Genomic DNA, 144,179 nt, shown 5'->3' on the forward strand with positions numbered 1-144,179 from the left:
TCTAATTCATCATGCATTACTGGAGGCTTAATATTATCAATGATATGAAGTGCAAGATCATGAGGTAAAATGTCCATAAGACTGTCCTCATCTCATTCTCCTTCCTCCACCATATCGTACACATTATGAATAACTTCATCACAATAAAAATCTTGTGGAGTAATGAAATATAATACTCCTAATCCTGTCCAATTATCAAACAAGAAAAGTGAGGAGCACATTCTTGGTTGACATATTATTTTATGCTCAATGTTATCTCTACATTCTAACATCTTTCTCCAAACGTGTGATCCATTTCTCCATTGTACTACCATAGCATTTAACTTCTTGCAATATTTTTGACTCATGAAAGAGATCCATAAGGTAGGTTTAGTTCTAAAATTTCATCAAAATTTATAAAATAAAGCTTTGGAGACATCATATAATGATCTAAATCCTACCCATCCTTCTTCACATGGCAAGCTTAATGTATCCCAAGAAGCCCAGTGCATTCCTTTACCACCTACTATATTACTCCAGAAAGATTGTGCAAACATCTTGTGTAACTTATTAATGACAAATGAGGGAGGGTTCACTACTGACAATAAATGTATTGGCATGCTTTGCAACACATGTGTTATCAAAATTGCTCGACCACCAATAGAAAGAAGTTTACCTTTCCACGATTGTAATTTGTCCAGAATTTTGTTGATGAGGCCATGATAGTAGTCCATTCTCCTTCTTGCATAAAATATAGGACAACCAAGTTATGCGAAAGGGAACTCCTGCCTACCTATTCATGTGATCCTTTGAACCATATTCACCATTGCACTTCTTGTAGAATGATGCATGTATACTGTTGATTTAGCCTTATTGATCAACTGCCCAGAAACCACCTCATAAGCACTCAAAACCTCCATGATCAATTGTAATGAAGTTGCATCTGAGGATGAAAAGATTATGATATCATCTTCATATGCAAGATGATTGATCCTTGGACTCCATTTTGGTAACCCAAACCCACAGAAATAAAGATTCAAGTGAAGTGCATTCAATCCCCTTGACAATGTCTCAACAACTAGAATGAATAGAGTAGATAACAAAGGGTCACCTTGTTTAACTCCTATAGTGGATTTGAAAAATCCATAAGGATGCCATTAATCAACATTGAGTACCAATTGCTTACAACAATCCCATAAACAATCCCAATGAATTTCTCACAGAACCCTATTTTATCAGCACTTTAGTCATGAATAGCCAAGATAGTGTATTATATGCTTTGGTAATGTCTAACTTGATCACCACATTTGGTCCTGCCCTTGTTCTCAGTCTAATATCAGTTATTATTTCTTGAGTCTACAACACATTCTCCATAATACTTATCCCTTTAACAAATCCAGCATGTTCATCTGATATAAGTGTAGGTAATAAGTTGACTACTCTTTCATGTATAACCCTTGAGAATACCTTGTTAATGAAGTTGCTAAGACTTATAGGTCTCATGTCAGAATATATGACCACTTCCTTTTTCTTAGGTAACATTACTAAGTTTGTGTGAGTGATTAACTTAGGTAGTTACTGGCCATTGAAAAAGTTTCTCACCATAGCATACACATCATCTCCTATGATCTCCTAGTAGCAATGAAAGAACTTTCCAGTGAAGCCATCAAGTCCTCCTGTACTTTCCCCATTTAGCCCAAACACAACGTGCTTGACCTCCTCTTTTGTAGATTGTTTTACCAAATCTTGGTTGTGATCCATAGTGACCATATTAGGAACATGATCCTTGATCCCAAATGCATTAGGGACACCATCTTCATGAAACTGAGTAGTAAAGAATCTTATTGCCTCTTCAGCCATTTGTTCATTGCCTTTAATCTAGTTTCCTTCTATATTTTGAATCCTCTTCAACTGCAATCTTCTTCTCCTCCCATTCACTTGAACATGAAAGAATCTAGTATTGCGATCACTATTTTTAAACTAGGTCATACCTGATTTCTGCTTCTATAATTCTTCCTTAAGTGATAAGAATCTGATAAGTTTTGCTTGTACTTTATGAAGTATTTCTCTATTAATCTGAGTAGGATTGAGTTCAAATTGAGCTTCATGCACCATCACCACCTCTTCTAAGCTAGCAATTTTCTGGAAAATATCTCCATAAGTAGCCTTGCTCCATGCTAATAATGCCTTTTTTAACTTCTTTAATTTGTGATTGAATATGATAAAGGGATTAGCACTAAAATCAAGCTGCTAGTTTTCCTTCACTACATCTTGAAAAGTCGCATGATCCGTCCAAAAGTTTAGGAATTTGAACTGCTTCTTAACAAGGATAACATCTGGGTCACACTTGATTAACAAAGGGTTGTGGTCAGATCCAAATTTGGACAAGTAAGGGATCTCCACCCCTGGGAATAACTGTTGGAATTCTTCATTAGACAATACTCCATCCAGCCTTTTAAAGATACAATCATCCTCAGCTCTACCATTCCACCATGTAAAAAGGCTTCCTTTGAAACCAAGATCATTTAAGTTGCATGTATTGATACAATGCCTAAAGTCATCTGCTTCATTCAAAGCTACTGGAAGTCCACCAAATTTCTCCTCCTCATTCCAAATTACATTGAAATCCCCACCAATAATCCATGGAGATCTCATATTACTAGCCAAAGTATATAGTGTATCCCATAATTCTATTCTCTCTATGGCATCACATTTGGCATACATTAATGTAAGTATGATCTCTTTTTGCGAATTTAAGTCAAATAACTTAAGAGTAATCTGTTGAACCATGTTAATAAGAATTGTAACCTCATAACTATCATCAACAAAGGCCTATATTTTATTAGAAATAGTCACAATAGCCTCAGCAAAACCAATCCTTCTCCTATATCTTTTCAATTTCCTCGTTTGTTGCATTAGTTCCATCAGCCCCACAAATCTAAATTGATGTGGTCTATACATTTTAATAAGCCTTTCAAAGGATTTCTTGGTTTTTACAGACCTAATATTCTAAATTATACCATTCATAGCTAAACATTAGAATTAGAGACTGTCTTTCTTAATTGCACTCCAGTGATAGGGACACTAGTGTTTTCTTTTTGTTGCCTCTTCTTACCTTTGTCAACTGATTTCACCTTCTCTATTTTCCTGGGGGATGGATCACCTTTCCACGCCACATTAATGAAGTTTTGTACAGTTGATTCCTCGTCCATGTCATTTCCACTTCTTGCATCATTCTCTTCTTCTTGGATCAGTTGTTGATGCTTTGTTATCTGATTCTTCCAAGGTTTAGGGACTACTGCCTTAGCTCCCTTTTGATCTATAGGAGCTGGGGATACATCTGTTACCTTCTTTTCAGCTATGTTGTTGTCCTTAGGCATCAAATGAGGCCTAGTGTTTACTGTAGCTACGGTTGCATCAGGTTGTATAGGGCTAGGGTTACTTTCTTGAGTTGTGCTGGTGGATTTGAACTTTTAGGTTTATCTGGAAGTTTAGGACTTAACTCATCTCTCTAAACACCTGATTCCATGACTGTGCCACCCTTATCACCTACACAATGTTCATTTGTAGGTAATACTTCCTCAGCATGATCATCTTCATCAACAAACTGTACCACATATTCTAAATTTTCACCACATGATTGAATACCATCTTCTACATCTACATGCTCATCTTCAGAGTGAAATTCACCTTCTTCTTCAGATTCTTCTTCCACATGTTCACTCCATAATCGTCCTAGTTGCAAATTGCCAGTAATTAAAGTCTGTGAAGGAACCTCTTGGCAGGACTAATTAGTTGTAACTAGTTGATGAAAATATGCTCTATTTTGTTCCTTGTTAACACTATTAGCATTGTGTTCATTACCTTGGACTGCATTGATATGTACAAAGGTCCTATTCACTCATTGAGCTGTTGATTCTTTTTGTACTCCTTCAGTAGTTCTATTACCATTCTTCTTAGGACTAGCATTCTTTGCTTTTCCAGCTAGTCAATCCCAATTAAAGCAGGCGTGATGACAACAACCGTTGGGTTCAATCTCCCAGCTTCAATAGGATTAGGTCTAGGGATTCTTTGAGTAATAGTTTTCTCCACCAAAGCCAAATGATTATTATCTTCCTTCTCCACTTCTTCCACCTATAAAGCTGCGAATTTGTTTGTTGTTTGAACATGCTGGGCACCACCATCAGCTGGGGCAATTTATTTCCCAGTTTTATTTTGCAAACCATCTTGTTTTCCAGTGTTCTTCATACGATTGTCCCTCACCTCCTTCCACTGCTTACCTATATTACCAACTACTCTTTCACTTGTAAGGATCATTAATGGACCCTTATTTTTCTCCTTTTCTTCAATATTACTAGTTGCAGCTTGTTTGTCTTTGTCATTAACTATTAATTCTGGATGTAACCTCCAATAATCAATCTCATCATGCCCTTATAACCTACACTCTTTTCAATATTTAGGTAGAAAATTATATTGAATTCACTCATTCCGTCCTTATTTTCCCAGTAGACTCATTCTCTATATCCATACGCACTTTCTTGGGCAAGTCAGCTAGAAGATCAACAAGGACTTTAACTCTGGAAAAGATAGGTCGTGTTTTATTTATAGTAGCCATATTGAGGTGTAATGGTTTACCTACTGCTGAAGCTAAAGAGAACAAACAGTCCTTCACAAAATACTTTGGTAACAAGCTTGGAAAAGATATCCAAGCCATAGCCATTGGAGTTTATTCCCAACTTTGAACTTTGCATCATAAATTAACGGCCTCATTCGATATTCATAACCATCCTTATCTTTAATATAATAAGCACTTTTTGACGTAACATTAATAAAATCTTTCCATAATGTCGATCTAATAAGCACATGCTTATCTCAAAAGAAGCCAACATTGCATTCACTTTTGATTCCACATTGAACTGGGATAATTTTACGTAACTCTTGTAATTATGGCCATCCATAAGAGAACTTACCCACAACTGTGTATTTTAATCCCTCAATGACGTTCATACGATCAACTTCTGCTTCTGTAAACTTGACAAGAGGTTGTCAATGCAAGAAAGTAGCTCGTCTAATTGGTATTGGATCAATAGTAGCCTGGGCAGTTGAGTTTACGTGCATGGGCGAGTTTAAAGAATTAGGTCTAAGGATTTTTGAGTAATTTAGAGTTGGTTTTGTTGTTAGATTAGTGTTTAAGGGCTGGGAATTAGTCGGGGAAGGTAGACCAACCTCCAAAGGAGGCTGACCGCCGGCCAGATTGGCCATAAAGAGGCTATCGCCGGTGGTCGCCTTAAAATCGCCCTAAATCGCAAGAGAGAGAAGAGAGTGCCTCAATGATTAATACTAGTATGATTATCATTTTGTGTCCTAGGGTCTCCTTTATAATAAGGCTCATATGAATTTCGCAAAAATTTTTTAATTCCAAATTGCTATAATTTACAACATGTCCTAAGTGTTTATTTTGAAAATAGGGTTCACATAATGATTCCATTCAGTATTAGTCCATCCAGCTGAGCTAAGCTATCTACTAGTTCATGAAGACGACATCAGTTTCTATCTTTTGATATTTCAGAGTTGTTATGTATTTAAGCTATGCCCAAACCGTTGTACTAGTACTTTAGAGTTGCTCCATAACTTAGTTATTTGGGCAGTTGTGGATTTCCACTGAGACTATGTATCTTTGTTTCCATAATTATATTATGACATTTAACTTTTTGTTACTTTTATCTTTTTTATGTTATTGTATCAGCATGCATAGTATAGAGGGTTCGCTTGGTGGGGCAAGTGGCTCGTGGGGTGCCCTATAATAGCTTAGGTGTCATAATTTGGGTCTTGATAAATTTGGTATCATAGCCTAGGTTTAAGGTACTTAATGTCATAGAGTAATAACCTAGTAAAGTCTTGTTTATGGGTATGTTAGATCTCATACTTATAAGCGAGAGATAGAGGCATTTTAGGAAAGTTTCCATTCTCTCAGTCTTCTCTCATCTCGTAGAGCTTGAAGTAGGGATAATGTATTCTTTATTTCCCTTTGTATGCGACATTGGGAAACACATTTCCTTGACTGGGAACCAGCAATAAGGATGTCACGTAGAAGATGTAAGGAAGACTCAAGAGTTAAGAGACATGACAAATTGAGTTTGAGAGATCAAGTCCACTTACTTTTTCTTTTGTTGATTTCAAATGTATTTGGTTGGTATAATGGAAAATAGGAATGTTCAGTGATTCAAGAATTGACTTTTCATTATTCATAAATTCATAATATTTAGTTGTCAGGGTTAGAAGAAGTTATGTACATGTTACTATACAGCCATGGGAGACTCAGAAAACTGAAGTTGAGTATGATAGATAACATCTTAGTATGTCACTACACTATAAGAAATGACATATTCAGTTAAGCGACAATTTAATCTACACGGTCAACAGTGCCATCGACGAGACTACTTCAATAAGAATAGTAAAACTGGTTCTTGAGAAGTGTGGGGTTTGTGACAATCCGATAGGTCATTTTGAGTACTAGCCTTTATTTTCGTATTCTAAGACCTCCATTATCTTCGTTTGATGTTTCATCGTTTGCATGCGTGGTCCATGTCGCTTTTTGAAAAGATTTTATGTGAAATTTTGAAGAAAATAAGAAGTTTAACAAAAAAATAAGACTATAGTTGAATAAGGTCAACATATTATGTAAACAACCACGGATCGGTGTTTTGACGATTCTGATAGGTCCGTATTGTGATTTTGGACTTGGGCGTATGCCCAGAATTAAAATCGAAGGTCCCTAGGTTGATTTAGCTTATTTTGGAAATTTTTTAGGTTTGACCGTAGTTTGACTTTATGATTAACGGGATCGAATTTTGGTTTCGATACTTTGTATGGGTCAGCTGTGATATTTGAAACTTATCTGCAAAATTTGGTGCAATTCAGAGTCGGTTTGAGAGGATTCGGATGCTTAGTTGTGATTCTAGACGTTCTTAAGCTTTTGCTTTGAAATTTCATTCATTTTTATGTTCAATTTTTAGTTCTAGATGTTATTTTGGTCACGCGAGCGAGTCTGTACGATATTTTTAGACTTGTGCAGATGTTTGGTTTGGAGCTTGGAGGGCTCGAGTGAGTTTCGGATATGTTTCAGATTAGTTTTGAGCTTGAACAGGTTTGTTGGTGTGTTGATGCCTCAGGTGTCGCAATTGCGAACACTAGTATCGTAATTGCAATTTAGAAAGGGTCCCAGGTGTTTCCATTGCGATACTATGATCGCAATTGCAAAGTAGTACTTAAGGAGGGTAGGTTTACATTTGCGACTTCGCAATTGCGAAGTATATGTCGTATTTGCGACTTCCCTTCTAGGCTGACAAGCGCCGTAATTTCTAGCCATTCTTCGTAATTTAGTGGTGTCGCACGTGCGACATCTGTGCTTGGACATAAAGTTTGAAAATCGGGATTTGAGTCTCATTCTCTCATTTTAGAACCCTAAACACCTTGGAGGCAATTTTTCAAGAGATCTTTCTTTCAAAATTCATTGGTAAGCAACTTTAATTCATTTTCTTTCAATTATCCACTACTTTTCATGTGTTTTTAACATCAAAACTAGGATTTTTATGGTGGAAATTAGGGATTTGGGTAGAAATTTGATATTTTGTAAAATTTAGATTTATACCTCAAATTGAGGTCGGATTTCGAAACAAATCACATAACCGGGATCGGGGGTGAATGGGTAATCGGGTTTTGGTCCAAATCTCAGGATTTGACCAAGCGAGCCCAGGGTTGACTTTTGTTGACTTTCTAAAAAATGATCAAAATTGAACCTTTTTCTTTAATGGGTAGTTTCTAAAGCTTATTTTGAATCGTTTGATCGATAATTAGCTAGATTTGATTAGTTTAGAGGCTAGTTCAAAAGGCAAGCCGTGGTTGATTGATTTCTTTATTCGCGGAGTAAGGTAAGTGTTGTGTCTAATCTAGATTTGAGGGAATTAGGATGTGTTGAACTATTTGTTACGTGAATTTTGTGAAAAAATAATGTATATGCGAGGTGACGAGTGTATATACGCCGTCGGAGGGTCTAGCATGCGGGTTGGAGCATTTATTATTGTTTCTCTATCATATCATGTCTGTATTTGATCCATGTTATTACCTGTTATATGCTTTAATTGCTACTTGTCTTTACGTGTTAAATTCATGCTTTTATCTGTTACATGCCTTAATTGTTAAATTGATTCCTTGTATCCGTATCTTTATTTATTAGCTATCATTACTTGCTATTTGATTTTGTGTGCTATCATATAACTTTTTACCCATTTGTGACTTTCTAGTATAGTACCTTTATTGTGTTTTATTTTATGATATGCCATAGACGATTGTAAATGGAACGATCATTAAATTATTATAGTTAATGATTTAATTCTGAATTGTTAAAACCGGTTAAGTAATTTAGCTAACGTTGGCTTGCCTAGCAAGTAAAATATTAGGCGCCATCACGGTCCCGAGGGTGGGATTCCGATTCGTGACAAGTTGGTATCGCAGTATTAGGTTGCTTAGGTCTCACGAGTCATGAACAAGCTTAGTAGAGTCTGGAGGATCGGTACAGAGACTCTATACTTATCTTCTAGATGCTATAGGGCTTTAGGAAAATTTCACTTCTTTATCTATCATGCGACTTTATTCCATTACTAATGTTTAAACTATTATATTCTTTTTGTCTCGCAGATGGTGAGAACACACTGCATCTATAGCCGGACTAGAGCCAGAGCCCTTTGTTACAGTCACTACTAGAGGGTAGAGGTCGGGGTCGAGGCAGAGGCGGAGCTCAGCCTAGAGCACGTACAACAACACCCATTGCGGAGCCTTAGATTGATCACGAGGAGGAGATCCCAGTCCATAAGGCACCAGTCGGACCCGCTCAGGTCCCTGAGGGATTCATTGCTACTCCCGTACTTTAGGATGCTCTAGTTTGCTTAGTTGGACTCATGGATAGTGTGGCTCAGGCTGAATTATTTCCTATGGTACCAGCTATCTCTCAGGTTGGGGGAGGAGCACACACTCCCACCACTCACACTCTGAGCAGATGGCTCCCATATATCAGACTTTGGCAGTTTCGGCAGTTGGGGTTGTTTAGCCCGTTGATGCTACACAACTCAGGGAAAGGCCCACGATGGCTTTTGAGGGATTGATGAGATTGGATAAGTTCACCAATATCTTTCCTATTCACTTTGGAGGTTCACCAGCAAGTTCACCGCCACTCACTTGAGATCAGTTTTTGCAGCTATTTCTAGAGAAGTTCATTCCTTTTACTCTAAGAGAGGAGTATCGCAGGCAGTTTGAGCGCCTTCAGTAAGATAGTTTGATTGTTACCCAATATGAGACCAGATTCATGGATTTAGCTTGCCATGCAGTTGTCCTGCTTCCCACTGAGATGGTGAGAGTGAGGAGATTCTTTGATGGTCTTGTTTTTGGTATCAAGCTACATATGTCCAAGGAGACGGGGTATGATATTTCTTTCTAGAGGGATGTAGAGATTGCTAGGTGGATCGAGATGATTCGTGGTCAGGGTAGAAAGACAGTATCTAAGAAGAAGCCTCGTCATTTTGATGGTTTCAGTGGCGCCTTATCTGGAGGTAGAGGTTCGTTTGGCAAAGGCCATCCTTACAAGCCGATTCAGTCAGTGCTTCAGGTAGCACACGGTGCTTCATCTAGCCGTGGTTCTTATGGGCCTCATTCATAGCAGTTAGTCTATAGTGCACCTTCATCTCCCATCAGTGCACCACCGGTCCAAATCTATCACAGTGGTTATCCAGGCCGTTAGGGTTAGCCTCAATTTCAGCAGCCCCAGTAGCCAAAAACGTGTTTTGAGTATGGAGGTATGGTTCACATCAGAAAGTATTGTCCTAGACTTTAGGGTAGTATGCCTTAGCAGAGTTCTCGTGCTATGGCTCCGACACCGGTTGCCCCACGGCCCGCTCAGCCAGCTAGAGGTAGGGGTCAGGCAGCTAGAGGTAGTGGTCAGGCTGTTACAGGTTGAGTCTAGACAATCAGAGATTGTCTGAGAGGCGGAGGTCAGAGTGGTGGGGCCCAACCCCATTTTTATGCATTCCCAGGTAGACCTGAGGCAGAGTTATCTGACGCCATCATCACATGTATTGTTTCGGTTTTCCATAAGGATGCCTCAATTTTATTTGATCCAGACTCTACTTATTCATACTTATCACCCTACTTTGCTTCATATCTGGTTATGTCTCGTGATTCTTTGAGTGATCCTGTCTATGTGTCCACACCTGTGGGAGATTCTATTGTAGTGGATCGTGTTTATCGCTCGTGTATGGTTTTTATCTGGAGTTTTGAGACCAGGGTAGACGTTATACTTCTTGATATGGTAGACTTTGATGTTATCATGGGTATGGATTGACTGTTATCACGTCAAGACAGTGACCTAAGCCATGCCTGGATTGCCCCGATTAGAGTGGAGGGGAACTCCTAGTTATTCTACTAGTAGGGTTATTTCTTATGTGAAGGCTTGGCGTATGATCGAGAAGGGATGTCTAGCATATTTGGCCTATATCCGTGATCCTAGTACAGAGGTTCATTCCATGGATTCAAAACTAGTTGTGCGCGAGTTTCCAAAGGTGTTTCCTACAGATTTACTGGTGCATTCCACCCGACAAAGATATTGAATTTTGTATTGATTTGGCTCCGGGCAGTCAACCCATTTCTATTCCACCATACTGTATGGCCCCAACTGAGTTCAAGAAACTGAAAGAGCAGTTGCAGGATTTGCTTGATAAGAGATTCATTATACCTAGTGTATTGCCCTGGGGTGCACCAATGTTGTTTGTGTAGAAGAAGAATGGTTCGATGAGGATGTGTATAGATTATCGGCAGTTTCGAAGATTGATCTGAGATCTAGCTACCATCAGTTGATGATTAGGGCATCAGATGTCCCTAAGACAGCTTTTCGAACTCAGTACGATCACTATGAGTTCCTAGTGATGTCATTTGGCTTGACAAATACCCCAGAAGCATTTATGGATTTTATGAACCTGGTGTTCAAGACCTATTTGGATTCTTTTATGATTGTCTTAATTGATGATATTTTGGTCTACTCCCGCAGTCAAGAGGAGCATAAGAAGCATCTTCGGATCATACTTCAGACTCTGACAGATAGTCAGTTATATGCCAAGTTTTCAAAGTGTGAGTTTTGGTTGTATTCGGTTGCCTTCTTGGGCCATATTATATCTTCTGAGTGCATTAAACATAAGAAGATTGAGGCAATTCAGAACTGGCCTAGACCTACATAGATTCTAAACCTTTTGAGATCCTTGAGAGAGTTGGTGAAGTGACATACAGACTTGCATTGCCACCCAGCTTATCGGCAAATCACCTGGTGTTCCATGTTTCCATGCTTCGGAAGTATTACGGCGATTCATCCCATGTATTAGATTTCAGCTCAGTCTAATTGGATAAAGATTTGCCTTATCTTGAGGAGCCGATGGCCATCTTGGACAGGCAGGCCCGGAAGTTGAGGTTAAAGAGCTTTTATTCTAAGAAAGTGCAATGGAGAGGTCAACCAATCGAGGCGGTGTATATACCCATACCTTTTCACCAGCTCAGGTACTTTTCTATGTCAGTTCGAGGACGAACATCTTTTAGAGGTGGAGAATGTGAGACCTTATAGGTCGTTCTAAGTGCTAGTCTTTATTTTCATGTTCTGAGACATTCATTATCGTTTGATATTTCTTGATTTGTATGTATGGTCCATTTCGCTTTTTTGAAAAATATTTATATGAAATTTTGAAGAAAATGGAAATTTTAATTAAAAAATAAGGCTATAGTTGATTACGGTCAATATTTTATGTAAACAACCTCGTATCGATGTTTTGACGATTCCGGTAGGTATGTATTGTGATTTTGGACTGAGCGTATGCCCAGAATTGAAATCGGAGGTCCATAGATTGATTAAGCTTGTTTTGTCGAAAGTTAGCAATTTGGAAGTTTGGAAATTTCCTAGGTTTGACTGTAGATTGACTTTATGGTTAACAAGCTCGGATTTTGGTTTCGAGACTTGGTATGGGTCCATTATGACATTTGAAACTTGTCTGTAAAATTTGGTGCAAATCGGAGCTGGTTTGATAGGATTCCGACGCTTAGTTGTGATTTTAGATGTTCTTGAGTTTTTCCTTTGAAATTTCATTTGTTTTGATGATTAATTTGTAGTTTCAGATATTATTTTAATATTTTGATCACGCGGGCGAGTTTTCATGATATTTTTAGTCTTGTGTGCATGTTTGATTTGGAACTCGGAGGGCTCGGGTGAGTTTCAAATGTGTTTCAGATTAGTTTTGAGCTGGAAAAGGTTTGATGATGTGCGGATGCCTCAAGTGTCGCAATTTTGAACACCAGCATCGCAATTGCGATCTTAGTAGGATGTCTCAGGTAACACAATTGCGATACCAGGATCGCAATTGCGAAGTAGTACTTAAGGCGGGTAGGTTCACATTTACGATTTGAGCAGACTTCGCAATTATGAAGTATATGTCACATTTGCGACTTCCCTTCTAGGCTGACAGGCGCCGCAATTGCGAGCCATTCTTAACAATTGTGAGGGTTCGCAATTGCGAAACCAGTGTCGCAATTGCGACATCTGTGTCTCATTATCTCATTTTAGAACACTAAACACTCTAGAGGTGATTTTTCAAGAGATCTTTCTTCCTAAATTCATTGGTAAGCAACTTTAATTCATTTCATTCCAATTATCCACTACTTTTCATGTGTTTATAACATCAAATCTAGGGGTTTCACAGTAGAAATTAAGGATTTGAGTAGAAATTAGAAATTTTGTAAAATTTAGATTTACACCTCAAATTAAGGTCGGATTTCGAAACAAATCATATAACTAGGCTTGGGGGTGAATGGTTGATTGGGTTTTGGTCAGAATCTCGAGTTTTGACCAAGCTAGCCCAGGGTTGACTTTTTAAAAAATGATCAAAATTGAACCTTTTTCATTTATGGGTAGTTTCTAAATCTTATTTTGAATCGTTTGACCGATAATTCGCTAGATTTCGTTGGTTTGTAGGCTTGTTCAAAAGCCAAGGCCGTGATTGATTGATTTCGTTGTTCGCGTAGTAAAGTAAGTATTGTGTCTAACTATTATTTGAGGGAATTAGGACATGTTGAAATATTTGTTATGTGAATTTTGTGGGAAAATGGTGTATATACGCCATCGGGGGTCTAGAATGCGGGTTGGGGCATTTATTATTGTTTCTCTATCATATCATGTTTGTATTTGATCCATGTTATCAACAGTTAAATGCTTTAATTGCTACTTGTTTTACGTGTTAAATTCATGCTTTATCTGTTGTATGCCTTAATTGTTAAATTGATTCCTTGTATTCGTATCTTTATTTATTAGCTATCATTACTTGCTATTCTATTTTGTGTGCTATCATATAACTTTTTACCCGTTTGTGACTTTCTAGTATAGTACCTTTATTGTGCTTTATTTTGTGATAAGATGTAGACGATTGTAAATGGAACGGTCATTAAATTATTATTGTTTGAGATTGGGTTGCACGCTGTAACGGTATTGAAATGATATGATATGAAGAAATAAGGACGAAATATGATATGATCAGATGATGATTCGGTGGGATCGAGTTGCACGCCACAATGGTATGTCTTTATATATTCAAATATATTTGTTGATCGGGTTGCACACTGCAACAATGAAGACTTATTTTATTGTTGTCACGACCCTAATTTCCCTCAATGGGATACCGTGATGGTACTTAGTCTCTAAGACTAGGTAAGCCTAACAATTTGCGGAATAGCTGAATATAAAACTGAACTCAAATCTCAACACATGAAATATAAATAGAACTGCGATTCAAATAATTATAACTCCCAAAACCCGGTAGAAATAAGTCACAAGCTTCTAAGAGAAAATATTAAGTATCTCTATACATCAGAGTTTAAAGAGAATAAGGAAAACAACATAATAAGGATAGAGGGGGACTCCGAGGTCTGCGGATGCTGACAGATATACCTTGAAGTCTCCACGTACGGTCCAGCTCACTGGTATTTGGTTTGGTAGGAAGAACCTGGATCTGCACAAAACGATGTGCAGAAGTGTAATATGAGTACACCACAATGGTACCCAGTAAGTGCCAAGCCTAACCTCGGTAGAGTAGTGACGAGGTCAGGTCAGGGCCCTACTGGAATAAAAGGAAATGAGGCAGAAAATATAATAATACAATGAAATGACTAAGAAATGAACAACAAGAAATTACAGTAAGGTAACATCACAGCAACTAGAGGTAAACAATAGGGGCGTTCCCGAGGTACCACCTCGTAGTCCCAAATATAAATACACAATAGGAGGGAATCTCCCGAGGTACCGTCTCGTAGTCTCAAAAGTAAATATGCAACAGGGGGATCTCCCGAGGCACCGCCTCATAGTCCCAAAAGTAAATATGCAATAGGGGAGCTCCCGAGGTACCGTCTCATAGTCCCAAAAGTAAATACACGATAGGGGGAGCTCCTGAGGTACCGCCTCGTAGTCCCAAAAGTAAATATGCAACTCATAACCTATGGAACAACGGATTTACATAAAGGAATCGTACAGTTAAAGACTGAAAACAAGGTCACGGAAGCAAGTAATTTGACTAAGCATGTTGCACAAATTTTAAGTAACAGTTAAGACACGTAGATATGCGATACTAGGCTAAACATGACAGTTACACATACTAAGGCAACTCAGTTAAGGAATTTAAAAGAAGACTACTCAGCAAGAACCGAAATTTCCATATTTAGCCCGTGTACGCACTCATCACCTCACGTACGCGGCGTTCACATATCACAAATTTTTACAACAGTACCAAATCCTAAGGGGGATTTCCCCCACACAAGGTTAGACAAGTCACTTACCTCAAACCAAGCTCAATCAGTTAGTAAGAATGCCTTTCCCTCGATTTTTCGACTCCGAACGACCCAAATCTAGCCAAAAAAAATTTATATTATAAATACAACTACAAGAAACTAATTTAAATAATAAATCTACGACTTTAGCAAAGAATCAAAAAATCGCCCCAAAAAGTCGACTCGGGCCCAGTCTCAAAATCGGGTAAAAGTCGCAAAATACGAACACCCATACCAAAATTACCATTTTCTGACATCAACACGACCTTCAAATCCTTAAATCTTATTTTCAAATCCCTAGGCCCAATTTCCTCGAATTTCACCTCAAAAACACGTAATCTAGTCGAAATACTCAATGATAATTCAATATTATTGACTAACAATGATCACAAGTGACTTACCTCAAGTTTTCTCTCAAAACTTCTCTCAAAATCACCAAACCCCGCGCTCAAAATATTTAAAATGAAGCAAAAATATCCAATTTCCAGCTTCTGCGTCATCGCTACTGTGGCATCGCAGAAGCGACCACTCGCTCGCATCTGCGGCTTCTTCCGCTTCTGCGTCCACTCACTTCGCTTCTATAGACTTGCTTCTACGAGCCTTCAAGCCACTTCTACAATCCCAGCTCCCTTGCCAATTCTGCTTCTACGGTCCAAAGCCCGCTTCTGCGGGTGCACACTGCGCCAACACGTCCGCTTCTGCGGACAAGCCTCCCAAGCACTCGTCCGCTTCTGCGATCACTCTTCCGCAGAAGCGACTCCGCTTCTGCGACCTTCACGGGGCACCTGCGACCACAGGTCATCTCCTCCAGCCCGTATCTGCGCCCAAATGCTCGCTTCTATGAGATGGCACCTGTGCTCAATCTTGCGCAAGTGCGATTGCACCAGAATTGGTGCACTTCAGTCATTCTCACAAGTCCAAATTGATACGTTAACCATCCGGTATCCACCCGAGGCCCTCGAGACCTCGGCCAAATATACCAACCAGTCTTAAAATTTCACATGAACTTAGTCGAACCTATAAATCACATCAAACAACACTAAAAATATGAATTGCACATCGATTCAAGCCTAATGAACTTTAAAACTTCAAACTTCTACATCCGACACCGAAACCTATCAAATCAAGTCCGATTGACCTCAAACTTTGCACACAAGTCATAATTGACATTACGAACCTACTCAATATTCCAAAATCAGAATTCGACCCCGATATCAAATAGTTCACCCCCAGGTCAAACTTTCCAAAAATCATCCAATTTCCAGCTTTTGCCAATTGGCGCTAAAATGACCTACAGACCTCCAAATCAATATCCGGACATGCTCCTAAGATCAAAATCACCCTAAGGAGCTATTGGAACTATCAAAACTCCATTCTGGAGTCATCTTCACATAATTTAAACTACGGTCATTTCCTACGACTTAAACTTCCATTTTAGGGACTATGTGTCCCATTTCACTCCGAAACCAAAATCAAATCCTCTCGGCAAGTCACGTAACTACAAAATAAAATAGAGGGAGCAATAAATAGGGGTTTGGGACTAATACTCTCAAAATGACCGGCCGGGTCGTTACAATTGTGCCTGACTGTTGTAACTGTACCGTGTTGTTTTTAAAAGTTGAGCAATAGTGTTATTCTGGGGGGGACTCTGATAGTTGACCTACAGGGCCGGTTATTGACTTTACTGTTTCATTTCTATTTCCTGTTTCTGTTTTGATTATTTCATACATGTTTAATGTGAGTGTCTTGTGTCACTACTTCATCGAGATTAGTCTCGGCACTTAAAGAGTACATGTGGTCAGTTGTACTCACGCTATACGTTTTGTGCAGATACCGGTTGATCCCGGCGGCGCGTAGCGAGACTACTCAGATTCAGCTGCTTTGTAGACTCAAGGTATAGCTGCGCAACATCAGCAGGCCTGGAGTCCCCTTCTTTATCCAGTTTCACTATTTATTTGGTATCAGATAGTTGTACTTTATTTCAGACCGTATTTGTAGTATTCTAGATAATCATGAACTTGTGACTCCAGATTCTGGGATATGTTTAGACTTTATCATTTAGTATTCGATCGGTTTATTTCAAATGTTTACAGTTTATTATTGTTAATAATTTGATTCTGAATTGTTAAAACCGGTTAAGTAATTTAGCTAACATTAGCATGTCTAGCAAGTGAAATATTAGGTACTATAACGGTCCCGAGGGTGGGATTCCAGGTCGTGACAAGTTGGTATCACAGCATTAGGTTGCTTAAGTCTCACGAGTCTTAAGTCTAGGGTGTTGATGTTCGGCCAAAAGTATGTATTTTTTTTATATGAATCGCCTTGCATTTTATTCTATTGTTGTTGGTTCTAATGTGTAATTATAATGAGTTAAGCTAATGTTTGTTGTTTACATGTATAAGAATCCATTGGGAGTGAATTGGATTGGATGCACATGAGTTGGAGCTAATAAAAGAAAAAATTGGACAAGTGCCGAATTCTAACGTCCAGGGTAGTGCGTCGCGCTTCCTGTGACGCTAAAACCAGAAGCCCAATCTCGGGAATTATCCTATTTCGACTAGGAGAAGATCTTTTTCAGTCTTAGAGACCCAAACTTGTATAAAAAGGGTGTTAAACCTAAGTTTTTTTTTTTTGGGGGGGGGGAGGGGGGGGGAATCTAACATACATAGAAGGAGAGTTCACGTACGGGAACACAACCCACGCTTGGATGAGGCTTCCAACTAGTTTTTCTTCTCTTCCTTTAATTTTATAGTTTATTAGTTCTAGAGTTGTGGGTGCTACATGAATGTTGTAGTTTGAAGCTTGAATCGTTCTTATTATTTTATCGTATTGGTTTATTTATTCAATCTTGCGCTTAATTATTTGATTTCTTTATCACTAATTGAATACTATCTACGAATCTAGGATCGAATTCGGGAGAGGGAATTCTAGATTGCATATAAGATTGAGTAAAGAAAGATCTTGAACGTGAGCATTGGGAACGGATTTGCGGTTAGGATAGGGATATACCTAATCGCCTTGCTTGGTTATTATACGGAAATTATTAATGCATTCTTGTTAATCCTGATTCCGTAGGAATATAGGCATAAGGTTAGCTTGAATAGGTGATTAGTAATTCGGAAAAATACTACGAGTAACATTAACCCTATCAATCAATAAACCCGATAAACGAATTAGACAGTTTAAGTGAAAGACTCAATGGGATTGTTATCTAACCCATAACTCTGGAATATTTTCTCCCATTGAATTCGTCTCTAAGCTTGCTAACTTATTTTCTGTAATCGCTTAGTTTGTTACTCTAGATTAGTTTTAGTTAAATATTAATACTTTAGAAGATCACTTGAATAGATTAATTATCTTAGTTTAATTTAGTAAATAGTTAATCACAAATCCCCTTGGGTATGATATCTGAACATATAATCCTATATTACTTGTACGACCACGTATACTTGCGTGAACGTTTGGGAGCAACATTTAGCTTGCTAGTAGCGTGTTGAATACACTACAATTAATAGATTTCATAACATTATTATGATCTTTGATTGTGATTTATCTTTCTGAGCATGAGCTAAGCATTTGCTTTGAGATGACTAAGACGAGAGGCTGATGCCACATGGTAGACAGGGGAGGCACCCATAGCAAAAGATAGGGTACCTGCGCAGCATTCAATATAGTTTGTATAGGTAATACTTCTAATACTAGATTGAGAGCATAAGGCATATGGATCGACATGACACGTATAATGTAAGATATAGAGATCCACGGTGCTAGATAAAGAGCATAATATGTCTGCCTTTATAGCTAGATTAGCCCAAGAGCATACTTTTCAGTACAGTTACAAGTACATTGAGCTAATGCTTAACACAACAGGGCATATTTGCCGATACAGTTATTAATATGTTGAGCGCGAGGCTCAGTACAGCAGGGCATACTTGCCATTATAGCCAGTAAAGTGTAGAGTGTGAGACCAAACATAGAAGGGAGTATTTTTAATTATAGATTGTAAGACGTTGAGCATAAGCATTAGCACATCAGGTCATAACTGCCGTTGCAGTTTGAGTAAGACATGGAGTAAAAGAGTCATCTATGCATCATTGAGTAAAAAGAGAGTCCAGAATCAAAGTGTGGTCTTTTTGGACTCAAACGACAAAAATATGTGAAAAAAAGGACTACAATTTTATATATAACACGGTTTGTCACAATCCGAAATTTTCTTCTTCGGACCGTGATGGCGCCTAACATTTCACTTGCTAGGCAAGCCAACGTTACAATAATATTAATAAATTTTTAAACTATTTTTAAATTATTAATAATCAAGGAAACCAAAGTGGAAGCAAAGTTTGAAACATAGTAAAATAATTCATAAAAATAACGGTGTCTAAATACCATCCCAGAATTGGTGTCACAAGTGCACGAGCTTCTAGAATAAATACAAATAAAGGTCTGAATTAAATAAAGTTGTCTGAAAATAAACACACAGCAAAAGTAAAATAGACGGTAGGTCTGAATTAAATAAAGCTGTCGGAAAATAAACACACAGGTAAAGTAAAATAGACGGGGATTTCAGAACTGCGGACGCCATGCAGTTATACCTCAAGTCTCTTCTAGTAGCTAAAATCCGAGCAAGTCTATGGTACGCCGCTGGGACCAACTCCAAAATCTGCACAAGAAGTGCAGAGTGTAGTATCAGTACAACCAACCCCATGTACTGGTAAGTGCTGAGCCTAACCTCGACGAAGTAGTGACGAGGCTAAGGCGGTTCACGTACATTAACCTGTACGCAATATTAATAACAACAATAAATAATAGAAATAAATCAGGTAACTCATTCATAATAATTGAAACCAACCCAGCAGTCATAATCCATTATTATTTCAACCAATTCTGTTGCAGCGTGCAACCCGCTCTCACAATATATTCTCTTTCAATTCTATTGCAGCGTGCAACCCACTCTCCCGATATTTTTTTTTAATCAAGTCTGTCATATATTTATTTCAATCAAGTATATATATAGACATTTAAATAAGTCTGTTGCGGCGTGCAATCCGATCCCCCAATATTGACTTTTCAATAAGTCTATTGCGGCGTGCAATCCGATCCCCCAATATTGACTTTTTAATAAGTCTATTGCGGCGTGCAACCCGATCCCCCAATATTGACTTTTAATAAGTCTGTTGCGGCGTGCAACCCGATCCTCCAATATTGACTTTTAATAAGTCTGTTGCGGCGTGCAACCCGATCCTCCAATATTGATTTTTAATAAGTCTGTTGCGGCGTGCAACCCGATCCTCCAATATATCCATTTCAATCAATTCTTATACAAGAAATTTTCCCAATAAATGCAACAATTAATATAAAATTATAAAACAACAAGCATACAACAATTATGATTTAATTATGAAACAAGCAATGACAAATAGCAATTTATTATAGAAATCAGGAAAAAAATAGGCAGTTTAATATTTAATATGCTAAATGTCAAATAACAATTAAAACACATAATTCAAATAGCATGTAACAATTAATGCAGGAATTCAAGAATTAATATTTGACAAAGAATAGGAGAGAAATAATTATTATAATAATTAATTTATGATTTTTCAAGTAAGCAGGCAAACAATTAATTTGACGACGTATAGACACCCGTCACCTCGCCTATACGTCGTTCACATGCAATTCACATATCAAATAATTTAAGGGTTCTATTCCCTCAAGTCAAGATTAATCACGACACTTGCCTCGCTTTGCAAATTCAAATCAATTATTCAACCACAGCTTTTCCTTTTAAATTTATCTCCAAAAGCTTCAAATCTATTCACAAACAATTTAATATACTCAATACGAATCATAGAAATTAATTCCATATGAATTTACAAATTTTTCGGATAAAAATCCGAAATTCATTTAAATATTCGACAGTGGGACCCACATCTCAAATCCCAGAAAAACTTATGAAATCCGAACACCCATTCCGAGACGAGTCCAACTATACAAAAATTATCCAATTCCGATGTCAAATGGACCTTCAAATCTTAAATTTTTATTTTTGGAAGATTTTATAAAAATCTGATTTTTCTTCCATAAATTCACGGATCCATGATATAAATGAGTATGAAATCATGAAATATAATCAATATAGGATAAGGAACACTTACCCCAATATTTTTCCGTAAAAATCGCCCAAAAATCACCTTACCCGAGCTCAAAAATGGAAAAGGGTTGAAAATGGAACGAATCCCATTTTCCAGAACTTAAGTTCTGTTTCTGGGACTTTTACCCTTCGCGAACGCGGTCAGTGCCTCGCGTTCGCGAAGCACAAATTTGTGATGTCCCATTTTACACTTCGCGAACATGAGGGCTACATCGCGAGCGCGAAGCTTGCCTAGCTTGGCCTTCGCGAACGCGAAGGCAATTATCCTGGCCAGCCACTTTCCCTTCGCGAACGCAGTCACTCTGTCGTGAACGTGAAGCACAAAATGTGCCAGCCTCAATTTGCTCTTCGCGTTCGCGAGAGTACTTTCGCGAACACAGAGAAGAACACACCAGAAGCCTGAAGTCTGCAGAAAACCAGATTTCCTAAGTCCGAAAATAATCTGTTAACCACCCGAAACCAACCCGAGCCCTCGGAGCTCCAAACCAAACATGCACCCAAGTCCTAAAACATCATACGAACTTGCTCGCGCTGTCAAATCGCCAAAATAACACCAAGAACTATGAATCAGACACCAATTCAAAGGAAATTTTTAAGATAACTTTAAATCTTATATTTTTACAACCGGACATCCGAATCACGTCAAATCAACTCCGATTCTCACCAAATTCGGCAGACAAGTCATAAATATTATAGTGGACCTAAACCGGGCTCCGGAATCAAAATACGGACCCGAGGTCAATAAATCCAACATCAGTAATTTCTTAGAAATCATTAAGCTTTCAAGCTTTTAATTTTTCATCAAAATTTCATATCTCGGGCTAGGGACGTCGGAATTCGATTCCGGGCATACGCCCAGGTCCCAAATCACGATATACCGGAATTGTCAAAATACTGATCCGAGTCTATTTTCTCAAAATATTGACCAAAGTCAACTTAGTTCAGTTTTAAAGCTCTATTTTCCATTTTAATTTATTTTTCATATAAAAATTTTCCGAAAAATTGTACGGACTGTGCACGTAAGTTGAGGAATGATAAATTATACTTTTTCGAGATATTAGAATATAGAATTACTTATTAAATTTAAAGATAACATTTTGGGTCATCACACGGTTATTCTTCGCACTATACCTTAACGGTACGTTTGTCCGTTAAGGTATAGCATAGTGAATAACCGCGCTATATTTGAACTTTAAATTGGCGGGAGGTATAGCGCATATGCAGGAGGTGCTTCTATAGCGCCTCCTATATATGCACTATACCTATATAAAAAACGGGCCTTTCACCTTCCTCGACTAGAACAGAAGCTTTTACACCAAAAACAGTCCTCCTCCTCTATTCTTTAACCGAAAAAACTCCATTGTAGCCCACCCGTCTCCCAAAAATTGTGTCTTCTTCGTATTTTAGCAAGCTAACACCGGATCCAAGGCGTTGTCGTGTAGTGGATCTCCTCATTCGCTCGTTTCGGCTTCCAAATCATTAATTTTTTCACATTTTAAAAAACTTTAAATCGAGGTATTTCGACTTACTTTTTGGTAAAACTCATGTATATAAAATGCTTATTAGTTATTTTTTTACTGAGGTCTATGTTTTTTTGTGATCGTGTAATGACCTGGCCGGTCGTTTTGACTATTGCAATCTCGTTCCCCTATTTATTGCTTAAATTGTGAATTACAGTTGTTATTTGGCTTGCCAGGGTAATTGGTTTGGGTCCGGTGATTCCAAGGTTTAGAATCTAAGTTGAAAAGGCTGACCGGATGTTGACTTATGTGTAACGACCCCAGAGAAATTTTGCTAAGGAAATTAAGGTTTGGTGGTGCCGAGGTAGATCAATTGGTGGCACCGATGTGTAAAGGAAAATTTTGTCGGAAAAAGGGTCATTTCTGATACCACTATGCGGTCAGAGAATTAGTCTGCAGACCGCATAATGGTCGCAAAGTGGATCAGGAGAGGGGCAAGATTTGAGGAAATTCTGCGGTGCACTATGCTACCGCAGACCTGTTTCGCGGTGCATTATGCGACCACAGAACAAGTATGCGGGCCGCATAATGACCGCAGACTGGGTCAGTAATGCCCAGCTTTGGAGGCCAAATTATGCGGCCGGTATGCGGACCGCATACCTGTTATGCGATTGCATAACTGCGTCGGAGCTTCCATTCTTCTAAATTTTGACCCGACACAACTTCGATTTATAGCCCTTGAAGCTTATTTTTTAGCCAAAATCTGATATTTTACAGAGAGGTGAGAGCATTTTAGAGAGAGAAAGCGAAGACTTAGTCATTTATCCATCAATTCTTGTTTAAAGTTGATAGCATCCTAGGAAGCTCAAATCTATTCAAGGACAAGAATGAAGCTTTAGAATCTCAAAGAGGGCTTTTAACAATATGTCAAGCTAAAGAGTTGCAAAACAAGGTCATTAGACTTCAAGTGCAAATAAAGAAGTTGTTAATTGGGATGGAGAGTTCAAGGATAAAGGATAAGAGTTGTCTAGGTATTATAATTATTTTATGGTCTAAATTCATGTCCAAGAAAAAGTGGATTAGATCCCAAGAGAGACATCCTCTGAAGAATGTCCAAATCAGGCCACTATTGGACCTATTTGGCACCTAAAAATGTGTCCAAACTTGCAGCCCAATAAGTCCTACATGAAGCCATATTTTTATAACATTAAAAGGACTTACTTGCTTCCCAAGAAAGTTAGGCATAATAGAAGTTGGGTACAAGTTGGTGCCAAGTTGCTTGCAAGTTGCCTTCAAGATTTCCAAGATCCTATCCATGATTGGTTTTCGACTTTCAAGATTCTATCCAAGATTGGTTTTAACTTCTTTCCATATATTTTGGTACTAGATTTATTGCTTTCCTAGGTAGTTAAGGTTATGTTTTCCTTTTCCTAAGATTGTTGGAGTTACTTTTCAATATTGACTTGGTTTTTGTTTTCTAGTATTTTTTCCTTTTCCTAAGGTATTTGGACTTGTTTTCCAAAATAGTTTAGGACTTTATTTCCTTATTTTAGGTAGGAATTTCGTGATCCCCTCTCTGTATAAAGGGGTGTCTTCTTTGTTTTTAGATTTTTAGATGATTATAGACAATATCAATAAAAATTATGAGATTTTTCTTGCACTCTTGTGTGTGGCTACTCTTGGATTTATTCTTCAACATTTAAGACTCAACTTAAGGTGGTAAGATTAAACTCTTTGGAAATCTTATATCACTTCTAGGTATTCAAGAAAGGTGATAAGTTTAGGCTTATTGTTGTTCTTGTTATTCTAAAGGATCGGGTTTCACAATCTATCTCTTGTTTTTAATTCTCTACTAAAGGCGATTAGTTCTTTGTTAGATAATTGTTGTTGTTAGGATTCAACTTCAAGAATAGACTTCTTGAATTCAAGAAACTCTTTCTTGAATTCAATCTATCTTTAATTTTCCGTTGTTTCTTTTGTTTCTTTATTTTCTTTTAGCTTCCGTACGTTTCTTGATTTTCTTTAGTAATTCTTGGATCTCTATCGTGTTGTTATCAAGTGGTATCAGAGCATAGGCTAATCAAGATTTCAATCTTGATAATCTTGGGAGGTTCTTGAGCAAAACAAAAAAAAAAAAAAACACAAAAAAAAATTGAAAATTAGCCCCAAAAAAAAAGCATTATGGCTCATTATTATTTGTAGAATTAAGTGTTATTTAGTTTCTAAGTGAAGAAAGGAAACAAGAAGAGGGGATCCTAGTTCTTGAAGATTAAGGTAACTTCTTTCCTTATTCTTGTGGGTTTTGGGTTTCCTAAATTTTTTCCTTATTGTTTTTTCTACATAACCGATTCCTATTCTTCCAAGGTTTGGTCCTTCACTTTCCTTTTCTTTTTCTAACTCCATATTCTTATCACTAAGGGTTGTGACTAGTAAGGTTTATTAATAAATCTAAAGATTAACGACCAAGAATTGCTTTGAGTGAAAAAAGGCAAGAGAGGCGAGAACATTAGAGGAAAAAGTCAAATTTGAGCGATACATAATTCTTCTAATCTTTGTTCAAGATGTTTCAAACAGGTAGTTATAGTGAAAGGAGGCGAGCTATGACTCAACAACTTGAAAAATCGAACTTACAATATACCGAATGGAAGGAAGATAATGGTAAAATTATTTTTCAAACAAGAGCTAAAGTGATGTTTGCGATTTGTGCTCTTAGAATTGACAAAGAGTTTGGCTATAACTCAATTAGCACTTATATGGTTGAAATATTGAACTTGCCTTGTGTTGAGCATATTGAACCCTACATGTTGAGAGGAGTAAAGGTAGATAAAAGAGTGTTATTACTATTCTCTATTGGAAGGTATGAGGATGCGATCTGGTGTGATGTGATTCCCATGAATAATTATCATATCTTGTTGGGAAAGCCATGGTATACCTATAGAAGAGCTTCATATAACATGAAAAAAAATAGATACTCTTTTGAGGTTAACGGGAAGAAACTTATTCTTGGACCTTTGACTCCCTCACAAATTTATGAAGATGAAAAGACTGTTAAAGAGAATATGAAAAAATATGAGAGAGAAAAGAATGAGAGGAGTAAGGGAGTGCAGGTTGACATCCCAATAGAGGAAAAATGAGAGATTGTATTGAGTGAAGAGAATGGGATGTCAATTGAGAAAAAGAGTGAGCTTGAGGGAAAAGAAAAGAGAGAAGGAAATGAGATAAGAAAAGTCTTTGAGGTAGAGAGAGAAAAACAAGAGGGTTTGAGTAAAGAAGAAGAAAAAAACTTTAGTGAGAAAAAAGAGGCTAAGGGTGAGGGAAAAGTTAGTTTTGTGATAAAAACCAAAGAGAGTGTAATCAAGAATAAAATTTCTTTACTTCCTAACCCATTAACTCATTCTTATTTTAGTTCTTGTGATTTTGTGCAGCCACGTGTTGAAAGACCTTTTGAAAGGAGAGGTGAGGCACGAGAAATGGTGGCAAAGGATCCAACTGGATTCCAACATGAATTAGGCGAAATTAATTCTTGTTGGATGGTGGAAGATAAAAGCTTGGTTAAATTCTTTGTTATTGAACCTTTTGACTATTTTAATTCTTATTTACAGATTTATAACATGGAGTTTCCTAAAGCCATTGCTAAGCTGGAATCATTGCATAAAATAATACGAGGTGATGTTGTTCCATTAGTAAATAAGTCCAAGTATGATATGTATAATTGGTTCATTCACATTCTTGGCCTTCCTAAAACACCTAAGGTATTTTTGGAGGTAATGAACTATACTCTTATTTCTTATGTTTGTGACTTTATAATTTTTGTGTATGATGATATTTTGATGCATATCAAGTCATTAACTGTAATATCTAAGTTAAAGTGTAAGAGTAATTTGCTTCCTTTTGAAATTGAGTATGACATAGATGATTATGCATTCCAACTTGGTGGAAAGATGCATGAAATTTATGAGAAGAGGCTTGCTAATGAGTTAAATGTTCTTTCTTCTCTTATTCAAGTGTCTAATGAGTTTTCATGTGATAAATTGCTAGAATGTGAGTTTTGTTGTTTGATGGGAAGTCATTCCTCTAGGCATGTTGATTGTGAGCCTGTAAAAGTATTTGCTACTATTAAAGAGGATATGCATGATTATTGTGACGTTAGTGATCAAATACTCTTTCATAAACCTATCTATGACTCTTTCTGTGATAGTTTGAGCAATTATGTAGAATCCATTGATGTTGCGAATATTATTGGGGAAAGTTATAATCATGGGCTTGAATGTATTGAAATTTGTATTTTGGAATTTATGGGTTCTTCTGACCTTTCTAAGAATTTATGTGCTTCTTTGAATAACTTACATGTAGAAGAATCCACGAGATTTATAATTGATACTTGGCTATATCATAAGAGTGTCTTATTTGATACATGTGGCAGAGATACTTGTGTTAAATGGATGCAAGACCAATATTTTATAATTTCTTTGGCATGCGCATGTTTGGACTACCTTATTGACAAGATCGCATTGCAAATTTTATTACATAGTGCATCTAAGAGATGTTTTTATTGGACAACTCTAAGTAGGCATAAATTTTATTGGGATGATGATGTCCATATAATTTATAAAGGAGTATTTACACCTATTAGGCTTAATTGGGTTAGGTGGATACATGGTCACTATCTTATTTTATTCCTACCATTTTTTCAGATTAGTGGATGCCATTTACTAGTGTGACTTCTTTTTCTTACAAGGTCGAAATTCGAGGACGAATTTTCTTCAAGAAGAGGGGAATGATAGCATCCTAGGAAGCTCAAATCTATTCAAGGACAAGAATGAAGCTTTGGAATCTCAAAGAGGGCCTTTAACAAGATGTCAAGCTAAAGAGTTGCAAAACAAGGTCATTAGACTTCAAGTGCAAATAAAAAAATTGTTAATTGGGATGGAGAGCTCAAGGATAAAGGATATGAGTTGTCTAGGTATTATAATTATTTTATGGTCCAAATTCATGTCCAAGAAAAGGTGGATTAGATCCCAAGAGAGACATCCTCTGAAGAATGTCCAAATTAGGCCACTATTGGACCTATTTGGCACCTAAAAATGTGTCCAAACTTGCAGACCAATAAGTCCTACATGAAACCACGTTTTTATAACATAAAAAAGACTTATTTGCTTCCCAAGAAAGGTTCAATAGGCGTGATAGAAGTTGGGTACAAGTTGGTGCCAAGTTGCTTGCAAGTTGCCTTCAAGATTTCCAAGATCCTATCCATGATTGGTTTTCGACTTTCAAGATTCTATCCAAGATTGGTTTTAACTTATTTCCATATATTTTAGTACTAGATTTATTGCTTTCCTAGGTAGTTAAGGTTATGTTTTCCTTTTCCTAAGATTGTTGGAGTTACTTTCCAATATTGACTTGGTTTTTGTTTCCTAGTATTTTTTCCTTTTCCTAAGGTATTTGGACTTGTTGTCCAAAGTAGTTTAGGACTTTATTTCCTTATTTTTAGGTAGGAATTTCGTGACCCCCTCTCTATATAAAGGGGTGTCTTTTTTGTTTTTAGATTTTTAGATGATTATAGACAATATCAATAAAAATTGTGAGATTTTTCTTGCACTCTTGTGTGTGGCTACTCTTGGATTTATTCTTCAACATTCAAGACTTAACTTAAGGTGGTAAGATTAAACTCTTTCGAAATCTTATATCACTTCTAGGTATTCAAGAAAGGTGATAAGTTTAGGTTTATTGTTGTTCTTGTTATTCTAAAGGGTCGGGTTTCACAATCTATCTCTTGTTTTTAATTCTCTACCAAAGGCGATTAGTTCTTTGTTAGATAATTGTTGTTGTTAGGATTCAACTTCAAGAATAGACTTCTTGAATTCAATCTATCTTTAATTTTTCGTTATTTTTTTTGTTTCTTTATTTTCTTTTAGCTTCCGCACGTTTTTTAATTTTCTTTAGTAATTCTTGGACCTCTATCGTGTTGTTATGAAAAATTTGAAGATTTTACAAGGATCTTGCTAAGGCTTCAAAGAGGTAAGAATTTCTTTCCTAATCCTTCAATTTCGGGTTTGGAGTAAAGATGGGTGAATAATAGTATGATTCTTGGGTGTAAGAGTTTTATGTATACATACCAATAAGGTTGTTAAGGTTGTGGAATGATTCTTGATATTGTTAGACAGATTATAGTAGATGCTCATGATTAGTGACACCCCGATGTCGGACTTTTTTTTTCCGCATTTTTATTTTGATTTGAACTCCTTTACGAGAGTTTTTATGCTATATAGCCTTGAAATTATCCTTGAAATGAAAATATCAGTTTGTTTTGGAATGAGTCGGCTTGCCTAGTTCCACGATAGGCACCATCATGACAGGTTAGGTTTTTTGGTCGTGACAGATAGTTTTGTGATTTAATTAATTTGTTATTTTTATCCGAATTAGATTATTTAAATGCTAAAAATAGTAAAAATATATATTGTTATTTTTTGAATAATTATTGTTATATGTGATTTTTATTGTTGTACTTATATTAATATGTGACTTTATTGTTGTTTAGTGCCCTTTAGTATTATTTTGTGCCCTTAATTGTTATGTAGTGCCCTTTAGCGTAGTAACTCGAATAGAGTACTCAACTATGGATTTAATATATCAGTAGATAATTATCAAATATTAGATAGGAATCATAAAATAATCATTTGCCGGGAAATTTGGACAAATATGAAAGTTAACAAACAAATCGTTACGAATGAAATAAATTCAATATTATTTACTATTAAGTTTGTAGTATTTTTTATATGATTAATTATTGAATATATCTTGATTACTTATGAAATTTTAATATATTATAATTTTGTTATAATTCAAAAATAACTTTAAAAAGATGATAGTTCAAACAAAACCATGCCGAATTTTAGTTGAAAAATGTTGGAAACTAACATATGAAATATTAATATAGAAAATTTATAAACCTAAGTATTTGTTATATGAATAATTGCTAAATTATCTTTGTAGTTATTAAAATTAATCATTTAATTATCTGTTAACCCAAAAATATCTGAAAAAAAGATGATAGTTCAAACACAAACCCTCTCGAATTTTAGTCAACAAATATAAGAAAATAACATAAAAATAACAATATAGAAAATTTGTCAAACTAAGTGTTTTTATATGAATATTTATTAATTATATCATGTATAGTTATAAAAATTAATCATTTAATTCTATTATACCCAAAAATAGCCGAGTAAGAAACAAACATATAACATAATAAACTAACATATAAAATAATATAATAAACTAACATATAAAATAATAATATAGAAAATATATCAACCTAAGTAATAATATTGAAAAAATATCGATTAAATTTTAATATAAAAGATATTGCAGTATATTTAAATATGTTAAATAATTAAACAGAAAAATACTTTAATTAATGTTGTTCAATTTACAGATATCGTTATGGAAGTTCCCCCTGTGCATTCCGGACCTGCATCTAGAGAGCTGCTGCTGCTACAGGGCAACTATAAGTCTTCACACATCTGGGATGGGCAGTGTCTGTCCCAGACATTCTGCCCCAGACGTATAGACGATATATGAGAGTTCATTAGGGACTACCCACTACATCCCCGTATAGTTAGACGACTTCAGAATACGAGTTTCTACAAGATCATAGAGATCGGTCGGTTGCAGTTCGATTGGGCATTGATCATGGCTATGTAGAGCGGTGGTGACCGTAGACGCACACGTTTCATCTACCCATCGGCGAGGCTACCATCACTCTTGAGGACGTGGAGGTTCTTTTCGTACTGCCTATTGATGGTATACCTGTAGCTTACCCGCATGCTCTTAGAGACTATACGAGAGTGGATTACCTTTATATGTTGTAGTGGCTCATCGATTTCCAGCCAGTGGAGCCGACTGCATTGAGTAGGGCCAGTCGATTATAGCTGATGCCTGTTCGGTAGCATCTGGTGGCGATGGACACGGATATTACAGATGATTCATAGCCAGAGGATATCAACCGGCACATGAGACTATTGCTGCTGTTGATGTTTGGTGGTATACTGTTCCCGAACATTTCAGGAAACCTAGTCATTTGAGATTTCTACATCATCTGGAGCGGCTAGATGATTTATCTGGTTACAGCTGGGGTGTAGCTGTTCTAGGTTAACTGTATAGGCAGATGTGCCGGGCGTGCATAGGCACCCAGAGAGACGTTGCCGAATTTTTACCGCTGCTGCAGGTGAAAACATAGTCAATTCTTTTTATGATTATAACATACATAGTAAATAAATACCTTACATTTTACGTCCCAATCTATATTAAGTTTGGGCCTGGGAGCGGTTCATCAACCTTTGCCACCGATCGCTCTGGATGCACCACCTCTACCGTTTTTCCCTTTAGCTTGGAGGTGGGTTGATAGGCAAAGCTACACAGGTCGAGGCTCGACATCATCTCCCTTATTACAGGGATTTGTTGGATTTACTTGAAGGCGCGCAAGTACATATATACTTAATTTTACTTGGCCTAGCTTGATATGTGTTGCATTTACTCATGATTCTTGTATTTAATAAATAGTTCGTATGGAGGCCATACATCGACGAGCTCATAGCTGGTTTGCCCAATTATTACTCCCGCGGCCTAGCTATGTGGAGCTCTTCCTTCCCACTGATATGTCTCTATATAGTCGAGTATCATGCCATCGAGCGAGTCATTCGCCAGTTTGGTCGCCTGCAGCTTGTACCTATTCTGCCCATTTGGCACATGACACATTACCAGCGGGATGATCGTTGCAAGGTTGATCAGACATACTTAGACTAGCTAGAGGCCCGAATTGAGTTTTGGACCAGAGGTATGGCCTGATTCTGTCATACCCTCCACTTGACCATATGGAGGCAAGCATGAGTACATGGGTTGTATTGCAGCGTTACCCGACTTCTCGTCGGGAATCCCGTTCATTGCGATGGTGGTCAATACATTCCATACGACGTGAGGCACGAGGCACTGGTATGTTATACTTACCAGTAACGTTATATTATCCTTACGTAATTAATATTTTACATGTTATACAGGCTATTAGCTTACATTAGTTCTACTAGTTGGGACTGGAGATGCTGCAGCATACAGGCGAGGGAGCGGCAGCTTTGCACGTGTTTGGCCGTCGGGTTACTAATCTTGCTGCCGACACATTGAGACGTGCCCGAAAGGATGGGCACTTAGGATACGAGGCTGCTTATGTGCTACCCGAGGAGTACTATCATGGGCCACCAGTGGAGCCTGAACGTGGTAGACGTGGCAGGCGTGGTCAGAGATGAAGGGGTGGCCCACGAGGTCGTGGTGGTCGGCAAGGACGGGGTCCCAAGAAAGGGGGCGTTGAGGCACCCGTGGAGGATATTAGAGATGATCAGCCGGGTGAACACACTGAGCCACATGATGCTCCTCATGATATGACGTCATTCAGCCTTCAGCTGCCGCCAGGGACATCGCAGGTTACCCCGTCAGCTCCATTGTTGATCGCGGGCACGGCCATTACCCAGCAGGAGTGGGATCAGTATTTTCCTGATCCCCCAGAGCCATCGACTGAGTTATGGCTCATCACCGAGGGATGTTGAGGATCTTTCACATACTTCATCTACTCTAGTGCACCTCGATGTTCCGACAGAGCATTGTGCGATACTGACTTGCCGGAGACGGATCATTTTATTCAGGAGCCCGTTGAGACCATGGTATGACCATTAAAAAAAATTTTGTTAACACGTACGTTAGTATTTTATATTTCATATACTAAAATATCTTATTATTCTGTAAGTTACTGTTGGCCCAATGGCCGCTTCTACCAAGTCTACCAGCCTTACTGACAATCATGTTGCAGCGCATCATCCGATAAAGAGGCGATGTGATGAGGATGATCCTGATAGCGTAGCCAGGCGGGATGGGATGCGCCTCAGTCCAGCCAATACTTTAAAGCATACAGGTTGTGGGACTCATTAATATGTATTATTAGCTGTATATAAGACATTAAATATATAATAGCAACATTATTTATATTTTACATAATTTGCGCATGTATTTTTATTTCTCGGATTATTTATTAGATTAACAGTATAACACAAAAAAAAACTACAACTTAATACAAATTTAAATTTGTTACCAATTAAAGATAATACATGACACGTATAACATAAAAATAAAATACTACACTAAACTCATCCATATGTTTGTTTAGTCACTATCGCCCATTATTCTATGCTTCAACCACTTAAATTTCTCTTCCAACCTATTTTTTTCTTCTTCTGCCTCTTTTAGTTTCTCCTTCACTGCCGCAAGTTATTCTTGTAGTTTCAAGATCTGGAGTTCGTATTCACCAGTCAAATTCCAAATATTTAGCAAACATGCTTTGTAGTATTCCTGGTTAATGGATTCATCATACCATTCTTCAAAACCATATTGATTTTCGTCCTACCAATGGGATGATAACACAAGACTATTAATTAACATGTTATATAAAAACTATTAACAAATATGTTTTTCCAAAAATAATAACTTACAACTTGTTTACACATCCAATGTTTGCGCCCTAGATTGCAATTTGACCAATATGGCTTCAAAATTGCACGTTTGCTACAGTAACACCTTGGTACGTCATTATGTCCAGACATGTCGTAATGCTCGAAAATGAAAAATTAATACAAAGTTGTTCTATTCGTTTCGTTACAACGCAAATAATAACTACAATTCGCGAGGTTTTTATAGGCAGCTAAGAGTGATTTTTGGTTACATAACGCATATTGGTGACGCTTTATGCTTCGCGTGATAATAATTCTTTAGGGTACAAATGGATGCAGCTTTTTAGGCTGATGACAAGTGGTATGGTGTTCTACATCCCTTGAAAAATAAGCCTATAAATATACACACAGATCTCAAAGTTGTTGGGCACATTATTGAGGGCAAAGCGCATTCTACAAAGCCTGAAGGTATGCGAATTTGGGGTGAAAAACTACATTGGGTTCCCCTTAATTCAAAACGATATGATTATGAAGTACTATGTCACTGGCATGGGCTTGTTGTACCACAAGCGCTGTCTGCAACCTTCCAAACAAACACACACAAAGATGAACCAGAAGTGATTCGACATTTGATGAAGGAGATTCTAGAGATGGAAAGGGCACTAGCCGTTTATCATGCAATGGATGATCTTAACTACCTGGAAGGAACGGAGGATCAGTATTGGGATTTATTAAAAAATGCAAAATTATATAGAGACAATGATTATACTATTTTCCCAACAATTGTCGAGTGAGAGGGACTACCGAAGTTTCTACCACAAACGTTGGATGTAGGAGTCCCATATTATTGTAGAAATCAAGAAAGTGGTCTTATTAGTGATAGCAATGAAATACGAGAAATGTGTGTCAACTGGGGCCTAAATTACGATGCCCTCGGTCCGGAAGGGTGCATACAAGATGTTGACGAAGAAGCTGAAGACAGTGACAATGAAATAGTGCTAGACAGTGATGATAATGGCGAATGAAAATTGTTATTTATTTCTTGGGGTGTATGTTAAATTGTTGTATTGAATCTTTAATGCTAAATATCAATTAGATTTAACCCCATTGGAAACATAATTTTATTTCATAAATATTGCAAACTAAACATTTACGGACATTTGGTACAACAAAAATAGTGCAATAAAATACTACGTTTATCCTTGATAATTGGGCACATTGGATGAACTGCCACCTGGAGCTAAATTACCACTGCTTCTCAAACCAGCTGAAGGACATTTACGTCGGTCGTGTCTTGTTTGGGAACATATGCCACATTTACACGCACAAACGGTATCACCAACATCCATTTGGTTCCGTATCCGCATTCTTTTTTGCACTTTCCGTTGGTGCACATAATCCTTGTTACACACCATTTTAAATGGTTCCGACGGCCAATGATGCTCAGCACCCACTGGCTGCAACTATCCACCATAGGTGTTTAAGTAGGCAGCAACACTATATTCTTTATCAACGTATCTCGTTGCCGCAAAATATGTATGTTGAAAGCACTTCATGGCATGTGAGCATGGCAAGTGATAGATTGACCATTTTTCACAGGAGCATAATCTTCTGGATTCATTGACGGTGTGTGTATTATTCTCGCGGTTGTGATGCAGACCAGTGCGAACTTCAAAAATATTTCGCTCGCTGCAATACTGCAAATACGAATGCCACTGTGCTCGCTTCCTATATTTCTCAAATCATTTCATTGGTTGTGGCATAAATTCAACACTCATTTCCATCAATGACGATGCACCTCTATATGTTTCAACAAACCTCTCTGCCATCTGCTTGAATAACATCCGCACCATGGCAGTGACAGGCAATCCACGTGTAGACTTCAATAACCCGTTGAAAGACTTTGACACATTTGTAGTCAAAATTCCCCATCTTCTACCACCATCCTTATGCAAAGTCCACTTGTTAAGCTCATGTCGCATCAACCAATGATAGGCTTCTGGGTCTTCCTGCCAAATTAATTCCATTCGCCTCCTACATTTACACTCTTGGTGATCTGTTGCAGCCATCAACCTTAAATCATGTAAGTTCTTGTTCGGATAAGCCCTCTGGAAGTTGGCCTTCAAGTGCCTAACACAGTAACGGTGGTAGGCATACGATTCCTGCCATGCACGCAAACTCTGTGTAGATCTTAAAATATTGCCATGCCGATAAGATATTAGACAAATACTTGAACGCTATCTGACAACGTGCTCCTTCAAGTGGTTCAAAAATAATGTCCACGTCTCTTGGCTTTCATTGGCACAAATAGCAAATGCTAGGGGAAATATACTTCCATTAGCATCTACTACAACGGAGATCAACAACTTAATATCATACTTTCTATAGACATGAGTGCCATCTATGGATATTACCGGCCGACAATATACAAAATCACCAATGGCTGGTTTAAATGCCCAGAACACATATCTGAATATGTATTCTGGTATTCCCGGACTCCGCCCAAGATTTCATTTAACAACAATTCCGGGGTTAAAGTATTGCAATGCAACCATGTACCTGGGTAGAGCGGCAAAGGACTTATCCCAGTTACCATAAACAATTTCAAACGCACGTTTATACCCGAGAAATGCCTTTCTTTTGGTAATGGTACATCCATATACCTGGTGGACAGATGCTATACACTCTTTGATCTTGTACCTTATGGACGCTTAAATGTGTGGAATCAAGACAAGAGAAATCAAGTCAACATTCAAGTTAAAATGATTCCCACTGAATGTGTCCATTTCACAAGTGTAGGTGCCAATGTATTTCCCCACAATCCACATATTTGTTTTCAACTTTCTCGCACGCAACATCCAATTACAACCTTGAAACCATCTACGAAAAATAACCTTGTATACTTCCGGAGATGACTCATGAACCACGATCTCATGACACTCTTTTATGTTGTACATTCGCACCGCCCTGCTTAGGCGCGCTTTATCAGCAAAAAGCATATTCTTTGACAGTACTGTTGCTCTAGATTTATCCCCCATTGCTGTCCGAATTTCATCAAGATCCCTTGTCAGGGCATCCACATTCGGCATACTTGGCAACTGATCAAGGTAGGAAATCTTCCTTGAATGAAACGGCACATGGAACTCGTACACTCTTGGTCTAACAGGAGGTGGAGCATGCTCTCTCGTCAAATCAGGTTCATCATTCTCGTCCTCATTATCATCACCCTCATCAAGGAAGGGTGTGTCATCTCCAGACTCATCAGTGTTATTATCATAATCACTATCATCGACCTGACTCTGCGCATCTGCCATATCCCGATTAAATATGTCGTCTTCAGGCAATTGAGTAAGGACAAGACCTTTAAGTTGCTCGTTTTCAACGCACAACCAATAAAATAATGAGTTTCTCAAATTCATCCAAACATTACATATAAACTTTATTACTTAACTTACAAATCATAATCTTTTTATATCTCATGATGCATATTATCCTATTGATGATGACTCCTGGATGGACCATCATGATCCAACACACCAAAACTAGGCATATTCCAACTGTCTGTTGGTTCATAACTTGTAAAATTCATATCTGGCCGGTACCCCCTGTGGAATATATGAGTGTTAATACAAATACAATACATAAAAATAAACATCGTACCACAAAGGAAAATTGATGTTTACCACTCGGCTTGTGGATTATGTAAACTTGGAGAGAAATTATGTCCTCGCTCCTCATTTGCCCGTGGAGATAAGTTTAGATCTGGCCAAACTTTTTCATCCGGAACCTGTTCGGATAAAACTGCTCTAAAAAAATTACCCGATGATTGAGGGATATCCCTATTTTGTGGAACCTCAATATTGTGAATGCCTTTAGCCTTGGCGTACACTTCCAACATTTTTATCACAAGAAGTTCCCGGTGTTCATCCGGAGTCCTCAAAATTTGTCAGAGTTTCATTGTCTTCGATGTTAAACTCAGCAAAACAAGCAATCCCTTGCGGAGTAACAGAATATAAATATCTTTCGGTTACTTTAATATTAACTGAACGTTTCCTCACACTTATTTTTTTTTACATAACAATGATACCAATCTAACGTACTCCATTGTAAGTGAAAACTTAATATAACACCCTAGAGAACAACTATAGCGTACTGAGTTATTCTCCACCACAACCTCACCCCCCCCCTCCCCAATATAATAAAACCCTAATTTTTCGCTCTTCGTACATTATGACAAAATGCAAAATAACTTAACGAATAAATATTTCGGCAGACCTAAAGGATCATCAATGAATTTTTACCAAATTATGAAACTCCTTAAATAAGAAACAAACTAGTCCGATGGGTACAATAATTGAGGTATAGCACATGCATAATGGGCTCTATATATGTAGCGCGTATACTGTATGCGCTATACCCATATGAATTATTTGTGGGTCAGTAAAGGGCATATGAATTATTGGTGGGGCAGAAAAGTTTAAATATAGCGCGGTTATTCACCGCGCTATACCTTAACGGACAAATATGTCGTTAAGGTATAGCACAGTGAATAACCGCGCTATATATAAAATAATATTCCATTGTTTTTACCTATTTTTGTCGTTTGAGTCCAAAAAGATCACACTTTGATTCCGAACTCGTAAAAAGATAAGACATAGAGAATGTTTGATAAGTCTAAAGGCAGGAGATATGATCATCTTGGAGTATAGATTTTTGGTTCCTACAGCTTTACCTGCCTTACGTTTCAAATGGCATGAATATGAGAAAGATAGCCAGCATGTTAATAGTTGGCATATTTTTCATGAAAGAAGTGTTGGGTTTTGGGCCTTTTTACCTTCCTACGTGGATAAATAAATAGCACACTTTTTGGTCCAGCTCACTCTTAGTTTTGGCCCATATATTTGATAGACCTTTTAGGTCTGATTTAGGGATTAGAGAAACTGCGAGAGAGCACACTTTAGAGAAAAAGAGAGAAAAGAGTGCAGATTTGTTTGCTAAAAATACCTCCAACCACCCAACTTCTTTTGGTGTTTCCCATATCATTTCATGTTGAATCAAGCTGAAACTTGAACTGAGTGTTTTTCACATCTTGGTCTTCAAGTGAGAACTGACAGAGCACGGTTTGGTATCCTGTAGCTCCAGATTGTGGATCGTGAAGAGTAGCTATATTTTTGGTGATTTCTCTCCTTTTCTTGACTTGTTTTGGTGCAAGCTTGTTGCTATTGTTGTTCAACGTCTGGCATTGATATTGTAGCCATTTTGGAGAAATGTTATAGCTCTCTCAATGATATAGTGGATCTTTGGAGCGTGGTTTTTTTACTCTTCATATTGAAGAGGGTTTTCCACGTTAAATTTGGTGTCTCTTGCAATTGTTTATTTTCCTTGCCTATAGTTATTGGTTGTGTGCTATACCAGCTGCCCGTACACCATTTGTGCTAGAATTTATTGGCTTCAAATAGATTGAAGATGTTCGACTTGGGTATTACTCCGTTGCTACTGATAAGTATGGATTTTAACAACTTATTAGTACCTTCTTGTTATAATTTTTAATCCGAAAGTACATTTTTTGTCTCCTAATCTAATAACAATGGTTGAATTCCAGGTATGCTGAAAAATGTAAGTTCAAAGAAGAAAAATGACTCAAAAAGGAGATGTTGTAGCCAAATTCAATAAAGAGTAAAAGTGCTGATAAAGGTGTGGTCCGAAGAACTACACATGCGACCATAAAAGCAAGTGTGGTCCGCAAAATAAAGAATGCGGCCGTAGAGGAAGAACTGAAGCTTCAGGGACTTTTGGCAGAAGTACGGTCAGCAGAATAAAATGTCGGTTGCACTTGGTCCACAGAACAAGTTCACACTAACAAGCTTGAAACATTAGAGAATGAGCAGTTGAACAAGTCTAAAGCCTCCTTAAATGCGGTCTGCAGAAATTAAAGTGCGGTCGCAAAAGCTGAAGTGCGATCGCAGAACTTCTCCCACTGAAGGCACATGCAATGTCAATCCAACAAAATGCGAACCGTAAAAGCTGATGTGCGGCCGCAGAACCTTCTGAAGGACATTTTTGTCAAAGATTTTGGTATCCCTATAAATAGAACTTCATGACTTTTTTAGGGCCTCTTATCATTGTAGCAACTAAGAGTTAGTTATTTTTAGCTATTTGGAGCAAGTTTGAGCTACAATTGTAGAAGATCATCTACTCTTTCGTTTATTTTTGGTTTTATGTCTTTGATTTCTTCTTATTTTCATCTTTTTGTGTCTCTTAGTATGAGTAGCTAGATTTTTATCTAGGGTTGTGAGTCAACCCTAATGCGTAAATCTTATGGTTTATTAATATATTGCTTGCTATTGATTGGGTTAGTGTTATTTAGCTTTATTTATGCTTTAAAGTTAGAATTGATGGTTGCAAATATTGATTCATGTCTTTTTGACCTTGTTCTTACTTGAGAAAGAAGAACTTAGTCTAGGAAAACTTGGCTAACAAAAAAATTAAACTAGTTGAGTTATTGACTAGTTTAATTAACGAATTTGAACTAGAGACAGGGATAATCTAACTTGAAATCATATTCAATTGCACTTATAGCTACCCATTTGGACTTGAGAAAGCTAAATTGAGCATAATCACTCTTTAAGCGAGTAGTATTAAGTGAGTACTTGAGTGTTGAGAGTCATAACAATCCCGATCTATCAAGCAATCATAAATTGACCTTACCCATTACGTTTTTACCTAGATTAAGATTACAACCCTAGGCCTTTCTCCATTTGATAAGACTTCAAAAATATTTTGATTATTACTTGTCAGCTAGCTTAGTCACAAATCTTATTAGTTTAATTAGTGAAATTGATACCCACTTTAATTTGAAAGTTAAATTGAGTTAGTTCAAGTTGCTCACTTAAGCGTTTATCATAACACCCATACTAAACTTCTTGAGGTTTGACCTTGACTCGTGTTGGGTTATTATTATTGTAACGGCCATTTCATATTCTCTTATTTGGTGTGTGACTTGGACGTTATCAATTTTTGGCGCTGCCTGCCGGGGATTTATGGTGCCAAACTCAAGTTATTGTGCATACAGATCATGCGTCACTTTGGTATCTTATGAGTAAAAAGGAATCGAAAGCTCGTTTGATTAGATGGGTGCCTTTGTCACAAGAGTTTGATATTGGCATCCAAGACAAGAAGGGAAGTAAAAATTAAGTGGCAGACCACTTGTCTCGTTTGGAGGAGGAAGGGAGGCCACATGATGGCTTTGAGATCAATGACTCTTTTTCCGATGAGCAACTCTTGGCACTTTCAATGAAAGAGATACCATGGTTCATGGATTTGGCAAATTTCATCGGTATCATTCCGGAAGCATTCACTTCAAACCAAAGAAAGAATATCAAGAGGGATTGCAAAGACTACTATTAGGATGAACCATGCCTTTTCCGGATTTGCACGAATAGGGTGATTAGGAGATGTGTGCTGGACGAGGAACAAAGTGATATTCTTGGGGCTTGACATTCTTCACCTTATGGTGGTCATCATGAGGGATAAAGAACGGTAGCTAATGTCCTAAGTTTTGGTTTCTATTAACCTACTCTTTACAAAGATGCAAATGATTTGGTAAAACGATGTGATGAATGCCAACGGGGCGGTGGAATTTCAAAGAAACATGAGATGCCCCTTACAACCATCTTGGAGATTGATATCTTCGATGTTTGGGGCATTGACTTCATGGGCCCTTTTGCGAGTTCTTGTGGTAACCTACATTTTGGCTGCGGTGAATTATGTATCTAAATAGGTTGAAGTCATTATTTTACACAATAATGAGGCTAGAAATGTGGTTACTTTCTTGAAGAGGAACATTTTCACAAGGTTTGGAACTCCACGGGCAATCATAAGTGATGGAGGATCGTATTTTTGCAAAAAGGCTTTTGACACTTTGCTCGAAAAATATAGTGTCACTCACAAAGTGGCAAACCCCTTTCATCCACAAGCAAGTGGTCAAGTAGAAGTCTCCAACCGAGAAATAAAGAGTCTCTTGTCAAAGATGGTGAATGCAAATCGGTCAGATTGGTCTAAGAAGCTTGACGATGCTCTATGGGAATATAGAACGACTTACAAAACACCTATCAGGATATTTCAATATCATTTGGTGTTTGGAAAAGCTTGCTATCTCTCACTGGAATTAGAGCACAAGACAATGTGGGACTTGAAGAAACTAAATCTTGACTGTGATGTAGCCGCTAACTTGCGGGTTGCATAGTTGAATGAATTAGATGAATTCCGGCACCATGCATATTAGAGTTCGTCCTTGTACATAGAAAAGATGAAGTACCTTCAAGAAAAATATATTTGGAATAAGGAGTTCAAGGCCGGTAATCTAGTGTTGTTGTTCAACTCAAGGTTAAGAATGCTTCTCGTGAAGCTTAAATCAAAGTGGAGTGGTCCAATTAAAATTGTTAGTGTGACGCCCTTTGATGCTTTGGACTTGAAAAACAAGAACAATGAAATCTTTCGAGTCAATGGTTATCGAGTGAAGCATTACTTGGGAAACGTTGGTGAAATCCACGTGGTGGCAGTTATGTACTTCAATTGCGAATGTTATGACATTGCATCGTGCGACGACGTTAAATAAAGAGCTTCTTGGGAGGCAACCCAAGCTCTTTTCCATTTTTTCTTTTAGTTTAGATGTTGTTTATTTTTTTAACCAGATTTGAAGAGTGTTGTAGTAATCAGTGTTAGGTTTTTGGAGATGGATAAAGATATGGAATTGCATGAAATTCTACGGACCGCACAAGATGGACTATGGGCAGCAAAAAATTGACTGCGAACCGCAAATGCAGTGGAAGCCCAAGTGCTAAAATGAGAAGCCTCTGAACGTTTCTCGCAATAGTGCAGAGCTAATTTTGCGGCCTATGACATAATTTTTCAGCCACAGAAGATCACCTTCAGAGAGGTCACTAAAAACAAGTTGACAGAAGTGCGGACCACACAACTACAAGTTCTCTAATGCTCAGATAACAAAGTGTGGACCACATTTGGGATTTTGCGGCCTCACTTACTCTCTCTCTGACCCGACCCAGGAACAAGTATAAATAGAACATTAGGTGCTCCTTTTACACGTTTTACCATTTCATCTACCAACAAAGCTTTTACTAAGGACCCCTTTGCACACATAGTTTCCCACACACAGCCCTTCATATTCCAATAATTCTATTTGCACTAGCACAATCTGGTATGCAACACTTCGATCTTTTTTACTTTTCTTTTGAATTTTTTGATTTTTAACTTCTTGTTAGGTCATCTATGTTACATCCCTCTATCTGATTCCATATGGGGTAGCTTAAGAATGAGGTATTTTTAAAATCATACTTAGAATGGGTTAAGATTTTTGCTATCATGCCTTTGATCTGTCACCTAGTTGGATTGAAAAATATTACATAACCTAAAATATTACTTAACTATGTCCGTTAATTCTTGATTGTGCGGACCACATTTGAAATTTTGCAGTCCGCAATTGCTGGTTTTGGTTTCCTGGCTAATTACACAAGTCTGCGGCCAAAATTTTATTATGCTGACCACGATAGGAATTTTCGGGCGGCAAAGAGAGGTCCATTGTCCTTCAGAGAACTTTTTCTCTGTGACCTGAGTACTTTTACTCAAGTGCGGACCGCTGTTAGATTTCTACGGCCACAAAAGTGTGTCCGCACTATCTTTCAGAGACTACTCTATAAAAATCTGATGCCTCGGTGCAGAAGTGCGGCCGCACTTGGAATTTTACGGACCGTACTTCCACTTTGTGGATCGCAGTTGGAATTGTGCGGACTTTACTTCCACCTTGCCCTCTGCATGTTTGACAATGAACTTCCCCTGTTTTTATGATTTCCCTTACTGTTATAGTGACTCATAACTACCATGTACCTCATGTCAATGTCGTGTATAACAACTGACAACTCTCCGTGTGTGTCAAAAGACAATGGTACGATTAAGAGGAAAGGCGTAGATATAAAAAGGCTGGGGTAACCAAGGGAAATGCAAAGGTCGAGGTGCCTTGACACCTAGTGTACAGAAGATGATTGTTAAGAAGCAAACAGCCGACCGAGGGAGAGATCAAAGCCTATCAGACACTGATTCCTATGTACCGTTTAAGGAGGACTCTAAAGGTAACTCATTGTCTCAGTGTGAAGAGCAGAATGAGGAGCAGTCTCAACAATAGGGAGAGTTTGAGCCCTGAGCTGAGCCTTCCACATTCAGGATACCTCCCATGGCACAACCAGCACTAGCCATGAGTCTAATGCAGCTGCACCAGACTCTGATTCCGATGATTCCCTTGATAACGGAAAATGGGGAAAGGTTGCAAGGGATGGAAAAGAATGAACCAAGAAGAAGGTGGTCTAGGAAGACCGGTTCTTAAGCTACAATGCATTTGTGGACTTCAAAAAAGGTATGGCAAGAAAGATCCCTGACTCATGAAAGGCAATTACTCACAAAGGATCTAGACAACTACAATCTGGCAGTCCTTGAGCAGTTCACAAAAAGAAAAGGCTGGATGCAATTCATTGAAGGGCTGGTTGATGTCAAAGAGCATCATGTCCGAGAGTTCTACATCAACACTATGCACATTGTAAAATGGACCAAGGTTACCAAGGTGCACAACCTCAAGTTGAAATTTGATCAAAGAACTCTAAATGTCTACATGGGATTTGAGGATGTTGAGGCAAAGGAGTACCTGTTCAAACTAGCTGAGAAGGAGGAGGTCCGACCGTGGCTTACTGAGATTCTTGCACCATGTCCTATCCCTCCTTGGATAGGTGCCATAGTTCCAATCTTCTGCAAGACCTTGAGCTTCGAGATAAAGGGATGGCAGACATTTGTGTACCCATGCTTGAATTAAAACAATCTGCCTTTGAAGAGGGCAGTGCTTGTGGATTCTAACATGGACAGGTACCTAATTAATGCGGGTGCTTTGATGTCGGCCAATATTACTCTTGTAGCACAACAGGGAAACACTTCCTACTAGTACCGCAGCACCATCACAAAATACTTGACAGATGCAAAAGTGGAGTCTAGACCATTTGATACCAAGATTAAGCTAATCGGCCCTTTTGATCTGTTCAAGTTACAAGAACCAAGGAACCCCAAGTCAAAGAGGAGCAGCCAGCTTTCCACTACTACTAGTTAGTCTGATGAGCTTGTAGTAGCAGCTTCCGGTCCTTCTGATATCTCTTCATCTTCAACTGAGCCTTCTACTTATGCCAGGGACACTACTTTTGAGCTATCATTAGCCCCCGCTCCATTGCCTACACTAGCTCTGAGGCATGTGCTTATGCCTACTGGTCTGTTATCTGCCTTACGGGCTTATCAGACGTTGGTGAGTCTCAAAAACTATATGCAGACAGCTACATCCAAGCTGTATGAGTTATCTAGTGCAATTTCTGGGCATCTCTTTACACAGCCAACCACTTCTGACACTTTGTGGAAGCTTGCTCAGATCTTGGACAACTAGAAGGTGATCATGGACACATTGGTTCAGCATGGTGCAGTGATAGAGAGGCTGACCAAGCAGGTGAAGAAGATGCGAAAGACTCAGGCCAGTAAGAAGTCTGTTGAGTCACTACGGGCTGAAGTGATACAGATAGATAAGGCATGCAACTTGCCCTTCGACTTGCTAATTGATCCCACACAGCCACACCCAGCTCAAACTTCTCAGGATGCCCTTACCACTCATGTTGAGGAGCCCTGCTTTATATTTAGCACTGCTTCTGTGGTGCGTGACATGTTCATATCTCGGGCAGCTTCCACGGACGATGATGATACTATCCATTTAGATGAGTCAGCTCGCACTGACTCTCCTGGTGATACCCAGATGACTGAGGATGCTTAGGGAGTTTTTTCACCCCTCTCTGCTCATTGATTTTATCTTGTTAAGTATTGGGGACAATGCTTACTTTTATTTGAGGGGTGGAGAATTTGATTTGATTGGATAAAATTGATGACATTGGATGTAATAATTGGATGATTTATTTTGTTAGTTTTTAGTAGTTTGATACATTCAATAGTAATCTATAGTTTTGTTTTGGTAGTGTTAATATTATGCTTTTATTTCTTGTTATTGATAATAAGCCTTTGGTTTTCTTAATGCCACGGTTATTTTCAAATATGATCTTTTTGTATGAACTGTGTTTCCCGAGGATGGATAGTGTTACAACTTTCTAAGGAAATTAGTCCATTACATGTTTAGGTAGGTAGGTGGTGGTAGTAGTAGTAGCAGTAGTAGGAGTAATAGTAGCAGTAGTAGCAGTAGCAGCAGCAGCAGCAGCAACAACAGTAGTAGTAGTAGTGGTAGTGGTAGCCACCCTATGATCATTATCCCTTGAACCCCATTTGAGCCTTTAGTGTCTCTCTTTTGGTAACCTTGCTACAAGCCTTTCACGTATTGATCATGATCTCCTCTTGGCACCAGAACCTTCAAGCACCCATATGTAGTACGTGGCTCAAAACCTAAGTTTGGGGGGAGAGTTGAAAAATCTAAAAGAGGTACCAAGGAATTAAAAAGAGAGAAAATGAATGATATTCATGAAAGAGAAAGAAATAAAAGCAAGTAATGTGAACAAAAAGGAGCCCAAAAAGGAGGAAAATAGAGATTAATGAAATGAGCCGAGTATCTATAAAATAAAACTCAAGGAAGAAAAGGAATGAAATTTTCAACAAAGAGTGATGGAAAGTCTATCTAGTGTCACGCCCCGAACTCGGGGAGCGTGACCGGCGCTAAACAGAGTTACCCCGATTGAGCAAGCTTGTACAATGTCGTCTACCCAACTCACCCATGAAAAGAGAAGAATACATTTCATTAATTAGACAATAAGAGGCATGTGAATAACACCAGTTCATTTCCATTAGTTATGTCATTAACAAGTCTCTAAAATAGTACACTATACAATCATAGTTAAAGTGGAACAGATGATACGACTACAACATTTTTAGTTTAACCTTTCTAAAACAAGATACAACCCACACTATGTCTACGGAGCCTCTAACAGAAACAAAAGAGTGCTACGACAGTGCCGGCAACAAGGCCCCGGCTATACCTCAAAACGCTATGTACAAAGGATAAGAGATACAGGACCCCGAAATGAAGTGGGGCTCACCAAGTCAGCTGAGGAGAGGGTGTGCTGCTATCATTGATCAATACCACCTGCTATGGAACCACCTGCATCCATTAAAGATGTAGCTCCCCCGGCAAAAGGGACGTTAGTACATATGAAATAGTACTAGTATGTAAAACTAAACACCCTCTCCATAGAACGAGTAACAGTAAACGAAGAAGAAAACATGAAATCAATAAGAGACTCAAACAGTATCAAGGTGTCAAGTTAGGGAAATGTAAATTTCAAGTAGGCTTCAGTATTTTAAGTTGGGAGATCTTTAGCACCGATACACCCATGTGTTTCTAGAAGGAGTCCGATCTCAGCCCGACCAGCTAAGCCATCTCACCCCGAGACATCCACTCACAATAATATCATGTACACGGTATGGCGTCCGATCTCAGTCTGTTCGGCTAAGCCATCTCACTACAATGTCGTGTGGGTCGACATCACATCACATCTCGCTAGAAATAATCTCATCTCATTCAAGGGAAAACATCTCAACACATCATTCTCATCCCATATGAGGGAAAACAACCTCATCACATTAACATGGGGATTTACCCCTCAATCACTCCTACACTGGCACGTGTAGTTTCGGGGTTAGGTTATTTTGACCTACCCTTCCTCGGTGACTAAACGATACTCCCAAAGCATTTATTTTTAAAAGGATTCACAACGCATTTCAACATCCTGTTCTTGCCTTTTTGTTTCATTGGCACTAATGGCCCCAAAAATAAAGTCATTGTTGGCACGTTGGCCGTATTTCATATTCTATATTTACTGTTTCATTTTCAAACATCATCACGGATCGCCAACAACAAGCATTTCTATTCAAGGCTTTAAATACACATTTGAGCAACTAACCAAATTAAGGGTCTTAGGAACATGTGATTTCTCACGCAATTCGACATGCTAGTTTTCATTAGAATCACGTTTTCAAGTCATAACGTATTAACACACAACTCATTCTTAAATCACCTTCTCAAATAGTAACTCAACATAACAAGAACATTTGGAATTCATATTGAATGCATATATCTTTTGACACAAGGCTTATTCGAAATAATCAATTTATAATGAGCAACACGGGACTTACAAGGGCATTGTGGGGTTAAATTCTAAAAGAGGAGTTTAGCCAACATACCTCACTTTGAGCTTTCCTTAATTCACTACACAGTTCCGAAAATCCTAGCAACTTTGATCTATTTAGAGCTATAGCAAAATTGAATACAAATTAGGAAGGAGTTCATGTTCCCAACTCATTTTAGCATTTTATCAAACACTAGGTGGGCATTATTATTTCTAGCTTCTCCTATGGAGGATTTTCTTCACCCCACAACCCAAGGTCTACCCATTTGAGTTCAACTACCTTCCCACAACTCATGAATGTACATGCATGCATAAACAACAACCCTCATCCTCAAAACCTTCCTCTGCATTACCTATTCCCAAAAATAATTTCAAAATTCAAGGTTAGGGCTAGAATCTTACCTCCTGGTTGAAGACCTTGTGAGATTTCTTGTTGAATTTCAAGGCTTGAGCAAGATTTTGGATGAACAATTAGCTTAGGGATTTCACCTCTCACTCTAGGGCACTCCATCTCTCTAAAAATACCAGATATTCCCTTCAAAAATGGTCCCTTACGACTAATTATCGAGATAGGATCGGGTTCAAAAGTGAGAAAACATTGAAGCCCCGATGCAGATTTGCGGTTGCATATGCGACCGCATAACGCTTCTACGGTCCGCGGAATAGACCGCATAATGGCCCTCCGGAACTGGGCACTCCTGCCTCACTCTGTGACTGGTCTGCGCTCCGCAGACCTATTCTGCGGTCGCATAATGCGCCGCAGAACTTCCCTTCAAAAACTTTTGTGTTGGATCTGCGATATGTATTGTGCAGCCCGCGAAATGATTATGAGGCCACATAATGGACCGCATAATGGTCCAAAAACTTTCCCAAGTTTCTGCTTCCGTCAGCGGCAGATCTGCGGTCCGCAGATCAGTTCTGCGACCGCAGAATGGAATGCAGAAACGCCCTGCACTTCAAAAAAATTTCTTCAACTCCCCAACGCACTGTTCAACCCAAAAAGTCTGAAACAATCTCTACATTCATCAATGCACAAGTCTACCTCGGCATCACGAAACCCTGAGTTTTAGGTAAAATTTTATAGGGCCTTACATCCTCCCCCGCTTAGGATCATTTGTCCTCTAATGAGGGTCGAAATCCGTCATTATCATCTACCGTGATTCAACTATTACTTCACACACTAGCAGTCCCCAAATATTTGACTAACTCCCTAAATTTCCAAAATTTCGGCAGATTTTCCCCTCTAACTGGCCTATCCACCTGTCAGAGAATACCAGAAACCAATCCTAACAACACAACGATGTAAAACAATATGAAAACAACACCGGAAACAACGCTATAAACATTGCATTAACAAGAGGGAGTATACTTAACATAAGATGTACAAGGGAAATCATAATTTGTAGAAATTTAGCTCTTAACATCATAGATATAATTACATAGATATTCAAATAAATTAGGGTATTTCTTCTTCATTTCTTCCTCGGCCTCCCAGGTAGCCTCTTCAACCTGCTGGTTCCACCATAGTACTTTCACGGAGGCAATTTATTTATTTCTCAGCTTACAGACTTGCCTATCAAGAATGGCAATCGGAATTTCTTCATAAATCAGTTCTTCATTAATCTCTATAGTCTCAACCGGAACAATAAGCGACGGGTCTTCAACCACCTTCTTCAACATGGATACATGAAACTTTGGGTGCACTAAAGATATCTCTGGAGGTAGTTCTAGCCTATAAACCACCTGACCGATCCTCTGAATGATTTAGTACGATCAGACATACCTTGGACTCAATTTCCTCTTCTCACCATACCGCATTACCCCCTTCATGGGGGAAACCTTCAAGAATACCCAATCATCCTCTTGGAACTCCAAATTCCTACGATGTATATCCGAATAGGATTTCTAACGACTTTGGGCAGTTTTCAACCGTTCCGTAATAATCTTAACCTTTTCTATATCCCGATGTACGAGGTATGGTCCTATCAACTTTGCGTCCCCAATCTCGAACCATCCAATGGTAGATCTACATCTCCTACCATATAGATCCTCGACCGGTGCCATCTGAATGCTAGCATGATAACTATTATTGTAAGCAAATTCTATGAGCGGCAAATGATCATCTCAGGTGCCTTTGAAGTCATGAACACAAGTGCGCAACATATCCTCGAGCGTCTGAATAGTCCACTTTGCTTTCCCGTCGGTCTGTGGATGAAAAGTTATACTAAGATTTACCTGAGTACCCAACCCTTGCTGAAATATCTTCCAAAAGTTAGCTGTGAACTGTCCCCCCCCCCTCCCCGCTCAGAAATGATGGAAACTGGAGTGCCATGTAGCCTGACAGTTTCCTTGATATACAACTGAGTATACTGTTTTGTTGTGTCGATAGCCTTAACAGGTAAGAAGTGTGTTGATTCCGTGAGTCGATCCACAATCACCCAAATCGAGTCGAACTTGCAAGGAGTGTAAGGTAGTCCTACCACAAAGTCCATATTGATCATCTCCCATTTCCACATCGGAATTTGTATGTTCTATGCCAACCCACCGGACCTTTGGTGTTCGGCCTTCACTTGCTGACAATTTGGACATCTTTCCACAAAGTCCTCTACATTCTTCTTCATATCATTCCACCAGTAGACTTCCTTAAGATCATGGTACATCTTTGTAGAGCCCGAGTGCACGGAATACCTAGAAGTGTGAGCCTCGATCATGATTCTTTCCCGGAGATTATTCACGTTTGGAACACATAGTTGCCCTTAGTACCTTAGTGTACCATCATCCATGCCAAGAGAAAAGGCCATGGTCTTATGTTTATGAATCTCCTCCTTCAACTGTACCAATAATGGGTCGTGGTATTGCTTTTCCTTGGCTTCCACAACAAGCGATGATTCAGCCCTATTTTGTACAATCACTCCTCCTTCACTAGAATCCGCAAGACGAACTCCCAAACTAGCCAACCGATGAACCTCCTTGGCCAATGGCCTTTGATATGCCTCCAAGTGAGCCAAACTACCGATAGATTTCCGACTAAGAGCATCCGCTACAATATTAGCCTTCCTCGGATGATACAGAATATCGATGTCGTAATCCTTGAGTAATTAAAGTCATCTTCTCTACCTCAGATTCAATTCCTTCTATTTGAAAATGTATTGAAGACTCTTATGATCCGTGAATATATCCACATGGACCCCATATAGATAATGACGCCAAATCATCAATGCAAATAGCACCGCCGCAAGCTCTAAGTCATGTGTTGGATAGTTCTTTGATTCTTGAGTTGCCTAGAAGCATAAGCTACTACCTTGCCATGTTGCATTAATACACACCCAAGTCCGATTCTTGAAGCATCACAATATACCACAAACCCATTTGTACCGTCTAGTAGAGTCAACATTGGTGTCGTAGTCAATCTCTATTTCAACTCCTGAAAGCTTCTTTCACAAGCATCTGGCCATTGGAACTTAACCGCCTTCTGCGTCAATTTAGTCAACGGAGAGGCAAGGGTAGAGAACCCCTCCACAAACTTCCTGTAATATCCAGCTAAGCCCAAGAAACTGTGAATCTCTATTGGGGTAGTAGGTCTAGGCCAATTCTTCACCCCTGAAATCTTTTGAGGATCAACCTTAATTCCTTCTCTAGAAACAACGTGACCCAAGAACGTGATTCAAGCCAAAATTCACATTTCAAAAACTTCGCATACAACTGGTGTTGACGAAGAGTCTGTAAAACTGCCCTAAGGTGATCGGCATAGTCCTCTCTACCTCGTGAATATACAAGGATATCATCAATAAACACTATCACAAAAGAGTCGAGGAACGGCTTGAAAACTCGGTTCATAATATCCATGAAAGCTGTCGGGGCATTTGTTAGCCCAAAAGACATTATCAGAAATTCAAAAGTGCCTATATTGGGTCCTGAAAGCTGTTTTCGGAATATCCTGCTCCCTGATCTTCAATTGGTGATACCCGGATCTTAAATCGATCTTGGAGAAGTACTTAGCACCTTGAAATTAGTCAAACAAGTCATCTATCCTTGGCAGTGGGTACTTATTCTTGATCGTGACCTTGTTGAGCTGCCGATAGTCAATACACATTCTCAGTGGGCCGTCTTTATTCCTTACAAAAAGGACCAGTGCGCCCCAAGGCGACACACTCGGCCGGAGGAAACCCTTCTCTAAGAAATACTTCAATTGTTCCTTTAGCTCCTTCAGTTCTGTAGGTGCCATTCTGTAGGGCAGAATAGATATAGGCTGCGTTCCTAGCATCACATCAATCCTAAAATCAATCTCCCTGTCTGGTGGGATCCTAGGGATAAAGACCCCCAAAACTTTATTCACAACAGGCACGAACTCAAGTGTAGGTGCCTCAGCATCGGTGTCCGTAACCCGGACCAAGTGTTAATCATCTCTGTGGCCTTACGGTAAGAAATAAATCTACCCTTCAGCACCACATCATCCCCCTTCCATTCAATCACTGACTCATTTGGAAATTCAAGCCTAACGGTTCTGGTTCGACAATCAAGCTTAGTGAAACATGAATAAAGCCAACCCATCCCTATTATTATATAAAAATCAACCATCCCCAATTCAATGAGATCAGCCATGGTGTCCCGACCACGCACCGTGACAACACAATCCCTATAAACTCGCGCGGCCACAATAGACTCACCAACCGGAGTAGATACAGAGAACGACTCGTGGAGTTGTTCCGGTTCTATCCCAAATTCCATAGCAACATAGGGAGTGACATAGGAAAAAATGGAACCGGGATCAATAAGAGCATACACATCATGAGATTGAACAGTCAATATACTTGTGACAACATCTGGAGAAGCCTCTGAACTCTAGCGGCCCTTCATAGCATAGAAACGGATGGGTCCTCCCGAACTATGTGTACCACCCCTAGCTAAACCACGCCCTGCGGGTGTTGGAGTGCCTCGAGCTGGAGGAGGTGTTGCGGATGTAGTAGCTGAAGAACAGGCTAGTTGTGATGCACCCATGCCCATGCTATAGTGAGACGAATGGTAATCCCTCTGAATATGACCCCTCATACCACACCCGTAGCATAAGGGCTGGTCCATGAAGCAGGCCCCAAAGTGCATCTTCTCACACCTAGGGCATGGGGGCCTCCACTGTTGCTGAAATCTCCCACCAGACCGACCCTGCTGGTAGGATTCCCTGTTACCCTGGCTGGGCCCAAAATGGCTCTCCTGCTGCTGACTGGGCCCCGATGGTTGCGCACTGACTTAAAACATGGGTTGTGCATTAATAATGTTTCGACTTTAAGTCAAGTTCAAATGAAGGCTATTATGCCAAATTTTGTGAAATATCTCTATGTGCCTTAGACTCTAAATTGCTCACATGTGTACTACACACCTTGAATTGAATTGTATTTGTTGTTGATGATGATAATGATATTTCAAATTGATAAGGTGAGCATGAAATACTGAATATGGCCAACGTGCCAAGAATGATCTTATAATTATGACCATTAGTGCCAATGAAATGAAAAGAAGTGAAAGTAATATGAAATGCGATGATTGATATTGAGAGAAATTGTGGTTGATGTCTCTAATGAGATGGCCTAGCCGATCGGGTCGTGATCAGACTCCGTGTTAAAGACGGTGGTATTGATATGGAGGGAAATTGTGGTTGATGTCCCTAATGAGATGGCCTAGCCGATCGGCTCGTGATCGGATTCCATGTTAAAGACGGTGGTATTGATATTGAGAGAAATTGTGGTTGATGTCTCTAATGAGATGGCCTAGCCGATCGGGTCGTGATCGGACTCCGTGCTGAGAGTACGGTGGTACTGGTATTGTGAATAATGGTATTGTGGACAATGGTATATCGATACTAAAAATCTCCCAATGTGAGATATGGAAATTAATTTGAACATTGTCTTGATCCTAAATTGAGGTTTGATATTGATTAAGGCTTTCATTGATATTATGATAATCTTGTTGTATTATTTGTCATTCTATTGAGAGGGTGTTTAGTTATACATACTAGTGCTATTCGACAGTACTAACGTCCCTTTTGCCGGGGGCGCTGCATCTTTCAATGGATGTAGGTGGTTCCACAGCAGGAGATATCGATCAGTGATAGCAGTACACCTTCTTCCCAGCTGACTTGGTGAGCCCCACTTCATCCTGGGGTTATGTATCTTTTGTACTTTGTGTATTCGGTTTAAGGTATAGCCGGGCTTTGTTGCCGGCATTATCATTGTACTGTTCTTTATCTATAGAGGCTCCGTAGACATAATGTGGGATGCGTATTGGTGCTGGGAAAGAAAACTATGCTATATTGTGGTTGTATTACTTGTCCATTTGAAACTTTAAAAATGGTGAAACTTATGGTAAGAAATTGGTAATTGCAGACATGACCACTTTATTGTTTAATTAAGAAAAATATATATTCTCTTTATTCATCAATGAGTTTGGGTAAAAGGAATCTAACAGGCTTACTCGGTCGGGTTCACTCCGTTGAGCGCCGGTCGCGCTCCTCGGTTTTGGGGCGTGACAATTATTTTATTTAATAATATTGTACCTCTTGTAGTGAAAGCTTGACACACACTAAATCTGATTTTTAATAACAATTAGAGATCTAAATTTAATTATAAAAGTAATACTTAATGGTAAATGAAAGATAATTATAAAAAAGTTAACTTGTAGAAGAATCCGAGACGAAAATCAAGAAATCATGCCTACAACTTGAGAATAAAAAAAAATCTACACTTCACAAGTTATAGGTAAGTATTCCACATAATTTCTCATAATTTAGAGATTTTTTTAAATTATTTTTAGCCGAATCCCCGCACCCATATCCGTATTAGGATCCGTATCCCCAATCTTAGAATTTACATCTCAAAGGATCTGATCTCTAAATCCGCACCCGTGTTGGATACCCTCACCTGTGTCCGAGCAACTTAGCTTATATAAATTATCTTTCTGCAAGGTTTATTTTGGTATTTATTTTTTGAAAATCTCGTTTCACTTCAATGAAGCGCTTCACGCTTTAAGAGAATCAGGGCTTTGTCGCTTCACTTCACGCTCGCCCCGGAAAGAAAAACTACTTCCTTAGTCGCGCATGAGACGCAAAATTTGAGTTGAAAATCTGACACGTGTCAATTATTAATTGGACACTCGAATAATTACATTTAATGTGTTTTTGTCTGATTTTTTTCTCCTAATTTCATTCATACACCAAGCATCAGATGCACCACCATTCTTCCCTTTGGATTTTCCCATCACCTTCCAGCTATCCCTGATTTCCAACCATGTCTAGCTTGACTAAGAACTACTTAAAACCTTCATCCCCTGTGCTCTCTCAATTAAATATCAAAAGAAAATTAATAAAACAGCTCATGAGCATCTTTTACAAAAAAACTCAATGTTAGAAACAAATACAATCCTCAAACCTTTGCAATACTGGAATAGGACAAGACAAAAAGAAAAAGTCAAATCCGGCGACGTTGTTATCAGATCCAACTGACAACACCCACCAGCATTCAATACATGTTAGCAGGAATGAGTCCGTTGATGCCCTCTTAAACTCTTTCGGTTTTATAAAGAATGCCCTCTTAAACTCTTAACAAATAGATATCCGACGATGGGGATATGCTGCCAGATTTGGAGATTGAAATAGAGATTCTTATTGATTTCTCAGTTAGTAGCAGGGAGAAAAGCTACAGCTTCGTCGTTAATGGCGGAATCTTACCGATAAAGCTGACTTTTGGAAAAAATATAGAAGAAATAAAAAAACACAAAGGAACTCATCTTATTCTCCAAGCAATGCAAATAACATTCAAAAATCCAATTTCAATCTTAAATTTTGTTCTATTTGGTGGAGAGGAAGCAATCTTAATGTTCTTGTTCACAGTTCCACAATAATTAGGGGTGTGAAGGAGATGACAGTTATTGAGGAGTGTTAAGGGTTAATTAGAGTTAACTAGTGTAAAAAAGAGTAATAAAAAGAAGGGGGGAAAAGGTGTCAAAAAAAAAGGGAAAAAGTTAAAACTTAATGAATTGCTGAGCGCTGATGTGGAATACGTCCCAGGGTGGTAGTAGTTCCACTCCAAACAAGAATAAGGGGGTAAAAGGACGCCTGTAAAGTTTGCATGTGTAAGTGACTTTTTGGGACAATTTTTTTTTTTTTTTTTTGGGGAGGCGGGGGGATGAAGTGTGTAGTTTCCCGAAGACAAAAATGAAAAGGTTGTCCTCATTTAGCTATTTATTTTTAATATTTATCGTCCCTGTAATCTAAGCTCTAGAACTAGCTGTCTCTTGTCACCGGAACAATATGAAAGGATCACAAATCATCAAAGAAACAGCTTCAAGATTCACTTCTGCAAACCCAGATCTAGTGGTGGAAATATAGCATCAAAAAAGGGCATATGGATATATTGACATACCTGATCTGGTCATGAGATCCTCCAGAAGTAGCATTTGAGATAGCCCATGCCGCCTCTTTCTTAATATCAAATTCTGCATGCTGCAAGAGGTGTACCAAGGGAAGAATGATATTGGCCTCGATAACAGCCTGTTGAAAAGGAAATGAGCATACATTGCTGCATTAGTGGGGGAAAAAAGATAGGAATGCTGACACTTCCCGTTTCAAGAAGTGGGGGAAAAAACTCTGGACAAAAGGAAGAAAATCTTATAGAAATTCTTTTTTTTTTTAAAAGAACCTTCTGATGATTGTCAGAAACAGTTATCCTGGAAGCTAATCCAACTCCGGTTGAACATGGATCCTCATAAAACTTAGGATCCATGCTTTTTATTTTTATTTTTAATTTTTTTTGCTAAGCAGCAAAATGCAGTCCATTAAAATTAAATAGTTTTCACCACTAGTCAGCAGCCAACACTTAAACGAATCCTCCATCGGCTGGAGTAGTTGGTTCTCCTGAGAGTAACGACACCAGGATCTACAACCCCAAGGCAATGGAGGGTAAATTCATAAACTAAGCTTTAGGTCAATTGCAATTGGCTGTTTCCATTCTATTCAGAGCTTGGACTAAGCTGTTAGCAAACTTTCTAGTAAGCATTTCTAGTCAGCTAAGGACACAAAAGAATACCTATGGGCTATAGTGGTCAGAATATTACCAATCACAGAACCGATTGACAAGCCCCCAAGAGGATCAGAGAAGATGCTGCAGACTAGAGTAGTGAACATACCTTTATCTCAAAATCGCAAAAAAGTTAATACTACAATATAAGTGAAAAGACTACTGAATTGAAGGTTCAGAAGGGGTGCGAACTGCCTATAAAAGTTGGAGGAAAGAACTTTGAACAGGTAGCCCATAACGAATAAATACTATCAAAGTATACAGAAAAATATGATGGAGCTTTAAAAGAGACTCGTTAGACCCATTTCGGTTCATAAAAAGTTGAACTTATATCAATTTGGATCAACCTCTACTCACATACAATATAACTTCAACATTTTCCTTAATACCTGTGCGACCCTATGTATATGGATCATTTATATGTGAAATAGGTGCAAGTACTTTGTGCATATTCTTCAAAACATACTAAAAATTAGAAAAAAAAACTACATTTTCGCATATTGAATACTCACATATACACAGTTCCGTTGTACTTACCCACAGCCAACTCCTAACTAGGTCACTTGATTTTTTTTATAGCCGAGAATCCTCGAGGGAGAGTGGCAAACAATTTGAAACTCGGTAGACAATAGGCCCGCCCTTCTACCCTTTCCCAGTTATATACTAGACTTTTGTTTATGGTAAGATTCAAACCCGTGACGTGCGCCTAACCCACATACAGTGTTATAAATAGCGCTCGCTTCAGCGCTAATAGCGTGAGGCGAGGCGAGGCGAGGCGAGACAGTGTCGCTACAGACCCTCTGTTGCGTTGCGTTTCAAAAAGCGCTCGCCTCTGCCTGTGTGGCGAGAGGCGACAGTGTCGCGAGAAGCGACCGTAGCGTCACCTTTTGTTTTTTAGAAACAAAAAAAGAAAAAGGGCAAGGACTTAACAAAAAGGGTCGCGATTAGGGCTTGACAACAGAGCTTCTTCAACTTCGAACAAAACAACAGAGCTTCTTTGACGTTCTGAACTCGCGATTAGGGTTCTGCCATCGTCTTCTTCATCTAAAAGCTTGAGGTTCCTGCCATTGAAAGACCAGGTATGTTTCTTCTTCTTTCTTCTTTCTTCTTTCTTCTTTCTATTTTTTTTCCTCTATTTTTTGTCGAAAAGAACAGAAACAGAGGTCTGTTTTTGTGCTCTATTTTTCGAGCAAAATATAGAGGTCTTTCTTCTTCTCTTAATTTTTTTTTTGCCTCTATTTTGGCAAAATAACAGAGGCTATTTCGAAGCCCTGTTTTGGCAAAATAACAGAGGCGGCTTCTTCTCTTAACAAATGCTCTGTTTTTTTCAGGCCCTGTTTTGTTTGCCTTTTTTTCAATTATTGACTTATAGTCTTATCGAGTAGAATTAATTGCATATTGACTTGATAATTTTTTTTCTATAAAATAGCGTTGAAATGGCGTCATCCAATAGTAATAAACGAAATGATATAGCTTGGAATTATGCTATACAAGGCTCATCAAGATCCGCAATTAAATGTGTGTTTTGTGAAAAAACATATCATGGTGGGGTAACTCGTCACAAGCAACATTTGATAGGTGGATTTAAAAATGTAGTACAATGTCCCCTTTGTCCGCCCGAGGTTAGGGAGGAAGTAAAAACATTTGTTGATAAGAAAAATGTGACAAGAACTCAAATGAATTTTGAAGCATCGGTGAATCTAATTGATGAAGATGATGAAATGGATGAAGATGATGAACTCAACTGTGTTAACTACAAAACTTTTGATAAATTCATTGAGGCCGTAGGACAATATGGCCCAGGAATAAAGCCTCCTAGCTATCATGAAGTTAGAGTAACTCATCTTAAAAAAGAGGTGAAGAAGATAGACCAAATTATTGAGGAGCATAAAGTGGAATGGAACAAGTTTGGATGTTCCATTATGATGGATAAATGGACAACACGGAATGAAAAAATGATCATAAATGTGTTGGTGAACTCTCCAAGAGGGAGTGTGTTTCTTGAATTTCACGATGCTAGCAACTCTTCTACGGATGGAAGCAAAATGTACAGCTTGTTTAGAAAGACTATTGATAAAATTGGAAAGGAAAATGTTGTACAAATTGTTACAGATAATGCTAGTGAGAATGTTAGTGCGGGTAGGTTGATGGAAGCTATGTATCCACATATTTATTGGACTCCATGTGCTGCCCATTGTATCAACTTGATGTTTGGTGACATATTAAGGAAAACCCATATGCTTCAGGTAACTTTAATATAGTTATCTTTAAAGCTTTTAACTTTATTTATACTTATGTCCTATCCTATTAAGTATTAACTATAAAATTATTATTGTTACTTTTACAGTTTTCACTAAGGCCGTCAGGGTATATTCTTACATCAGTCAGAGGCCGTTGTTGTTGAATTTGATGAGGAAATTCACAAATGAAAGAAATTTGGGGAGACCGGCCAAGACTAGATTTGCAACGGCTTTCTTAACTTTGCATAGTTTTTACTTGCAAAAGAAAAACTTGAGAAAGCTAGTTCTTTCAAATGAATGAAAAGATAATTGATATGCAAAGGAAGCTGCAGGGAAAGAAACTGCCAAAGTTCTTATTTCTCCATCATTCTGGAATGACGTCGTTCGAGCTCTTAAAGTTGGTGGTCCTTTGATTAGGGTGTTTCGTATGATGGATGGGGAGAGAACCACCAATGGGCTATTTTTATGAAGCTATGGATAGAGCCAAAGAGACTATTGCAGCGTCATTTGAGGGAGATGTTAGGAAATATGAGAAAGCTTTTGAGATAATTGATACCAGGTGGGAGAATCAACTCCATCGACCTTTGCATGCAGCATGCCATCTTCTGAACCCGGGATTATTTTACAACACTAGAGATGAAACTTTGACTTCAGAGGTGTGGATTGGACATCATGCATGTCTTGAGAAGTTGGTCCCTAATTCAGCGACGATAGATCAAATAGGGGAGGAGTTTGGTAGGTACTCACAAGCAGAGGGCCTATTTGGTTTACAAGCGGCCATTAGAGTCAGAGACATAAGGTCGCCATGTAACTAACTTTAATATAGATATCCTTATAACTTTAAATTAATTTATTTGATTTATACTTATTAACTTTTAAAATATTTTTCTATAGTTGAATGGTGGAAGCAATTTGGACATCAAACTCCAAACTTGCAAAAGTTTGCCATCAAAGTACTAAGCCTAACTTGTAGTGCATCTGGATGCGAGAGAAATTGGAGCATATTTGAGCATGTAAGAAGTAAATTTATTTTATTAATATATTCTATATTGTATTATTATTAGTATCTGTTAATTAATCTAAACAACTTATGCGCAGATTCACTCCAAGAAAAGGAATAGGCTTGAGCTATCGCGTCTCAATGATCTAGTGTATATTAAATACAATAGAACATTGAGACGACGTTATGAAGCTCGCGATACCATTGATCCAATTTTGTTGGACAACATTGACGAGGCAATTTTGTGGGCCACATATCACAAGTTGGGCTCTTACTACTAGACCAAAGCCCTGGGGACGAACTAGGTCAGCCGTTTGGGATGAGAGGAGTAAATACTTTTTTGATACAGAAAGATAAAAGGAGTAACTTAAAAGTATCTTTCAGAAAAACTGCCAAAGATCTAATTACATTTTGATAATCCTAGACCCAGCGAAGTGAAATGCTCGCAAGGCCATATGCTAAATCTGTCACCAAAATTACCAAGCATTCCAAATTGAATATCTTACATCACTTCTCCAAAGTAATAATAAACAGAAGTTTTAGTAAAATATGCAGTTATAATTGGTATTCGACTACACCAAACAGCAGTACTTTGTGGGACTTAATAATTCAAGGAAAAACGCAACGCAACTCACTACGTGTGATTTGATGGTGAATGAAGCTTATGAAATCAAAATGGGGACAAGTGCAATGGAATCATATACCTGTATTTGGGCTCTATTTCCAGCGGTGATATTAGAGATTGTCCAACAAGCCTCCTTCTTGATGCTTTTCTTATGCTTTTCGGATAGCAATTGATTGAGACATGGCAAGACTTGGTTGTCAATCACGTACTGAAAAATATTAAAAAATAATTATTTAAAAACTAGAGCTAAAGAAGGGGAGTCAATAAACAATCTTAATTAACATGAAAGCTCATATCCTAGTACGAGGATAGGGTGTTAGAGTTTCTCTAGTCCCCTCACTGTAAGGTTTGTTGTAACTTCTTTTTGAAATGAAAATATGATGAAGATAAACTTTTTTTTTTGGTGCATAACTCATAAATCCTTTGTACCTTGCTACTTACTCCCTCCGTTTCAATTTATATGAGGTAGTTTGACTCGGCACAGAGTTTAATGAAAAAAAAGACTTTTGAAACTTGTAGTTTTAAAAGCTAAAGGGGTAAAAGCTTTGTGGGGCCATGACATTTGTGTGGCTATAAAAGCTTCTCACTAAGGGTAAAATGGGTAAGACAAAAAGTTTAAAGTTAAATTGTTTCCAAATATAGAAATGTGTCATTCTTTTTGGAACAGACTAAAAGGAAAGTGTGTCATATAAATGGAGGGAGTACTAAGCAAATTCCTATGCTTCTTGGGATAACATACCAACAAAAAAGTTTTCATATAATTCAGACATGGCATCCAGATAACAGTATAGCATAGTTTTGTTTAGAAGACGGAACTGTACTACCTGTGTTTGAGCATCATCACCCGTGACTATATTTCCCGCAGTCCGAAGAGCAGGTATAAGAACTGTAGGTGATGGATGACTTTGCAGGACAAGAAAACAAAAATGAAGGTTAGCACTAAAATTCAGCAAACTTTGCTTGATAATAACATAAATGTCACGATTTTGAATGCTGGAACAATTCCCATACATGCTGTCAACCCTGTATACTGCAGACTAAACTAAGTAAATAGTGACAGTAGAGGTAATTGAACATACAGAAGAAGCTCCACAAGTCGGGGACAGACACCCGCCTCGATTACAGCTTGAATCTTATCATTTGGGCCATCCGATAGATAAGAAAGGGCCCAACAAGCATCTGTCAAGACCTCGTCATCATTCATGTGGATAAGCTGTTGAAGAACTGGCAATGCAGGTTTGACCTAACAAAATATATTGTGAGCCAAAGACATTCTAGGAGAAAATTTTACCAACCTAGCGAGATTCACAATATCAAAATCGCTAAATACTACTCATTATTAGAGCATAAATTGTGCTCAAATGGTGTTGGTGGTTTGCCTCGACAGAAGTTAGAGAGCGTCCATGTAGCATTTCTCAGCATTGAAAGCTTTGAGTGTTCGTTCAACTGAGCTAGCAATGGCATGAGTGCACCTTGACCAAGCACAAGATCCCTACAACTAGGGGAATCACCAGCAATGTTGCCCAAAGCCCAGACTGCCTGTTCAGTATATGGGCATAAATGTAAATTCATTTTTAAATTTCTAAAAATAAAACAATTTCTTTGCGTTCAGTAACCTACACTAGCCTAACTCCAATCCCCTTTCACATGAGTCAATTGTGGTCCTCACCCACTTTGCTCACTTGGTGACTCTGAACCCCCAATCTGAAGGTTGGAGGTGGAAGAAGTTACCACTCGAGCAACCCTCTCTTGTCAAATCAACAAACAAGTATTAAAAGACAGAAGTTCACAATGACAAAGGGCTCGCTTGTAGAAATTTGGCATAGCAATCATTTGCAGAAACAGAAACACAATATTACCATGCAGAAATTACTGAAGAAAATCGGGAAAAGTTTCAAACTTCCTACATTATTTACCATTCATAGTGCTAAGCTTTTACGAACATCAAAGTCTTTGAAACTTTATAAAAGAGGAACTTCTCCATGACAAGAGGAAGCTAGTTTTGAGTCCAAAGAATTGAGTGTGAAGAAATAGAATGTGGAATGAGAAAGCAAAATTACCTGCTCACGCACATCATCACTGGCTGAACTTAGAAGTTGAATAAACTTAGGAACAGCTCCATGTTCCATCACAACTCGAGTATGTTCTGAAGTCCCAGATGCAACATTGGTCAAAGCCCATGCAGCTTCGAACTGCGCATGGGAAGATCAAAGCAGACTCAAGATGTTTCATAACTAAATGCAACATAACAAATAAAGGAAAAACAAGAAACACACTTGCAGTTGAGGTAGGTCATGCCTCCCGAGGAATTCCGCAAATCGAGGAACAACTCCAGCATTAATCACCTCATCAATTGGAGGACTGCGCTCTATAGGTAACAGAAAACTTGTTCATTTGAACAATTACATAAAGATCTAAGAGACTATCTGTAGAACCAAGTGTTACCAATTGATAAGAGCTTCCTAAAATGCGTAGTTGCTTCGATTTGTGTAGCAGGATCTTCCGAACACACTCCTTGGACCATAGCAGGAATACTTTCCAACTGTTATAAAACACAAGTTATTAAGAGTTATGACCAAGATCATAGCATTCATAAAAAAGAACACCAAGTTTGAATTAAAAAAAATTAGAACAGGGTGAAATTGAGTAAGCTAATCACTTTTCATCTTTTCAATATTCTCTATCCAAGCTTTCTCAATATTTGCCCCCAGTTTCACTAATAATTGTCACCCATACGCTTCTCACATGTTTTAAGAATTGTGAATCATCAAATGGGGCAAAGCACAAGTTGATCTCCATTTTATTTGAAAAAGTTATAATACTTCAGACACTAGAAATAGACTATGCAAATCCAAATTACTCATAGATCTCCCTGCCTCATGTTCATTTGTTGACTCACAATAGCCAAATGTCTACTCCAATCTTTCTGCTTATCTTATGCTTCAACGATTAATTTTCTGCTTCTACACTCTTTTGTTCTAATTCTCTTCTTTGTTACTCATTATGCAGTGGAATTATATACGGAAAGTGAAACTAATTGAAATACTATACTGAAATAATCTTTCTACATATATTGCACGCTGAGACAGTATCTTTACATCTGATCTTGAAGTTCCAAATTCTGATTGTTCAACTAGTCGTATTGAGCCTCAAGTGTGTTTGGTATGACCAAGTCATGGAAAACGTTTTCCGATGTTTGGTTGGTGAGGGGAAAATATTTTCTGGAAAAAAATACATCAAAAAAGCCATCGCTTAGTTGCTTAAAGCAATGACGCATGCAAAGAGAGAGGTCATCATTAGTTCTTTAAAATCTCAACTTTAAGGAGTTGGATTAATATCGGCATTATTGTATATCTAATACTTGAATTAGGTAGTTTACTTGCAATTTGATTAGTTAGTACTAAATTCATATAAGTATAGTACTCTCTTCGTTTCAATTTATGTGATGTAGTTTGACTCGATACTAAGTTTAAGAAGAAATGAGGACTTTTGAAGCTTGTGGTCCTAAACATGCCATAACATTCACAAAGGGTAAAATGGACAGTTTAAAATTAAATTATTTCCAAATATAAAAATGTGTCATTCTTTGCGAAACAGACTAAAAAGAAATAATGTGGAAAAAAAGACAAGCTTAAATAATCTTGGGTAATCCTCGCCTCATGGACTAGATTTTGAGGTTTTCAAATTTCTTAACATGGTACCAGATTTGTACTCGTTCCTATTCTTGGTTACCCAATGTTGGGGCCCCATGCTATGTTGCCAATGCTTTAGTTGTCCAGCCATTGGCATGTACGGGAGTGTTAGACTGTCGCATATTAGTTGGTGAAATAAGTTGTTGTCTCCTTATATAGTCTTGGATCAGCTTATGAGCTAACTTTAAGAGTTAAGTTTGACTCAAGTTCCATTTTCCGTAACATAAGTTGGGTCTCTATCATCTTTGTAAGTCCTTGAGTTATGCTCTATACATCAGCAGAGGCGGATCCAGGATTTCAAGAGGATGGGTGCACTGTTGTGAAGAAGTGTATCTAGAATTTATATTTGACGGGTTTAACTTTAGTCTCTTACCATGAACCCACTACACTATTGAAATTATAGATTCAAAATTATATTCTTTTTGAAATTTTAGTAATATTCACACATATATCTACACTCCGTGCCAAAATCAAAATTGTTCAAAGTGAAATTTGAACCGCCAATTTCACTTGTAGAGGTGCACCCAATAATAATTGCACCATAGAAGTCTTTGAGCATGGGTTGACGCACATATATTTAAGTAATTTTAAAAAAATATAACATTGTTATACATGATTTAGGGAGAAGAGTATGGGTTCACGTGAACCCATATCCATCAACCTGGATACGCCTCTGATTGGAAGTCATAAGTTCAATATCACTATAGCTCATACAACTTTCCTTCTTTTTTTTATAAGTAAAGGCTTTTATTTAAAAAATTACCAAGATGGTACAGAAATCAGTACAAACTTTGAAACTACAACAGATCCCCCATCATGCTACATGTTTCCCCCCAAGAAATACAAAAAATCCAAATAATGATCCATCATATCTAGAGTTTTACCAAAGCACCAGAATAATAAATTCTTGATATAGCTCATACAACTTTCCTTTGTTCTGCATATCATAACAAGGTAATTTTTGTCTGCTCGTTTGGAATCTACTGCTCCTTAATATAACATATAGTCGCTTATCAAAAAGCTTATAATAGCATGCAAGCCATATCACTCCAACCTCTCCAAGGCACTTTCAAAACTTTATAGGAGTACCATTTAGATCACAGGCTTTGCTAACCCATATTTTTTCACAACATGCTTTACTTCTGCATGCCTAAATCTATGACCGTAGCTAAGGTTTTAGTCCTCCATGGATATATAAGGTAAGTTATCATCTTTCCATTGGATATCTGCGTCCACTTCTAAGTCTCATGATTCCTCATTCAGTAACTTGTTCATAAATGCTATTTTGTTTGTGACATTTAATACCCATCAGCGAATTCTCGACTGCATGCAACTCTTCCCCATTTCTGCTCTATTCTTTCTCTTCACATCAAGAACCACCCATCTATGTCAAGTGAACAGGGCTTCTCTTGATATGACCTTTGCAATCCCACATGTGGTTTTGTCACTTCTTTTGGCAAGGATGAAATCTAATGGCTTTCAATCCTCTGAAATGTTATCAAGTGTGATTCCCTCTTTTAAGGTATGTGTTAGCTAAAACTAAATAAGCTAAACAAAAGTTAATATAATCTTCCTTTCTTCACTTCTAGTATATCATAGACATAATCCCAAGAAACCGATAGAAACTGTTACTATATCTATGCACATGTTCATTCAGATCTTTGCAATCCACTATGACCAAAGTATCCATGTCTTCCAGCAACAACAACTACTACTACTACTACGCCTCAGTATCCATGTCTTCCAGAAGAAAGTAAAACTAATATCAAATAAAATGAAGCTTTGTTTATTCCTCATCCCTGAGTATTGGCATTACAAACATTTGAACCCACAACTCATAGTGATTTGGGGAAGATTATATGTACGACAATGTTTTAAAGGGTATAGTTTCACTTTTTAGCTCTTCGTATGTCTTGGTAGGGAAACATTCCAACATCCATGCAATACATTAGCCTACTTTCTCTACCACTCAATGAAGTTGGTCCCAATTTGGAAATTAGCAAAATCCTCATTGGTCTAAAATATAACCGCTCAAAGACTATAAAGGAACCAGAGTGAAATCAGAAGACACCATGAAGGAAGGTACTGGAAAATAATTCATAACGCTAGTTTTGTTTCTTATTTCTAGTTTTCTAAGCAATAAACCAAACAACCACAACTTTGCCTCAATCCCAAACAGAAGTCGGGGTCGACAGTACTAATCATCTGAAACCATTCTACTCCACCCAAATCATTCCAATACTACTTTGTTTATCCAATCAAAATAAAACGCGATCCCCAAAAAGAAAAAAGAAAAAAAAAATCGTAGACGAAGCAGAGGTAGAAATGCAATGGACTCAGCTTCATAGAAACAAAATTCAAACCAAAAGAGTTATGGGATTCAGCTGAATTCAGTAAACTCAAAATATTCAACTCCCAGTTAGTCGAAAACGAAAAGCAGTTACTGAACATAAATCAAATCAAGTATCAAGCGACACAAAAGATCACTAGTTTAGTCATAAAATTCAAAAGTACTGTACACTCTCCGAAGCATCCAAAAACAAGATCAGTGCAACAGTAGAAAGCTTCAATCAACTACGCCTCAATTACAAAAATTATTATAAAGAGTTCAAATAAAATGAAGATACAACATACTCTTTTCTCGAGAAGAGCAGGGGATTGAGAAGTATCAGGAAGTTGTTGGGACTGAAGAAGGCCTTCACGGCGTTTCTTAAGGAGATTGTCTTCCCGCTTGTTCTTCCTGATCTCCACCAAATTGTCTTCCCTTCTACGACGAGCCTCATCCGCATCTACCCCAATTTTGTAAGATTTCTTCCTCACCTCTGTTCTACTGCTGGGTCGAAGTGACATTTTGAATAATTATCGGGGTGATTTTGGGCAACGGACACTGCCTCTCTCTCTCTCTCTCTCTCTCTCGCTCTCACAGCACAAACTATGGAAAAATATGAGAGTAGAAGGGGGGCTTTTGATATTGAAATTGGAGCAGAAACCGAGAGAGAGAGAGAGGAGGAAAGCTTTTGTGTCAGACGAATGTGAAGAGTATACAAGAGACGGGGTGCGGTGCGTGCAGTGAGGGGCAGCTTGTAGTTTGGGAGTATTTGCTTTTAAGATACGTTACGAGGAACATTTGGGACTTGGGACTTGGGACTTGGGACTAAGGAGTCTATTGTGGATTGTGGATTGTGGAATGCTCTAATCAGTACATATATTGGATTATTCTCTTGATTCGAACAAAAGTTAATAAACATGACAAAGGTATCGAGTAAAATACAGCCATCAAAATTTAAGAAAATATTATTTAACTTGTTTTTGTCTTTTGAGATATTGAATCGGCTTGATTGATCGAACATGACATGGGCGTGACAAGGAATTTACATGATGCACCTCGATACGACCCTATGATGGTCAGGTGTCGATGGGCATGAACTGTGGGACGACGGCATTTGGCTTAGGTGCCAAGGCATGACAAGACCATGGCATTAGCGTGGCCATGGCAAGGCAAAGGCAACGGGCAGCAAAAGCATAGCACTGGCTGGAAAAGCTAAGCTAGGATGTGGCAAGGCAGTGTCATGGGCGAGTTGGGCATGTAATATTTGCAGACGTGCATGCACCGCATGTTGCACACTGGCATGGTGCGAAGGCATGGCACAAGTTGGCCTGTTGGCACCAAAAGTTGAAGGTTGCGCCCATGTGCCACGCACATGCATGCAGTTGGGCAGTTTCCTGATTTCCAGCAAAGTGGGCTATGTGTATTTTGGGTAGTTGCCTTGTAAAATTCGAATTATTTTGAATCATTTACGGTGGGGATGTCAACTGCTATTTTAGGATAAGGCAGCATATATCATACATGTGCAAAATCATGTGCGTATATATATGGGCATGGCATACTTGTCAAAGGCAATGAGTGTGGCTGTCTTTGGCTAACTTTTATAAGGTATTTTATGTGTTCTTTGTAGCACGAGTTAATACAAAGATGGGAAGAGATTCTTGTATGTGTGTGCCTTGCCTGATTTCTGTATGCCTTTTATATTCTAAATGTCAAACCAAAACGCGAGGAAAAAAGGGTTGAGTCATTGTGTGCGACTGCGTGTCAAAACTAAAAAAAAATTGACCCTCTAACAATAGTCGTAATGGAAGACCACAGAAGCAAGCCCTCAAATTTTTAGATTTTAGTAAAATATGCATTAGGAAATATTGTCTAATGGATATTTAACGCACAAAAACATCTTTTTTTCTACATCAAATTAATTGGCCATCAACGATATCGGATTTCGCATAATTATTTCTTTTCAAGCTTCAAAAAATTACTAATTGTGTCACCGTGCGACTCCATTTTCTTCCCTTTAAACAAATATTTTTTTCTTCCTTTTTACTAGTCTATACTAAAAATAAAGTTTGCCTTTTACTTGTTCATCATGGCAGATATAAATGAATTTATTATTAACTTGCAATATTACCCTTAGTATTAAGTACCCACACTTACTAAATTTTATTGAAGTTACAACTTTAATAACCATTAACAAGGGTAATTTAATAAAATACTCCTAATAGTAATTGATTTCTTAGAAGGCATGCCTAGTTAATAAATGACTAACAAAAGGGGAAAAAGGAGAAATAAAACTTAACATGTTCATATAGTAGTCAATCCCTTAGATAGTCATTCAACTTATAACTCATTAAAGTAATTTTTTTTGACAATAAAATCATTTGACTATAACTTTTTGACCCACAAAATAAAAAAGCGCTCATTTAGCATGCCATATGTAACGATCCGATTTGTCGTTTTAAGAATTAATGCACCGTTCAGTGACTTAAGGTCTCGAGCAGTTTCGTAATATGTATTATGACCCGCGGGTGTGGTCGAGTTTGATTTTCGGAAGATTCGGAATTTAATTAAAAGAACACTTCTCATTTTTTAAGCTTAAATGAAAAGAGTTGACCAGAGATTTGACTTATGTGTAAACGACCTCGGATTCGAATTTTGATGATTCCAATAGTTTTGTATGATGATTTTGGATGTAGGAGCGTGTCCGGAAAATTATTTGGAAGTCCGTAGTAAAATTTGGCTTGAAATGGCGAAAATGGAATTTTTGGAAAGTTTGATCGGGAAGTTGACTTTTTGATATCGTAGTCGGAATCCAGTTCTTAAAATTTGAATAGGTCCGTTATGTCATTTATGACTTATGTGCAAAATTTGAGGTCAATCGGACGTGATTTGATAGGTTTCGACATTTAATGTAGAAGTTGAAGTTTCTTAGTTTCATTAAGCTTGAATTGGGGTATGATTCGTGGTTCTAGCATTGTTCGTTGTAATTTAAAGTTTCAAAAGTTTGTATGATATTTTAGGACTTGTTGGTATGATTTGACGGGTCCCGAGGGGCTTGGATGTATTTTTAGATCATTGGTTGAGAGACTAGTAAAGTTAAAAAATTTGGGAGTTTGACCATGGTCAATATCGGGTCAAGACGACCTCTTTTCAATGTTTTGAGTGCGCGAGCAGGTCCGTAGCATGTTTTATGATTGAAATTCATATATGGTTTATGTCTGGGAGGTTCCGGGTGAGTTTCAGGGTGGTTTCGGAGAAATTTGAGTTTGCTGTTTTCTAGTGAGGTACTATTCATTCGCAATTGCGAACCATTTATCAATTGCGAAAACACTGTTCATTCGTAATTGTGAACCATTTATCGCAATTGCGAAAATACTGTTCACTCGCAGTTGCGAACAATTTGTCGCAATTGCGAACAGTGTTCATGGGAGGTACTGTTCATTTGCAAATGCGAAGTTTTTATCCGCAAATACGAACCTGGGCAGAAACTTAAGGATCGAAAATCTGTCATTTCTTCATTTCGATTGGGATTTTTAGAGTTCGGTTTTTGGATGATTTTGAGGATTTCTTCATGACTTCGACTGGGGTAAGTGTTCTATATTATATTTCATGAATCTATGGTTATATTCATCGTTTAGTTCAGATTTAAATGGAAGAATTCAAAAATCTTCCAAAAACGGAAATTCAAGATTTGGAGGACGATTTGTTGTTGGAATTTGATAAAATTGGTATTGTTGAACTCAAATCGGAATGGGTATTCGGATTTCGTGAAAATTATGTCGGATTCTGAAAGACGAGCCCTGCATTGACTTTTGTTGACCTTTTAGAATAAATTTTTAAGTCTGCATTTTATTATCCGGAATTATTTTCGATGAATTTTAGTGAAGTTATACAATTAATTTGGATAGATTTGAGCTGTCCGGAGGTCAATTCAAGCAAGAAGACGATTTTGGAATATCGACATAATTTAAAAAAGGTAAGTATCTTGCCTAATCTTGAGTGAAAAAAATTTCCCTTAGGCATTGAGTCTTATGTGTAATTTGTATAATTGAAAACCATGTACGCGAGGTGACGAGTACGTACTTGGTTTATATGTGTAAATTATATTGGTTAAGATCCTTAGACGCCCTTATGCATTAAATTAAAAATTATTGGCACTTATTAAATCCTTTAATTGTCTTGCCTAAATTCTTATTTTGTTGGATTTGTTTTTATATGATGATTTGGTGTGATTGCCACCTTGATTTTTATGTAAAATATTATTTTGTTGAGTTGTTCACTCCCGGATATATTTGTTAAGACTTTGTGCATATTATGGTCGAGCTATGGGCTCCTTATTATGAAAAATAATGTATTGTTAAATTTGGTGGCGAGTTATAATATTTGAGCACGTGATGTGCAATCTGTGATAAATTATAATATTTGAGCAATTGATATGCAATCTGTGATAAATTGTAATATTTGAGCACTTGATGTGCAAATCCATGATTTATTAAAATATTTGGCACGGGAGTTATTCGTGCAATTGTGATTAGAGATATGCGCACGAGGTGCCGTGAGAATATGAAAGGGGGTCAAGAACCGTATTTTATGATTATGATATGAGATATTTATTTGGAAGAGTTTTATATTCGAAGGATACTTATTTGAAGAAATTTATTTGCAGGGTGTTTATTTGAAGAGATTATATGTGAAAGACTTGTTTAATTGGTTGTTCTTGTGTTTCTTATTCGTCTGAGTAATAATTATGGTGTTCTTGCTGCCTTACTGTTTATAGCACTAGTGGATTATTGTTGCTATCACTGCTATTTGTTTTCGATTATTTTAGTATGGCATAGGTTATTTGACTAGTGAGTGTCTTGACTGTAACTCGTCATTACTCCACTGAGGTTAGTCTTGATACTTACTGGGTACCGACTGTGGTGTACTCATACTACACTTCTGTATATTTTTGTACAGGGCCAGGTAAATATGGAGTCAGTTGACTGATCGCTAGCAGTACGGATCTTGCTGTGGAGACTCAAGGTAAACTTGTTGCTGCGTTCGCAGGTTTCAGAGTCACCTTCTGATATTGTACTTGCACTGTTTCACCTCTATTTCAAAACAGTTGTATTTATAGGCTTTCTAATAACTCAGTAGAGCTTATGACTTGTACTACCGGTTATGGAAATTATAAATTTTATAGAGATTTCCATTTCAAAAATTGTTAGATGTTATTTAATTATTGTTGTTATTTAGTATATGTTAGGCTTACCTAGTCCCTAAGACTAGGTTCCATCACGATACCCAACGGAGGAAAAAGTGGGTCGTGACAAGTTGGTATCAGAGCTCTAGGTTCATAGGTGCTACGAGTCATAAGCAAGTTTAGTAGAGTCTTGCGGATCGGTACAGAGACGTCTGTACTTATCTTCGAGAGGCTATAGGATTATTAGGACAGTTTCAATTCCTTCATTCCTATCATGCGAGTTTATTAATCTCGGAGTTTGAGTTTTACCATTCTATTCTCTCACAGATGGTGAGGACACGAGCTGCAGTTATCGATGACGCTGCTCCCGGAGCAGGTAACGCCAGATGTAGAGGTAGAAGCCGAAGGGGAGCACGTGCCGCAGCTAGGGCTCCTACTAGAGCAATGGTTGAGGAGCCACTAATAGCTCCGGTTGGGGGGACAGGTACCGGAGGCACCTGTTGTTACCCTTGGACTTTAGGAGACCTTAGCACAGTTTATGAGTATGTTTGGTATATTGGCTCAGGCGGGGTTGATTCCGATTACACCAGCTACTTCACAGATCGGGGGAGGGACTCAGACTCCCGCCGCCCATACTCCAGAGCAACGAGTCCACATTAGTCAGGTTCCACGAGTCATGGTGACTCAGCCTGTGGTCCCAGTTCAGCCCATGGTTAGGGCCGCAACATCTGAGGAAGAACAGCTTAGACTTGTAAGGTTCAAGAAGTCTGACCCTCCTACCTTCAGTGGTTTGGTTTCAGAGGGTGCACAGGGCTTTCTAGAGGAGTGCCATCGCATTCTCCGCACTATGGGTATTGTGGAGACGATTGGAGTTGCTTCTACTACGTTCCAGCTTAAGGGAGAGGCATATCAGTGGTGGCGGGCATACGAGTTGGGTAGCCCGACCGATGCAGCTTCACTTTTATGGGATCAATTTTCGGAGATGTTCCTGAGAGAGTTTGTTCCTCAGTCCCTTCGAGACGCATGGAGCGCAGAGTTTGAGCAGTTGCTCCAGGGAATTATGTCAGTGTCAGAGTATGCTATTAGATTCTGTGATTTGGCCAGACATACACTTGCTTTGGTCGCTACAGTTAGAGAGCGAGTCCGTAGATTCATTGAGGGGTTAAGATGTGATATCCAGTTCAGCATGGCTCGGGAGTTGGAGTCAGATGTTCCATTTCAGCAGGTGGTGGGGATCGCCCGCCGATTTGAGGGCATGTGGGGCCAAGAGAGAGAGGACAGTCGGGGCCAGCAGAGAGAGGACAGGCTGGGTCAAGAGAGAGAGGGCGGGGAGGCTAGGAGGCCTCGTAGACCAGAGAGATCTACTGGTCCATATTTTTGAGGCAGGGTACGACATGGTAGAGGTTTTGTGGTTCAGCTAGTTCAATTTGCACTCTAGGCTTCGCACGGTGTCCCAGGTGCTCATGGGTCTCAGAGTACACATACCGCACAGTTTCTACAACCACGTCAGCAGAGAGGTTGCTTCGAGCGTGGAGATACCAGCCACAGGGTGAGAGATTGTCCCAGACTCCTGACAAATGAATCATAGCGAGGCATTCGGATGAGTAGAGGGCGCCCAAGAGGGGGAGACCCGGCCCGTTGATATAATTGCTACGAATTGGTTGAGGTCGCTATACCAAATGCTGTCATTACAGGTATATCCCGATTTGTTATAAAAGGATAATTCTCCTTAATTCGATTCGGTTCTGGATATCGAGGCGAGTCCTCCTATTATGCTCCACTTATGAGTGAGCTTCGTAATTTTGTGACCCACTTATATATTTATCTCTGTTGAGAGATTTGAAGATGTTAACCCGTGTCTACCATTTTTATTTTTGTACACCATCGAGGGCTATAAGTCCAAAAGTGACTTTCTATTACTCACTATTGTGGGTTTTAATGTAATTTTGGAATAATTAGTCTTAATTTTATGAATTTTATGCCCTATTGGTATTGGGGTTCATTATGTGTTATAAAAATTGTTTACAGAATTTATTGAAAAGAAGAAAGAAAGGAAATTGAAAAAAAAAATTCAGTTGGCACAATGTGCAAAATACTTGTGATTCGAAGTTGAGGACGAGATCCTCACATTTTTATATGAGGTGAAATATTTAAACTGGGTTACGAGCCGAAGTGGAAGTTATGTAAGGACGAGGTCCTTGTGGTAAAAATTTTATGAGTTTAAATTCTCCCTTTGTGAAATTTAATTTGCACTATAGTATTAATAGGGAGTCATGCCTGTTAGGCTTATTTGATAATTTTTATATATTTTTCTGTGCATATTTAGCCTACGAGGTGAGTGCCAAGGTGGCGTTAAATATGACTCGTTAATCCGAGTAAGTAATTATGAGGTCGTCATGCCTCGCGTGTTGCCGTCAGTGTTGTGAAAAATTAGACATCAGATTTTGTTTAAGATGAGATTAATTGAGGATGCTGAAATTAATTATAAACAACTATTATGACCAGAGATATGACTATGTACATACCTATGATGTGTGCGTAGGCACGATTTACTACAGCCGGTTGAAACTAATACCATGTGTTGATGTGAGGAATTTGAAATTTGATTGGAGCGTAAGGAATTGACTTTAAAGCTTATAAGTGTGAATAAAAGAAATAATCTCCACTGAGATGATGTTGTCGGACCCTTGTTAAATTTACGGTGACGTAGAATCACCCGTGAGTATGTGTGAAATAATGCACTTAGTAGTCTAATGTCATCGGAATAATTCTTGGCACGTTCGAGGACGAACGTATGTTTAATAAGGGGAGAATGTAACAACCCGACTTCGTTTTAAGAATTAACGCCCCGTTCAATGACTTAATGTCTCGAGCAGCTTCGTAATATGTATTATGACCCGTGGGGGTGGTCGAGTTTGATTTTCGGAAGATTCGAAATTTAATTAAAAGAACAATTCTCATTTTTGAAGCTTAAATGAAAAGAGTTGATCCGAGATTTGACTTATGTGTAAACGACCTCGGATTCGAATTCTGATGATTCCAATAGCTCCGTATAGTGATTTTGGACATAGGAGCATGTCCGAAAAATTATTTGGAATTCTGTAGTGGAATTTGGCTTGAAATGGCGAAAATGAAATTTTTGGAAAGTTTGAATGGGGAGTTGAATTTTTGATATCGGAGTCGGAATCCAGTTCTGAAAATTTGTATAGGTCCATTATGTCATTTATGACTTGTGTGCAAAATTTGAGGTCAATCGGACGTGATTTGATAGGTTTCGGCATTGAATGTAGAAGTTGAAATTTCTTAATTTCATTAACCTTGAATTAGGGTATGATTCGTGGTTCTAGCATTGTTCGATGTAATTTGAAGTTTCGACTAAGTTCGTATGATATTTTAGGACTTGTTGGTATGACTTGACGGGTCCTGAGGGGTTTGGGTATATTTTTGGATCATTGGTTGAGAGGCTAGTAAAGTTAAGAAATTTGGGAGTATGACTATGGTCAATATCGGGTCAAGACGACCTCTTTTCAGTATTTTGAGTGCGCGAGCAGGTCCGTAGCATGTTTTATGATTGAAATTCATATATGGTTTGAGTCCGTGAGGTTCCGGATGAGTTTCAGGGTGGTTTCAGATCATTTTCGGAGAAGTTTGAGTTTGCTGGTTTCTGGTGAGGTACTGTTCATTCACAATTGCGAACCATTTATCGTAATTGCGAAAATACTGTTCATTCACAATTGCGAACTATTTATCGCAATGAAAACATTGTTCACTTGCAATTGCGAACAATTTATCGCAATTACGAACACTGTTCATGGGAGGTACTGTTCATTCGCAAATGCGAAGTTTTTGTCCGCAAATGCAAACCTGGGCAGAAACTTAAGGATCGAAAATCTGTTATTTCTTCATTTTCGATTGGGATTTGTGGAGCTCGGTTTTTAGGCGATTTTGAGGATTTCTTCACGACTTCGACTGGAGTAAGTGTTCTATATCCTAAAGTGATTATATTTCATGAATCTATGGTTATATTCATCGTTTAGTTCATATTTAAATGGAAGAATTCAAAAATCTTCCAAAAACGGAAATTCAAGATTTGGAGGATGATTTGTTGTTGGAATTTGATAAAATTGGTATTGTTGAACTCGAATCGGAATGGGTATTCGGATTTCGTAAAAATTATGTCGGATTCTGAAAGGCGGGCCCCGCGTTGACTTTTATTGACCTTTTAGAATAAATTTTTAAGTTTGCATTTTATTATCCGGAATTATTTCCGATGAATTTTAGTGAAGTTATACAATTAATTTGGATAGATTTGAACTGTCCGGAGGTCAATTCAAGCAAGAAGACGATTTTGGAATATCGACATAATTTAAAAAAGGTAAGTATCTTGCCTAACCTTGAGTGGGGGAAATTCCCCTTAGGCATTGAGTCTTATGTGTAATTTGTGTAATTGAAAACCATGTACGCGAGGTGATGAGTACGTACTTGGTTTATATGTGCAAATTACATTGGTTAAGATCCTTAGACGCCCTTATGTATTAAATTAAAAATTATTGGCACTTATTAAATCCTTTAATTGTCTTGCCTAAATCCTTGTTTTGTTGGATTTGTTTTTATATGATGATTTGTTGTGATTGCCACCTTGATTTTTATGTGAAATATTATTTTGTTGAGTTGTTCACTCCCGGATATATTTGTTAAGACTTTGTGCACATTATGGTCGATCCATGGGCTCCTTATTGTGGAAAATAATGTATTGTTGAATTTGGTGGCGAGTTGTAATATTTGAGCACTTGATGTGCAATCTGTGAAAAAATATAATATTTGAGCACTTGATGTGCAATCTGTGATAAATTATAATATTTGAGCACTTGATGTGCAAATCTGTGATATGTTGTAATATTTGAGCACTTGAGGTGCAATTTACGAGATGTGATATTGGCACATTATATTGTTGGGAAGTTTTGTTGAGGTGTTTGCACAAGGTTTCTGCCGTGCTATTATTACTATTGATTTATGTACATGCGGCGTGACAAGGTGGACTATATATATATATATATATATATATATATATATATATATATATATATATATATATATATATATATATATATATATGGGGGGAGGGGGTCCCCATTTTTTTGCGCATGTGGCGAGATAAGGTGGGAATATTATTATGCGCCTGTGGAGAGACAAGGCGGACATTTACTTTATTATTGCACACGTGGCGAGACAAGGTGGGTCATGTCGGGAATTGAATTGTGATGACTTGTAATAGCCTGGGGGTATTGTTGTTGTTGCATATTTACTTTGGGATTACGAGGCGGTACCTCGGGAGATCCACCTGTCTTGCATATTTACTTTTGGGACTACGAGACGGTACTTCGGGAGATCCCTTGTTGAGCATTTACTTTTGGGACTACGAGACAGTATCTCGGGAGTGCCCTTTTGTTGACATCTCGCTATGGTTGCACTTGTCTTTGGTTATTTTGTATTTTCGTGATAGGTCAATCCTTGTGATCTGCCGTGATGTATTATTTGATTTTACTATGTGTTTATATTCTTTGTTGTATTGTATTGGCTTGGGATTTTTAGTACGAGACTTTGAAGATTTATATTCCTAATTTTTACCGATTTTTGATGACTGAGTTGTTTTAAATAAAAGAAGTTACTATTATGTTTTAAACTAATAAGTTTTACATCTGAAGCAATAGATTATCTGATATTTTATTTAAATTGAAATATCATTTTTCTTTACTCAAACTATTTCTAAAATAAGCTCATTTCTTTGTTGAATTCTTACTTGGTTTATAAACAATTGTAATCTTACTTTATTGAAAATAAATTAATCGTACGGATCTTATATATTGAAATATTTGGCATGAGAGTTGTTCGTGCGGTTGTGATTAGAGATATGGGCATGAGGTGCCGTGAGAATATGAAAGGGGGTCGAGAACCGTATTTTATGATTATGATATGAGATATTTATTTGGAAGAGTTTTATATTCGAAGGATATTTATTTGAAAAAATATATTTGGAAGGTATTTATTTGAAGAGATTATATGTGAAAGACTTGTTTAATTGGTTGTTCTTATGTTTCTTATTCGTCTGAGTAATAATTATAGTGTTCTTGCTATCTTACTGTTTATAGCACTAGTGGATTATTGTTGCTATCACTGCTATTTGTTTTTGATTATTTTAGTATGGCACAAGTTATTTGACTAGTGAGTGTCTTGACTGTACCTCGTCACTACTCCACTGAGGTTAGTCTTGATACTTACTGGGTACCGACTGTGGTGTACTCATACTACACTTCTGCATATTTTTGTGCATAGCCAGGTAAATGTGGAGTCAGTTGATCGATCGCTAGCAGTACAGATCTTGCTGTGGAGACTCAAGGTAAACTTGTTGCTACATTCGCAGGCTTTAGAGTCACCTTCTGATATTGTACTTGCACTGTTTTACCTCTATTTCAAAACAGTTGTATTTATAGGCTTTCTAATAACTCAGTAGAGCTTATGACTTGTACTACCCGAAACCTCCATATCTCTAGGACTCAAAATGATCGGTCGGATCGTTACAATAGATTTTGTCCATCCCACCACATCCTATGTGATGATAAACTTAGATAATTTGCATGTCAAACCAACTTTTCAACGATTGCTATAATATTTTTTTTGCAAAATCAATAAAGTTATAAGTCTAAATTTATATCTAAAACTTTCCTATCTAGTGAAATATCAATCGTATAAATGGAGTAGAACTAAGTTTTAAGATAAGGATATTTTGTGACTTTTCAAAGCGAAGAAAGATGCACAAAATGGAACTATTTAATGTGAAAACACATATTTTAAATATGGATTTTAACTTGGTGATCATAAGACTAGAACCTTTTTGTCTTTTGCTAAGCATGGGATGTTGCACTTGGCAATAACACATATGCATGACAATCACAATGTATTTCACACATATCCTGCAGAAATAACAAATATTTTTGTGCATTACTATGAAGAAGTGTTGATAAGCAAAACAACAATGTTTGATATAGATAATAATAAGAGTCCAGGTCCAGATGAGTGTGGCAGTGGATTCTTCAAAGCAACATGGAGTGTAATAGGAATGTATATAACAGCAGCCATCTTGGAGTTCTTCAACAATGGGAAGTTACCAAAAATACTTAACTCCACGATAATATCATTAATTCCTAAAGTTATTGTCCTAGCTTATGCTGGTAATTTCTTGTTGCAATGTATTGTATAAGTACATATCTAAGATGCTTTATAATAGTAGATTGAACAAGGACATTTACCATACAGTGGCTGACAATCAGGCAGCGTTTGTTGGGGGAAAGTCTTTAGTCTATAATGTGTTTACTTGTCATGACCTCCTAAGACAATATAACAGGAAGATATCACCAAGATGTTTGACAAAAATTAATCTAATAAAGGCATATGATATGATAAGCTAGGCATTTATTGAGAAGGCAATAGCGTGTTTTGATTTTCCTGCTAAGTTTATCCAATTGGCGATGACATGCATCTCTATCAAGTTAATGGAGCAGGGCATGGTTACTTTGAAGGCAAGAGAGGATGGAATCAATATCACCTCTTTTGTCAGAATATCTATCTCAGACACTTAAGAGAATGAGTGAGCTGCCAGACTTCAAGTTCCATCCGATATGTACTCACAAATCTTATTTTTATAGATGCAAGATTGATGGCAACTCTGGATAAATCAAATGTATCTTTTTTCTAGGGGTAGACGAGTAGATGGAGACCCTTAATCACTTCAATAATGCCACATGATTGGTGGAAAATCTGGATAAATTTTAAATATTTTTTGTGTAATAAAAGTGAATCCTATTTCCACTAGAATTAAGTACCAGTGCTCTAACAGAATCAACTAGGAGAACCAGGTCCTTTACAGAAAGTTATTTAAAGGAAATAATGTGAATACCAAATTTGTAGTGGTACAGATACAAAAAGAAGTTAAAGAGAGGATAGATTTCGTGAAAGGCTCAAAGAAAGCTCATAGGTGTAGTTTCTTCATTCAACAGCTCCGTAATTAGTTATTTTTGTTGGAGGCCTAGTTGTTCGTATTACCCTTCCTAGAAGGTGGATATGTCTAGGTGATTTTTAGGTGTATTATTATTTTTGGTTTTTAATATTTCACAATGATACCAAAAGAAACTATAGATTTGTTTATGGAAATGTTTGTTAATGCCATTTTCCGAGACGAGGTTGTTGTGATAAATGTGCTCTCAGCATGTGCACCGTTGTTAGTTAAGTTATTCAGAGACATAAAATCGGTACATGGATTAGTTATAAGTAGAGGTGTACAAAGAAATCGATAAACCGCACCAAACCGATAATCCGAGTCAAATCGAAAAAATTCCCCGATTATGGTTTGGTTTGACTTGGTTTGGTATTGGAAAAGAAAACCCGACCATAATTGGTTTGGTTTGGTTTTAACTAAAAAAAATCAAACCGAAACCAAACCAACCCGATAGTACATTTATACAATTTTTAAAAATATTTTATACATATAAATATTTATTGTAATGTATTTTATAAATATTTCTTAAACTTTTTCACAATTTTATCTTTTAACGTATTATTTCAAGTTTGGACTTAACATTCTTGAATGATAAATAAATTTTATAGCACATAAATGTAGTAACTCAAACAAAGTTCAAATCAATACTAATGCTTTCAAAAGAAACTCCATTCAACACTAGGAATGATGATAGTGTTGGATATTATTTTTTAGTTTTACATTGGTTTATAATGAAAATGCATAACTTAGTTTATTTTTTTTGTAGTGCTTAGTTATGTAATTAATAGTACTTATTATCTATACTTGTTTTAGCATGACATATATAGTATATTTAGATTATGTTAATTTTTATTATGGCTTATTAATTAACAATATTTGCTTTACGCAATTTATTATCTTTGTTATTGAATATTTTAGTATAATGCTATGACTTATCTCATATTATTGTGTTATGTTTTTTGGAAAATACAATATATAGTTGTATCTTAATAGGACTAAAGAAATATTTGGAGCACAAGTTACATATTTTGTGCTATAAAGACGTTACCAGGAAAAAACCCGAAAAAAACCGAAAAACCCGAGAAAAAACGAGATTGAAAAATTCGACTTTGTTGGTTTGGTTTGGTTTATAGATTTAAAAACCCAACACCATTGGTTTGGTTTGATAATGGAAAAATCCGAACCAACCCGAGCTATGTACACCCTAGTTATAGGAGTTGGCTTTGAATCTTGTTTAACATTCAATATAATTCGATTCACTTGTAATCGACTTTTAGAATCATGGTTGCACAGACTGGTAAAAGCCCATCATATTGACTAGATATGGTCAAAGCTCAATGAAAATGAATGACAACTCGTAAATTATGTGGTTAAGGCATGTGAAATACTTCTCACTTTTTCGAGAATAGAGTTGTCAAAATGGGTTGGCCAGCCAAGCTGTTGGGGTCTATAGAATTCAATTGGATTAGACAAGTTGGCCCTTAATTTGAAAGAGTCTTCAAAATGCGGCCGGTCTAGCCCATCCCTAAGTAGATTAGGAGTTAGGACTGAGGATAGGCTACTCCTTCAAATTTGCTATAAAGAAAAATGTTCAAACGCCAAACATCTATTTTATGTTTTGTGATAACTTGGCTTTTCTTTCTCGTTGCTACGCGCGCAACACATTTTCATTAGTTGCTTTTCTCACCTCAAGTCTGTAATTTTCATCTTTTTGTAAATGGTAGGGTTAGGCAGAGATTCTACTCCTTGAAGAGAAGAATTGAAAATCGTTGTTTTATGATTTTGGTTTAAGTCTGGTCATCTAGTTTTATGTGTACTTGGTACGTCCTTACCCTTCTTCGACCATTTTACTTACACTCATAAAATACCAGTCCACCATCGACACAGTAGCTCGCCGAATACCAACTTCTGAAGATTTCAGTTTACATAAAAAGTCTAGACAAGTTTAAAGCATAATAAAACCTAATTAGGCTATGAGTCTCAGGCCAACACAGTACAACAAAGTTCCGAATAAATTTTGTTTAGGAGACGATGTCAATTTAGAACAGTAAAAACACATAAATAGCACAGAAGACCACAAATACTACCTTTATCTAAAAAATGCCAGGGAAGAACCCTACCCCTGAATAAAATAATATATGGAAAGACAAGTGGCTGCCATCATGCGAGTCAGAGTGCAAAATATTACATGAACATTAACCTAAAGCTACTTCAAGGTACCATCATCCTTTTACAAAAAGGGAAAAGAAGTATAACAAAACAATAGTTTTGCAATAAGCCAATTCTCCTTGCAAAAGAAGGATCTCGTAAGGTACATAAAATAAAAACATAACTGCAAAAATCATTGATCATGCCTCCTAAGCCTGTCATAAGAAAGAAAGATTGTTAGAAATTACAGCCTCGAAATGATCAATGAATTCCTGTGTGATAATCTCACGTACCTTGCTCGCAATGTTGTTGGAGAGCCAGTCAAGTCCCTCGTAAAGTCCTTCCCCAGAGGCGGCACATGTACTCTGAATGTACCTGTGAGGCAAAGTAAGAGGTTCAGTAATGGTAGAACACAATTCATTCTTATCTGCAACACCATGCATGCAACTCAAGGATACTAGCAAAGTGTATCAAACTTGGCCACAATATATACCAGTGACGTTGACGGAGGGAGTGAAGACCAAGCTTATCAGTAATCTCAGCAGCGTTCATAGCATTTGGAAGATCTTGCTTGTTGGCAAACACAAGCAGCACCGCATCCCTCAGTTCATCCTATAAGTACATTAGCAAAAGTTTTGAGAATGAGAGATAATGAGCAATAAGAAACTAATACCATATATCTTTATAACCCATAGAGTTGGTAATATCTCTTGGCATCATTCTTGAATTATACTCTTTTACCTCCAAACTCCCGCCCAAGGTTCATTATAAACGGGCACGCACGCGCGCGCACAAAGAGAGAGAGAGAGAGAGAGAGAGAGAGAGAGAGATAGAGATAGAGAGAGAGAGAGAGAGAGATGATTGCATTACCTCATTCAACATCCTGTGCAACTCGTCTCTAGCCTCAACAACACGGTCCCGATCATTACTGTCAACAACAAAGATGAGCCCTTGTGTGTTTTGGAAGTAATGTCTCCACAGTGGTCGAATCTGGAAATATCAATAAATAATGACTGAGCATATCAGGTAACACCATTAACAATTTCAGCCAATAAGTCATTTCCTGGTATCAAAAACTCATAAGTCCAGAATACCTATAGAAAGACTAGATCTAGATGAACCTTTTTATTTGTCGATAACAAACACTAGATGATAAAGCTAGATAGGCATTAGCCACTCAACTAGGCAAAGCCATGGCAGAAATGAATTTGCAAGATAAACCATGCATATAGATGATGGCTGGAGTTGGAAGAGAAGTTACCGTTCAGTTCTTTCTGTCTTTCTGAGAGTACGGTGTTCTTGGTGGATATCTCTCAGAAAGAAAAACATTGTGAAAGAAAAATGGACATTATACCAAACCAAAAAGAGACCAAGAGAGAAAAGGAACATCATTAATCTCTACTCAAGCATATTAGACAAGAAACACTAACAGGAAAAAGAAAATAAAATTCCAGAAACCAAAGCATGCTCCATCTTTATCCAGCCACTTGAAGGATGGCCATTATGATGTTATCCTAAATTAATGGGGTATTGAACTTTCCTATGTTTGTTGCTTTTTTCCTGATGAGTTAAAGAGATTTCCTATGTTATGTCACATTTTTAGAGAACTAATGTCACAGATCACCAGACTTTGGTATTTTATGGCACCAAATACCTTGTCCTGACCACCAACATCCCAGACAGTGAAGCTAATGTTCTTGTACTCCACAGTCTCCACGTTAAATCCTGACAAGAGCGAGCGTTAGTGCAGAACATACCAAGGACTCGATAAATAGAATTAGGGCAGCTATGGTTAATATGTTAAATGCAAATACCATTAACACTTTAACAGAGGAAATACTTTTCAAAATCCATAGAGTAGGAAGAATCCAAGAAAAGGTCAATCACTTGGTCAGTTACGAAGTCTAATTAATGGAAGCAGAGTGAAAGTGGCACTATGTTACGTACCCAGCACAAGATCAGTACCACGAGCAATAGACGTTACGTGCAGCATACACGATATAATAGCAGAACTTACCAATGGTAGGAATAGTGGTAACAATCTCTCCCAGTTTGAGCTTGTACAATATGGTTGTCTTACCAGCTGCATCAAGACCTACCATAAGAATTCGCATTTCCTTCTTGGCAAATAGCCGACTGAAAAGCTTAGTGAAAGACAACCCCATCTTTAAAACTGCCTGTTATACCAAAACCAAAAATCAGACAGCTGTACAGCTTCATTCCTCATACCAATAAGCAAAGATAGGTTTCACATGCGCAAAGGTTGTACTACCAGTTGACACTTTACGATGAGAAACAAAAAGCTGAGCAGCCAAGTCAATTATAGCAAGGGACTTGATAATTTTTAAAACCTCTTCTTCCATACAGTTTGTTTATCCAAAGCAATAATTCAAATTCTTTTTCCAAACTTCATTCAAAATTTCCAAACTCCTACATTACAATTTCCGCATATCTTTCCCATCTGAAATTCCAGTCTATTTCATCAATCTAGAAAATACAGTAGGACAAGGAGAAAAAAACTAGATACAATTACGCCTCAATCCCAAATTAATTGGGGTTCGGGTATAGGAATCTCAATATCCACTTCGCTTCATTTGGGCCCGTTTAATTACAATACTCAATAATCTGGATTTTGGCGGTTCTCTAACACCAGAAATTCGTAATTTTACCAAAAACAAATTCAACAAAAAGCTTTCCAAAATCACACAAAATCAAGCGGTAAAGAATAAGAGTCAATGAAATCAAGGTCTGTAGCACGTAAATCGGAGTCTTAGACGATGAAACAAATAACCAAATCCCGATCCGCACAATTTAGCTCGAAACCCTAAAAGTAAAGGCGGATCAAGTCAACGCAACTGCAAAAACTATATACATGAATACAAACAAGATCAATAATAATTAACTGTACAGATTTAATCATCAATTTAGATTCCCTATTACATAACATCTCAATCAACAATATATAGGAACAATATTATAACTTTTGTAAAATCAATTGTACTATGTCGAAATTTATGTGTATAACGAATTCAAAGAATTGGAGAAGGAGTTCTTACGTGGGAAAAATCGCTAATAGCTGATTTGGAAGAAGAGGGGGCAGATTTAGGAATATGGGAAGTCCCCGATGTGTTGAAGAGCAGCTTTCTAAGAAGAGAAAAAGAAAGAAACTTTTTAAAGCTAGTATTAAATTGGGAATTTGGTATTGCATGATCCAACAACTTTATTTATAGTTTCAAAAATAAATCCGTTAATACAAGCTATATAAATATATATATATATTATTATAAAAGTATGAATACAATGTCGGTTTACAAAAATAATCTTATAATATTAAGTATAATAACGCATAATAAAAGGACATAACCAAAATTTTAGATATTAGACTTATAATTCTATTAGTTTTAAAACATAATACTACACGTTAGGAATCCTACATGATTACCTTTGGAAATCTTATTAGTATAATTAATTTTCGGTTGTCTAATTCATATAAAATTGAACAAATAAATATATTTAGTTATATAATCCTATTACTTTTAGGATATACTTCTTAAAAATTTATATTACTAATTTAATTTGAAAACGTATTATAATGTTCTATTACTAATTTAATTTGAGAATGTATTATATTGTCCAAATCCATTTAGAAAAAGGAGAACCTATATTATTATAAAAGTATAAATACAATATTAATATACCAGAATAGCCCACAAATATTAAACGGGAGAACTCATAGGGAAATGGCATAACTGCAATAACTTATTTTTTGGACTACAATATCTTCTATACTAATTTTTAATATTTAATATTTTAAAATTAATAAAATTTATCTATTAAATTCTTATTAAAAATATGTAGGAAGATTTAATAAAATCAATTTCATCAGAATCTTCCGTACTGGCAATACGTTACCACTCCATAATGTCCAATACCAAAACAAAGTAATATTAAATGGACTGCATAAAGAGTTGACATTGAGGAAAAAAAAAAGATACGCCCATGATAATATATTTTTATATTATATTTAAACTATTTTCCTACTCAAATAATATTTTTTTATTAATTTTTCGTGTAATATTTAAAAATACCCAATTATTAAACTACAATTAAGAAAATATTTAAGAATATAAATGTGTGAGAAAGAGAAAAAAAAATAGTTGGTAAGACTCAATATCACTAATGATTCTACCGACATAAAGATCTAAAAGTGAAATGTCATATCAATCTTTTACTCTTTGAAAATAAAATTTATGGTAGATAAAATTATAATTAAGACTAAATATTCAAAATAAGAGATGAACTAATATTAAGATCTAAATTAACATAGAATAAATTATTTTTTATGTTAAAATTAAAAAATTAAATCTTTTAATTAATTATTTAGTAAGAGAATCCAATTCAATTATTTTTTTAAATTCATCACATGAATAAAATTCTTATTCAAGTTAAAAAGAAATCTTAGGGTACATAAATTTATTCCATAAAAAGAGCGTTAGAACACAAAGTAAAAAGGTTAATATATTATTAAGAATCAAAATGCTATACAAGTGTCTGAGGAAGTACAATCAAAGCTAAATATTAAACAAGAATAAGCTTTCAATACTATATTATAAAGAGTCGACTCTGCTATAACGGAATTATTCTTTGTAGATGCATCCGGCAGAATTGAAATAATATTTCTATGTCATGCATTACTTGCAAATATCATATCAAGAGGCATGACATTGTTAGCAATAATAGCAAGTGGTGTACTAACAACGATTTTATTGTAAGGCCACTCACTTTAGATTTGATATACCTCTTCAAACAACTTAAATAACCATCACAAATATATCAAATCAGAGCAATGGTACTAAATTTATAAGGAATGAAAAATTGATAATATGGGATGAAGCGCTTATGGCTAAGTGGCAAATGGAGTTCTAGAGATATATTGGATATTAATGAACCGTTTGGTGAAAGAATAATGGTTTGGGAGGTAATTTATGTCAACTACTGCCAGTAGTTCCAAAATCGACAAAAGCAGAGACTGTAAAAGGCAGCTTGCAAAAGTTATACTTCTGGCCTCAAATGAAAAAGATTCAACTGACAAGAAATATAAAGTAAGAACAGATCCAGTATTCAGTGTCTTCTTGCTTTGTGTCGGAAACGAATAAGAGCATCCAATAAAAGATGATTTGGGCACAAGGACAAACATCCTAAATATTAGACTATATTTACCGCAATTTATTTTCTTGCACGAACAACTATATGTTGCAATTTCAAGAGGGATATCAAGATCGACAACAAGAGTTCTGTTTAAGGCAGAGCAACCAAAGCATTAGGAGGAAACATACATAAAAAAATATTGTCCACAAAGAAGTGTTCGTTAAGATACCATCACATTAAATACTTTTAAACTATAATACATAATTATCTAACTAACATGACAAAATTGATCATTTGTGTAAGTTTTGATGATGTCCTTCTATTTTAAATTCATGTATTATGCTAATGTAATAATATTTTTCGGCATTCAGATGATTGTTGTATTATTATACATAAAATTTCTCTTATTAATTAAATTTTATTGTTCTTTTATATAAATAAATATTTAAATCATTACGTGTCATTTTTAACGTGCAACGCACGTTCATAGATACTAGTATATATATATATATATACACACACACACACACACACACACACACACATTAGTAGAACAGACTAGTATGAATAAAATATATTTTGAAAAACATAATTTAATATTCTTTCCATACTAGTCAGTTCTACTAATGTTTGTGGCTTAAATAAAAGATTACCTAACATATATATATCCAAAAGATGAAATAAGGATGTTGAGATGGATGTATGGGTATCACGACTCAAAATTCTAACCAAAGGGTCGTAATGACACCTAACACTTGTTAGGCAAGCCAACACTTAACAATAAATAAGAAAACGAGACTAACAGTTAATAACATAATAATATAGAATAAGAGTAAAATCTTAGAAATATATAACAAGTCTAAAGTAAACACCGACTAATCAACCTTCCAAGATTTGGTGTCACATCGTACATGAGCTACTAAGAATACTACATACAACGTGTGCAATGAATACAATATTGTCTTGCATAATAAATAGTAATGGAGAAAATGGAAACAATACTCTAGCGCTTGTGGACGAGTGTACAACTCTACCTCGAGCCGTCCATCTAGTAACGACTAAGCACCTCTCGGAACTCCGTTAGTACCAATGTTTGAATCTGCACAAGAAGTGCAGAAGTATCATATGAGTACAACCGATCCAATGTACTTAACAAGTATCGAGCCTAACCTCGTCGAGGTAATGGCAAGGCTATAAAAAGATACTTACCATATAAACCTGTATAGTTAATAAGCAGTAGAAATAACAAATAGAGATAATAGTAATACTAACAAGAATAAAAGGCAGAAAATAGTAAAAAGATCCAATAATAGAAGTAATAACCACGTTTCTTGAATAACACAACTAAAATCCTTTTCAGCAGCTCAAATCAACGAGGAAGAAATAATACACTTAATCAACATAGCCAAAGCCTACAAAGAAAAATTATATCAGAAACAACACCAAGATTCATATCACATACGTTGTGGCGCACAACCCCATCCAACACACAAAGATACTGTTGCAGCCTCAACCCGATCCCATGGCCATACTATTGTTGCAGCGAGCAACCCGACCCTTATCATAACATTGTTGCGGTGGCAACCTGATCCACCATATCAATTTATATAGAATCATCCAACAACACAACCAAACATAGAAATAATCATAATAAAATATCGAGGAGAATAGATAAACCTAATTCATTAAGGATAAGATGAACACTAACAAGGAATAACAGGCAATCCAATATTCAAAAGCTAGTCTCACACATATATTTCGAGGAAGCCTCAAACAAGATCAATAACACACGAACGATCAAATAACCACACAATCCAATATAGCATAGAAGAACAAAACATGAAACATGTAAATACATGTGACAAATAAGGCAGGTAACAAGCAAATGTGTGTAGTAAGTAAAGGCAGATAACCGATAAAGATAGGTAGCAAGTAAAGGCATGTAGCAGGTAAAAACATGTATCAAGTAAAGACATGGGACAAGAAAAGGTATGTAAATAACAAAGGCATGAAATAAGTAAAGGTATAAAATAAACTAGTTCTACCCGCATGCTTTAACCCATGACGATGCATATACACTCGTCACCTTGCATATACATTGGCCAACACATAGAACATGTAGTAGATAGACCAATCGCATCCTAATTCCCTCAAATTTAGATTAACCACGATATTTACTTCTTTGCGGAACCAAATCAACAATCCAAAACAGTTTTACCTTTAGCACAAGCCTCCAAACAACTAGAATCTGGTCAAATAACGTTCAAACAAGTCAAATACAATTTAAGGAACCGCCTTAGCATAAAAAGGTTCTTTATTTAATATTTAAAAAAGTCAAGTTGGGCTGTCACAACCCAAAATCCAACAAAAAGCCGTGATGACACCTAACCCGCTTGTTAAGGCAAGCCAACACTCGACAACATCAATAGAATTTAATTATTAAGCTATTAACTAATTCATGATATAAAAAGCACAACAGTTTAAGTCATAACTCAATTATTAAATATGCATGAATCTCAGATAGGGTCTAACATGACCACAACTGTCTCATAAACTATCCAAAAACCCGAGTGTTACAACTAGTCACAAGCATCTAATAAGAGTACAAAGTATCAACTGAATACAAGGTCTGTCTGAAAATGATAAAAATACAAAGACAGATATAAAAAGTAGGGAAGGGAGATTCCATGTGCTGCGGATTAGATCAAGTAAGCAGCTCACCAAAAAGTTTCCTAACTACTCCTACTCTGTTGGGTGATTACCATCAAAACCAGCCTCGGAACCTCCACAAAATATGTAAAAGTATAGTATGAATATAAAACTATGGTACTCAATAAGTATCAAGTTTAGTCTTGAAGAATTAGTGGCGACATGTCAATAGTGATACTTATTAACAACTCGATAATCATATGAAGCATATACAACATGTGGAATAAAGCCTGATATCATCAATCAAGTTCACTAGTAGAAAAATAGTAAACCTTGTATGTAAACATGTTTTTCCAACAAGAGATAGCATGCAATATCAGATATCTCAAATCATTCACAACCATAATTTGAGTATCTCGTTCACAGGGCCTAAAGTGACATGGGTAATCACCTGACTTCGGAGGGACAATATCATATCCAAGCGCCATTACAGCATGCAACCCGATCCACTAATTATAATAATTCTGTTACACCATGTAACACGATCCACATATATTATTGTTGTGGCATGCAATCCGATCCATACAACATCATCAATAATTAATATTCGCGCATAATATATGTGGTGCCAAAAGTTTTCATCTTTTCGCAACATTCAACTCTTCCAACTCATAAATATATGTATGAGGCAATATAATTAAAGGCACTAGATCATAATAATAGCAATGCGAATAAAAGCCCATATAACTAAAAGGTGGATATGGCTAATCATGTAATTCAATTAATCTCAGCAATTCAATAGACAAATTTCATATTCAACAGTTTTTCCATAACATTTAATATGAATAAATAAATCCATGTAACCACCAAATCATTAAGACAAGTATATAGCTATGGCTTAACAAAGAAACTCAATATGGTAAAATCATCGTTTATGCCTAATTTCAACAAGTCATAACTTTAAGCATGACAAAATCAATAAAACATAAATAATAAGTTCACATAGTCCAAACTAGGTATAATCATAAACAAGACTTTACTGGATATGACAATAACGCTACGCATATATGCTCGTCACCTCGCATGTATGCGACTCCTAAATTGAGCAACAAGTAGTAGATAGATCACCAATGAGGAGAATTACCTCTTACAAGGATAGACAAGAGACTTACATCCACCTAGTAGTCTTCAACCTTCCAAAATAGCTTTCTGTCTCAAATCAACCTCCAAACAACCCGAATCTAGTCAAATACAACTCAATAACGTCAAACAAAGCCATAGAAATTAATTTCAAACAATAAAAATTCAATCTTTAATCAAATACCAGTCAATCCGAACTCACATGATCAAAACCCAAGTGAAAGAGTAGATCCCGACTACTCATAACCCTGTGAATCCAAATATATAAATAGATTCAAAAACTGAATCCAAATCGACTCTGAAATCCCTAATTTACACCACCTTAAATTGTAGACAATAATCCCAAAACTTCTATTTCAAATTTCATTATCTAAGTGCAATAATCCATGGGAAAATAAGATATATAATCAAAATCAAGTAGAAATAAATTATCCTCAAAGTAGTAGTAAAAATCTCCTCCAAAACAGCCCATAGCCGAGCTTCAAAACTCAAAATAGTGAAAAATAAACTAACCCTCGAATATAATAATGTTTCTAGCTAAACTGCATCTGCGACCAAAAATGTCACATCTATGACACTGCTCCTGCGATCTTAGGCTTGCTTCTGTGAGAATCCCACTACCTGACAACAATCGCAGGTGCACGTACCTTCACAAAAGTAGAGTCGCATCTGCGAAAATCCTTCACATAAGCGGGCACGCATCTTCGTATAAACCAACACAGGTGAGATCACTACCCATATCCTTGTTCTCATAGGTGTGCTCAATTGTGCGCTTCAGCGACCACGCACCTGCATAAAGAGGGCCACAGGTGCGATACACCAGCCCCAAAACTGCCAATAATCACCAAAATGGTCTAGCATCAATCTGAAACATACCCGAGCCTCTTATAACCCCCATCCAACCATACCAACAAGTCCTAATAACTTATACAAACTTATCCAAATATTCAAAACACCACAACAAACATCAAAACCAAGAATCGAAAATCAAAATCTATCTCTTAACTTCCAAACTTACCAACTTCACCAAACACGTCTGATTCATGCCTAAATACTTTTGGATTCCAACCAAAATTTGCACATAAGTTCCAATCAACTAAAAGAACCTATCCAAAGTCCCGAACCAATCGAATCCCGATAACTTCAAAGTCAACTCCTGGTCAAACCTACCAACTCTCCAATATTTTAAATTGCCAACTTTCGACAAATAGGGGCAAAACCTTCTAGGAACCTCCAAATCCACATACGAACATACGCCTATGTTCAAACTCAGAATACGAACCTATAGGAATCATCTAATCATAAATCCAAGGTCATCTACTTAAAAATCAAACTTTAGTTAGCTCTTACAACTTAAACTATCGAAAATAGAACTAAGTGTTCGAATTCTCTCCCAAACCTTTGCACAACCAAGCCAAATATCCCTGTAAGTTATAAAACAACAAACAAGCATACGAGAAGCATCAAATGGCAAAAATGGGGCTCAAATATATAAGGTGACCGGTCGAGTCGTCACATTTCCCTTCTTAAACAAACGTTTATCCTCGAACGAGTTTAGAATCATACTTGAGATGCCAAAAAGATGAGGATATCTTCTCTGCATATCATGCTCGGACTCCTAAATCGCTTTCTTGACCGGCTGACCTCTCCACTAAGCCTTCTCCAATGCATCACGAACCAAATCTGTGCCCAACAACCTAGCCTTACCAGGCTCAAGCCAACCAACCGGAGAACGACACCGCCTTCCATATAAGGCCTTATACGGAGCCATCTGGATACTAGATTGGTATCTATTATTGTAGGCAAACTCTGCTAATGGTAAAAATTGATCCCATTAGCCTCCGAAATCAAAAACATAGTCCCTCAACATATCCTTAAGGATCCTAATGATCCTCTCGGACTACCTATTTGTCTGAGGGAGAAATGCAATGCGTAACTCCACCTGCGTGCCCAACTCACATTGTACATCTCTCTAAAAGTACAATGTAAACTGAGTGCATCGATTCGATATAATATAAATGGGAATACCATGCAAATAGACAATTCTTTGATGTAGATCTGAGCCAACTTCTTTAAAGTGTAAGACGTCATGACCGGAATTAAATGCGCATACTTGGTCAATTTGTTCATAATGACCCAAACAACGTCAAATCTCCTCAAGGTCCATGATGATCCTACCATAAAATCCATATTAATGTGCTCCAACTTTCACTCCGGTATATCTAACCTCTGAATCAAACTGCCTGGTCTCTGATGGTCATACTTGACCTAATGACAATTCAAACACCATGATACATGCCCAACATTGTCCTTTCGCATCATCAGCCACTAGTAATGCTACTTCAAGTCATGATACATCTTCATAGCACCTGAATGAATAGAATACTACAAAATATGAGCCTTCTCAAGAATCAACTCCCTCAAACCCTCCACATTAGGAACACAAATCCGACCCTAAAGTCGCAATTCACCATCATCACCAATAACCACCTCTTTAGCACCATCTCGCAATACCGTGTCCTTAAGGACAAGCAAATAAGGATCATCATACTGACAAGACTTAATGCTCTCAAATAAGGATGATTGCGCAACAACACAAGCAAGAATTCTGCTAGGCTCAGAAATATCCAATCTCACAAATCTGTTGGCCAAAGCTTGAACATCTATAGCCGAAGGCTTCTCTTTAGACAGAATGAATGCCAAACTCCCCATACTTTCTGCCTTTCTACTCAAATCATTCGCTAGCACATTAGCCTTACCCGGATGATACAAGATAATGATATCATAATCCTTAAATAACTCCAGCCATCACCGCTGCCTCAAATTAAAATTCTTTTTCTTGAATAGATGCTGAAGACTCTGATCATCAATCTAAACCTCATAAGACACACCGTACAAGTAATGCCTCCAAATCTTGAGTGCGTGCACAATAATTGCTAACTCCAAATCATGTGCCGGATAGTTCTTATCATGGGGCTTCAACTGGCATGATGCATATGCAATCACCCTACTGCCATGCATCAACACACAATCAAGGCAAACACGTTAAGCAGTACAATAGATGGTATACATCCCCGATCCTGAGGGAAGTACCAAAATTGGAGTTGGAGTCAAAGCAGTCTTGAACTTCTAATAGCTCTCATCGCACTCGTTAGACCACCTAAATGGAGTACCCTTCTAAGTCAATTTAGTCAATTGAGCTACAATAGACGAGAATCCCTCCGCAAAGCAACGATAGTAGCCAACCAAACCCAAAAACTCCTGATCTTTGTAGTTGTAAAAGGTCTAGGCCAACTCTGAACTGCCTCAATCTTCTTCTAATCCACCCTTATCCCATTACTAGATACCACGTGACCCAAGAATGCCACAGAGTCCAACTAAAACTTATACTTAGAGAACTTAGCATACAACTTCTTTTCCCTTAAAATCTAAAGCATGATCCCCAAATATTGCTCGTGTTGCTCAGCATTACGGGAATATACCAATATATCTTCAATGAACACAATAACAAAAGTATCCAAATAAGGCTCAAACACACTGTCCATAAAGTGCATGAAAGTTGCTGGGGTATTAGTCAAACCAAAGGACATCAACAAGAACTCATAATGCCCATAACAATTCCTATAGGCCGTCTTAGGGATGTGTGAAGCACTAATCTTCAACTTGTGACAACCCGATCTTAAGTCAATCATAAAAAATACCCTAGCACCCTGAAGTTGATTGAACAAATCATCAATGCAAGGTAGTGGATACTTGTTATTAATAGTGACCTTGTTTAACTGCCTATAGTCAATGCACATTCTCATGGAACCATCCTTTTTATTCACAAACAACACGGTGCAACCCAAGGTGAAACACTCAAATTCATGAACCCCTTATCCAACAACTCTTGCAACTACTCCTTCATATCCTTCAACTGAGCTGGATCCTTGTAGTATAATGGAATAGATATGGGCTGACTGCCCGGTACCAAATCAATATCCCTATCGGGTAGCATGCCTGGTAGGTCTGTAGGAAACACCTATGGAAACTCCTTCACTACTGGTATTGAATAATTAGTAGGAGTATCATCACTAACATCTTTTACAAAGGCCATATACGCCAAACACCTTTTCTCAATCATCTGTTGAGCCTTCAAAAATAAAATCAATCTACTAGGTGTGCGACCAGGCGAACCCCTCTATTCTAATCTTGGCAACCCTGGCATAGCCAACGTCACAGTCTTAGCATGACAATCAAGAATAGCATGGTACGGAGATAGCCAATCCTTATCTAAAATCTCCTCAAAGTCAGCCTTATTAAGCAATAGAAAATGAACCCTAATCTCATACCCCCAATGGTAACCGCGCAAGACCGATACACATGATCCACCATAATAGAATCGCCAACAACTGTAGATACATAAATAGGAATATCAAGAGAACTACGAGGTATATCTAAATAAGGAGAAAATTATGATGACACACAAGAAAAAGTAGACCCTAGATCAAATAACACCAGAATCATCTCTATGAAAGAACAAAATCATACATGTGATCAGTGCATTTGAGGCCACCGCCTCAGGTCTACAAACCGAATACACAAAGTACAAAAGATACATGACCCCGGAATGAAGTGGGGCTCACCAAGTCAATTGGGAAGAAGGTGTACTGCTATCACTGATCAATATCTCCTGCTGTGGAATCACCTGCATTCATTTAAAGATGCAGCACCCCCGGCAAAAAGGGACATTAGTACTGTCGAATAACACTAGTATGTATAACTAAACAGCCTCTCAATAGAATGACAAATAATACAAACAAGATTATCATAATATCAATAAAAGCCTTAATTAACATCAAACCTAAATTTAGGATCAAGACAGTGTTCAAATTAATTTCCATATATCACATTGGGAGATTTTTAGTATTGATATACCATTGTCCACAATACCATTATTCACAAAATCGGTACCACTGTACTCTTAGCACGGAGTCCGATCACGACCCGATTGTCTAGGCCATCTCATTAGAGACATCAACCACAATTTCTTTCAATATCAATACCACCGTCTTTAGCACGGAGTCCGATCACGACCCGATCGGCTAGGCTATCCATTAGGGACATCAACCACAATTACCATTTCAATTACAATTTCCAGCACAATCACCACCATGTGTACGGCATGGTGTCCGATCACGACCTGACCGACTAGGCCGTCTTATTTGAGATATCAACCTTTTATATCAATCATCGCATTTCATATTACTTTCACATCTTTTTATTTCATTAGCACTAATGGTAATAATTATAAAATTATTATTGGCACGTTGGCCATATTCAGTATTTCCTGCTCACCTTATCAATTTCAAATATCATTATCATTGTCAACAACAAATACAATTCAAATCAAGGTATGTAGTACACATGTGAGCAATTTAGAGTCTAAGGCACATAGAGATATTTCACAAAATTTGGCATAATAGCCTTCATTTGAACTTGACTTAAAGTTGAAACATTATTAATGCATAGCCCGTATTTTAACACATCCTCAATTGGTAACATAACATGAATAAAGCATTAGGATGCTGGTTGAATATATATCTTTCAACCTAATCTTACTCGGAATGGCCAGTCTCATAATGAATCACTCGGGACTTACATAATTTACATGAATATCGTGGGATTCAATTCTAAGAGAAGAGTTTAGACAACATACCTCACTTGAGCTTCCTTACACTTTAAATGTTCCGGAATTCTTAGCAACTTCAATCTATTGTAGAAATATCACAAATTGAATTAAAATTAGGAAGATGATCATGGTTCGAGCTCATTTGAGTATTTTATCAAACACTAAGTGTGCATTAAGGTTCCAAGGTCCTTTTATGGAGAATTCCATCATCCTACAACCCAATCTTTACCATTTTTAGCTCAACAATCTTCCTACATCCTTTTGATAACACATGCATGTAAAATAAACAACTCTCATGTCCAAAAATTATCTTGCTAGTTACCCATTTTTAGAAAATTTTGAAATTAGGGTTTAGGGTGTAGAATCTTACCTCTAGGATGAAGACCTAGTGAGCTTCCCTTCTTAATCTTCCAAAACTTGAGCAAGAATTGAAGAAACATTATTGAAGAACACCTTCTCACTCTAGGGCACTCTCTCTCACTCTAGAATATCAGATTATGTCTCAAAAATAGCCTAAAGAGTGTATTTAACGAAATAGGGTCGGGTTTTAAAAACCCAAAAATGAAGCTCCGGAAAAGGTTCTACGGTCGCATATGTGACAGCATAATGGTTATGCGGACCGCATATCGGTCGCATAATTGGTGTCCAAAATGACCAAAAATCTGCCTGAGTTTGCGGTCACTATGCGGTCCGCATAATTGTTCTGCGGTCGCATAGTGCACCGCATAACAGTTATGCGGTCGCATAGTCGACTGCATAATTGCTTCCAACTGACCCCATTAACTTCCTCACTCTGCGGCCATTATGCGGTCCGTAGAATGATTCTGTGGTCGCATAGTGGATCGCAAAAATGCACTTTTCTGCCAAAATATTTCCTTTACTTTCCGGTGCATTGTTCAACCCAAAAGAATTTCTACAATCCTCAAACACGTAAGCCTAGTCCGGCACCATGAAATATTATTTTCCTTGTATATTTTACCGGGCTTTATACTTAAGTACTTCAAAATTTTTTGGGGTGTTACAATAACATAATATAATGCATGTCTCTTGTCCCGCCTACACGAAAACACCCTTCGTGCCATGAAACTCTCATCTTCACTTGCATGGACAAACCTTCGTGGCAGTATTATATCACTTTTTCTCACCAAGCACGGAGAAACCCTTTGTGCAATAATAATAATGTCAAGAAGCACTGAAACACCCTTCGTGCATAAATCACTCTTCCTTACTAGCACGGAAATACTTTTCGTGCAATACACTCTTCCTCACCAAGCATATATAAATCAGTACCAAGCAAGTTTTAGGAAACATAATTAATATCTAGAAGAGTGATTAGGTATAATATTCTACATGAGACGAGATCATAACTTTTGCACCATTAGGCGAGCCAACATTTAATGAATCATAATGTCCAAACATCTCAATAAAACGTAAGCATGATCCTTAGCATGAATATGGAAACTCAAGTATCACAAGATTAACGAATATATATGTTCATGATATGAATATAACCTCAACTAAATCAAGTGTATTAATAATCTCAAGAATAGTCCATCACGTTCAATTAAGATATCATAAGCTAAAATACGATGTATAGCATGGATAATTGTGCTTATGTTATCATAAAAATCAAGCGAAGCATAAGCCAAGAAGTACATGCAATCCAACAAGCCGTAAAGTAATCTAGAATCTACCCCGAGCATGAATAACTCCAGCACATGAATATATTCTCGTCACCTCGCATATACATCAAACCCGCATGTAGAAACCAATATCATTTATTAGGACAAATTTTCTCTAACCAAAGCTAGGCAAGACACTTACCTCATTTAGAAATAAGTTCAACAACCCAAAACCACTTTTCTTTTTAAAATACTCCTCAAAACGATCAAAACCTAGTCAAATATCATATAGCAAAGTCATTTAATGCTAAAGGAAATATTCCCAGTCAATAAAGCTTTAATCTTAGATGAAATCTCAAAAGTCAACAAAAAGAACCCGGGCCCACTTGGTCAAAATCCGAAATAAAGACCGAATCCTGATTACTCATTCATTCCTGAATTCGAATATGTGATTTGTTTCGAGATCCAGCCTCAAATCAAGGTCTAAATCTACAAAAATTCATATCTTAAGTTACTACCCAAAAAGCTTATTTCTACTCTTTAAAATCCTAGATTTAGGGATAAAAATCTATGAAAAATAATATAAATAAATCAAAAACAAATTTAGGTTACTAACCTTTGAAGTTGAAAAGATAATGCGCTCAAACAATCGCCCCTAATGAAGTCTAGGCCTAAAAAATGGAATAAAATGAGCTAATCTCGGAACCCTTCTCTTATAACCCCCTTGCAAAGGCGAACAAGTGTTCGCAATTGCAAAGGACCTCCTAAGTCACAGGTGTCGCAGATGCGACGGGTAAGTCGCAATTGCGAACATTGAAATTGTGAAGCTTTTCTTCCCACACTTCGCAAATGCGAGGTGGCATTCACAAATAAGTTCCTCGCATTTTCGATCTATCCTTCTCAATTGCGACAACAACAACACCACCAATTGCAAAACTTACCAAACCCGCCTAAAACCAATTCAAAAACTTATTCGAGCCCCTTGGGGCCCAATCCAAACTTTAGAATAAGTATATAAACCTTACACGAACTCGTTCATCAACTCAAAATATCAAATCAACATCACAATTCAAGAATCAAGCATCAAAACTAAAAGATTCAAATATTCATAACTTACATTTCTAACTTTCGAATAGAAGTTCCGAAATGACCTCCGGTCATCCGAGACCAAAAATAAATATACGTACAAGTACAAAATTGTCATATGAAGGTAACAAGCTCATCAAATCACCAATGGGGGAGGGGGATCATTAAGTCAAAAGTCAAACATTGGTCAACTTTGACAACTTAAAGCTTCCAAATGAGAATTCTTCATTCAAAACTCTCTTGAACCCTCTCCAAAATTGAAACCAACTACGCACACATTAAAACATCAAATGGACCTGCTCGAAGTCTCGAATCGCAAAACAGAGCGCCAAAACACAGAAAGACCAATTGGGTTAGTACATTCTCCCCCATTTAAACATACATTCATCTTCGAACATGCCAAGAGTCATTCCAAAACTATCAAATAGCTTAACAAACCCATCCTAAACATTTTTTCAAGTGATACCGTGTCATACCATGCATATCAATCCACTATCATATCTCGACTAAAGATCTTCTCTCTCGATCTCCGCTTGTAAGCTTTCAAACTCAACTTCAATATCTAGAAATTCTTTCCAAAACCTGATTCTCATAAGTACCTCTACTGTATCAACCTCAATAACCGCTATCAAGTCATAAATGAACTATCGAAACACAACCACATGATATATCTCATAGCATTCATTTCTCTATCCACACTTCATGGTCATAACATAGCTCGTCGCCAAACTCAGTACCGGTCAAACACCCAAACTCAAATAGATTCTCATCCCAAACTTTACAACACTACTAATGATAATAGAAACCTGTAGAAACTGGTAACTACTCATCATATCAATAAGCAAGAAGACAGGTTGTTACAAGTAGTCAGAGAGCATAAGTGATCCATAGGGTGGACCATTGTAGATATTAAAACATCCATCATTCTGCATGCATAAATTATTCGAGAGGATGGACATTGACCGAGTGTTTAATAATAAAGAAGGTTGAATCCCACCACAATAGATATAGTAAAGAAGTAATTTATCAAGTGGTTTGATGCTAGAATTATTTTTTTCATCTTAAATAGTGATTGGGTGAGTTCGATTCAGTGTGTGCCTAAAAGGGAGGAATGATGGTTGTAGCAAATGAGCTTAATGAGTTGATACCCACTAGAATGGTCACAAAATGAAGGGTATGTATTGACTACAAAAAGTTCAACAAGGCTACACGTAATGATCATTTTCGCCTTTCTTTCATTGATCATATGTAGGATAGGCTAGCAGGACATGAGTATTATTGCTTCCTTAATGGTTATTCGGCTTATAACCAGATCATCATAGCCCCAGAAGATCAGAAAAAAATGACATTCAAATGCCCTTATGGCAGTTTCGCATTCAAGAGAATGTTGTTTAGACTATAAAATACACTAAAAACTGTTCAGAAGTGAATGATGGTCATCTTTACCGATATGGTATAAATATTTGTAGAAGTCTTTATGGATAAATTTTTGGTCTTCCGGTCATTCTATGATGTCGTGAAGAACTTGGAAATGGTGCTCACAAACCTAGTTCTCAATTGGAAAAATTGTCACTCTATGGTGCAAGAGGGAATTCTTTTGAGTCATAGAGTTTCAAAACATGGGATTGAATTATACAAGGCAAAGGTCGAAGCGATTGAGAGACTGAAACCACTAACTTCTGTGAAGGATGTTCGTAGATTCTTAGGACTTGTAGGTATTTACATGCATTTTATTAAAGAATTTTCTAAATTGATATTCCTAAGTGCAGGTTGCTAGAAAAAATATGGTGTTCAACATTGACAAAGCTTGTATAAAAGCACTTGAAGAGCTAAAAAAGCGATTGGTGGATGCACCGATCATGATCATACCAGATTGGTCATTACCATATGAGCTAATGTATGATGTGAGTGACTTTATTGTTGGAGCAATATTTGGCCTAAGAAAAATAAGATGTTTCATTCCATATATTATGCGAGCAAGACCCTTGATGATGGACAAATGAAGTGCACAACCATAGAAAATAATTTGTTGGCTATTGTGTGGGCATTAGATAAATTTTGAGCTTACTTGGTGGGAACTAAAGTCATAGTCCATAATAATCATGCGGGTTTTGTTATTGCAGGCATTTGACTATGGGATACAAGATCAAAAAGGCATAAAAAACCAAGTAGTTGATCATTTGTTGAGGTTGGATAACCATGAGCATGTGAAAGAAAGGGAAAAAATAATAAAATATTCCTAGATGACCAATTTTTTTCCATCACATAGGAGCATGCACCTTGGTATGCAGATTATGTGAACTTCATAGTGAGAAAAGTATTACCTCTGGAGATGTGTTTTGAAGGCAAGAAACGGTTCCTATATGACGTGAACTTCTATTTTGGGATATTCTTATATAGATAGTGTACTGGCCAGCTAATGCGGAGGTGCATTTCGGAAAAAGAAGTGGATCAAATCATATACGATTTCCACGCCTCACCCTATGGTGGACATCATAGAGGAGACAAAACAACTACTAAGGTTTTTCATTTAGGATTTTATTGGTCCACGCTATTCAAGGATACACTTGTATTCATGAAAAAGTATGATCAATGTCAGAGGACAGGGACAAATACAAAAAGGCATGAGATTCCACTGACCAACATTCTAGAATTTAAGATCTTTGATGTTTAGGGCACTAGTTTTAATGGACCACTCCCATTATCTCAAGGGAACAAGTATATTTTTCTAGCAGTGGATTATGTGTCAAAGTGGATAGAAGTAATTACCTTCCCTACCAATGATGCAAAGGTGGTGGATAGATTTGTGAGAAGGAACATATTTGCAAGGTTTAGAACCATGAGGTTTAATCAGTGACGAAGGGTCACACTTCTGTAACATGTTGTTGAATAAACTTCTACAAAAATATGGAGTTTGCCACAAGATCGCAACTACATATCACCCATAGATGAGTGGACAGGTTGAAGTGTCAAATAGAGAGGTGAAATAAATTTTCGAGAAGAAAGTAAGCATGAACAGAAAAGATGGGGTTGTGAAACTATATGATGCCTTGTGGGAATAAAGAATTGTTTACAAGATGTTGATTGGTACCTTATTGTACAAGCTCGTATATGAGCAAGTGTGCGACTTACCTGTTGAGCTGGTACACAAAGACTACTAGGCTGTAAAAAATTAAATATAGATATAGAAGCAGGGGGTGACAAAAGCCTATTGTAACTGAACGACCTAGACGAGTTCAGGTTGCATACTTATGATAATGCCAAACTCTACAAGGAGAAAACTAATAGATGACATTACAAGCACATTAAGACATCTAACTTTGAGCCAGGTCAGAAGATGCACTTATTCAATTCAAAGCTCAAACTCTTCCACATAAAGCTTAAATCAGGATGGTCAAGATTGTTCAAGGTGTGTTGATACCCAATTTTGCCCTCACGTTTTATAAAATATTCTGTATATTTCTAAAATATCATTTTGTATCATGAATCAATTTACAAGAGTCATATAAGTATTTTCTATAATCTTCCATAATTAATTATCCCTTCAAACATAAAACTTAATACAATTAACACAAGCGATAGGAATCAATTCCATATGATATAGCTAGGTTCTTTAACAAAAGTCAAAAATTCAACCCAAAATGTTAACACCGGGCTCACATCTCGGAATCCGACAAAATTAACATAATCCAAAAATTCATTCAACAGCGAGTCTAACCATACCAAATTTACTCAATTTCGATCTCAACTCGACCTTCAAATCCTCAAATTATAGTCTATGAAGTTTCACAAACATTTCTCAATTTTTTCAACCCAAAACACTAATTAAATAGTAAAAATAATGATAGATTCATGTATATTAACCAAATCTGAGTTAAAATCACTTACTCCAATTAACTCCTTGAAAATTCCTTCAAGAATCGCCCAAATCCGAGATTTCTAACTCAAAATATGAGAAATGGGTTCAAACCCTTGATATTGATATTTTAATAGTCTACCCAGTGATTACACATCGTGATCGCGAAGAACAAAATCTTAAGGGCACAAAAACCCTTCTACGCGAACGTATCCTCAAGCTCACAAATGCGGTGACCCAACTTCCATACCTACACGATCGCGTACCTACTAACGCGACCGCGAAAAACAACGCGCTTGAATCCCAGACCTCACCTACCTTCTTTGCGAACGCGTTCATACACCCGCATTAGCGTAACACAGAATCTCAGCACTCTGTAATCGCGTCCACCATACCGCAAATGCATAGAACAAGTGCCCAGCTGCCAGAAAAGACTCTATGTGATCGCGTCCCTCTTCTCGCGATTGCGAAAGAGAAAAATAGAAATACAAATGTCAGCAATCCAACTGTAAGACCCCGTAAAATTTTGCAAAAAGAGAAATAATGTTTCATGGTGCCGGACTAGGCTCACGTATTTGTGGATTGCAGAAACACACTACGGGCCGCATAATGGTCGCAAAAGTGAGGCAGTAGAGGGACAATCTGGAAGCAATTATGCGGTCGACTATGCGACCGCATAACTGATCTGCGGTGCATTATGCGACCGCAAAATAGTTATGCGGACCACATAGTGACCGCAGAAACAGATAGATTTTTGGTCATTTTGGTCAGCAATTATGCGACCGATATGCAGTCCACATATTGATTATACGATCGCATATGCGATCCCAGACCTTGTTCTGGAGCTCCATTTTTGGATTTTTAAACCCGATATTTTTTTATATTTTTTGAGTGAGAGAAGGGTCGTAGAGGGAGAAGTGATCTTCATCAAATTGTTCTTCAATTTTCACTTAAATCTTGAAGATTATCAAGAGAGGCACCTAGGTCTTCTTCCTAAGAGGTAAGATTCTACCACCCAAACTCTTAATTTCAAAATGTAACTAGAATGGGCCATTAGTAAGATAATTCATGGGGATGAGAGTGCTTACCTTGCATGCATGTATCCTTGTAGTATGTGGGAAGATTGTAATCTAATAATGGTAGAGAGTGGGTTGGAAAATGATGGAATCTTCCACAAAAGAGCCTTAAAATATTGATGCACACCTAGTGTTTGATAGTATGCTCAAATGAGCCAAAACCATGCTCATCTTCCTAATCTTGGTTCAATTTTGTTATATTACTAAAATATATTAAAGTTGCTAATAGTTCGGAATATCTTAGAGTTTTAAGAAGCTCAATTAAGGTAAGTTAGCTAACCTCCCCCCTTCTTCTTAGAATCAAATCCCATGGTGTTCATGTAATTGGAGTAAGTCCTTGATCATTATTGAATTGGCTTTTCCTAATGTGGTTGTGTTGAAGGATGTTTGTTCAATGTTTATGCTAAATGCTTCATCATGTCATCTTGCCATTTGAGAATATGTTCAAAATGTGGAATATGTGTTAGGAATGTTAAGACTTCATGTCAAGATTGAAATAAAGGTTGTTTTGCCAAATTGTATGAAAGGCCCCTATGTGCCTGAGATTTCTCAATTGCTCATATGTGAATTAAGGTCTTGAATGGGAAGGCCTATTGATGACGATAATGATAATGATATTTGAAGGTGGAAAAGGGAACTGGAACTATGAAATACGGCCAAGTGCCAAGAATGACTTTGTAATCGTAATCACTAGTGCCAATGAATTGAAAGTATATGAAAGAAGTTCGATGTGAGATGATTGACTGAAGAAGGTAATGTCTCAAATGAGATGGACTAGCCGATCGGGCAGAGATCGGACTCCGTGTAAGAACATAGTGGTATTGTGAGTGAAATTGTGGTAATGTCTCAAATGAGATGGCCTAGCCGATCGAGCCGTGATCGGATGCCATGCCGCACACATGGTGGTACTGTGCTGGAAATTATAATAAAATTATGGTAATGTCTCAAATGAGATGGCCTAGCCGATCGGGCCGAGATCCAACTCCGGGTAAGAATACAGAGGTATTGGGAATTGTGAAATATCGATATTAAATGGAAATTATCTTGAAAATGTATATGATCCTTAACTTGTTGTTTTACTATTATTTGAAGCCCTTATCGAACTATTGATTGTCCCTCTTATATTATTATTCATTCTATTGAGTTGGTGTTTAGATATACATACTAGTGCTATTCGACGGTACTAACGTCCCTTTTGCCTTAAATGGATGCAGGTGGTTACATAGCAGACAGTGCGGATCTCAGATAGTGCCGCATCCTCTTCTCAGCGGACTCGGTGAGCGCCATTTCATTCCGAGGTCATGTATTGTACCTTTTGTTTATATCATGGTCACTTTGTTTTTGAGGTACAATCGGGGCCTTGTCATCGGCACCATCTTTACTCTCTTTTGTTTCTTTAGAGGCTCCGTAGATACTATGTGGGTTGTATATGGGTGTTGGGAATGTTTAACAAGTAGTGTTTGATCACTTGTTCCACTTGAACTATAAGAAATGTGTATTTTGAGACTTAAAGGCGCAATGACTAATAAAATGATTTAGGATTGTATGAATGAGATCCCTAATGTATAATTAATGAAATCGCGTCTTTTCTTGATCATGGGTTAATTTGGGTAGAAAGTATCTAACAGGCTTGCTCGGCCAGGTTTACTCGGTTGAGCGCCGGTCGCGCTTCCCGGGGACGGGGCGTGACACCAACAAAGTCCAAAATGAGTCCGAACTTGATCTGAATCACACCCGAGGCCCTCGAGACCCCATCCAAACATACCAACATATCCTAAAATATCATGCAAACTTAGTCGAGGTCTCAAATCTCATCAAACAATATCAAATATACGAATCGTACCCCAATTCAAGCCTAATGAAACTAATGAATTTCCAACTTCTACAATAGATGCTGAATCTTATCAAACCAACTCCGATTGACCTCAAATTTTGCACAAAAGTTATAAATGATACAACGGACCTATTCCAGCTTCTGAAACCAAAATCTGAGCTCGGTAACAACAAAGTCAACTCTCGGTCAAACTTTTCAACCCTTCAACCTCTATTTTTCCAACTTTCGCCAATTCAAGTCCAAATGACCTATGGGCCTCCAAATCAATATCCAAATAAACTCTTAAGTCTAAAATTATTATACGGAGCTATCAAAACCATCAAAACTCCATTCCGAAGTCGTTTATACATAAGTCAACATGTGGTCAACTCTTTCAACTTAGGCTTCCAACCTTGGGACTAAATATCCCAATTCATTCTGAAACATCCCTGGAATCAATCCAACTACCTCGGAAAGTCACATAACAAAAAATGAGCATAGAATAAGCAATAAATATGGGAATAGGGCTACATTACTCAAAACGACCGGTCGGGTCGTTACAATATCAATACACTCAAAAATCAAAAAGTTCAAAACTTCTTTTTGCTAAATTTAGTTTCCAGTAGTTTCTCCTAACTTCTCTTTTCCTCTTTCATTTCCGCTTGAGCTTCATTCTCTGTACATGGAGCTTTGGATTCATAAACGACTAAGAAAGAAGCTCTTGTTTGGTTTGCTGCCCAGCAGAAGGTCAGTGTACACTGACCCTCCTTCTTTCTTCAATTATTTGTATTGTTTGGTGTTTATAATGTCCTCTCTATTGATTATCCTTCGTTCATGACATATGTTAGTAGTTTGTGATTGTTTAATATGTTATGTTGTTCTCATCGATTATTGTTGATTGTTCTCTTGATAAATTATGATTGTTCTAGTATTGATAGTTAATTTGTGTTAATGAAATTCATGGCTTAACTAGATAACATTTTCCGTAGTGAATGATATGAATTATGCTGAACTTTTGACATTACCTAGAAGTCTTTTGATATTTCTATGTGTGTTTTGTCAGCTGTACTACTATGTTTAGCTAGCTTGATTAAGTTGTTTCTTAGACTTTTTTGATGTCCTGTTGAGAGTTTATGTCTACTAAATCTGTGTTACATTAATTCTTGGATTATTAATATTATATCATCTGTTGATTTAACTAAAAAATTATCTTCATCATAAGTTTTCCATGTCACACATTTAACTTATCTATTTTGACTAAATAATCTATTATTGGAATCATGCCTGTTGCACACACTTAATGACTCCTGTAATAAATTCATTAGCTTAGTTATTATATTATCTTCTCATTTGATATGTCCTGCAGTCTTGTAACTCTTTAGAAACATCACCGTGTATAGGTTTGAGTAATTTATGTTACCCCTATGTTTGTGTTTGTTCAATGATGATTATAAATCCTTATATGTATTTCATCTGAGGAAGTTTCATGCTTCTACTACTGTGTTCTTCATTTGAAATTGTTTTGCAAATAATGGTTGTATCCTACTGGCTTTAATGACCTAACAAGTTTGAGTGATATAGAATCTATAATGAGGAATTTATTGTTGTTACTTATGAGCTTAAACAAATCCATCAATACTTGTTTACCTTGTTAAAATGAACACTTTTTCATATCTGGTTGATATCATTTATCTATAAAGATTTAGTTATGAATCTGAATGTTGATTAAGAATCTGATAGACTAGTAATCATGCAACTAAACTTGGATTAGATTAAGACTAACCACCTGGCCTTTTGATGTCTTTACTTGGTTGAACAAAGTTGTTAGTATGGGTCTTTAGTGGAGAAGGGCCCTAATCATGTACATGCTCATTCTTGACTATTCTGAATACTACTGCAATGACTGTTGATGTTCTGTAGACTTAGATAAAGGTCCTAAAATGTTAAGCCTAGTAGAAGTAATAAGATTAGTGCATATGTCTTCTTATATCATTCACAGATCACTCAATTAGGTAACCCTGAACTTGGACTAGTTTACTGATAAGTTTGCCATTAATCCCCTTTGTTTAGTATTTGTGTGACAACCTCTTTAAGTGACCTTGATGCATGTTATAGATATCGATATCACTAGATGCTATGAATACTTGCAGTAGTTTGCTTCCTTGTGTTTGGATACTGACCTTAAGGTTAAGGGTGTAATGCTGAAGTGTTCATTCGTTATAGCTTCTAAACTTTGTGTATTTGAACCACGTGTGTCTACTGCTGCTCTCACACTAATTTTTGAAGTGAATACCTCATTTGTATTTAAACCTTTGAAGAAGAGTAAGTGTGAGTGATTAAGGGTATTTGGGGTGGGGCCTAGTTTGTGGTTAAGATGCCCTTCCCTGACACAAGTATTGCTCGGGGTCTGTGAGACCCTTATGAACTCTGAAGTGTCATGGATTCATAGGGTATATTATCCATGGATAAGCTTTTGCTTTAAGCTTCTAATCACTAACTCTATTAATCTCTTTCGGATTAATACAAATGAATTGGTTTCACTATATTCTTTGGAACTCAGGCCTAAGTTTCAGTCTAGGATCCTTTGCTGGTTGACAACTGTCGCTGCCTGTAGATCTGCTGGGCCTGGTCCACTGGCCCAATTTCGAGTCTAGTTCCTTTCCTTTCTAGCATTTTAGATAAATAAAATTTGTTGTTTGTTCTGTGTATATCTATATGATACTAACATTATTATAGAATACTTTTGGTTATGTTTTGATTATCTTAGGAATCTAGGCAAACCAAAGCCCACTGATAAATAAAGAAAGAATCTGAGTTTATTTGCTATGTTCACTGAAATATTTTGACATTTTGATCACTTATTGTTATCAAATAAAAGGCTCCATTTTTGGTTATTACTAACTATTTTCATGAAGCTTTTGATTTTAAAACAGACTTGCAAGCGAACAATCATTGTTTGGGAAAAATTAGAATTGAAAGAGTATACACAAGGCTGGTTTTCAAGAAAGAAAACCATATATGGTTTTGAGATTGCAAACTAAAACGAATTTTCAAAATTCAACTCCAAATAAATTCTTAAGAAAGGTATATCTATCCCAATTTAGGATATACACATATTTCTGAATGGCCTTTATCTAATTACGTCATACGGATAGTCATATTTTCAAAAGAGATAAAGTATTCAAAATCCTTTCCAAACATAAAATATTTCACAAAGATTTTCCTCAACTCTTTAGGCAAAAACGTTTTCTAAAAAGATTGTTTAATAAGTTATAGACCTTGTAAACACATGTGACTCCTTTTCAAAGTATGTATATACACTACTTTCTTTCAAAAAATCGTGGACTTTAAACAAGACTTAGGATAGGTTACAAACTTTAAAGCACTAAACTTAGCAGAATATAGATCTTTACTTCCCTGAACCTAACCTAAGTTCTAAGGAGCTACCTCAAGTAGATTTTAGGGGGTGCCTAACATCTTCCCCTTAAAAGAACAAGAACCATTACCCAAATCTCACCGGTTAGAAGACCAATAGGATAATAATCTAATAAAACATAAGTACCCTAATTTATCTCAAAATATTAGGTGGCGGCTCTTTTTTAGCAACATCAGAAGAACCACTAGTTGAATCTTGTTTTGACCTATGCAAAATAGGGTGCAACATATGGTCCAGGAGAAGACGTTTCTCCTTTCTCCAATAATCGGACACCGCTTGCTAATTGTCCCAGTAATATTTATTGATCGTTTGGGCTAAAAAATCCACGTCTACCCCTTGCATCCAAACAATGTCACCCTGGTTTGGATGCAGCCTTGAATAAAACTCCCTTATGAGAGTCAGGTTAGCCTTTTGTTTTGTTCCTTGAGCGAAGTGTACCCATCATCTCTCCTCAATCTCCGTAGCAATTCCCGGGCACACTCTATTTGTAGCATTCAAATTTAGTGGTTTCTCAAGAACCAATGGATTGACTTGTTTCTGCAGAATACTATCCCACAACTTCCATGCATCTTTATATGCAAAGTTATCCTCCATGTCCTTACACCTTATTTGTTTTCCACTTATTTTCTGGAGGGGTTCTTGATGCTCCTTCATGAATTTGAAATACGATCTCATGTGGTAGTAAATCAAGGTGGTCATGCCCTAGTTTGTGTTGTTACGTGCAACTCAGTGCTCTACTAGGTGGCTTCAATGCCCACCTCAGGCGTCCCATTAGCCTCTGATTCATGCAGCGTTTTGGTTATCACTTCTTTACCCTTCTCCCTAGGTGCATTTTTATCAGTCAGTGTCTTCTTGGGTGGAGGCTTACCATCTCCACCCCCATGATTGTGCGTTGGTCTTTGTAATCACCATCACACATGCATAAGCAAAGTATCAATATTAGTAGATGTATCGTCAATGTGTCATAATATCATGCGTTACACCCCACACTTAGCCTGTGGAATAATTGTGTTAAATGAGACGCGAGCAGCCATATCATAGTGGGTGAAGGCGATGCGAGAATTGTGCCTAAGTCGTTGTGTGGTGGAATTCAACCTAACTGAATGTAAATTAAGTATAAAATCACCCACACGAACATCCCACACTTAAAGGATAACTTACATTTCCCTTATATAGAGTGTTCACAAAACATATTGAAAGCTTCTTTCGAGCAATTTGTCAAACACTTTGTGTGCATCAGTTTTTCCTTACTTGTTTCATATCTTTTGAGCCTTGAATACCATCCCAAATTGAATGAGGTGGTGGGAATGTAGTTCTCCACTTCACTTTAATCAACAGCCAAACAATCAGGAATTTAGTATCCCCCAAATTCCAGAAAATTCACCCTATTATCTATTAAATTCAAAGAGAAAACCAAAAACTAAAAATTAACCTATGGGGATAATGGGATGAACATCACAAATAAGAGGATAGAGAGATAGAGAGAGAGAGAGAGAGGAGGGGGTTTACCTATTTGTCGGTAAATGAGAAGGGTGGTAGCAATGGTGTTAGACGGACAAGTGTGAGAGAGAGACATGAGTGAAAAGGGAGGGTTTGAAGGGTTTTGAAATGTGAGGACTCTCAAATAAGCAGTTCTAGTTGTCGCAATATGGACTCGCGATGCCCCCCATTCACTGCCTCCGAAAATTAAGGCTTCCCTAAGGACGCTGAGGCCTCTCACGATGTGAGTACTTGTGGCGTGCCATGTGGAAGTCATTTCTGACTTATGGCCCGAACCTATTTCTCTCACCACATTATGACATACCATCCTTTGACCTGAGCCTGTTTCTCCCACCTCATTGTTCACGTGCACAATTCACGAGGTACGTCAATTAACAAAAATAAAATAAAATAAAGTAAAATCAAAACACTAAAACTATCAAAAAAATAAGAAAATTGGGTTGCCTCCAAACTAGCGCGTGATTTAATGTCACGATACGATGTACAATTACAACAACCATGAGTTACCTCCCATGAAGCGCTTGATTTAATGTTGTGGAACGATACAGAATTCTCGCCTAGTTATCAGTGAGGTAGACCTTGTTCTTTTTGTGGTCAAAGTTCTCTCCCCAATAATGCTTCATTCTTTGTCCATTGACTAGATACGTGTTATCACTATCTATATCGCATATCTCAATTGCATCATGTGGGGTGACTCTCGCCACCTTGTCGCGATGCCTTGAGTAGGAAGGCGGTGAGTATGGGTAGCCTTGAATTTATTCTTGTTGGTGAGAGACCGCTTGCATCATATGTTTAGGCCTTGGCCAATCAGTTCACGAGGTTAGATGTTTTGGAGCCCAGTCGGGTTCTAGCTTGCGTGGTTTCTCGGTCCTCCTTATATGATCGCATCAGAGAGTGTCAGTATGACGACCCCTATTTGCTTGTCCTTAAGGACACGATTCAACAGGGTGATGCCAAAGAGGTTTCTATTGGAGATGATGGGCGTCACGCCCCATTTTCTCTCGAAAGCGGGTTTCGACATGTGACAACTCTTTTAAATGGGTATTAAAAGAGAAGAGTCGCTACCTAATAATTTTTAAAGGTGCGTTAGGGCACCTATTTGCAAATAACTCTGTTTGATTAGTCTACGTCACCAAAGATCGGGTAAGGGCTCAAATTATTTCAAAGAGAAGGTGTTAGGCACTCTTCGAGGTCTACAACTGTGGGTCCCGGCCGAAATTTATACTATGTGGGATTATCGGATTATAATTATCCTAAGTGATCATATAAGCCAGGGAAGACAAGGAATTTAAAGGTTCTATTATGAATAAATGTAAAGAAAATCGAACGACAATTAAACCGTATAGATAGTCAGTACAAGTCTTTAGAGGTTACAAGGTACAACTTAATTATTCAACGACTAAGTGAAAATAATAAAATATAAAGGGGGGTGGGGTCCTAAGTTTTTTAGCCTAAAGGATCACCCTGTGCAACATATATAATACTTCGCAATTATCTTAGGGTAAGGGTTACTCATATTATTCAGCGTGTACAGACTATCGTCTCCTGCTACCCGATTACTATGTTAATGTTGTTTACTTAAAGAACTCTAATTCAATTCTAGACTGTCTCCTATGCGTGAGCTACCCGTCCCATGCCTATGGTCCGTGAGGCTTTGGACCTATTATTGGGTCATTCTAGACTCTACTTAGGATGCTCAAAATGATAAAACTAGGCGCGCATTCAAAACATATAGGACTTCACATAAAGTTAATAAATGACTCAAGTTGGCCTCCACACAGAAGCAGCAAATTGAACGCAGGCAGATTCATACATTAGGTGGCAAACAGTTTCAAATTAGAACACATAAAAGTCATTAAGTCCTATAAATATGGTCTCTATGTGATTCTGATTTCTAGTATCATACATCCAGTACTGCAGCTTTAGACTAGCGTATTGGTAGATTAAAGGTATTGCATGTCCTATAGCCATGATCTCTAATTATTTTCACAATGAGGTGGTGCAACTATTTGAAAACTCAGAATTAACAGTGCTGATTTCATAAACATGATTCTTAGGTAGGTGACAGTATCCTATAGGCAAGATTCTAATAGTTGATGATCGAATTTGATTTTATAAGACTTTATCCCTATAGGCATGTCATCTAAGTGTGGCAGTACAATGAAGCAACAAAAGTAGTTGATTAATTGATTAAGATCCTACAGTCATGATATCTGGATGAGTAGTATAATAAAAGCAATAGAAATGACTCATTGATTAATTAGTTGAAGCCCTATAGACATGGTATCTAGATTAGCAAAGCATATGTTATTATATCCTATAGGTATGTTGTCTAATAATTAAGCAAGACATTTGATTCCTATAGGCATACTGTCTAAGAGCGCACAGTAGTAGACATGGAAACAGGTATAGCAAATACTTAAACTTACATGCTTTGAATAGTGTACAAGTATTAGTCGAGTTAAGTGAAGTGTGTGTGATTTCTATCGGCGTGATTTCTATGAGTGTGTAGAATAGGAGCACGTCAAACGAATAACAAACAAGGCAATTAAATCCTATAGGTAAGCTTTCTACCCGTTCATGCGAGAATCAGAATACCCCAGCCCCCTTTTTACTAATTTCCCCACTATTCATTATCATAAATTATTACATGCCCATATGGAATAATACAAGCTCAAATATGAATATTTACATAATGAGACAACTATTGGCCCAATGGAACAGTGATAGGCCCAATACAAATAACCCAGTGTTGTTTCTGGGACTTTAACAACTTTACTTTCATACGACCTATAGACCAAAATCCCAATTTCATAGGATTAGTAGAGTAAGCCCGAATCCAACGCCCAAGTCCAACAACATATATGACCAAACACCAGGCCCAAACGAATAACTTACACCCTAATTAGATGTCAAACTTAACCACACAAACAACAAATTATATGTTAAATTAATTAAATAGAGTAAGAAGTCCACACACTTAGTTCTTTGGATTGTAATTAACAATAATTCTCACTAAGACATGTAGACAAGATCATATGACATATTGGCAGGGCACACACAAGGCAGGTTCATGTTTGCATTTTTAGAAGCTTGGGTAACAGGATTGATCATCATGGGATAGCAAACCATTTCAAATGAAGTTCCAAACAAAGCATGGTCAGAAACAACCTAAAACACTTTTAAACAAAAGGTTTGATCATTAAAGCTAGGAGAATCAGTAGGGCATAGCCTAAACATGAAGGTTATAACATGAAAACCTAATGAAAACATCTTAACATAACAAATTCATGATCGAACAATCACCTGACTAGGCAGGGGGAAATGTAACATGCTAAACCTCAGTCACAATGCAAGAGGCAAGTCAATTTTCAAAAGTAAGACAAACATGCATCAAATACAGCAATAGTTGACCACATATAGGAAAACGCTAGTTGTAAAGTTTACTCTAAAGTTTTAACTAGTACTGAGGAATGCAGAGTTGATCATGTTAACGAACACACAATAAAACATAAATTTTATGAGAACAAGTCGTAATGAATGGTAGAACCCCAAAAAGCTGCAGGTTAGGCATGAGTGGCAGAATATTTCCCAGTCTATCATAACAATCCATAGTAAGGCAAAGAAGCAAACTCAGGATTAACCTCAGGTATCAATATAACACAACAGATTAAACAAGTTTAGGATAATTAGAAAATCATTCATGCCGGCACATATTCCAAATACATCTCACAACTAGAATTCGGGCAAGTTCAGTATCGAGACATAAGAAATACCTTAGAGTAAGTAAAGTTACAAACAAAGTGGCGTAGTGGAGCAGTGCTTCATAGAAGTTTCAGGAACATGAATTAGGAGAACACATAATACAACCAAAGAGAATAAAATTGCTCTAGCCAAGGAGACTTGCCAGTCGCGAATAATCAAAGAAGCAAATAAGAAAAACAATCCCAATAGTGCTTCAATGCAAAAAAGAGTAGTAGAACCCCAAAGTTCTCAGCGTGTCAGAGTTTCCAAGGGTCTCAGATGAACCCAAGGCAGTGCTCACACTGAGAGAGGTTGAAATAGTCGGATTTCGGTGGCCTTGACTTTCAGCTGGCCAAAATCGAAGTCTCAGAATAATATACAATCAAGGAGAGAATAGTGGTAGTAACAGTAGTCAAAACAATAGTTTTTCAGACCTTCTAAGGGGAACGGGGTTTATATAGTAGTCGATTAAGAAGACAAACAAGGAAAGAAAATCAATCAAGTTCAAGAAGGGAGAGGACATGCATAACCTATTCCAAATCGGAATAGGTAAAAATCGGACAAACCCTAGTTTGACAAGTAGTCAAAATTTAGCTAAGAATCTCGGTGAATTGGACCCATACGACCTTGTTGTGGGTGTATACAGACGGATTTTTGTCTGAATCTCAAAGATTGAGGATGATTACACTTGATTCGGAGAGGTGGTACTTGCCAAATTCGGATAAGTACTAAGTAATACCACGAGCGTGTGAGTAATAACGGGGTAGTGCAAATAAGGTAAGTAGATCGTGAAAGAATTCCATAACTTAGTCAGATTTAGAGGGGATTTGGGACGAGGCGGCTATGGCTTCTTCAAGGGAGAAGAAGAGGATGAGGGTATATAAGGGCGGCCGGTTGGGAAATATGGGTTAGGGTTTGGGGTTATGTGGTTATAAGGAGAGATGAGAGAGGTATTGTGAGCCGTTGATCTCGACTGTGATTTTAAAAAAAGAGATGGGGCGGGTCAGTAGGGTCCCGACCTGGTTGGAATAAAAATGGTATTTTGGTTGGGGGATTGGGCCAAGGGCTTTGAGGTCTAGGCTAGTAATTTGGGTCCGAAAATTGACCTAATTTGGGCTAGATTTTAAATAAAAGAAATTAAGGAAGAAATAAATTAATAAAATAGCTAAATAAATATAAAAATACTATTTAGGCAACTTAATCTTAAAAAACTAATAACTATAGATTGTAAAAATATAAGAAATGTTATTTTGACCCAAATAAAATAGTAAATGCAATTAATTATTAAAGTATAGGCTACTAATGAAGATAATGTGTAAATAGTGTAAAATGCAAACATAATTATATAAAATAAAGTAAAATATTATAGAACATTCACGTGGGTATAAATAATTAATTTGGATGATTAAATCACCTAAAAAATAGTTTGAAGGGATGATTAATAAATATTTGAACAATTTAAATCCAAGAAAATTAATTTTGAAGCCTTAAACAATTATGGAAAATTATAGAAAATACTTATATGAATCTTGTAAATTGAGTCATGATGCAAAATGATATTTTGGAAATATACAGAATATTTTATAAAATGTGAGGATAAAATTGGGTATCAACAATGGGGTGTTGCGGATGCAGGGTCAGATTTGTGTGCCCAATGTAGATGGGTTACATGAGTTGATTCTTGAGGAGGCCCACAGTTCGTGGTATTCCATTCATCCAGGTGCCGCAAAGATGTACCAGGACTTAAGGCAGCACTATTGGTGAAGGAGGATGAAGAAAGACATAGTAGAGTTTTGTAGCTCAGTGCTTGAATTATCAGCGGGTGAAGTACGAGCATCAGAGGCCGGGCGGTTTGCTTCAGAGGCTTGAGATTCCAGAGTAAAAATGGGAGCGTATTACCATGGACTTCGTAGTTGGGCTCCCACGAACTTTGAAGAAGTTTGATGCTATTTGGGTGATTGTGAACCGGCTGACTAAGTTCGCGCATTTCATTCCACTTGGGACTACCTATTCTTCGGAGCGGTTGGTTGAGATATATATCCGCGAGATTGTTCTTCTTCACGGTGTGCCGGTGTCTATCATTTCATATCGGGGCACACAGTTCACATTGCAGTTTTGGAGAGCAGTGTAGCGATAGTTAAGCACACGGGTTGGGTACAACATTCCACACTCAGATGGACGGACAGTCCGATCGCACCATTCAGATATTGGAATATATGCTATGCATTTGTGTCATGGATTTCAGGGGTTCTTGGTATCAGTTTTTTTCGCTTGCTGAGTTTGCCTACAACAATAGCTACCAATCAAGTACTCAGATGGCTCTGTATGAGACCTTGTATGGAAGGCGGTATCGGTCTCCGATTGATTGGTTTGAGTCGGGTGAAGCTAGGCTATTTGGTATTGACTTGGTTCGGGATGCTTTGAAAAAGGTTAAGTTGATTCAGGTTCGGCTTCGCACGGCATAGTCAAGACAAAAGAGTTACGCCAATCGGAAGGTTCGTGATGTTGCCAACATGGTGGGGGAGAAGGTATTGCTTAGAGTTTTGCCCATAAAGGGTGTTATGAGTTTTAAAAAGAAGGGCAAGTTGAGCCCTTGGTATATTGGCCCTTTTTAAGTGCTTGAGAGGATTGGAGGGGTGGCTTACAAGCTTGCATTGCTGCCTAGTCTATCGAGTGTTCATCCAGTGTTTCATGTTTTCTTGCTCCGGAAGTATTTTGGCGATACGTCTCATGTTTTGGACTTCAGTTAGATGGAGATTTGACTTATGATGTGGAGCCCGTGGCCATTTTTGATCAGCAGGTTCGAAAGTTGAGGTCAAAGAATATAGCTTCAGTGAAGGTGCAGTAGAGAGGTCAGCCAGTCGAGGAGGCCACTTGGGAGACCGAGCGGGAGATGCGGAGCAAACATCCACACCTATTTGAGACCCCAGGTATGACTCTGGACCCGTTCGAGGACGAACGTTTGTTTAAGAGGGGGAGAATGTAATGATCTAGCAGGTCGTTTTGAGTATTGTAGGCCCGTTCCTGCATTTATTACTGATTTTATGGATCATTTATTGTTATGTGACTTGCCGGGGTAGTTGGTTTGGTTCCGGGGATGTTTCGGAATGAATTGGGACACATAGTCCCAAGGTTGGAAGCCTAAGTTGAAAGAGTTGACCGCATGTTGACTTATGTATAAATGACTCTGGAATGGAGTTTTGATGGTTCTGATAGCTCCGTATGATAATTTTAGACTTAGGACTGTATCCGTATATTGAGTTGAAGGCCCGTAGGTCATTTTGGCTTAAATTGGCGAACGTTGGAAAAATAGAGGTTTGGAGAGTTGAGAAGTTTGACCGGGAGTTGACTTTGTCATTACCGGGCTTGGATGTTGGTTCCGGAAGTTGGAATAGGTCTGTTGTGTCATTTATGACTTGTGTGAAAAATTTGAGGTCAATCGGAGTTGGTTTAATAGGTTTCACCATCGATTATAGAAGTTGGAAATTCATTAGTTTCATTAGGATACGATTCATATGTTTATGTTGTTTAATGAGATTTGAGGCCTTGACTAAGTTCGTATGATGTTTTAGGATATGTTGGTATGATTCGTAATTTTGATGTTATTTGATGAGATTCGTGTACGATTAATTTTTTTGATTCGGGTACGATTAGTGTTTTTTATGTTGTTTGATGAGATTTAAGGCCTCGACTAAGTTCGTATGATGTTTTAGGATATGTTGGTATGCTTGGATGGGGTCCTGGGGGCCTCGAGTCTGATTCAGATCAAGTTCGGACTCATTTTGGACTTCGTTGGATTGATGATATTTGTGCTTCTAGTTTCCTCTTTCGCGGTCGCGAGAAGAGGGACGCGATCGCGTAGAGTCTTTTTTGGCATATGGGCACTTGTTCTATGCGTTCGCAGTATGGTGGATGCGATCGTAGAGTGCTGAGATTCTATGTTACACGAACGCGGGTGTATGAACTTGTTTGCGAAGAAGGTAGGTGAGGTCTGGGATTCACACGCGTTGTTCTTTGTGGTCGCGTTAGTAGGTACGCGATCGCGAAGGTATGGAAGTTGGGTCACCGCATTCATGATCTTGAGGGTGCATTCACGTAGAAGGGTTTTTGGCCCCTGAGGATTTTGTTCTTCGCGATCGCGATATGTAGTCACTGGCCAGACTATTAAAATATTAAAATCGAGGATTTGAACCCATTTCTCATATTTTGAGCTAAAGACCTTGGATTATGGAGATTCTTGAAGGGATTTTCAAGGAGTTAATTGGGGTAAGTGATTCTAAGTCGGATTTGGTTGATATACATGAATCTACCATTGTTTTTACCATTTTTTTTAAGCAACTATACCACTCGGCAGCACTTGCCTAGTGGTTAATATATAAATAAAATCCCAAAATGGGTCCAAAGCTTACAAGATGTCCAAACCAAAATAGAAGTTGCATGAAGCTACTAGATATTAAAAGATAGAAAAGCTAAAATCTAATGAACTAGCTATTACAACATAATAAGTTGAATGCTTCCTTCTCCTATCAGTGTATGTGAATCTAATTGTCATTGGCAAATACCAAGCAGCACCTATCAAGCTCTCACCAGGCGCCAGGGTATACTGTCCATAGGCTAAAATGAATTCCAAACATCTCCACCACAGAGTTGAAGCCAGCATAGTCTTCCAAGTATAGCTACTATATGATCTCTATATGCGGCGAACTGATTTTGTCCAAGTATTAATCATGTGCTCACTCATCAGAATTAATGTGTAGAAGAGCCTGGATTTAGGCAGGCTTTGCAAGGCAAAAGCCAGACTTGAGATGGCTTTAGGCAGGCTTTGCAAGGAAAAATCCAGGCATGAGCTGGCTTTAGGCCGGCTTTGCAAGGCAAAAGCCAGGAATGAGCTGGCTTTAAGCAGGCTTTGCAATGCAAAGGCCAGGCTTTGAAACTGTGCCTTTTTGTGATCTTGTAAGCTCGGATCCTTTCCAAATAGAACCTTTAATGCAGACATCATTCTAAACATTTCTAAACCATCCTCATATTGAGCATGAAAGCATGCTAATACCACTGAGAAATGATTCAACAATCTCCAGAAATACCATATGATAGGTTCAACATTTTCCTTAGCATTTGGACATATCAGAAGTAGGATAAATTATACGATCCAACACCTGCTTATCGCATTTTTTCTGTACACTATCAAAGCACCCCCAGAATGAGCATGAGACCATGCTAATACCATTGGAAAGTACCTTAATAGCATACTGAATTAGACAAAGAAACATGCAGGTTTGTGCAGAGTCCAATCCTGTGAAGCCATCAGTCTGTGGTTCTTCTCTTTGCTATCCTAACTCTAAGGTTAGGTGATTGAGATTTGTCTAGATTGATCAACCTCCTCCCTGCACTAGGCAGTTCAGAGAATGAATGAAACTCAGATGTACTTACAAAAGAAAACATAATGTTAGCTATAAAATCTGCCACTGAGTTTCCTTCTCTGAACACATGTTGAAAGACCACATTGAATTTTTCCTTCATCTCTATAATTTTCTTCACATCCTGTGCAATTACCCAAGGAGGATCCCATTCCCCTTCTATCACTTTCTTCATCACCAACTAATCAGTCTCCAATATGAGAGGGTAAAGATCATGCTCCACATAGTATTCCAACCCTTAAAGAATAGCCTTAGCTTCAGCTACCACATTAGTGTCACTCCCATGTCTACTGCCCTAGCATTAACCACATCCCCTTCATCATCTCTCACACAAAAGCCTAGAGAGCTAGGTCCAGGATTTTCCTTTGAGGCTCCATCAGTATTACATTTGTACCAACCATGAAAAGGAAGCTGCCATATTAATCTTGTAGTGATCAATATAGGTTTGTATCCTTCAAAGTATTGAATCATGTATGGCCATAACATTGGAAAATTAGGCATCCAATACCTTACCCTTGCCAGTTGATGCAATGTCCTATTTATCTCATGAATCACCCTACTTGTGGACACTGAACTCCCATGTTTACCTGCATTTCTTCTCTTCCAAAGCTCCCAAGTGATGATAGTTGGTACTGCTTGAAACAGTGGCTTTAATTTTGGACAACACTGAGCATACCACCAATATCTAATAACCTGCTTCAATTGAATCAATGGCACACAGTAATTCTAGTAGCCCCCATGAACAAGTTCCATACCTTAGAGGCAGTAGGACTTGTGACAAATATATGCTGAATGGATTCCTCTTGGGGCTGCTGACAATACCAACACCTAGACATCACTATTTGCCCTTGCCTCCTCCACATGTCATCAGTGGCTATTTTCTGCCTCCACAATCTCCACAAGAAGAAGGATATCTTGAAAGGCAAACCTTTAATCCACATTAACTTGAATTCCTGATTAGGATCAGCCCTATGCCTTAATATTTGCCAAGCACTGCTAACACTGAACTTTCCTGAAGGAGTTGGCATCCAGTATGGCCTATCCCAATATCCCTCACTGCCTTCATAATGCACATTTAGCCTTATATGTTCTACAATTTCCTCATTGAAAGTTTGATCTAGAAGCTGAACATCCCATGCTTCCCCTTGCCGCAGTTCTGCCACCTTCTGAAGATCTTCATTGATTGGAAAGTCTTCAGGAAATACGTGATAAAGTGCACCCAATCTAGTCCAATTTTCATGCCAAATATTAGTGGTTTCACTCTTCAATTCCCATACGATCTCATGTTCTACTTCTTCCCTAGCATTCAGCATTTGTCTCCAAACATGAGACCCTTTCCTAAAATGCACCACTGTTGGTATCTCCTTCTTGCAATACTTATTCCACATGAAATTAAACCACAAAGATTTTGTGGTCCGAAACCTCCACCATAGTTTAGCAAATAGTGCCCTTGAGACATCATGTAATGACCTAAAACCTAGGCCCCCTTCCTCTGTAGGAAGGCAAAGATTTTGCCATGGAGCCCAGTGTCTGCTTCTCTCTTCTTCCTTTGTGCTCCAAAAGAACCTAGCAAAAATCGTATGTAGATGCTTCATGATGTTGTTTGGTGGATCAAGGACTGATAACATGTGAACTGGCATACTTTGCAACACACTAGAGATGAGTGTTGTCTTTCCTCCAAATGACAGCAGCTTTCCTTTCCATGAATGCAATTTAGCCTTCACCTTCTTGATAAGATCCTCATAATAGTCCTTTCTCCTTCTAGTGTAAAAAATACGACATCCTAGATATGTGAAGGGGAATTTACCTCTTGCAAATCCTGTAATAACTCCAACCGCCTGAAATAATCCATTAGCAACCTTTGAATGCATGAAGTATGAACTATTATCTTTGTTGATCATCTGACCTGATATCTTCTCATAGATCCCTAACACTGCCATAATCTTGCTCAAGGAGGGAGGATGGGCAGATGCAAAGATTATGGTATCATCAGTATATGTCAGGTGGTTTAAAGGATCAGACCACTTAGGCATTCCAAATCCCACAAATGACTTGTCTTCAAAGAGCTTATTCAAAGACCTGGAAAGTACCTCAGCTGACAGAATGAACAATGCTGGAGATAGGGGATCCCCTTGCTTCACACCCCTTGTATACTTAAAGAACCCTGAGGACTGCCCATTCAACAATACTGAATACCAGTTATTTGACATCAAGTTCCATACCATGTTGATGAAGTGCTTAGAAAATCCCATCTTCCTTAGCACATGTAACAAGTACTTCCATGAAACCCTATCATAGGCCTTTGCCATATTAAGCTTGATCACCATATTAGTTGGCTTTCCCCTTGACCTTATGTCAGTGATAATTTCTTGAGTTAATAAGATGTTCTCAAATATACTCCTACCCTTTACAAATCCGGATTGATTAGGAGATATTAGAGATGGCAGAATACTCTCCAATCTGTCATATAACACCCTAGACAAGACCTTGATAGTGAAGTTGCTCAAACTAATAGGTCTTAAGTTAGAGAAGGTCTCAACTCTAAGTTTCTTGGGCAGCAACACTAGATTGGTGTGAGTGATGGATTTAGGCAATGTAGCTCCTCCATAGAAGTGTAGCAACATGTTGTGTATATCAGCACCAATAACATCCCAGCATGTTTGATAAAACAGGCCAGTGAATCCATCAGGACCACTAGCACTCTCCCCATTAAGCTCAAAAATGGATGCCCTTACTTCTTCAATTGTTGGCAATCTGCTAAGTTCCAAATTCTGATCCATAGTGACCATTGAAGGTACATTATTGAGCAAGGAAAATTCCAAAGCATCACCTTCATTTGTGAACTGTTTTTGATAGAAGTCCACTGCAGCTGTAGCCAATTGCTCCTGATCTTCAATCAATACCCCACTGCCACTTTTAATCCTCTTCAGTTGCAATTTCTTTCTTTTGCCATTGACATGATTGTGAAAGAAACTTGTATTCATATCTCCTTCAGCAAACCAAATCATCCAAGCTTTTTGCTTCCAATACTGCTCCCCAATACTCAAGTATTTCTTCAATTCAGATTAAGCCTTTTGAAACACAATCCTATTCTCAATTGTAGGATCTTCTTCAAACATCTCCTTCACCCTAACAATGTCCTCCAAAATAGCCAATTGCTTGAAGATATCACCAAATGTTTCCCTACTCTATTTTGAAAGTGCTGCCTTCACCCTCTTGATATTCTGCTTGAACATCAAAAATGGATCCCCTATGAAATCAGCTTCCCAATTCTGCATCACCACATCCATGAGTGTAGCATGCTTTGTCCAAAAGTTCAAGAACCTGAAAGGCTTGACAAAATTGGTTGTCTTTTCCCCACATGTCATTAGTAATGGTGCATGATCTGATCCAGTTCTGATTAGATGCTCAACTTCAATAGTTGGCAACATGTTCTGAAATGGCAAATTTACAAAAATCCTATCCAATCTCTTGAATATACACTCATCATTGGATCTCCCATTTTACCATGTGAATGGACTTCCTTTGTACTCTTGCTCAAACAAACCACAAGAGTTTACACAAAATGCAAAATCCTCATATTTAGGAGGGTGTACTAGAAGTCCCCCTATTTTCTCATCTTCAAGCAATACCACATTGAAATCCCCTCCTACCAACCATGGTAATTCCATATCACTTACTAAGTAATACAAGTGATCCCACAAATCCAACCTCTCCATTGCTGAACATTTTGCATAAATAAATGCCATCATCATGTGCTGCCCCAGGTCATGGTGAAACACTCTCACAGTCACATGTTGCTCAGTATCCTCCACTAATTCCCATTCCACCACTACATCGAAGAACAACCATATTTGCCCATTAATATTTGCATAAGCAGTCTCCATATTCAATCTCATTTTATATCTATCAATGAGTCCTTTCTTTTGAAAAGGCTCTATCAATGCAACTACACAAAAATTATGCTCCCTATTCATGTTGATCACCTTAGGAAAGGCCTGTTGTGTATTCCCAGACCTTATGTTCCATATTAATGTTTTGATCATCATCATTTAGATAGAGAAGCTGCCCTCCTGGGCATTATTCTTGAAGGTTGTGGTGGATCTTTACTCTGATTCTTCTTAGTTTTCTTACCTCCTTTAGCACTAGTTGTGGGTGATAAATCCCCTTCCCTAGCCACATGTTTGAAGTTTTCTGTAGTTGATTCATCATTTCCTTCATCCTCCATTGGATTTTGTCTCAATAAGTCTTCATCAATTGGTGTCACATTATGTGTAACTAAATCATGTAAATGTTGTAGAGGAGCCTTAAGTGGAACATTAAGATATAGCTGCATAATTTGATTAGTTCCAGATTCCATAGGCACTTCCTCTATTTCCCCAGATGCTCTTAGAACAATTGCTCGCCCATCAGCCTATTCATACTCCTTGAATTATAGCTCATGGACACTGCCTAGCCCAGGAGTTACTGTAGCAGTCTGCTCTGAAAGCATTGTTCTAGTGAGATCACCACCCTTCCCATTGCTTGAAATTTGGTCTGAACCCACTATATCATTCCTAATCTTCATATCAACATCTTCATCAAGTTTTTTCTCTGATGCATACACCGGAACACCATCTGCATAGGCCAAAATCTCTCCAGTTGCACTAAGGTTGGGGTTTACTGTAGCTGCCTCATCAGGTGAACCTGGCTTTAGGCCTGGCATCGCCAGCCTAATGCCTGGGGAGCTTGGCTTTAGGCCTGGCATCGCCAGCCTAACACCTGGGGAGCCTGGCTTTAGCCCTGGCGTCGCCAACCTAACACCTGGTGAGCCTGGCTTTAGGCCTGGCATCACCAGGTGAGCTTGGCTTGTTGTCCTTCTTCACCTTGTCTTCTGTTGTCTTTGTTTTGCCCACCTGATCATCCTTAACCTCAATTGCATCGCTCCATAAGACCTTTGTAGATTTTACCTCATCAAGATCCTCAATCTGCCCAGAATCTTTAAATGTTTGAGATGGAATCCCATGACAAGATTGGTTTGTGGTCACATTGAGTTGTTTTAGCTCCTCTTTGTTAGTCCCAAACCTTCTATGAACCCAGTCGATTGTGGACTGAATCCCAGAAGGAGTAGGATCATCTTTAGAACTGAAGACTGGTTTTTCCCCCACCAAAACCAGTTGGTTGTTCTCGTTTATATCACTTTGTTCCTCCTCTAATACTGCAAATTTATTCCTTGCTTGAACCTTATTTATCTGATCTTCTTCGACCTCCACCAATGCAAAGTTATTTGTAGTGTGCACCTGTTGTACACCAGCATTCACTGGCATGATTGCATTGCCAGTTTGCCCTTGTAACTGGGTTTTGTTATTTTTGTTGGTTCCCCGATTATCCCGAACTTCCTTCCACTGTTCACCTATGTTCCCGACTACTTTTCCACTCGTGACAATCATTAAAGGGGTAGTGTGATTTTTGGTTTTTCCTTGTTCATAAGCAGCAGTATTCCAGTTGTTCGACTCAGCAAGATCATTCCTTCTCTCGCTGCTTCGATTCTCAATAAGCTCGGGGTGCAAATGCCAACATTCAATTTCATCATGTCCTTGTAGTTTACACTCCTTACAATATTTTGGTAGCATGTCATACTGAATTCTCACCCATTATGTTCGAACACCACCAGAAGCTTCATCATCAATATCCAATCTCACCTTTTTAGGTAGTTCGGCCAACAAATCGACAAGAACTTTTACTCTTGCGCAACTCGGCCTAGTTTTATTTGTAGTTTCCGCGTCAAGACACACTGGCCTTCCCACGGCTGTAGCCAAAGAAAACAGAGTTTCCTTTACAAAAAAAGTAGGCAGCAGTCCAGGAAAAGGAATCCACGCCATCGCCATTGGAGTTTCTTCACCCGCCTTAAATTTTGCATCGTAGATAAGAGTACGTAATTGGTATTCGTACCCATCTTTGGCTTTGATGTAGTATGTACTCTTCGATGTGAAATCAAGGAAGTCTTTCCATAGAGTTAATCTAATTAACACATGACAATCTCTAAGGAATCTGATATTACACTCACCTTTGATACCACATTGAGTTGGAATTATTCGACGAAGCTCATGAATCTCCGGAGATCCATATGAAAGCTTTCCAACGACAGCATATTAGAGGCCTTCAATCACGCTCATTCGATCTACTTCTGCCTCTGTGAATTTAACCAATGGTTGGCCATTCAAATACACTACTCGTCGTAATAGATAGGGTTGAATTGAAGCTGCAGCAGTAGCCATCGCTGGAGGATTAAAGTATTTGGTTTCAAAATCTTAGAGTAATCTAGAGGAGCTGGGTTGGAGTTAGTTGTTGTATGTTGTTGTGCGATGCTGGGGGAGGGCAGACCAGCCGGAAAAGATGGCTGGTCGCCGGCCATTGTGGCCATTGAAGCCTAAAGCTCCAGCTTGTCCGTGATGAAATTTGAAAGAAAAAATTCTATAGAGAGAATTTTTGGTGTCCTCTAGCCCTACCGTCTCTTGTTTATTGTTTTTACCATTTAATTAGTGTTTTGGGTTAGAAAAATTGGGAAAAGTTTGTGAAACTTCATAGACTATAATTTGAGGATTTGAAGATCAAGTTGAGATCGGAATTGAGTAATTTTGGTCTAGTTGGACTCGTTGTTGAATGGGTGTTCGAATTTTGTTAATTTTGCCGGATTCCGAGATGAGAAGTTGGGGTTGACTTTTTGGGTTGACCTTTTAACTTTTGTTAAAGAACCTAGCTTTATCATATGAAATTGATTCCTATAGCTTGTGTTGATTGTATTAAGTTATTTGTGACTAGATTCGGGTCGTTCGGAGGCCGATTCACAAGGAAAGGTTTTGATGGAGTTTAGATTTCTACGGTTTGAGATAAGTAATACTTCTAAACTTGGTTCTAGGGGTATGAATCCCTAAAATACGTGTTATGTGGTTGATGTTTAGGTGACGTACATGTTAGGTGACGGGCGTGTGGGCATGCACCGTGGTAATTGTGACTCGGTTGATTCTGTGGTATTGTGTAATTATCAAACCTTGTTGTTGTTTATGAAACTCCTACTTGTTAGAGTAATTGAGCTACAACCCATGTTAGAAATTATGCTTAGACTATATACTTATTCTGTTGGGACCCACGGAGGTCACTTGTGTTGTTGAATTATTTGCTTAAATTGCAATTATATACTCAGTCACATCTATCATTTGCATATCATATCTCAGTCTCTGTTGCCATTTATTGTTACATCATATTATCGTTATTTGGTTTGATTGTCATGAGATGTGTGAGCCCGAGAGACTGGAGAGATTGATGACTGAGTGAGGTGGAGGGCCTAATTGTGAGTGATATTTATGGGATCCGACTACACGCCACAGCAGGCTTTATTGATTCATGCCACGATTGTCTTATATTAGCACTTGGGCTAGATTCGCCCCTCCGGAGTCTGACATAGCAGCAATGAGCGCAGGTACCAATGAGTGCAAGTGTCGAGTTATTGGGAGTGCTGAGTGATTGAGAGTGCTGAGTGATTGGAAGTACTGAGTGATTGAGCGTGATGTGAGGTTGAATACTCTGAGGGTATAAGTATATGGCTTTATCATTGTGTTGAATTATAGTTGACATGCATATTTGACATATAGATATCGAGATATAACCTACCTCATATTAGTCATACTTGGCATATTTTTTCCGTGTTGAGCTCAAACTATTAAATACTTAAAAGCATGTCTACATTTTTGAACTGTCTACAAACTGAACATGAGATTTCCACTGAGTTATTATTGTTATTTTCCTATCATATCTGTGTTGTTATTATCCGGATTTGGACTGTACCTTTCTGAGCTCGTCACTGCTTTCAACCCAAGGTTATTCCTATTACTTATTGAGTACATTAGGTCGGTTCTACTCATACTACACTCTGCACTTCGTGTGCAGATCCAGGTACTTCTGGGCACGGTGGTTGCTAGATTTGGAGCTTCATCGCTTGGAGACCTTTGAGGTAGCTGCTTTGGTATCCGCATACCTCGTCTCTCCTTCTTTTCCTTTATTTAGCATTGTTCTATCTTTCCAAACAGTTGTATTTGAACTCTTGATTATATTGTTATTTAGATGCTCATGTACTCAGTGACACCCGAATTTTGGGAATGTTGTATTTGTGTCGCGGTATTTCTTTTCGACTATTTATGAGAGTATTTACTATTAAAACTATTTCATCTTGTTTTAAATTTAAAAATGCATGGTTATTTGTGATTGTCGGCTTGCCTAGTGCTGTGATAGGCACCATCACGACATGTTGAGTTTTGGGTTGTGACAGATATCTATCTATCTCTGTTAGGTATTGTTAGGTTAGAGCAATTAAGGCTCTTATCTATAGTGGCCTTCAATGCCTCAGGGTTCCGGCATATTCAAATTAGATAGTGAAAGATGATGAAGAGTAGATGATGATAGCAATGCGGGTAAAATCATAGAAAATAGGGGGAAATCATCAAAGAAATTTACCTGGGCACGATAGTGGAGTGAATGAACCGTTGAATCTGAAAAACTATTAGCCAAAGCTTCAATATCCAGAGATAATGCGTTTGACCTCCGGATATCGAATAACAATGATAAGGCCAGAGAAAATGTTCATGCATGCTCCTATTTGAAAGAACATAAGAGAAATCAGATGATTTGAAGTTTCATATTTAGGACTAGGATTTCAGATTTGGGAATTTTGAATTTTAACAATGGAAACGGAAACAGACCAGCAGGATTCGCGAGTATAGGGACAAGATGGATGGTCTCGGGCATGATTTTGTGACCTTGCACAAATTTGTGCAAGGTTTCATGATTGATGGAGCTTGAGGGAATGAGAGAAAAGAGAGGGATTTGGAAAAGAGAGGCGGGCGGTCTGGGGGGGGGGGAATGAATTAGGGTTAGGGGTGGTCTTTGGTTAAAAATGAGAGAAGGGATCTGGGCCGTTGGATCATTTAATCAACGGCCCTCATAATTCATGTCCTATGAATTTTTTTTAAAAATTATTAGAGAAAACGGGGACAGTTGGATCTGTATGATCCAACGGTTGAGATAATATCTGGGGAAGGGTTTAAAATAAAAGGGAAAGTTGGAATAAATGTGGAACGTCGATGGTTTGGATCGACGGCCCAGATTGTTTGTGCTTTTTTTGTGAGTGGAAGTGAGGGGTGACATGGCACGATTTCATTGGCTCTTAGGGGTTGGGGTGGATTTTTAAGGTGAAATTGAGAGGGTAATTTTGGACCGGGTCAAATGACATTGGGCCTGGGTTTGGGGTTGGTTTTAATTAATCATATAGCCACATTAGGTTTAATTAGACATTTGCAATTGTATCCTTTTAGTCTTTTAACCCCTTTAAAATTAACTTAATTAAACTTAGTTAGTTTTAATTAAATATGATAAAAATATAATCATCAATTACACTATAAATTACTGTAATTAACTGATTATCTATTAAATACTTTATTTATCAGATTATGAAGTTAATTTCAGATTAATTTAAATAATAAGCGGTGTAATTAAAAATCAAGGATTAATTTGTTAAATTAATTATAAAACTTGTGTATCAAAATATAGAAGTTATTTTAGTCATTTCAGAATAGTAAGGGTAATATATTTTGTAATAATTTAATACCGAATTATTAATTTAGCACTATTAATTACAAATTTCCTATTATTATATTCATATGAAAATAAGTATTATTGATTAGAAAATATTTCACTATATTTATTGAAAATTATTAAGTATAAATAATTTAATTTGAAAATGGAGGATCAAAATTGGTTGTCAACACCATCATATGCTAGAGGTGTTGTGTGAGAAACCTAAAAAGGCACATTGGATCAAAAATACTTCACGCGACCATGAAGCAATACCAAAAACTTACATGAACAAGGAGGCTCAGGCGTGGTTGAATTGGATTAGCAATAGATGGTGCCTAGAATGCATAATCCGAGGTAATTTGGGCACGGGTATAATGACGCGCGAGTAAAGCATTTGTTAACCTAGGACATTATATATGCGAAGTCAGATAGCAAAGACCCGCAAGAATATGAAATGGAGACTCTCCTGACTGTGATATTAGGAAGGTATAAGTTGATTAGGGATAATTGATGGGACGGATCGGAGCCAACTTTGCATGATATATGTGTGATACATGATAGATACCACAGGGGAGAATATATATTAAGAAGAAAGAGCACATTAGTGCAGTGGAAGTAGGATCAGACAGATGACGATACTTGGAGCATACGATCATGCTTTGATAGAAATCTTCAAGAAGACATTTCCAATGCAGAACCTTGGAGGAGCCGAAGAGTGCTACTGAGGGCACTCAAGATGTTGCGCCGGAGATGAATTTTGGACTTTTCCTGACGATGAATTTATTGATAAGGATGGAATGAAAGAACTCAAATATATGTGCTACTTGACATGTTTTATGTCGGGGTTTAGGATCTAGCATATGCACTGAGGATTTTTAGTTTTTGAACTATATGCCTTGAGGATGCTTGTAATTATTTTTTGATGCTTGAGCTCGATTCTTGACTCTCGTGCTTGCTCTTGTGCTTTACTTATATTGATTGATTGTGCTTTATTGTTTTAACTTGAGATTCGAGTCTAAATCGTCTTGAGTGAGTCATGCGCATTGTGTGGTTAGAATTTTGTTTAGTTTTTGTGTCATCCCATGTTATTCTAAAACTTGCCTTGTGTGTGAGGCAAAGCGAGTATAAATGAGTAAGTTTTGTGAATCTAGGAGATGATATAGACATTTATTGGATTGACTTGAGTCTTGTTGCCTACCAATACTAATATCATTCATAGTTAGCTCATTTGAGCCTGTAAACCTTTCTGTTGGCATCCACGTTACAAGCTGATACCCGTTTTGTTCTGAATTACATCTTGTTTAACTTTTACTTCTAAAAGTACTTGAGTTACTAGAAAGAATAAGAAAAGAGTTGGGTAGCTTTTGAGTGGAACCATGAAAAGATCGAAAGGTGCACTTGCATTGCAAAAGAACCGCCGGCCAGATTCAAAAATATGGAGGTTAAAAAAACAGAGAAAAATATATACACCTTCCATCCATCTTGATCCGGGTTAATAACTTACCTATGTGCTTAAGCAAAGAGGTCCTATTTTTGTCGTGGTATCTTGGGACGGAATTGGACACGGTCATAATAGAAGTATACTTGATCAGAGTGAAATATATTATATTGAAAGTGTTTAGGAGGGATAGTCACTATTTTTCAAATATATCATACTCGTCCCTTAGTCTACACTATAACCATTAGAGCCCTAATTGATCCTAGAACTTTTGCAAGCTTTGATTAGTCGAGTTTTTCACTACGGTCAAGCCTATGATATGACCTTGGGTGGAATGTGAATTTCATAGTGAGAATAAGCGAATTCTTTCTGTATGTAAGTCCTCAAGTCATATTTAAATACATGTTTGAATGCGTGGATTATTTCTTTCTTTATTTGTGGTAAGAGCACATGATTTGTGAAGGATTGGTAAGGTTTTCGACTCTTGAGTTGGCACAAGAAAACAAGTCGTAGAATGGAGCGTTGTGGAGTCAATGTTCGAGGCTAGAAAATATTTTGGAGGGAAGCAAAACAAAAGGGGAAGAATTGGCACTAGTTGCATCAAAGAAGGCTGAGAGATTGAATCTGAAGAGTGGATATGTAGCGTGCGAGCCAGGCATCCAAGGAGAGGTTTAAATTGCGCAAAGCAGTGGATGAGCGACGTCCCAGTTATCCTATTGACCAGTGATTGGTTGGTGCGACCTCCTATTTACCCTAGACCATCTATAAACCCCAAGAAATATCTTTTGGAGGGGGGTACACGTACGAATTCTAACTCTAAGGCAAGAATTAAATACGTAAGGAACGAAGAAGCAAGGGATTCGGGGATGAGTTTTTACTTTTCTTCCATTCTCTATGTTACTTTATGAGTTTTTACGATTGTTACAATTGTTTTCTTGGGTTGTGTTTGACATGAATATTGATGTAAAAAAGTTATTTCTCCTTTAATGCGAATTTCTATCCCATGGTTATTTCTTTAACTATGTGCATAATTGCTTGATTGTCTCGCCAACATTAACTTCTATCAATTATCTAGGTTATACTATACTTGGGAAAGCCGTTCTTAGATTAGAGAAGATATAAATAGAGTGTAATCTTATCCCTATGGTTAGGGTGATATTTGTCATCAGGCTAGAAAAATACCTAGTCACCTTGCTTAACTATGTACAGTAATCTTAATGCATTATTTATAGATTAATTTTATAGTAATATACACGTTAATGCATCCTAATTTGGAGAGTAGTAATATTCAGGACAATACTACTAGTATTTCTAATCCGGCTAATTAGCGACCATAGGTAATTCCAATTGAAGACTAATAGCTAGAACACGATACAATTGGTGAACCCACCACAACCCTATAATATTCATCGTCTCTCTTGAATTGAACTCAAAAACAATAAATCTCAATTGTCATAGTTTAGTGTTTATATAATTTCTGCTATAACAGATTAGGGAAAAAAACTCAATTTATGGTAAATTCGACTAGATAATAATTTTAGTTGAAATAATATCCGATTCTAAGTAACTATATTATTTGTTGATCATGTATACTTGTGTGTATTAGGAACTAACATATAAAAAACTATCTTTCTGTATCAAGCAAAAGTAAAATTAATGGAGTACTTTAAAACGAAAAGAAAGAGTTAGAAAAGTAAATATTACTTGAATGATTAACCATAATGCATAGGTAACACTAACACTGCTGATTATGAGTAGAAAAGGTCCCAAAAAGAAGTTGGTATGGCCAGAATTGATATCTTTGCCACTGCTTTCTGCATACTTCCAGTGAAATCCCAGTTTGCCGATCACTACAGGTCCACGATAGAATGACAGTAGCATAGCCCCTCCAACACATATAATTGTTCCAATCAATTTTACATGTCCTGCTATACTTCTCAGCCCCAAGTTTTCAAGCCTGCACGCATCATTTATAATTTGGACAACGTTTATTTTTTTATTTATTAAAATATGAATATAATGTATTTATGAAATGTGTGGGAGAAAGAAATATACCCGAATGGTACGGCTAGGAGAAAAGTGAATGCTGGGATTAGATTATCAAGCAGAAGAGTTAAGCTTAAGGGACTAAGTGTGCCGGTTACACTAGGTGTCATTCTCATACGTAAGAAATTCAGTTATCCATGGTACAAAAGGGTTACCGCAAAGCGAGTAAGGGTCCTTAAAAATATGGAAAGATACCGAAGATAAAGAGGTAAAACATCTGCATGTAAAACTTGAGAGCACTAAATATTAGTATTCCCCTAAAGGGGGAAGATGGTGTGATATGATATTAAGTCGGAGTTAAGTGGTTCATCTAACTATGAAATGGTAAGGGAAGAATGCGATAAAAAGGCAAAGGGGATGAGATTGCATTTATTCAAATCCCACCGATATGTTACGACTCCAGAACATTATGCAACAATGATGTCGAGAAGAGGCAGTAAGGGTTCTCGGCCAGGATGTTATTGATAAATAAGTGTGAATGGACATTTGATATATAAGGAGTCAGTGCGAGAGGTAAGTTAAGACAAAGGAAATAATCCAAGAGAGATTACGCGGAATATAAATATGAGAATGGACCAACGAATAATTAGTAGTTGATTCAGGAAGAGTCTAGTTATGGCTACGCAAACGATCGTCGGATTGGTATATTTAAGTCCAATACAAAATGTGTATTGGTTCGCAGTTATCCTGCAACGTTCGTAGAAAAAAATTAAATATAAGTTGACAGATGATAGAGTTACTGTCAATGTAAGATTACTTATTTCTTATTCTTCCACTTACGACCCTCGATTATTTATTAACCGTATCCTTTTTATGTTTAAAAAAAAATCACCTTAAGACTATTCTAGTATTCGAATTCTACTGAACGTCCCGTCATATTCCTATATTTTCACGGACCCACCACATCCCCAAAACATTAGAGAATATAAAAAGAATAATTTAACAAGTGAAAAATGAGAAAAACAGATATAAAGGATACAAAGATATGTTGTCGGCCAGTAAAGCTTACTCCATCATAAGATAGAGGCCAACCTAAAATAACTAAGCGGACAATTGAATTATTTCTATATTTTCATTGATTTTTGGATTATTTTTCATAGCTCATTTTCATTGGTAACATCTCGATGTCTCCCAAAGTCATTTTATACAAGTAAGAAATTGTGAGACTAATTTGAGGTACCAAGCGATAAATTAAGTCGCTATTGAATAAACAAAGATAAAATAAATTCAAATCACACGAGTTGGATAGTTTCAGCCTTAATGAAATAGTCACTCTCAAAACCGAGCTCACCAAGACTGGTATAGATGAAAAAGAACAAGAGCTGGAGACAAAGAAAATAATAATATAATTATTTTTGAGTGCGTATTACAATGTCTTTCATGAATTATCAGACCCCTTTTATATAGTAGAGGAGTCCTATTTAAGGTACAACTCTATAAAAGGTAAAAATCTTCTGATTCACTGTTTGCCGGTTCCTTATCGATACGTGCCGAGATTTCCGCCGTAATATTCGGTCGGTTACGGATATTTTGGCCTTTTGTTGGTTATGCTGGATTGTCCGACAATGTCCTTCGAAGTCGATCGAGGCTAAGACCGATTCCGGGACCATGGTCTCGATATTCTCGAAGGCAAGTGTTATGCCCCCGGGTTCTGGCCTGGTGGGACTTTGGCTCGATTTCGGTCCCTTGTTACCATGTCTCGTGCCTGGCTTATTTTGTCGGAGGCTAGGATGCACCATGAGCTCGATTTTACCCGTATACAGATAGTCCCCTCATTTTTTGGAGTAAATGACAAGAAACGATATGAGCTTCCGATTCTTACTTCGATACATCATGACAGAAATGACAAAACAACCGAAACGTCTCGTCAGTCAAGTCATAATGGCATTAAATGCATGCCAGCCGCCGGTCGGCCGTCCCTGGATGCGAAATGCCATTGAACTACTATAAATACCCCCTCATTTATTAATTTTAACTTTACATCCAAACCTTCTACCCTCGTACCTTTAAGATTCCAATACTCGTTAGCACTTTTACCCCGGTTATTCGAGGTCCTTTGCAAGAATTTTTACCCATCTTCATTCTCAAGACAAAAAGTCTAATCCTTCAACTTCCTTTCTTTCTTCTCTTTTCACAGATTTTTTTCCATTTTCATTTTCTAAAGAAATGGCAAAAAATTCCAAAATCATTCCCCAGAAAGAAGCTCTTTCTACCTCACAGCCGGCTACTGAGGTCGAGGAGACCGTTCCGCGCGCGGCCGTCGATGAACCAGTACCTGAACCCCTTTTAAAAATGTTCATCCCCGGGGGATGTTCGATCAACGTCGATTTCAAGGTCGAAAAGCCTTCCTCCGTACAGGGCCAGTGTAAGGAGGTCTCGAGATACATCTGCTCGATTACCGAAGCGGTGCTCCCTATGGTCCGAAAAGATTGTAACTGAGCTGATAAAGACATAGTGGTCCCCGACCCCGATAAATCCATTACCACATATGTCGAAGGATACTTAAGTGTTTATACTTATCCCTTTACATTGGGCCTGGTGGACCCGGTAATTTTAGATTTCTATATAAGGTACAACGTGTGCCGAGGCCAGATTCATCCATTGCTCTGGAGGATCATGATCCTCCTCCGGTTCTTTGTGAACAAAATCGATGGGTGCTCGTTCGCCATCGACCATCTTTTTCACTTATACAGTCCCCGAATCTTCCGAGGGGGCTGATAAAGCTTGTACGTCGGGCCAGTAAAGCCTAGTTCTCTAGTATCAATAAGGACCAGGATCGGGGCTGGCAAGGCCGTTTTGTCCAAGTGAGGACTTCGGACTTGATCCTTGCCGAGTGCAGGCCATTTCCTGAGAAGTGGAATACCTCACGTAAGTATAACTTACTTTCGAATGTCGATTTTATACTTACTTCTTTTTTCCTTATCGATGCTTTGTGGTGGTGCAGCCGTCGCTCGGGTCCCAAATGCTGCCCCTCGACTCAAGGAGTGGGTCGAGGGTATTGTATCACAGATGCCCTACTCCGAGCGCTCGTGGCGCAAACTCTCGAAGGGTCGTTGGGAGGCCCGTTCCCATGTTGAGTTTTCTTTCCCGATTAGGTAGTATTAGGATTCTCCTTTCTACATCAAGACTTTACTCCCTTTACTTCTGTTTGCAGGTTTATCCAAAGATGTCGAGCTGAGGCCTCCAGTCAGTGGCGAGGAATTTCCTGCTGAGTCCCCTGCTTCGAGACAGGATGAAGAGAAGAAGAGGAAGAGGGCTCTGAGTTCCCCGAGCTCGAAAAAAAAAGAAAACAAGGAGAAGGCTGGTGTGCAAGTCAAGAGAAAATGCCAGCGCTCTAGAACCAGCTTCGGATTCGCTCTATCGGCTGAGAAACGAATCCGAAGAAGAAGAACCTTTTGTTCTAGTGGACCGCGAGCCGTCGCAACTTGAAAAGCAGGGGACCTCTGAACCAGAGATCCGTGAGGCAGATCTTCCTCAAGCCAGGAAGATCGATGAGGAGACCGAGGTCGAGGCTTTCCGGGATACGGGCAGTGCCCCGAAGGAGGCACTCAGTGTGATATACATCACCAAGTTGCCCTCGTTCACCGAGTCCATATTCACCGTGTCCATATACAACGAGCCTCAAATGATGAAAGAGCGCCCCAACGAGGGGGCCCACGGAGCGGTCGACCCCCTCCACTGCTTTTTTGATGGCGTGGATTCCACCACCACAGAAGACGTCACTAGATTGGGTGACATAGAAGTATCGAGGAAGAGTCCGACCTCAGGGGCAGGCGGGGCTAACTCGAGCCCGAAATTGGTCAACCGGTTCCCTGCCCCGAGTGTGGATCCTGATCGGAAGCGGTCCATTGTCATTACCGTTTCGGAGGATGCCCGGCTTTTTTCTGCCCCCGTAGGGGTGGCCAGTTACCTCTGGTTCCTAGTGACCAAAGAAGACTAGGTCAAAATGAACTAGGTAGACGCGCCATGCCTGTTCAACGAAGCACAACAGGTGTTGAACCGGGTAACTTTAGATAACTCTTGATGATTTTAATTTCTCCTTTTATACTTGAATTAATTCATTGATAATCCTAATATTTTTCTTCGTATTTGTAGGCCTTGGTGCTTCACCATGAAACTTCCCTCTGGTACCGGGATGAGCTGAACTAACTCGAAGCCAAAGTTAGAGAGCTTACTGAGAGGAGAGACACGTACAAACTTCTCAGCAAGCAGCGTGAAGGAGAGGCTAAGAACCTTCGAGCTAAGCTGCAAGCGGCTCGGAAAGAACACGCCGACCTGGTTGAACGGGTAAAAATTTTTGAAGTTAGTGACAATGAGCTAGACATGGTGTCTAATAGTCGGTACCCGCAGGTTCAATAGAAGATTGATCGAATCGACCAGCTCCTAGCCGAGATGGATGCAGTCAAGGTCGAGGCCGAAGTATGGAGAGGCAGGATGGACCGCCTGGCCTCAGAAAAGGAGACTGCCCAGGCGCAGTTGACCTCGGCAGAAGTCTAGCTTCGAGCGACGAGGGAGAAGGCTGAAGCATGGTCCCAAAAGATTGATGAGCTCCACTCTCAACTAAGCTTGGTTGTTTCTGATCGAGAGACCCTTGCCAAGGAGCTTAAGGCGGCCCAGTATAAAGCCGATGTCGAGGCAGCCCAGGACCGCCTGAAATATATTATCAAGTATGTGAAGTGGTAGTCCCGAAGGGAGGCCCTCGAGGAAGTTCATGCTAGGGGTTTTGATTTGTTAGCCGAGGTCAAAAATGCTAAGGGGCTCAAGGCCGAGGCCAAGAAGTTAGCGTATCCCGAGGATGAAGAAGACTCCGAGGGTTCGGACAGATCCAGGGTCAGAGAAGACTCCGATGGTCCCAGTGATGAGGTAGGCTCCGGTGGATACCAAGCCGTTTAAGTGACTTATAGATTTTTTCTTGTTTTTGTACTTTTGTACTTTTTTGTCAAGGCCGTTTCGCCTTTGTAAAGATCTTTTCATATATATATATATATAAGGTTCTTTTTCCCTTCGATAGTTTTTAAGCTCGACTCCTTTCATTTTTTCCTTATGATTGTAAAGATATCGAATGCCTTAGCACGTAATAATTAGGTCTTGTTCGGAGGTTCGAACAGTCCTTGCTCTCGATATTATTTCATTTAAGACTCGTGGGGGGCTCGGTATGACTGGAAGCTTTCACCAAAGTACTCAGGATATTTTAGATTACAATTTGTCGAGGGTTGCCTTTTGAACCGGTTTAGAAATTTTGAAGGCCCTTTTTTTCTTTTTCTTTTTTGGTTATGGGTCTCGGACGTCTCCTAGCCATTTTAAGACGGTCATAGCCTTTCTAGTTCGGGTGTTTCCCAGTGGGCTTGTCAACCCGAGTCATCCGAGCTTAACGGAGATAATCATTCCCGAATGTGGGTAGTCGTAGCCTTTAAAGTTCGGGCACTGCCAAATAAGCTTTGTGCCCCCGGGTTTCATTATCTCGGGCTATCCGAATCTAGATTGGGTGGCAGTCCCCGAGTGAGGTGGCCCTTGGGCTCAATGTCTTTAGGGGATCAAATTTAAGAAAGAAAAATTTTCATGGGGCAAAATATTTATCCGCAAGGTAGAAACTTCTTTTCAATTTTGTGCGTAATATACAAAGTTACACATGTGTTCAAGCTTTGTGTCCGGGCTCTAGCAGTCTATGTGGGCACGGTTCATTCGACCGTTTGGCCCTTACAGTAAATCCTATCGATCGATCCTAGACTATTCGAGCAAAGAGTTTCTTTCCTTGCCATACTCATTATCTGAGGGTGATGCCCCTAGTGTTTGAGGTCGATCATAGAGAAGCCTCGGATACTATTGACAATCGATCTTTGATTCTAAGTTAGCACGATCCACTGTTGCCTCGTTAAAAACCTTTTCAGAAAATCCATTTGGGACAAAATCGGTTCAAGAGAAAAAGAGTGAAACGCGTGCTTTCAGGCCTAAAAATTGTATCATTATTTGACGGTTACCTACAAGTGTTAGTCCAAAACGTAAATAAATAAAAGAAGTAAAAGGGGTCGTACCTTAGCAGTAATATCGTTTCAAGTGAGTTGCGTTCGAGTTGTTCGGTAGTCGCTCACTGTTCATTGCTACGAGCTTGTACGACCCTTTTTCGGTGATCTCGATAATTTGATACGGACCTTCCCAGTTCGGTCTCAACTTTCCTTCGTTCGAGTTACGGGTGTTTAATGTGAGATTCCTCAACACTAAGTCCCCGATATTGAAGTGTCGAAGGTTGGCTATTCGATTGTAATACCTCTCGATCCGTTGTTTTTGGGAGGCCATTTGGACGAGGGTGGCTTCGCGCCTTTCATCTAACAATTCTAGGCTCGTATTCATGATGCCGTTGTTTGATTCTTCGGTTGCATGTCGGAACCTGATACTTGGTTCTCCAACTTCGACCGGTAATAGAGCTTCAACGGCATAAGCCAATGAGAACGGGGTGGCCCCGGTACTGGACTTCGAGGTCGTACGGTAAGCTCATAGGACCTCGGGCAAGATTTCTTTCCATTTTCCTTTGGCATCGGTCAATCTCTTTCTGAGGTTCTGGAGTATGGTTTTGTTCGTGGACTCCGCTTTCCCGTTCCCACTAGGGTGAGAGGGTGTTGACAGGATTCTTTTAACCATATGATCTTCGAGAAACTTGCTTACTTTGCTGCCGATGAACTGCTTCCCATTGTCACACATGATCTCGGCCGTCATTCCGAACCGACATATTATGTGGTCCCAGATAAAGTCATTGACTTCCTTCTCCTTGACTTTCTCAAACACCTGGGCTTCCACCCATTTAGAAAAATAGTAAGTCATAAACAATATAAATAGAGCCTTACCGAGTACCCAGGGGAGGGCGCCGACGATGTCCATCCCCCATTTCATGAATGGCCAGGGTGACAAGACTGAATGAAGCAGCTCCCGGGGTTGATGAATTATCAGATCATGCCTTTGACATCCGTCGCATTTTTGTACGAACTCCTTCGTGTCCTTTTCCATGTCGATTCAATAGTAGCCGGCTCTAATTTTTTTCTAAACTAATGATTCGGTGCCCGAATGATTTTTGCAGATGCCCTCGTGGATTTCCCTCAGAACATACTCGGTGTCTCTGGGTCCTAGTCATATTGCGAGTGGGCCATCAGACGTTCTCCGGAACAATGACCGTCTTCAGACAGGTTGAACCGGGCCGCCTTTGTACAAAGAGTCCTTGATTCCTCAGGGTCCAAAGGCAGTTTTCCGGTCTTCAGATATTCTATATATTTGTTTCTCCAGTCCCAAGTTAGGCTTGTTGAGTTTATCTCGGCGTGACCTTCTTCCACTTCTAGTTTCGGCCTCGCCAAGAGTCCTGCTAACATAATAAATTGGAAATTCCGTACCTTTCTCTTCCCGGATCAGGACTCCACTTACCGTTATCTCCGATACTACCAAGTACAGGTACAGATGTTCGTCTGTCTTCGGCGTGTAAAGCAGCGGTGGGCTCGATAGATATCGCTTGAGCTCCTCCAAGGCCCGTTGGCACTCCAGGGTCCATGAGAAGTTATTATTTTTCTTCAATAGTGAGAAGAAATAGTGGCTCTTATCGAATGACCTCGAAATAAATCGTCACAAGGTTGTTATGCGTCCGGTTAACCTTTGTACGGCCTTCACATTATCCACAACAATGATATCTTCGATTGCTTTGATCTTATCATGGTTGATCTCGATTCCCCTATTGGATACCATGAATCCGAGGAATTTACCGGACTCGACTCCGAATGCATATTTCTCCGGGTTCAGTTTCATATTGTATTTCTTCAATATGCTGAAGGTTTCCTATGGTCCTCTGCTCGCAGGGACTTAACCAACATGTCGTCAATGTAAACCTCCATTGATTTTCCTATATGTACTTCGAACATCTAATTTACTAGGCGTTGGTAAGTGGCGCCGGCATTTTTTAATCCGGACGGCATCACGTTATAGCAGTAGGTGTCGTACTTGGTGATGAAGGAAGTTGTTTTCTGATCACTTGAGTCCATCCGAATTTGGTTGTACCCAGAATAAGCGTCGAGAAAACTGAGGATCTCGTGGCCGGCCGTTGCATCGATCATGCGATCGATGTTAGGCAAAGGAAAAGAGTCCTTGGGACACGCTTTATTCAAATCATTATAATCCACACACATTCTTCATTTGTTCCCCTTTTTGGGGATTACTACTACATTTACTAACCAGTCCGGGTATTTAGCCTCCCGGATTGACCCTATTTTAAGGAGTTTAGATACCTCGTCCTTGATGAAAGCATGTTTGACCTCGGACTGGGGTCTCCTCTTCTGCTTGACCGGGTGGAACTTCGGGTGTAGGCTTAGCTTGTGAGTGGTTATTTTCGGCGGGATCCCTGTCATATCAAGGTGGTACCAAGCGAAACAATATTCGTTAGCTATAAGAAATTGAATGAGTTTTTTCCTGAGCTCGGGATTCAACCCCGTGCCCAGGTATACATTTCGATTGGGCAAGTGTTCGATCAATACGACTTGCTCTAGTTCCTCGACCGTTGATTTGGTAGTGTCGGAATCATCGGGAGCTACGAAAGTCCTGGGAACCCCGTACTCGTCGTCCTCACCCATCTCCTGGAATTATAGGTTTCCATTTTTTTGTCATTGGCTTCAATTTTCTTCTCCCCCGATTCTATCCGCTTTGTCAATTCCTCGAGCATTTTTATGATCTCAGGGTTAGTCCCCGATTCATTTTCATTCAGCCTCTCCGTGATCGGTTCATTTCTGCGGGTGACTTCCCGGGATGGCTCAGGCTCAACCCTGCTCGGCACTCGGCTTTGGTTCTGCAACTGGGCTATCGCTTCCTGTTGAGCCTGTAACATTTCGAAGATCACCCGCAAATTGATCCCATCATTTTCACCGTTATGCGTATTCTGGGAAATTGATCGGACTTCCCTGCGCACGTTGTTCTCTGGATCGGTAGGCAAATTTGTGTTGATGGCTACATGCGAACTGGCGTCGATAGGGTCCTCGACCGGAACTCCGCCGAGATTGATTGGGGGCACCTCATTACTGGGTGCTACATTGTTGTTCTCGCCATGGTGGCTGGACTCTGCATCCATATTTAGAGGGGCAGATTGTGGGTTTGACATTTCGATTTTAACCTGGAATCAAAGACACTTCAAAGAACAAGTGTAAAATAGGGTGTGTTATAGGAATTTGTATCAAATTGTCGCTATTATCCTTAGCCCACGGTAGGCGCCAAACTGTTTACCCTCATAATCGAATAACAATTAAATTTGTAAGTAGTTTTAAGGATACGCGGATAAATTTGGTACAAAGTGATAAATTAAGTCGCTATTGAATAAACAAAGACAAAATAAATTCAAACCACACGAGAATAGTTTCAACCTTAATGAAATAGCCACTCTCGAACCGAGCTCACCAAGACCGGTATAGATGAAAATGAACAAGAGCTGGAGACAAAGAAAATAATAATATAATTACTTTTGAGTGCGTGTTACAATGTCTTTCATGAATTATCAGACCCTCTTTATATAGTATGGGAGTCCTATTTTAGGTACAACTCTATAAAAGGTAAAAATCTTCTAATTCACTGATTGTCGATTCCTGACGAGCACAAATCACACACTTAAATATGCTCGCTAGTCGAATATAGTATAATATAATATTATATCTACAAGAATTTGAGTTAAATAGTATTATCATAGTTTGTAGCTAGATTGCTATTCAAGATAATCAACAGTTTAGAATTATGTGATTAAAAACTAAAATTAACTGAGAATCTAAAGCTAATTGACGAATGACAATCGAAACAAAAGTAAGCAAGGAAGATATCAATTGGAGAAAATAGGTATTGAATGGATAGGTGCAAGATAAATGTATGGGATTTAACTCTAGTAATTCACTTCTAATATTCAAGTGAGTCTCTCGAATTTACTCAATTATTAGTTCGAACATTTAGTAGAAACCCCTCTCTCGATTAGGTTTCAACCTCACAATATGAACCAATTTAAACTCAGTGAAGATATGCACGACTTCGTAGTGGATTGGTCTTTAGGAAAATCTCTTTCGATTATCCTCCTAACTAGGTTTAATCAATAATTCACTAGCCTCTTTCGATTACTAAGAGGAATTAATGAATTCAACCAACAAGATAATGCAAAGATATCACAAGTTATGCCTCTCTCGCAGCCATAAACATGTGAATATAGATGCAACTATTAAAACATCCAAAATGATTCAATATGTAAAAACTAGAGTTATAATCCGCAAATAAATATCAATACACCAAATCCATCAAACCCTAAAGAGAACTACTCTATAGATATGGAGTAATTCATCACAAATATATTTAAAGAGAAGTAATACATAAAACGATCCAAACTCGTGTCTTGAGTGAGGATTGAATGATGAACTCCTTGTGCTTTTTCTTCTCCACCTTCTCCTTAGCCTCCTTAGGTATTAGATGTGTCAAAAAGTCCCAAAAATAATATTTTTATATGTATTTATACCAAGTAGGGTCAGGCCCAGATGAATATACATTTTTCTACGCAAAATAAGATTTTAGCTCTGTAAAAATTGTACAGGCGCGCCGCATGGGGTGACGCGCCATGCGGGGAATTAGTGGAGAAATCCAGAGAGCTAGTTCTAATAGGTAGCAGGGATTTTGTACAGGCGCGGCACGCCACGCGCCGCGTCGCCCCACGCCCCGCGATTGTGTTGTTTTCTCAGAGTACGTATTTTTCTTGACTTTTTGATATCCAGGCGTGGTTCTCGACCCCCGAACGCGATCCCGGCTTAATCTCTTGGGCATTTTACTCAGATTTCAAAGCTCCAAATTACTCTAATTCATTCTGCAACATCTACATATCTCGGAATCCTCCTACAAGGCATAAAACACATAATTAGTACAAAACACTAGCGATTAAAGATCAACTTAATTAAAGTGAAGTAAATTTGAGTGCAATAAGCGACTAAAATACGAGATTATAGCCTACCATCAGTTCCATATCGATACGTGCCGAGATCCTCGCCGTAATATTCGGCTGGTTACGGATATTTCGGCCTTTTGTTGGTTATGCTGGATTGTCCGACAATGTCCTTCGAAGTCGATCGAGGCTAAGACAGATTCCGGGACCATAGCCTCGATATTCTCGAAGGCAGGAGTCATGCCCCCGGGTTCTGGCCCGGAGGGACTTTGGCTCGATTTTGGTCCCTTGTTGCCATGTCTCAAGCCTGATTTATTTTGTCGGAGGCTAGAATGCACCATGAGCTCGATTTTTATTTAAAATTTTACTCACGTGACAATATCTAAAGTATGTAATAAGAATAATATAAATAAATGGGTTCTTCTATATAAGATAAAATGTGAACAATTTAACATTATATCATATCAAATATAGAA

General features: G+C 38.0%; 3 protein-coding genes and 2 long non-coding RNA genes across 12 annotated transcripts; 2 read left to right on the forward strand and 3 right to left on the reverse strand.

Annotated features, from left to right (window-relative positions):
* Positions 1-19,205: 19,205 nt before the first annotated feature.
* LOC104114545 (importin subunit alpha-4-like) lies at positions 19,206-66,956 on the reverse strand. 8 transcript variants are annotated; one of them, XM_070192273.1, is made up of 10 exons: positions 66,454-66,947; positions 62,573-62,669; positions 62,404-62,495; positions 62,188-62,319; positions 61,483-61,666; positions 61,207-61,372; positions 60,952-61,030; positions 60,207-60,335; positions 55,609-55,736; positions 55,027-55,301 (listed from the first exon to the last, which is right to left on the reverse strand). In XM_070192273.1, the coding sequence occupies exons 1-10, from the start codon at positions 66,667-66,669 to the stop codon at positions 55,208-55,210; spliced, it is 1,317 nt and encodes a 438-aa protein (XP_070048374.1). In that variant the 5' UTR covers positions 66,670-66,947; the 3' UTR covers positions 55,027-55,207. The 8 variants fall into 8 exon arrangements, with proteins under 8 accessions (XP_070048370.1, XP_070048369.1, XP_070048371.1 ...); XM_070192269.1 differs by lacking the exons at positions 55,027-55,301; positions 61,483-61,666 and adding an exon at positions 19,206-19,537 and having other exon boundaries at positions 61,207-61,370; positions 62,573-62,672; positions 66,454-66,955; XM_070192268.1 differs by lacking the exons at positions 55,027-55,301; positions 61,483-61,666 and adding an exon at positions 32,841-32,931 and having other exon boundaries at positions 61,207-61,370; positions 62,573-62,672; positions 66,454-66,956.
* Positions 37,905-39,334, forward strand: LOC104114543 (uncharacterized). Its single transcript, XR_690416.3, has 2 exons — positions 37,905-38,481; positions 38,581-39,334. It is a non-coding gene; the product is annotated as an uncharacterized lncRNA (long non-coding RNA).
* A 5,050-nt stretch (positions 66,957-72,006) lies between the features above and the next one.
* LOC138902930 (uncharacterized) lies at positions 72,007-72,711 on the forward strand. Its single transcript, XM_070190833.1, has one exon. It carries the CDS (start codon positions 72,007-72,009, stop codon positions 72,709-72,711), a length of 705 nt encoding a protein of 234 aa, XP_070046934.1.
* Positions 72,712-81,471: 8,760 nt separating this feature from the next.
* Positions 81,472-84,753, reverse strand: LOC104105761 (ADP-ribosylation factor). The gene is made up of 7 exons (XM_009614148.3): positions 84,588-84,753; positions 83,549-83,708; positions 83,186-83,256; positions 82,402-82,521; positions 82,025-82,143; positions 81,825-81,906; positions 81,472-81,746 (listed from the first exon to the last, which is right to left on the reverse strand). Exons 2-7 carry the CDS (start codon positions 83,694-83,696, stop codon positions 81,741-81,743), a joined length of 546 nt encoding a protein of 181 aa, XP_009612443.1. The 5' UTR covers positions 83,697-83,708; positions 84,588-84,753; the 3' UTR covers positions 81,472-81,740.
* Positions 84,754-108,888: 24,135 nt separating this feature from the next.
* On the reverse strand, positions 108,889-110,774 carry LOC104105760 (uncharacterized). Its single transcript, XR_688435.3, has 2 exons — positions 110,538-110,774; positions 108,889-110,420 (listed from the first exon to the last, which is right to left on the reverse strand). It is a non-coding gene; the product is annotated as an uncharacterized lncRNA (long non-coding RNA).
* Between the last annotated feature and the right edge of the window lie 33,405 nt (positions 110,775-144,179).

This window comes from Nicotiana tomentosiformis, chromosome 12 (assembly GCF_000390325.3).
Source record: "Nicotiana tomentosiformis chromosome 12, ASM39032v3, whole genome shotgun sequence".
Taxonomy (NCBI): Eukaryota; Viridiplantae; Streptophyta; class Magnoliopsida; order Solanales; family Solanaceae; genus Nicotiana; species Nicotiana tomentosiformis.

Excerpts from the sequence above, each read along its gene's own strand:
- LOC104114545 (XM_070192273.1), bottom strand. The coding sequence starts at position 66,669 with ATGTCACTTCGACCCAGCAGTAGAACAGAGGTGAGGAAGAAATCTTAC. Across the intron at positions 55,737-60,206 it reads GAAATAGAGCCCAAATACAG|GCTGTTATCGAGGCCAATAT; the intron begins GTATATGATTCC and ends CCTTTTCAACAG. Across the intron at positions 55,302-55,608 it reads GGATCTCATGACCAGATCAG|GCGTCCTTTTACCCCCTTAT; the intron begins GTATGTCAATAT and ends CAAACTTTACAG.
- LOC138902930 (XM_070190833.1), top strand. The coding sequence starts at position 72,007 with ATGGTGACTCAGCCTGTGGTCCCAGTTCAGCCCATGGTTAGGGCCGCA.
- LOC104105761 (XM_009614148.3), bottom strand. The coding sequence starts at position 83,696 with ATGGGGTTGTCTTTCACTAAGCTTTTCAGTCGGCTATTTGCCAAGAAG. Across the intron at positions 83,257-83,548 it reads TACCACTATTCCTACCATTG|GATTTAACGTGGAGACTGTG; the intron begins GTAAGTTCTGCT and ends CGCTCTTGTCAG. Across the intron at positions 81,907-82,024 it reads TCCCTCCGTCAACGTCACTG|GTACATTCAGAGTACATGTG; the intron begins GTATATATTGTG and ends TTTGCCTCACAG.